At 48.4% G+C, this 123,721-nt stretch overlaps 72 non-coding genes across 72 annotated transcripts; all 72 read left to right on the plus strand.

Moving 5' to 3' along the window:
- The first annotated feature begins 7,612 nt into the window (after positions 1-7,612).
- Positions 7,613-7,803, plus strand: LOC142716220 (U2 spliceosomal RNA). The gene has a single exon (XR_012871478.1). It is a non-coding gene; the product is annotated as a U2 spliceosomal RNA (small nuclear RNA).
- Positions 7,804-9,086: 1,283 nt separating this feature from the next.
- Positions 9,087-9,277, plus strand: LOC142716221 (U2 spliceosomal RNA). The gene has a single exon (XR_012871479.1). It is a non-coding gene; the product is annotated as a U2 spliceosomal RNA (small nuclear RNA).
- A 1,284-nt stretch (positions 9,278-10,561) lies between these two features.
- Positions 10,562-10,752, plus strand: LOC142716222 (U2 spliceosomal RNA). The gene has a single exon (XR_012871480.1). It is a non-coding gene; the product is annotated as a U2 spliceosomal RNA (small nuclear RNA).
- A 1,276-nt stretch (positions 10,753-12,028) lies between these two features.
- Positions 12,029-12,219, plus strand: LOC142716224 (U2 spliceosomal RNA). Its single transcript, XR_012871481.1, has one exon. It is a non-coding gene; the product is annotated as a U2 spliceosomal RNA (small nuclear RNA).
- A 1,288-nt stretch (positions 12,220-13,507) lies between these two features.
- Positions 13,508-13,698, plus strand: LOC142716225 (U2 spliceosomal RNA). Its single transcript, XR_012871482.1, has one exon. It is a non-coding gene; the product is annotated as a U2 spliceosomal RNA (small nuclear RNA).
- A 1,280-nt stretch (positions 13,699-14,978) lies between these two features.
- LOC142716226 (U2 spliceosomal RNA) lies at positions 14,979-15,169 on the plus strand. The gene has a single exon (XR_012871483.1). It is a non-coding gene; the product is annotated as a U2 spliceosomal RNA (small nuclear RNA).
- A 1,264-nt stretch (positions 15,170-16,433) lies between these two features.
- Positions 16,434-16,624, plus strand: LOC142716227 (U2 spliceosomal RNA). Its single transcript, XR_012871484.1, has one exon. It is a non-coding gene; the product is annotated as a U2 spliceosomal RNA (small nuclear RNA).
- Positions 16,625-17,904: 1,280 nt separating this feature from the next.
- LOC142716229 (U2 spliceosomal RNA) lies at positions 17,905-18,095 on the plus strand. The gene has a single exon (XR_012871486.1). It is a non-coding gene; the product is annotated as a U2 spliceosomal RNA (small nuclear RNA).
- Positions 18,096-19,383: 1,288 nt separating this feature from the next.
- LOC142716230 (U2 spliceosomal RNA) lies at positions 19,384-19,574 on the plus strand. Its single transcript, XR_012871487.1, has one exon. It is a non-coding gene; the product is annotated as a U2 spliceosomal RNA (small nuclear RNA).
- Positions 19,575-20,855: 1,281 nt separating this feature from the next.
- On the plus strand, positions 20,856-21,046 carry LOC142716231 (U2 spliceosomal RNA). The gene has a single exon (XR_012871488.1). It is a non-coding gene; the product is annotated as a U2 spliceosomal RNA (small nuclear RNA).
- Positions 21,047-22,338: 1,292 nt separating this feature from the next.
- On the plus strand, positions 22,339-22,529 carry LOC142716232 (U2 spliceosomal RNA). Its single transcript, XR_012871489.1, has one exon. It is a non-coding gene; the product is annotated as a U2 spliceosomal RNA (small nuclear RNA).
- A 1,284-nt stretch (positions 22,530-23,813) lies between these two features.
- LOC142716233 (U2 spliceosomal RNA) lies at positions 23,814-24,004 on the plus strand. Its single transcript, XR_012871490.1, has one exon. It is a non-coding gene; the product is annotated as a U2 spliceosomal RNA (small nuclear RNA).
- A 1,284-nt stretch (positions 24,005-25,288) lies between these two features.
- On the plus strand, positions 25,289-25,479 carry LOC142716235 (U2 spliceosomal RNA). The gene has a single exon (XR_012871491.1). It is a non-coding gene; the product is annotated as a U2 spliceosomal RNA (small nuclear RNA).
- Positions 25,480-26,767: 1,288 nt separating this feature from the next.
- LOC142716236 (U2 spliceosomal RNA) lies at positions 26,768-26,958 on the plus strand. Its single transcript, XR_012871492.1, has one exon. It is a non-coding gene; the product is annotated as a U2 spliceosomal RNA (small nuclear RNA).
- Positions 26,959-28,238: 1,280 nt separating this feature from the next.
- Positions 28,239-28,429, plus strand: LOC142716237 (U2 spliceosomal RNA). The gene has a single exon (XR_012871493.1). It is a non-coding gene; the product is annotated as a U2 spliceosomal RNA (small nuclear RNA).
- Positions 28,430-29,737: 1,308 nt separating this feature from the next.
- LOC142716238 (U2 spliceosomal RNA) lies at positions 29,738-29,928 on the plus strand. Its single transcript, XR_012871494.1, has one exon. It is a non-coding gene; the product is annotated as a U2 spliceosomal RNA (small nuclear RNA).
- Positions 29,929-31,200: 1,272 nt separating this feature from the next.
- LOC142716300 (U2 spliceosomal RNA) lies at positions 31,201-31,391 on the plus strand. The gene has a single exon (XR_012871550.1). It is a non-coding gene; the product is annotated as a U2 spliceosomal RNA (small nuclear RNA).
- A 1,284-nt stretch (positions 31,392-32,675) lies between these two features.
- On the plus strand, positions 32,676-32,866 carry LOC142716239 (U2 spliceosomal RNA). Its single transcript, XR_012871495.1, has one exon. It is a non-coding gene; the product is annotated as a U2 spliceosomal RNA (small nuclear RNA).
- A 1,280-nt stretch (positions 32,867-34,146) lies between these two features.
- On the plus strand, positions 34,147-34,337 carry LOC142716241 (U2 spliceosomal RNA). The gene has a single exon (XR_012871497.1). It is a non-coding gene; the product is annotated as a U2 spliceosomal RNA (small nuclear RNA).
- A 1,284-nt stretch (positions 34,338-35,621) lies between these two features.
- LOC142716242 (U2 spliceosomal RNA) lies at positions 35,622-35,812 on the plus strand. The gene has a single exon (XR_012871498.1). It is a non-coding gene; the product is annotated as a U2 spliceosomal RNA (small nuclear RNA).
- Positions 35,813-37,108: 1,296 nt separating this feature from the next.
- On the plus strand, positions 37,109-37,299 carry LOC142716243 (U2 spliceosomal RNA). Its single transcript, XR_012871499.1, has one exon. It is a non-coding gene; the product is annotated as a U2 spliceosomal RNA (small nuclear RNA).
- A 1,292-nt stretch (positions 37,300-38,591) lies between these two features.
- LOC142716303 (U2 spliceosomal RNA) lies at positions 38,592-38,782 on the plus strand. Its single transcript, XR_012871552.1, has one exon. It is a non-coding gene; the product is annotated as a U2 spliceosomal RNA (small nuclear RNA).
- A 1,277-nt stretch (positions 38,783-40,059) lies between these two features.
- LOC142716316 (U2 spliceosomal RNA) lies at positions 40,060-40,250 on the plus strand. Its single transcript, XR_012871563.1, has one exon. It is a non-coding gene; the product is annotated as a U2 spliceosomal RNA (small nuclear RNA).
- A 1,288-nt stretch (positions 40,251-41,538) lies between these two features.
- LOC142716311 (U2 spliceosomal RNA) lies at positions 41,539-41,721 on the plus strand. The gene has a single exon (XR_012871560.1). It is a non-coding gene; the product is annotated as a U2 spliceosomal RNA (small nuclear RNA).
- Positions 41,722-43,013: 1,292 nt separating this feature from the next.
- LOC142716244 (U2 spliceosomal RNA) lies at positions 43,014-43,204 on the plus strand. The gene has a single exon (XR_012871500.1). It is a non-coding gene; the product is annotated as a U2 spliceosomal RNA (small nuclear RNA).
- A 1,276-nt stretch (positions 43,205-44,480) lies between these two features.
- LOC142716247 (U2 spliceosomal RNA) lies at positions 44,481-44,671 on the plus strand. The gene has a single exon (XR_012871501.1). It is a non-coding gene; the product is annotated as a U2 spliceosomal RNA (small nuclear RNA).
- Positions 44,672-45,963: 1,292 nt separating this feature from the next.
- LOC142716315 (U2 spliceosomal RNA) lies at positions 45,964-46,154 on the plus strand. The gene has a single exon (XR_012871562.1). It is a non-coding gene; the product is annotated as a U2 spliceosomal RNA (small nuclear RNA).
- An 8,127-nt stretch (positions 46,155-54,281) lies between these two features.
- LOC142716248 (U2 spliceosomal RNA) lies at positions 54,282-54,472 on the plus strand. The gene has a single exon (XR_012871502.1). It is a non-coding gene; the product is annotated as a U2 spliceosomal RNA (small nuclear RNA).
- A 1,272-nt stretch (positions 54,473-55,744) lies between these two features.
- On the plus strand, positions 55,745-55,935 carry LOC142716249 (U2 spliceosomal RNA). The gene has a single exon (XR_012871503.1). It is a non-coding gene; the product is annotated as a U2 spliceosomal RNA (small nuclear RNA).
- Positions 55,936-57,216: 1,281 nt separating this feature from the next.
- On the plus strand, positions 57,217-57,407 carry LOC142716197 (U2 spliceosomal RNA). Its single transcript, XR_012871457.1, has one exon. It is a non-coding gene; the product is annotated as a U2 spliceosomal RNA (small nuclear RNA).
- Positions 57,408-61,705: 4,298 nt separating this feature from the next.
- On the plus strand, positions 61,706-61,896 carry LOC142716250 (U2 spliceosomal RNA). Its single transcript, XR_012871504.1, has one exon. It is a non-coding gene; the product is annotated as a U2 spliceosomal RNA (small nuclear RNA).
- Positions 61,897-63,176: 1,280 nt separating this feature from the next.
- Positions 63,177-63,367, plus strand: LOC142716251 (U2 spliceosomal RNA). Its single transcript, XR_012871505.1, has one exon. It is a non-coding gene; the product is annotated as a U2 spliceosomal RNA (small nuclear RNA).
- Positions 63,368-64,655: 1,288 nt separating this feature from the next.
- Positions 64,656-64,846, plus strand: LOC142716252 (U2 spliceosomal RNA). The gene has a single exon (XR_012871506.1). It is a non-coding gene; the product is annotated as a U2 spliceosomal RNA (small nuclear RNA).
- A 1,272-nt stretch (positions 64,847-66,118) lies between these two features.
- Positions 66,119-66,309, plus strand: LOC142716254 (U2 spliceosomal RNA). The gene has a single exon (XR_012871508.1). It is a non-coding gene; the product is annotated as a U2 spliceosomal RNA (small nuclear RNA).
- Positions 66,310-67,585: 1,276 nt separating this feature from the next.
- Positions 67,586-67,776, plus strand: LOC142716255 (U2 spliceosomal RNA). The gene has a single exon (XR_012871509.1). It is a non-coding gene; the product is annotated as a U2 spliceosomal RNA (small nuclear RNA).
- Positions 67,777-69,052: 1,276 nt separating this feature from the next.
- Positions 69,053-69,243, plus strand: LOC142716256 (U2 spliceosomal RNA). The gene has a single exon (XR_012871510.1). It is a non-coding gene; the product is annotated as a U2 spliceosomal RNA (small nuclear RNA).
- A 1,280-nt stretch (positions 69,244-70,523) lies between these two features.
- Positions 70,524-70,714, plus strand: LOC142716258 (U2 spliceosomal RNA). Its single transcript, XR_012871511.1, has one exon. It is a non-coding gene; the product is annotated as a U2 spliceosomal RNA (small nuclear RNA).
- Positions 70,715-72,006: 1,292 nt separating this feature from the next.
- On the plus strand, positions 72,007-72,197 carry LOC142716259 (U2 spliceosomal RNA). Its single transcript, XR_012871512.1, has one exon. It is a non-coding gene; the product is annotated as a U2 spliceosomal RNA (small nuclear RNA).
- A 1,272-nt stretch (positions 72,198-73,469) lies between these two features.
- LOC142716260 (U2 spliceosomal RNA) lies at positions 73,470-73,660 on the plus strand. Its single transcript, XR_012871513.1, has one exon. It is a non-coding gene; the product is annotated as a U2 spliceosomal RNA (small nuclear RNA).
- Positions 73,661-74,948: 1,288 nt separating this feature from the next.
- On the plus strand, positions 74,949-75,139 carry LOC142716352 (U2 spliceosomal RNA). Its single transcript, XR_012871596.1, has one exon. It is a non-coding gene; the product is annotated as a U2 spliceosomal RNA (small nuclear RNA).
- A 1,301-nt stretch (positions 75,140-76,440) lies between these two features.
- On the plus strand, positions 76,441-76,631 carry LOC142716310 (U2 spliceosomal RNA). The gene has a single exon (XR_012871559.1). It is a non-coding gene; the product is annotated as a U2 spliceosomal RNA (small nuclear RNA).
- Positions 76,632-77,915: 1,284 nt separating this feature from the next.
- LOC142716261 (U2 spliceosomal RNA) lies at positions 77,916-78,106 on the plus strand. Its single transcript, XR_012871514.1, has one exon. It is a non-coding gene; the product is annotated as a U2 spliceosomal RNA (small nuclear RNA).
- A 1,284-nt stretch (positions 78,107-79,390) lies between these two features.
- Positions 79,391-79,581, plus strand: LOC142716262 (U2 spliceosomal RNA). Its single transcript, XR_012871515.1, has one exon. It is a non-coding gene; the product is annotated as a U2 spliceosomal RNA (small nuclear RNA).
- A 1,264-nt stretch (positions 79,582-80,845) lies between these two features.
- Positions 80,846-81,036, plus strand: LOC142716263 (U2 spliceosomal RNA). The gene has a single exon (XR_012871516.1). It is a non-coding gene; the product is annotated as a U2 spliceosomal RNA (small nuclear RNA).
- A 1,276-nt stretch (positions 81,037-82,312) lies between these two features.
- Positions 82,313-82,503, plus strand: LOC142716264 (U2 spliceosomal RNA). The gene has a single exon (XR_012871517.1). It is a non-coding gene; the product is annotated as a U2 spliceosomal RNA (small nuclear RNA).
- Positions 82,504-83,795: 1,292 nt separating this feature from the next.
- LOC142716266 (U2 spliceosomal RNA) lies at positions 83,796-83,986 on the plus strand. The gene has a single exon (XR_012871519.1). It is a non-coding gene; the product is annotated as a U2 spliceosomal RNA (small nuclear RNA).
- Positions 83,987-85,270: 1,284 nt separating this feature from the next.
- LOC142716267 (U2 spliceosomal RNA) lies at positions 85,271-85,461 on the plus strand. The gene has a single exon (XR_012871520.1). It is a non-coding gene; the product is annotated as a U2 spliceosomal RNA (small nuclear RNA).
- Positions 85,462-86,745: 1,284 nt separating this feature from the next.
- On the plus strand, positions 86,746-86,936 carry LOC142716269 (U2 spliceosomal RNA). The gene has a single exon (XR_012871521.1). It is a non-coding gene; the product is annotated as a U2 spliceosomal RNA (small nuclear RNA).
- Positions 86,937-88,220: 1,284 nt separating this feature from the next.
- Positions 88,221-88,411, plus strand: LOC142716270 (U2 spliceosomal RNA). The gene has a single exon (XR_012871522.1). It is a non-coding gene; the product is annotated as a U2 spliceosomal RNA (small nuclear RNA).
- Positions 88,412-89,707: 1,296 nt separating this feature from the next.
- On the plus strand, positions 89,708-89,898 carry LOC142716271 (U2 spliceosomal RNA). The gene has a single exon (XR_012871523.1). It is a non-coding gene; the product is annotated as a U2 spliceosomal RNA (small nuclear RNA).
- A 1,292-nt stretch (positions 89,899-91,190) lies between these two features.
- On the plus strand, positions 91,191-91,381 carry LOC142716272 (U2 spliceosomal RNA). Its single transcript, XR_012871524.1, has one exon. It is a non-coding gene; the product is annotated as a U2 spliceosomal RNA (small nuclear RNA).
- A 1,288-nt stretch (positions 91,382-92,669) lies between these two features.
- LOC142716273 (U2 spliceosomal RNA) lies at positions 92,670-92,860 on the plus strand. Its single transcript, XR_012871525.1, has one exon. It is a non-coding gene; the product is annotated as a U2 spliceosomal RNA (small nuclear RNA).
- Positions 92,861-94,152: 1,292 nt separating this feature from the next.
- On the plus strand, positions 94,153-94,343 carry LOC142716274 (U2 spliceosomal RNA). The gene has a single exon (XR_012871526.1). It is a non-coding gene; the product is annotated as a U2 spliceosomal RNA (small nuclear RNA).
- Positions 94,344-95,644: 1,301 nt separating this feature from the next.
- Positions 95,645-95,835, plus strand: LOC142716275 (U2 spliceosomal RNA). The gene has a single exon (XR_012871527.1). It is a non-coding gene; the product is annotated as a U2 spliceosomal RNA (small nuclear RNA).
- Positions 95,836-97,159: 1,324 nt separating this feature from the next.
- Positions 97,160-97,350, plus strand: LOC142716276 (U2 spliceosomal RNA). Its single transcript, XR_012871528.1, has one exon. It is a non-coding gene; the product is annotated as a U2 spliceosomal RNA (small nuclear RNA).
- Positions 97,351-98,631: 1,281 nt separating this feature from the next.
- Positions 98,632-98,822, plus strand: LOC142716278 (U2 spliceosomal RNA). Its single transcript, XR_012871530.1, has one exon. It is a non-coding gene; the product is annotated as a U2 spliceosomal RNA (small nuclear RNA).
- Positions 98,823-100,094: 1,272 nt separating this feature from the next.
- Positions 100,095-100,285, plus strand: LOC142716280 (U2 spliceosomal RNA). Its single transcript, XR_012871531.1, has one exon. It is a non-coding gene; the product is annotated as a U2 spliceosomal RNA (small nuclear RNA).
- A 1,276-nt stretch (positions 100,286-101,561) lies between these two features.
- On the plus strand, positions 101,562-101,752 carry LOC142716281 (U2 spliceosomal RNA). Its single transcript, XR_012871532.1, has one exon. It is a non-coding gene; the product is annotated as a U2 spliceosomal RNA (small nuclear RNA).
- Positions 101,753-103,047: 1,295 nt separating this feature from the next.
- Positions 103,048-103,238, plus strand: LOC142716282 (U2 spliceosomal RNA). Its single transcript, XR_012871533.1, has one exon. It is a non-coding gene; the product is annotated as a U2 spliceosomal RNA (small nuclear RNA).
- Positions 103,239-104,523: 1,285 nt separating this feature from the next.
- LOC142716283 (U2 spliceosomal RNA) lies at positions 104,524-104,714 on the plus strand. Its single transcript, XR_012871534.1, has one exon. It is a non-coding gene; the product is annotated as a U2 spliceosomal RNA (small nuclear RNA).
- Positions 104,715-106,014: 1,300 nt separating this feature from the next.
- On the plus strand, positions 106,015-106,205 carry LOC142716284 (U2 spliceosomal RNA). Its single transcript, XR_012871535.1, has one exon. It is a non-coding gene; the product is annotated as a U2 spliceosomal RNA (small nuclear RNA).
- Positions 106,206-107,497: 1,292 nt separating this feature from the next.
- On the plus strand, positions 107,498-107,688 carry LOC142716285 (U2 spliceosomal RNA). Its single transcript, XR_012871536.1, has one exon. It is a non-coding gene; the product is annotated as a U2 spliceosomal RNA (small nuclear RNA).
- A 1,265-nt stretch (positions 107,689-108,953) lies between these two features.
- On the plus strand, positions 108,954-109,144 carry LOC142716304 (U2 spliceosomal RNA). Its single transcript, XR_012871553.1, has one exon. It is a non-coding gene; the product is annotated as a U2 spliceosomal RNA (small nuclear RNA).
- Positions 109,145-110,428: 1,284 nt separating this feature from the next.
- LOC142716286 (U2 spliceosomal RNA) lies at positions 110,429-110,619 on the plus strand. Its single transcript, XR_012871537.1, has one exon. It is a non-coding gene; the product is annotated as a U2 spliceosomal RNA (small nuclear RNA).
- Positions 110,620-111,915: 1,296 nt separating this feature from the next.
- On the plus strand, positions 111,916-112,106 carry LOC142716287 (U2 spliceosomal RNA). The gene has a single exon (XR_012871538.1). It is a non-coding gene; the product is annotated as a U2 spliceosomal RNA (small nuclear RNA).
- Positions 112,107-113,402: 1,296 nt separating this feature from the next.
- On the plus strand, positions 113,403-113,593 carry LOC142716288 (U2 spliceosomal RNA). The gene has a single exon (XR_012871539.1). It is a non-coding gene; the product is annotated as a U2 spliceosomal RNA (small nuclear RNA).
- A 1,272-nt stretch (positions 113,594-114,865) lies between these two features.
- LOC142716291 (U2 spliceosomal RNA) lies at positions 114,866-115,056 on the plus strand. Its single transcript, XR_012871541.1, has one exon. It is a non-coding gene; the product is annotated as a U2 spliceosomal RNA (small nuclear RNA).
- A 1,300-nt stretch (positions 115,057-116,356) lies between these two features.
- On the plus strand, positions 116,357-116,547 carry LOC142716292 (U2 spliceosomal RNA). Its single transcript, XR_012871542.1, has one exon. It is a non-coding gene; the product is annotated as a U2 spliceosomal RNA (small nuclear RNA).
- Positions 116,548-117,859: 1,312 nt separating this feature from the next.
- LOC142716293 (U2 spliceosomal RNA) lies at positions 117,860-118,050 on the plus strand. The gene has a single exon (XR_012871543.1). It is a non-coding gene; the product is annotated as a U2 spliceosomal RNA (small nuclear RNA).
- Positions 118,051-119,346: 1,296 nt separating this feature from the next.
- Positions 119,347-119,537, plus strand: LOC142716294 (U2 spliceosomal RNA). The gene has a single exon (XR_012871544.1). It is a non-coding gene; the product is annotated as a U2 spliceosomal RNA (small nuclear RNA).
- A 1,284-nt stretch (positions 119,538-120,821) lies between these two features.
- LOC142716295 (U2 spliceosomal RNA) lies at positions 120,822-121,012 on the plus strand. The gene has a single exon (XR_012871545.1). It is a non-coding gene; the product is annotated as a U2 spliceosomal RNA (small nuclear RNA).
- Positions 121,013-122,304: 1,292 nt separating this feature from the next.
- Positions 122,305-122,495, plus strand: LOC142716296 (U2 spliceosomal RNA). Its single transcript, XR_012871546.1, has one exon. It is a non-coding gene; the product is annotated as a U2 spliceosomal RNA (small nuclear RNA).
- The last annotated feature ends 1,226 nt before the right edge of the window (positions 122,496-123,721 follow it).

Consider the following 123,721-nt stretch of genomic DNA (forward strand, 5'->3'; position numbering starts at 1 on the left):
CATTATTACACACTTTCATACATACATATTTATTTTTTACCATCCATTCACACCCTAGCACTACACTGACACTCATTTATCGCACACCTTTGAGCACTTAGTCCGCCACTCCCCTCAAGACTAGTGGGAGGGGCTATCACTACTTAATGCACACTCCTTCTGCAGCATTCTTTGACCCGTCTGCGTCCTGATGGGAACGGGTTTTCACCCACCCACCTACCTAGTGAGTATGGCCTTTTTTGTGGTTTTGATGATCTTTATGTCCCATTTTTTCTGTTTGTGTTTTTAAATTAGGAACGAAAAGTTCTGGTTAGGGACTCGCAAGGCACTGGGGACCCTTGACGTTGGGTTGCGAGCTTTGCGTATTTTGGCCAAAATAACAACTAATACCCCATGTTTCATGGATATTTCTTACTACGTATACTACACTTTTTTTCAGGACGCAGCCGGGTCTTATATGCTGGGAGGGCATGATGTGCTGGCGTTTGGTTTGGAATGCAGAGCAGCCCGCTTTAGCTAACACTAGCGGCGTTACAAATAGGCTGTTATTCGGCAAGATACGCCATGCCTGACGACCAGCACATTATCCCTCCACGTATTACACATAGTACTGACACCCCATGTACTATTCACAGCACTGACCCCTATTTATCACATTTATTTATTTATTTATTTATTTTTTTTTTTTTTTTTTTTTTTACATTATTACACACTTTCATACATACATATTTATTTTTTACCATCCATTCACACCCTAGCACTACACTGACACTCATTTATCGCACACCTTTGAGCACTTAGTCCGCCACTCCCCTCAAGACTAGTGGGAGGGGCTATCACTACTTAATGCACACTCCTTCTGCAGCATTCTTTGACCCGTCTGCGTCCTGATGGGAACGGGTTTTCACCCACCCACCTACCTAGTGAGTATGGCCTTTTTTGTGGTTTTGATGATCTTTATGTCCCATTTTTTCTGTTTGTGTTGTAAGGGACAGGCTCCCCTCCCCCGGCCCCCCTACGAGCATGGCTATGGCGGCGGGGGGGGGGAGTCGGCAACAACCGCTCCTGCGCTGGGCAGGCAGAGAGCGGTGGCAGGGGTGACGGCGATGCAGGCTGTGTCGACCCGTCCCTCTCGGCGGTCCCGACCTCCAGAGCGCCTTAGTCCGGAGGTAGTCCCGCGGACACGGCGTCGCAGAGGGAGCCCGATCCCGGACGCTGCAGGCCAGGCAGCTGGGAGGACCGCCCCTTCCCAGGCCCTGCGTCCTGGCAGGAATCCCAGGCCGCGACGGGGTCCGGCGGTAAGCAGGGAGTCGCAGGCCGGGCTCCCTGTCACCCCTCCCCCATCAGATGGAAGATGTCGAGAGCAAGGTACGGCCGCCCCGCATGGTGATGTTCCGGCCAGGGGGCAGGCTTCGTCAGGATCGTCTAGACGGACGACTAGATCTGCAGCGACGTCGAGGCAACAGGTCCGGTCGGAAGTCTGGGTCCCGGCGGTCGGGCGGCAGGTTGCCGGCCCATCGGTCAGCGCGTCCTCATCCCCTTTCCGAAGATGTCGTTGGGAGGGACAGTCGTCGGCGAGAGAAGAACTGGAGGAAGGTGAACTGGACGTCTATCGTCGAGGTCAGGATGGTCCGGCTGACGGGAACACAGCGCCTGTGCAGCCCGGTGAGTGTATAACTCCATTATTGTCTTATCCAGCGATTTTTATGTCGGGTGTCGGCGGGGGGGCTGCTAGCATAGCATCGGGGGCCGGTAGTGGCGCGGGCGGACGCGACGGAGCGGGTTTGGCAGATTTAGTGGGTTGCTTACGGGAGCTGGTGGGGCGCCTTGATAGGGCCGCGGCGCCGGTTGTAACGGAAGTGTCCCCTGCGGTAGTTTGGGAAGGCCCCAGGGACGTGGGATCGTTGCAGGCGCGTCCTGTGGTGGCGGTTAGAGAGGCGGTCGCGGTGTCGGTGCAGACTGAGGCACAGAAGGACGGCGATCGAGTGCGCATGGACGATCGTGCTCGGGGGGAGGTGTATGTTTGTTTTGAGGGTCCGTTGGGGGCGCATTTAAAGCAGGAGGTGCGTGATCGGATCTGGAAAGATGAATACGTTGAAATTTTTTCTCTCTTGCCGCTGGCTAAATTCAATTTGGATAAGAGCAAGCGGGATGAGAGTAAAAAGGACGAGGAGGAACGGCGGCGGTATAGGCTTATCCCGCAGACGTTCGTTAATTGGTCGCAGGCGTTCGCCATATTGGCTAGTGTGATAGGGGAAAAGGCGCCGGAAAATTGTTCGGCGTTATTTTGTTATTTTGATGCTATTGGGGAGGCTCATAGGGCGTATGGGGGTCAGGCGTGGCTGCGATATGATGAGCAATTCCGTCAGCGGAAGGCGGTTCGGCCGGCGATTCGGTGGGACCAGAAGGATATTGCTCTCTGGTTACGGGTTACGGCTCCGGTTAGGCAGCCCTTTCCCGGGAGCGGTGGCCAGGGAGGCCAGACTAGTCAGAGTGGACCAAGCGGCGGGGGAAAGGCGGGGTTTTGCTGGCAATTCAATGAAGGCCAGTGCAAGTTTGGGGCCACGTGCAAGTTCAAGCACGTGTGCTCCGAGTGTAATGGTGCATCACACGGGGCGGCAAAATGTCTGCGGAAAAAGAGGTCCGGGAACCAGCACGGGGCTGGTCAAGGGGGTGTCGCCGGTGAGGGTGGAAAGGATGGCCCCTTATCTAAATGAGTATCCGGATAGGGCGGCAGCTAAGTTGCTTTATGAAGGGTTTAGTGTTGGTTTTGTTATTCCTCCGCCTCCTTATGAGGTTCCGGTTACGCGGAGAAATTTAAAATCGGCTTACTTGCATGCGGAAGTCGTGTCGGAAAAGTTGTTAAAAGAAGTTTCGTTGGGGCGCATGTCGGGGCCATTTGTGGAGTCGCCGGTAAAAGATTTAGTTGTGTCCCCTTTGGGTATTGTCCCTAAACGCGAGCCCGGAAAGTTTCGTTTGATTCAACATTTATCGTATCCCAAAGGTTCGTCGGTAAATGACGGGATTGATCACGAGTTGTGTTCCGTAGTTTATACCTCATTCGATAAGGCGGTGGGGTTAGTGCGGGCTGCGGGTCCGGGGGCGCTGCTAGCAAAAACCGACATCGAGGCGGCGTTCAGGTTGTTGCCGGTCCACCCAGAAAGCCAACGGCTGTTGGGTTGTTTTTGGAATGGGGCCTTTTACGTGGATCGGTGCCTTCCGATGGGGTGTTCTCTTTCTTGTGCATACTTCGAGGCGTTTAGTAGCTTCGTGGAGTGGGTAACGAGGGGAGTATCCGGGGTCGATTCGTTGATCCATTACTTAGATGATTTTTGTGCGTTGGCCCCGGGGGTTCGCCGGTTTGCGGTAACTTGCTTCATGCCCTGCAGAAGGTGGCGAGGGATTTTGGGATCCCTTTGGCGCCGGAAAAAACGGAGGGCCCGGTAGCGACGATTTCTTTCTTGGGAATCGAAATTGACTCGGTGGCAATGGAGTGTCGGCTCCCGGCGGATAAGTTGGGTGCTTTGAGGCTGGAGGTGCGACGGGCTTGTAGAAGGAAGAAAATGTCGCTGAGGGAGCTTCAGTCGCTGCTGGGGAAGTTGAATTTCGCCTGCCGGATTATGCCGATGGGGAGGGTGTTTGGTAGAAGGTTGGCGGCGGCAACGGCGGGAGTGCGGGCGCCGCATCATTTTGTGAGGCTCAAGGAGGAGCACCGAGCTGATCTTCAGGTTTGGGATGACTTCTTGGGCCAGTACAATGGTCGCTCGCTATGGATGGCCCCAGCGCAGGATACGAGTGATCTGAATATTTTCACGGATGCGGCTGGGGCGGGTGGCTTTGGAGCTTACGGGGGGGGTCCGTGGTGCGCAGGTCAATGGCCGGCTAGCTGGGTGTCCAGTGGATTGACGCGGAATCTGGCCCTGCTCGAGCTGTTTCCCATCGTGGTGGCGGCTACCATTTGGGGGGACAGGCTCAGGGATAAGAAGGTCCGTTTTTACTGCGACAACATGGGGGTGGTGCTTGCCATTAATAACATCACGGCGTCCTCTCCTCCGGTAGTTCAATTGTTGCGACATTTAGTGTTGGTGTGTTTGTCGCTGAACGCGTGGGTGGTGGCGGTGCATGTCCCGGGTGTACGGAATTGTGTTGCTGATGCTCTTTCTCGCTCGCAGTGGGACCGGTTTCGGGAATTGGCCCCGGGAGCGGAACGTCTCGGTTTGGCGTGTCCGGATCATCTATGGGATCTGGTATCGGTCCCGTAGAGCAGCTGTTACAAAGGTCTTTGGCGCGCACGACGTGGAGGGCTTATGCTGCTTGTTGGAGGCAGTGGGAGGAGTGGGTAAGAGAGTTGGGTGATGTCAATACGGATAGAGACAGGTTGGTGGCACTTTTGTATTGGTTAGGGGATGCCTGGGAGGGGGGGTTTTCAGTAGCGAAGGTGAACCGGTTTATATCCGCGGTGGCGTTTGGGCTTAAGTTGCGGGGCTTGCGGGATGTATCGAAGGAATTTCTGGTATCGCAGGCTTTGAAGGGGTTGCGCAGAGGTAGGGTGGAGGCGGATAGTAGAAGGCCGGTGTCGTTTGCTTTGCTGGGCTTGTTGGGCGGTTCATTGGCATCGGTATGTCGTTCTTCAGATGAGATGGATTTGTTTCGGTTGGCTTTCTCGTTGGCGTTCTTCGGAGCATTTAGAGTAGGTGAGTTGGTGTCGCCAAGTACTAAACAGGCAGGGGGGCTGAGATCTGGGGAGGTGAGCCTTTTTGCAGATCGGTTGGAGGTATGGTTGCGTAGATCAAAAACTGACCAATTAGGGAAGGGAAAACTGATAGTTTTGTTCGCTCTCCCGGGGTCGGTCATGTGCCCAGTAGAGTGCATGCGGGGTTTTACAAAAAACAGGGGGTCTCCAGATTTGCCTTTGTTACGTCATGTGGACGGGTCGTTCTTGTCCAGGTTTCAGTTTGGAGCTGTTTTTAAAAAATGTTTGACGGCGGTTGGGGTTGCAGCAGGCTCATATTCATCTCATTCCTTCCGGATTGGCGCAGCAACGGAAGCAGGGCGCTGGGGGTTGGATGATGAGGGGGTGAGGCGTATTGGTCGTTGGGAGTCTAAAAGGTTTAAGTCTTATGTCCGCCCCCATATGTTGTAATTTTGTTGTTATGCTTGCAAATGTTATATGGTGGTGCCTAACTGTGTTTTCCGTTTCAGATTCGCCTCCTTGTCTGGTGTGGTTGATGGGTCATTCGTACGTGCACTGGGGGGCTTTGAGGGCGGACGTCCGCCCGGATGGTCGCCAGTTGCGCATTCCGCGACAGGATGCGGTTGTGCATTGGCTGGGGTTTAGAGGTATGTCGTGGAACAGGGTGTTGGCGGAATTCCAGACATATGTGCGGCTCGATAGGGTTCCGGAGGTTTTAGTGTTGCACGTGGGTGGGAATGACTTAGGAGTCCGCCCTTTTCGTGAGTTGGTGCGGGATATCAAACATGATTTGTTGTGTTTGTGGGTATCTTATCCCAAGTTGGTGGTAGTGTGGTCGGACATAGTCCCAAGGAAGCATTGGCGGTTAGCTAGATCGGTGGAGAGAGTCAATAAGGCTCGGATAAAAGTTAACCGGGCGGTGTCCCGTTTTGTGGCGAAGAACGGGGGCATTTGCGTGAGGCATAGGGATTTGGAGTCAGGATTGGGGAATTTCTGGAGGAGTGACGGGGTTCATCTGACCGAGGTTGGCATTGATATTTGGAGCTTGGCTATAGCAGAAGGCATAGAAAGGGCGGTGGTGGTGTGGAGGAACTCACAGGCTTAAGGTGGTCAAGGCCTGTTTCGCGGTGGCGGGGGGAGTCCTTGAGGCCAGTCAGTACAAAATGGTGGGGGGGTCGCATCGGGGGTATGCGTCCCCCAAAAAAGGTACATGGTTGAAGACTTCATCGGGTGTTATCCCTTTGAAGTGGTCTTCTGGTAGAAGGTATGTCACTTGAAGGCTTCATCGGGTGTTATCCCTTTGAAGTGGACTTCTAGTGGTCGGTATATCACTTGAGGGCTTCATCGGGTGTTATCCCCTTGAAGTGGACTTCTAGTGGTTGGAGCCATCTGCAGAGGTGAACGGTGCTTCCGAGCTGGTTTACGGCTGGAGGTAATTAGTGGTTTGCAGATGGCTAATTCGGTGTGTTCTTGAAAGGAACATCTGAAGGGGCTTCAAGGACTTCCTCTGCTCGGGTTAATGTTAACGTTTAATTGTTATTTATGATTCTGACCCATGTTGGGTCATGTGAATTATTAGGAGGAATTCTCTGGTGGATTCCTAACTAGTTATCCGAATGTTTCGGATTTAAATTGTTTTTATAAAACTGTGAAATTAATAAACGGCTGCTGTGGCCATTTCACATCCAACCTCGGTGTCATGTGTCGTTACTAAATGGGGATGGGGGATAGTATGGTTTAAGGTTAACACACGACTCTACCTAGGCAGGTCAAGAAGAGGCTGGACGCAGCTGCAGGCTTAAGGGAAGCCGACATGACCGTCCTGGTAGGGAAAGGGTTAATGTTACGAGGTCAGGGAAAGTTGAAGGAGCTGAAGGAGGGACGGGGAGGAGTTAAGGGGGGCGGGGGGGCCGTTACTGCGCTTCCCGCTGTTTCTCGGCATTGAGCCGGAAGCAGCGGGAGGAGTAACACACAGTAAGCAAAGCTCCCACCCTCCCACCCTTGTTTTGTTACTCCTTAGGTCTTATGTACGTCTGGCTATGAGCGTTGTGTTTTATTTTGTGTGCTTATTTAACATGTTTTTCTTTTTTCCGGAGTAGGTTCTGTTGTCATGGCAGCTGGCGGGGGGAGTCCTTGAGGCCAGTCAGTACAAAATGGTGGGGGGGTCGCATCGGGGGTATGCGTCCCCCAAAAAAGGTACATGGTTGAAGACTTCATCGGGTGTTATCCCTTTGAAGTGGTCTTCTGGTAGAAGGTATGTCACTTGAAGGCTTCATCGGGTGTTATCCCTTTGAAGTGGACTTCTAGTGGTCGGTATATCACTTGAGGGCTTCATCGGGTGTTATCCCCTTGAAGTGGACTTCTAGTGGTTGGAGCCATCTGCAGAGGTGAACGGTGCTTCCGAGCTGGTTTACGGCTGGAGGTAATTAGTGGTTTGCAGATGGCTAATTCGGTGTGTTCTTGAAAGGAACATCTGAAGGGGCTTCAAGGACTTCCTCTGCTCGGGTTAATGTTAACGTTTAATTGTTATTTATGATTCTGACCCATGTTGGGTCATGTGAATTATTAGGAGGAATTCTCTGGTGGATTCCTAACTAGTTATCCGAATGTTTCGGATTTAAATTGTTTTTATAAAACTGTGAAATTAATAAACGGCTGCTGTGGCCATTTCACATCCAACCTCGGTGTCATGTGTCGTTACTAAATGGGGATGGGGGATAGTATGGTTTAAGGTTAACACACGACTCTACCTAGGCAGGTCATGTCTGGCTTCCTCTCCGGCCTTTATTCACCTCCCGTGTAGCTGTGAGTGTGTGAGCCTGCAGGGCCCCATGGAATTGCCTAGAAGTAGGCTGAATCGCTGCAAGGGCTGAACAGCAGTATCGGGCAGGCTCGGGCAACGCGCGGCCCGTTCGGGTTATCGCTTCTCGGCCTTTTGGCTAAGATCAAGTGTAGTATCTGTTCTTATCAGTTTAATATCTGATACGTCCCCTATCTGGGGACCATATATTAAATGGATTTTTAGAACAGGGAGATGGAAATAGAGCTTGCTCTGTCCACTCCACGCATTGACCTGGTATTGCAGTATTTCCAGGACCGGTGCACCCTTTCCTTATGTGTTGACTAAAAGCAGATTCCAAAAGTGTTTTTTGTCTTTGCTATTGTTTCTGTCTTTCTGAAGGGATCTCCCCTTTTAATCCCATTATTTCAACACCTGTTGGACAATGCATGAGTGATAATGAGCTCATTGATTAAATGCAATTAATGAATAGATTGCCACCTCTGTTGTGTGTCGTCTGTGTTTCTGTGTTTCCGGCATTTCACATTGGAACACCTCATTCACCTTCCTTGTCTTCTCTCCGCCCTCCCTTTTAGGTAAGTTAAAGAGCTGCACCTGAGCCAGCCACTGATTGATTGATTGATTGATTGATTGATTGATTGATTGATTGATTGATGCAGCACAACAGTCAAATAGTGGAGTGGAGTAGGGGAACAGCAAACAGCCAATAAAGCAGCCCGCCCGCTCGCCTGCCCGCCACAATGGACCTACCTGTGTACACTAGATGGATGTGATGGAATGTACTGTCGTCCCTACATTTCAAGAAGAAGTAAGAATTGCAGTTGCAACAAAGCCTTGCTTGCCTACAAAGAGAGCAGCAATTTGGATTTGTTACTATGTTACCTAGAAGAATAACAAACTGTGCAAGGATGGAGGTTGTAGGAGCAAGGAGAAGTTGTCTGTAAAGTTGGTGGATGCCTATTTTCCATTTTGCAGTCCCTTGTCTCCCTCTTGTGGCCTCCTGGAGGCAACTAGCTGTGCAAAAAAAAGACAGCCTGGCGGCCGGCTGTTGCAGTGTTGCCCTCTCAGGCAACACTGAGTGACTGACTGAGCCTCACCGTCTTATATAAAGTTCAGACGGAACTTTGCACGTGTCATAGTGGAGCCCTCAGGATTCCAGAGCCAGCTTTCTGACATCATAATGGGGCCTCAGAGATAAAAGCCTGGGCCCAGGCAGTGTTGGTCAGTGCTGCTCAGCAGGCAGCACTGGACTGGACTGGATTACAGCTGATACAAGGTGTGAAGGAACAAGGGGTGGCTGTGGGCATGCACTTGCTGCCGCTGCCAGTGTTTATCTGCATGGCAGCAGGGCATTTGGGCGTTGCCAGGAAGGCGTTTTTATGTAGATTCCTCCTCTTTCAGCACTGCATTGTGGTGCAAGCAAAAGAAGCAAATCCTGTCTGGCTTCCTCTCCGGCCTTTATTCACCTCCCGTGTAGCTGTGAGTGTGTGAGCCTGCAGGGCCCCATGGAATTGCCTAGAAGTAGGCTGAATCGCTGCAAGGGCTGAACAGCAGTATCGGGCAGGCTCGGGCAACGCGCGGCCCGTTCGGGTTATCGCTTCTCGGCCTTTTGGCTAAGATCAAGTGTAGTATCTGTTCTTATCAGTTTAATATCTGATACGTCCCCTATCTGGGGACCATATATTAAATGGATTTTTAGAACAGGGAGATGGAAATAGAGCTTGCTCTGTCCACTCCACGCATTGACCTGGTATTGCAGTATTTCCAGGACCGGTGCACCCTTTCCTTATGTGTTGACTAAAAGCAGATTCCAAAAGTGTTTTTTGTCTTTGCTATTGTTTCTGTCTTTCTGAAGGGATCTCCCCTTTTAATCCCATTATTTCAACACCTGTTGGACAATGCATGAGTGATAATGAGCTCATTGATTAAATGCAATTAATGAATAGATTGCCACCTCTTGTTGTGTGTCGTCTGTGTTTCTGTGTTTCCGGCATTTCACATTGGAACACCTCATTCACCTTCCTTGTCTTCTCTCCGCCCTCCCTTTTAGGTAAGTTAAAGAGCTGCACCTGAGCCAGCCACTGATTGATTGATTGATTGATTGATTGATTGATTGATTGATTGATTGATGCAGCACAACAGTCAAATAGTGGAGTGGAGTAGGGGAACAGCAAACAGCCAATAAAGCAGCCCGCCCGCTCGCCTGCCCGCCACAATGGACCTACCTGTGTACACTAGATGGATGTGATGGAATGTACTGTCGTCCCTACATTTCAAGAAGAAGTAAGAATTGCAGTTGCAACAAAGCCTTGCTTGCCTACAAAGAGAGCAGCAATTTGGATTTGTTACTATGTTACCTAGAAGAATAACAAACTGTGCAAGGATGGAGGTTGTAGGAGCAAGGAGAAGTTGTCTGTAAAGTTGGTGGATGCCTATTTTCCATTTTGCAGTCCCTTGTCTCCCTCTTGTGGCCTCCTGGAGGCAACTAGCTGTGCAAAAAAAAGACAGCCTGGCGGCCGGCTGTTGCAGTGTTGCCCTCTCAGGCAACACTGAGTGACTGACTGAGCCTCACCTTCTTATATAAAGTTCAGACGGAACTTTGCACGTGTCATAGTGGAGCCCTCAGGATTCCAGAGCCAGCTTTCTGACATCATAATGGGGCCTCAGAGATAAAAGCCTGGGCCCAGGCAGTGTTGGTCAGTGCTGCTCAGCAGGCAGCACTGGACTGGACTGGATTACAGCTGATACAAGGTGTGAAGGAACAAGGGGTGGCTGTGGGCATGCACTTGCTGCCGCTGCCAGTGTTTATCTGCATGGCAGCAGGGCATTTGGGCGTTGCCAGGAAGGCGTTTTTATGTAGATTCCTCCTCTTTCAGCACTGCATTGTGGTGCAAGCAAAAGAAGCAAATCCTGTCTGGCTTCCTCTCCGGCCTTTATTCACCTCCCGTGTAGCTGTGAGTGTGTGAGCCTGCAGGGCCCCATGGAATTGCCTAGAAGTAGGCTGAATCGCTGCAAGGGCTGAACAGCAGTATCGGGCAGGCTCGGGCAACGCGCGGCCCGTTCGGGTTATCGCTTCTCGGCCTTTTGGCTAAGATCAAGTGTAGTATCTGTTCTTATCAGTTTAATATCTGATACGTCCCCTATCTGGGGACCATATATTAAATGGATTTTTAGAACAGGGAGATGGAAATAGAGCTTGCTCTGTCCACTCCACGCATTGACCTGGTATTGCAGTATTTCCAGGACCGGTGCACCCTTTCCTTATGTGTTGACTAAAAGCAGATTCCAAAAGTGTTTTTTGTCTTTGCTATTGTTTCTGTCTTTCTGAAGGGATCTCCCCTTTTAATCCCATTATTTCAACACCTGTTGGACAATGCATGAGTGATAATGAGCTCATTGATTAAATGCAATTAATGAATAGATTGCCACCTCTTGTTGTGTGTCGTCTGTGTTTCTGTGTTTCCGGCATTTCACATTGGAACACCTCATTCACCTTCCTTGTCTTCTCTCCGCCCTCCCTTTTAGGTAAGTTAAAGAGCTGCACCTGAGCCAGCCACTGATTGATTGATTGATTGATTGATTGATTGATTGATTGATGCAGCACAACAGTCAAATAGTGGAGTGGAGTAGGGGAACAGCAAACAGCCAATAAAGCAGCCCGCCCGCTCGCCTGCCCGCCACAATGGACCTACCTGTGTACACTAGATGGATGTGATGGAATGTACTGTCGTCCCTACATTTCAAGAAGAAGTAAGAATTGCAGTTGCAACAAAGCCTTGCTTGCCTACAAAGAGAGCAGCAATTTGGATTTGTTACTATGTTACCTAGAAGAATAACAAACTGTGCAAGGATGGAGGTTGTAGGAGCAAGGAGAAGTTGTCTGTAAAGTTGGTGGATGCCTATTTTCCATTTTGCAGTCCCTTGTCTCCCTCTTGTGGCCTCCTGGAGGCAACTAGCTGTGCAAAAAAAAGACAGCCTGGCGGCCGGCTGTTGCAGTGTTGCCCTCTCAGGCAACACTGAGTGACTGACTGAGCCTCACCGTCTTATATAAAGTTCAGACGGAACTTTGCACGTGTCATAGTGGAGCCCTCAGGATTCCAGAGCCAGCTTTCTGACATCATAATGGGGCCTCAGAGATAAAAGCCTGGGCCCAGGCAGTGTTGGTCAGTGCTGCTCAGCAGGCAGCACTGGACTGGACTGGATTACAGCTGATACAAGGTGTGAAGGAACAAGGGGTGGCTGTGGGCATGCACTTGCTGCCGCTGCCAGTGTTTATCTGCATGGCAGCAGGGCATTTGGGCGTTGCCAGGAAGGCGTTTTTATGTAGATTCCTCCTCTTTCAGCACTGCATTGTGGTGCAAGCAAAAGAAGCAAATCCTGTCTGGCTTCCTCTCCGGCCTTTATTCACCTCCCGTGTAGCTGTGAGTGTGTGAGCCTGCAGGGCCCCATGGAATTGCCTAGAAGTAGGCTGAATCGCTGCAAGGGCTGAACAGCAGTATCGGGCAGGCTCGGGCAACGCGCGGCCCGTTCGGGTTATCGCTTCTCGGCCTTTTGGCTAAGATCAAGTGTAGTATCTGTTCTTATCAGTTTAATATCTGATACGTCCCCTATCTGGGGACCATATATTAAATGGATTTTTAGAACAGGGAGATGGAAATAGAGCTTGCTCTGTCCACTCCACGCATTGACCTGGTATTGCAGTATTTCCAGGACCGGTGCACCCTTTCCTTATGTGTTGACTAAAAGCAGATTCCAAAAGTGTTTTTTGTCTTTGCTATTGTTTCTGTCTTTCTGAAGGGATCTCCCCTTTTAATCCCATTATTTCAACACCTGTTGGACAATGCATGAGTGATAATGAGCTCATTGATTAAATGCAATTAATGAATAGATTGCCACCTCTTGTTGTGTGTCGTCTGTGTTTCTGTGTTTCCGGCATTTCACATTGGAACAGCTCATTCACCTTCCTTGTCTTCTCTCCGCCCTCCCTTTTAGGTAAGTTAAAGAGCTGCACCTGAGCCAGCCACTGATTGATTGATTGATTGATTGATTGATTGATTGATTGATTGATTGATTGATGCAGCACAACAGTCAAATAGTGGAGTGGAGTAGGGGAACAGCAAACAGCCAATAAAGCAGCCCGCCCGCTCGCCTGCCCGCCACAATGGACCTACCTGTGTACACTAGATGGATGTGATGGAATGTACTATCGTCCCTACATTTCAAGAAGAAGTAAGAATTGCAGTTGCAACAAAGCCTTGCTTGCCTACAAAGAGAGCAGCAATTTGGATTTGTTACTATGTTACCTAGAAGAATAACAAACTGTGCAAGGATGGAGGTTGTAGGAGCAAGGAGAAGTTGTCTGTAAAGTTGGTGGATGCCTATTTTCCATTTTGCAGTCCCTTGTCTCCCTCTTGTGGCCTCCTGGAGGCAACTAGCTGTGCAAAAAAAAGACAGCCTGGCGGCCGGCTGTTGCAGTGTTGCCCTCTCAGGCAACACTGAGTGACTGACTGAGCCTCACCGTCTTATATAAAGTTCAGACGGAACTTTGCACGTGTCATAGTGGAGCCCTCAGGATTCCAGAGCCAGCTTTCTGACATCATAATGGGGCCTCAGAGATAAAAGCCTGGGCCCAGGCAGTGTTGGTCAGTGCTGCTCAGCAGGCAGCACTGGACTGGACTGGATTACAGCTGATACAAGGTGTGAAGGAACAAGGGGTGGCTGTGGGCATGCACTTGCTGCCGCTGCCAGTGTTTATCTGCATGGCAGCAGGGCATTTGGGCGTTGCCAGGAAGGCGTTTTTATGTAGATTCCTCCTCTTTCAGCACTGCATTGTGGTGCAAGCAAAAGAAGCAAATCCTGTCTGGCTTCCTCTCCGGCCTTTATTCACCTCCCGTGTAGCTGTGAGTGTGTGAGCCTGCAGGGCCCCATGGAATTGCCTAGAAGTAGGCTGAATCGCTGCAAGGGCTGAACAGCAGTATCGGGCAGGCTCGGGCAACGCGCGGCCCGTTCGGGTTATCGCTTCTCGGCCTTTTGGCTAAGATCAAGTGTAGTATCTGTTCTTATCAGTTTAATATCTGATACGTCCCCTATCTGGGGACCATATATTAAATGGATTTTTAGAACAGGGAGATGGAAATAGAGCTTGCTCTGTCCACTCCACGCATTGACCTGGTATTGCAGTATTTCCAGGACCGGTGCACCCTTTCCTTATGTGTTGACTAAAAGCAGATTCCAAAAGTGTTTTTTGTCTTTGCTATTGTTTCTGTCTTTCTGAAGGGATCTCCCCTTTTAATCCCATTATTTCAACACCTGTTGGACAATGCATGAGTGATAATGAGCTCATTGATTAAATGCAATTAATGAATAGATTGCCACCTCTTGTTGTGTGTCGTCTGTGTTTCTGTGTTTCCGGCATTTCACATTGGAACACCTCATTCACCTTCCTTGTCTTCTCTCCGCCCTCCCTTTTAGGTAAGTTAAAGAGCTGCACCTGAGCCAGCCACTGATTGATTGATTGATTGATTGATTGATTGATTGATTGATTGATGCAGCACAACAGTCAAATAGTGGAGTGGAGTAGGGGAACAGCAAACAGCCAATAAAGCAGCCCGCCCGCTCGCCTGCCCGCCAAAATGGACCTACCTGTGTACACTAGATGGATGTGATGGAATGTACTGTCGTCCCTACATTTCAAGAAGAAGTAAGAATTGCAGTTGCAACAAAGCCTTGCTTGCCTACAAAGAGAGCAGCAATTTGGATTTGTTACTATGTTACCTAGAAGAATAACAAACTGTGCAAGGATGGAGGTTGTAGGAGCAAGGAGAAGTTGTCTGTAAAGTTGGTGGATGCCTATTTTCCATTTTGCAGTCCCTTGTCTCCCTCTTGTGGCCTCCTGGAGGCAACTAGCTGTGCAAAAAAAAGACAGCCTGGCGGCCGGCTGTTGCAGTGTTGCCCTCTCAGGCAACACTGAGTGACTGACTGAGCCTCACCGTCTTATATAAAGTTCAGACGGAACTTTGCACGTGTCATAGTGGAGCCCTCAGGATTCCAGAGCCAGCTTTCTGACATCATAATGGGGCCTCAGAGATAAAAGCCTGGGCCCAGGCAGTGTTGGTCAGTGCTGCTCAGCAGGCAGCACTGGACTGGACTGGATTACAGCTGATACAAGGTGTGAAGGAACAAGGGGTGGCTGTGGGCATGCACTTGCTGCCGCTGCCAGTGTTTATCTGCATGGCAGCAGGGCATTTGGGCGTTGCCAGGAAGGCGTTTTTATGTAGATTCCTCCTCTTTCAGCACTGCATTGTGGTGCAAGCAAAAGAAGCAAATCCTGTCTGGCTTCCTCTCCGGCCTTTATTCACCTCCCGTGTAGCTGTGAGTGTGTGAGCCTGCAGGGCCCCATGGAATTGCCTAGAAGTAGGCTGAATCGCTGCAAGGGCTGAACAGCAGTATCGGGCAGGCTCGGGCAACGCGCGGCCCGTTCGGGTTATCGCTTCTCGGCCTTTTGGCTAAGATCAAGTGTAGTATCTGTTCTTATCAGTTTAATATCTGATACGTCCCCTATCTGGGGACCATATATTAAATGGATTTTTAGAACAGGGAGATGGAAATAGAGCTTGCTCTGTCCACTCCACGCATTGACCTGGTATTGCAGTATTTCCAGGACCGGTGCACCCTTTCCTTATGTGTTGACTAAAAGCAGATTCCAAAAGTGTTTTTTGTCTTTGCTATTGTTTCTGTCTTTCTGAAGGGATCTCCCCTTTTAATCCCATTATTTCAACACCTGTTGGACAATGCATGAGTGATAATGAGCTCATTGATTAAATGCAATTAATGAATAGATTGCCACCTCTTGTTGTGTGTCGTCTGTGTTTCTGTGTTTCCGGCATTTCACATTGGAACACCTCATTCACCTTCCTTGTCTTCTCTCCGCCCTCCCTTTTAGGTAAGTTAAAGAGCTGCACCTGAGCCAGCCACTGATTGATTGATTGATTGATTGATTGATGCAGCACAACAGTCAAATAGTGGAGTGGAGTAGGGGAACAGCAAACAGCCAATAAAGCAGCCCGCCCGCTCGCCTGCCCGCCACAATGGACCTACCTGTGTACACTAGATGGATGTGATGGAATGTACTGTCGTCCCTACATTTCAAGAAGAAGTAAGAATTGCAGTTGCAACAAAGCCTTGCTTGCCTACAAAGAGAGCAGCAATTTGGATTTGTTACTATGTTACCTAGAAGAATAACAAACTGTGCAAGGATGGAGGTTGTAGGAGCAAGGAGAAGTTGTCTGTAAAGTTGGTGGATGCCTATTTTCCATTTTGCAGTCCCTTGTCTCCCTCTTGTGGCCTCCTGGAGGCAACTAGCTGTGCAAAAAAAAGACAGCCTGGCGGCCGGCTGTTGCAGTGTTGCCCTCTCAGGCAACACTGAGTGACTGACTGAGCCTCACCGTCTTATATAAAGTTCAGACGGAACTTTGCACGTGTCATAGTGGAGCCCTCAGGATTCCAGAGCCAGCTTTCTGACATCATAATGGGGCCTCAGAGATAAAAGCCTGGGCCCAGGCAGTGTTGGTCAGTGCTGCTCAGCAGGCAGCACTGGACTGGACTGGATTACAGCTGATACAAGGTGTGAAGGAACAAGGGGTGGCTGTGGGCATGCACTTGCTGCCGCTGCCAGTGATTATCTGCATGGCAGCAGGGCATTTGGGCGTTGCCAGGAAGGCGTTTTTATGTAGATTCCTCCTCTTTCAGCACTGCATTGTGGTGCAAGCAAAAGAAGCAAATCCTGTCTGGCTTCCTCTCCGGCCTTTATTCACCTCCCGTGTAGCTGTGAGTGTGTGAGCCTGCAGGGCCCCATGGAATTGCCTAGAAGTAGGCTGAATCGCTGCAAGGGCTGAACAGCAGTATCGGGCAGGCTCGGGCAACGCGCGGCCCGTTCGGGTTATCGCTTCTCGGCCTTTTGGCTAAGATCAAGTGTAGTATCTGTTCTTATCAGTTTAATATCTGATACGTCCCCTATCTGGGGACCATATATTAAATGGATTTTTAGAACAGGGAGATGGAAATAGAGCTTGCTCTGTCCACTCCACGCATTGACCTGGTATTGCAGTATTTCCAGGACCGGTGCACCCTTTCCTTATGTGTTGACTAAAAGCAGATTCCAAAAGTGTTTTTTGTCTTTGCTATTGTTTCTGTCTTTCTGAAGGGATCTCCCCTTTTAATCCCATTATTTCAACACCTGTTGGACAATGCATGAGTGATAATGAGCTCATTGATTAAATGCAATTAATGAATAGATTGCCACCTCTTGTTGTGTGTCGTCTGTGTTTCTGTGTTTCCGGCATTTCACATTGGAACACCTCATTCACCTTCCTTGTCTTCTCTCCGCCCTCCCTTTTAGGTAAGTTAAAGAGCTGCACCTGAGCCAGCCACTGATTGATTGATTGATTGATTGATTGATTGATTGATTGATTGATGCAGCACAACAGTCAAATAGTGGAGTGGAGTAGGGGAACAGCAAACAGCCAATAAAGCAGCCCGCCCGCTCGCCTGCCCGCCACAATGGACCTACCTGTGTACACTAGATGGATGTGATGGAATGTACTGTCGTCCCTACATTTCAAGAAGAAGTAAGAATTGCAGTTGCAACAAAGCCTTGCTTGCCTACAAAGAGAGCAGCAATTTGGATTTGTTACTATGTTACCTAGAAGAATAACAAACTGTGCAAGGATGGAGGTTGTAGGAGCAAGGAGAAGTTGTCTGTAAAGTTGGTGGATGCCTATTTTCCATTTTGCAGTCCCTTGTCTCCCTCTTGTGGCCTCCTGGAGGCAACTAGCTGTGCAAAAAAAAGACAGCCTGGCGGCCGGCTGTTGCAGTGTTGCCCTCTCAGGCAACACTGAGTGACTGACTGAGCCTCACCGTCTTATATAAAGTTCAGACGGAACTTTGCACGTGTCATAGTGGAGCCCTCAGGATTCCAGAGCCAGCTTTCTGACATCATAATGGGGCCTCAGAGATAAAAGCCTGGGCCCAGGCAGTGTTGGTCAGTGCTGCTCAGCAGGCAGCACTGGACTGGACTGGATTACAGCTGATACAAGGTGTGAAGGAACAAGGGGTGGCTGTGGGCATGCACTTGCTGCCGCTGCCAGTGATTATCTGCATGGCAGCAGGGCATTTGGGCGTTGCCAGGAAGGCGTTTTTATGTAGATTCCTCCTCTTTCAGCACTGCATTGTGGTGCAAGCAAAAGAAGCAAATCCTGTCTGGCTTCCTCTCCGGCCTTTATTCACCTCCCGTGTAGCTGTGAGTGTGTGAGCCTGCAGGGCCCCATGGAATTGCCTAGAAGTAGGCTGAATCGCTGCAAGGGCTGAACAGCAGTATCGGGCAGGCTCGGGCAACGCGCGGCCCGTTCGGGTTATCGCTTCTCGGCCTTTTGGCTAAGATCAAGTGTAGTATCTGTTCTTATCAGTTTAATATCTGATACGTCCCCTATCTGGGGACCATATATTAAATGGATTTTTAGAACAGGGAGATGGAAATAGAGCTTGCTCTGTCCACTCCACGCATTGACCTGGTATTGCAGTATTTCCAGGACCGGTGCACCCTTTCCTTATGTGTTGACTAAAAGCAGATTCCAAAAGTGTTTTTTGTCTTTGCTATTGTTTCTGTCTTTCTGAAGGGATCTCCCCTTTTAATCCCATTATTTCAACACCTGTTGGACAATGCATGAGTGATAATGAGCTCATTGATTAAATGCAATTAATGAATAGATTGCCACCTCTTGTTGTGTGTCGTCTGTGTTTCTGTGTTTCCGGCATTTCACATTGGAACACCTCATTCACCTTCCTTGTCTTCTCTCCGCCCTCCCTTTTAGGTAAGTTAAAGAGCTGCACCTGAGCCAGCCACTGATTGATTGATTGATTGATTGATTGATTGATTGATTGATTGATTGATTGATGCAGCACAACAGTCAAATAGTGGAGTGGAGTAGGGGAACAGCAAACAGCCAATAAAGCAGCCCGCCCGCTCGCCTGCCCGCCACAATGGACCTACCTGTGTACACTAGATGGATGTGATGGAATGTACTGTCGTCCCTACATTTCAAGAAGAAGTAAGAATTGCAGTTGCAACAAAGCCTTGCTTGCCTACAAAGAGAGCAGCAATTTGGATTTGTTACTATGTTACCTAGAAGAATAACAAACTGTGCAAGGATGGAGGTTGTAGGAGCAAGGAGAAGTTGTCTGTAAAGTTGGTGGATGCCTATTTTCCATTTTGCAGTCCCTTGTCTCCCTCTTGTGGCCTCCTGGAGGCAACTAGCTGTGCAAAAAAAAGACAGCCTGGCGGCCGGCTGTTGCAGTGTTGCCCTCTCAGGCAACACTGAGTGACTGACTGAGCCTCACCGTCTTATATAAAGTTCAGACGGAACTTTGCACGTGTCATAGTGGAGCCCTCAGGATTCCAGAGCCAGCTTTCTGACATCATAATGGGGCCTCAGAGATAAAAGCCTGGGCCCAGGCAGTGTTGGTCAGTGCTGCTCAGCAGGCAGCACTGGACTGGACTGGATTACAGCTGATACAAGGTGTGAAGGAACAAGGGGTGGCTGTGGGCATGCACTTGCTGCCGCTGCCAGTGTTTATCTGCATGGCAGCAGGGCATTTGGGCGTTGCCAGGAAGGCGTTTTTATGTAGATTCCTCCTCTTTCAGCACTGCATTGTGGTGCAAGCAAAAGAAGCAAATCCTGTCTGGCTTCCTCTCCGGCCTTTATTCACCTCCCGTGTAGCTGTGAGTGTGTGAGCCTGCAGGGCCCCATGGAATTGCCTAGAAGTAGGCTGAATCGCTGCAAGGGCTGAACAGCAGTATCGGGCAGGCTCGGGCAACGCGCGGCCCGTTCGGGTTATCGCTTCTCGGCCTTTTGGCTAAGATCAAGTGTAGTATCTGTTCTTATCAGTTTAATATCTGATACGTCCCCTATCTGGGGACCATATATTAAATGGATTTTTAGAACAGGGAGATGGAAATAGAGCTTGCTCTGTCCACTCCACGCATTGACCTGGTATTGCAGTATTTCCAGGACCGGTGCACCCTTTCCTTATGTGTTGACTAAAAGCAGATTCCAAAAGTGTTTTTTGTCTTTGCTATTGTTTCTGTCTTTCTGAAGGGATCTCCCCTTTTAATCCCATTATTTCAACACCTGTTGGACAATGCATGAGTGATAATGAGCTCATTGATTAAATGCAATTAATGAATAGATTGCCACCTCTTGTTGTGTGTCGTCTGTGTTTCTGTGTTTCCGGCATTTCACATTGGAACACCTCATTCACCTTCCTTGTCTTCTCTCCGCCCTCCCTTTTAGGTAAGTTAAAGAGCTGCACCTGAGCCAGCCACTGATTGATTGATTGATTGATTGATTGATTGATTGATTGATTGATTGCAGCACAACAGTCAAATAGTGGAGTGGAGTAGGGGAACAGCAAACAGCCAATAAAGCAGCCCGCCCGCTCGCCTGCCCGCCACAATGGACCTACCTGTGTACACTAGATGGATGTGATGGAATGTACTGTCGTCCCTACATTTCAAGAAGAAGTAAGAATTGCAGTTGCAACAAAGCCTTGCTTGCCTACAAAGAGAGCAGCAATTTGGATTTGTTACTATGTTACCTAGAAGAATAACAAACTGTGCAAGGATGGAGGTTGTAGGAGCAAGGAGAAGTTGTCTGTAAAGTTGGTGGATGCCTATTTTCCATTTTGCAGTCCCTTGTCTCCCTCTTGTGGCCTCCTGGAGGCAACTAGCTGTGCAAAAAAAAGACAGCCTGGCGGCCGGCTGTTGCAGTGTTGCCCTCTCAGGCAACACTGAGTGACTGACTGAGCCTCACCGTCTTATATAAAGTTCAGACGGAACTTTGCACGTGTCATAGTGGAGCCCTCAGGATTCCAGAGCCAGCTTTCTGACATCATAATGGGGCCTCAGAGATAAAAGCCTGGGCCCAGGCAGTGTTGGTCAGTGCTGCTCAGCAGGCAGCACTGGACTGGACTGGATTACAGCTGATACAAGGTGTGAAGGAACAAGGGGTGGCTGTGGGCATGCACTTGCTGCCGCTGCCAGTGTTTATCTGCATGGCAGCAGGGCATTTGGGCGTTGCCAGGAAGGCGTTTTTATGTAGATTCCTCCTCTTTCAGCACTGCATTGTGGTGCAAGCAAAAGAAGCAAATCCTGTCTGGCTTCCTCTCCGGCCTTTATTCACCTCCCGTGTAGCTGTGAGTGTGTGAGCCTGCAGGGCCCCATGGAATTGCCTAGAAGTAGGCTGAATCGCTGCAAGGGCTGAACAGCAGTATCGGGCAGGCTCGGGCAACGCGCGGCCCGTTCGGGTTATCGCTTCTCGGCCTTTTGGCTAAGATCAAGTGTAGTATCTGTTCTTATCAGTTTAATATCTGATACGTCCCCTATCTGGGGACCATATATTAAATGGATTTTTAGAACAGGGAGATGGAAATAGAGCTTGCTCTGTCCACTCCACGCATTGACCTGGTATTGCAGTATTTCCAGGACCGGTGCACCCTTTCCTTATGTGTTGACTAAAAGCAGATTCCAAAAGTGTTTTTTGTCTTTGCTATTGTTTCTGTCTTTCTGAAGGGATCTCCCCTTTTAATCCCATTATTTCAACACCTGTTGGACAATGCATGAGTGATAATGAGCTCATTGATTAAATGCAATTAATGAATAGATTGCCACCTCTTGTTGTGTGTCGTCTGTGTTTCTGTGTTTCCGGCATTTCACATTGGAACACCTCATTCACCTTCCTTGTCTTCTCTCCGCCCTCCCTTTTAGGTAAGTTAAAGAGCTGCACCTGAGCCAGCCACTGATTGATTGATTGATTGATTGATTGATTGATTGATTGATTGATTGATTGATTGATGCAGCACAACAGTCAAATAGTGGAGTGGAGTAGGGGAACAGCAAACAGCCAATAAAGCAGCCCGCCCGCTCGCCTGCCCGCCACAATGGACCTACCTGTGTACACTAGATGGATGTGATGGAATGTACTGTCGTCCCTACATTTCAAGAAGAAGTAAGAATTGCAGTTGCAACAAAGCCTTGCTTGCCTACAAAGAGAGCAGCAATTTGGATTTGTTACTATGTTACCTAGAAGAATAACAAACTGTGCAAGGATGGAGGTTGTAGGAGCAAGGAGAAGTTGTCTGTAAAGTTGGTGGATGCCTATTTTCCATTTTGCAGTCCCTTGTCTCCCTCTTGTGGCCTCCTGGAGGCAACTAGCTGTGCAAAAAAAAGACAGCCTGGCGGCCGGCTGTTGCAGTGTTGCCCTCTCAGGCAACACTGAGTGACTGACTGAGCCTCACCGTCTTATATAAAGTTCAGACGGAACTTTGCACGTGTCATAGTGGAGCCCTCAGGATTCCAGAGCCAGCTTTCTGACATCATAATGGGGCCTCAGAGATAAAAGCCTGGGCCCAGGCAGTGTTGGTCAGTGCTGCTCAGCAGGCAGCACTGGACTGGACTGGATTACAGCTGATACAAGGTGTGAAGGAACAAGGGGTGGCTGTGGGCATGCACTTGCTGCCGCTGCCAGTGTTTATCTGCATGGCAGCAGGGCATTTGGGCGTTGCCAGGAAGGCGTTTTTATGTAGATTCCTCCTCTTTCAGCACTGCATTGTGGTGCAAGCAAAAGAAGCAAATCCTGTCTGGCTTCCTCTCCGGCCTTTATTCACCTCCCGTGTAGCTGTGAGTGTGTGAGCCTGCAGGGCCCCATGGAATTGCCTAGAAGTAGGCTGAATCGCTGCAAGGGCTGAACAGCAGTATCGGGCAGGCTCGGGCAACGCGCGGCCCGTTCGGGTTATCGCTTCTCGGCCTTTTGGCTAAGATCAAGTGTAGTATCTGTTCTTATCAGTTTAATATCTGATACGTCCCCTATCTGGGGACCATATATTAAATGGATTTTTAGAACAGGGAGATGGAAATAGAGCTTGCTCTGTCCACTCCACGCATTGACCTGGTATTGCAGTATTTCCAGGACCGGTGCACCCTTTCCTTATGTGTTGACTAAAAGCAGATTCCAAAAGTGTTTTTTGTCTTTGCTATTGTTTCTGTCTTTCTGAAGGGATCTCCCCTTTTAATCCCATTATTTCAACACCTGTTGGACAATGCATGAGTGATAATGAGCTCATTGATTAAATGCAATTAATGAATAGATTGCCACCTCTTGTTGTGTGTCGTCTGTGTTTCTGTGTTTCCGGCATTTCACATTGGAACACCTCATTCACCTTCCTTGTCTTCTCTCCGCCCTCCCTTTTAGGTAAGTTAAAGAGCTGCACCTGAGCCAGCCACTGATTGATTGATTGATTGATTGATTGATTGATTGATTGATTGATTGATGCAGCACAACAGTCAAATAGTGGAGTGGAGTAGGGGAACAGCAAACAGCCAATAAAGCAGCCCGCCCGCTCGCCTGCCCGCCACAATGGACCTACCTGTGTACACTAGATGGATGTGATGGAATGTACTGTCGTCCCTACATTTCAAGAAGAAGTAAGAATTGCAGTTGCAACAAAGCCTTGCTTGCCTACAAAGAGAGCAGCAATTTGGATTTGTTACTATGTTACCTAGAAGAATAACAAACTGTGCAAGGATGGAGGTTGTAGGAGCAAGGAGAAGTTGTCTGTAAAGTTGGTGGATGCCTATTTTCCATTTTGCAGTCCCTTGTCTCCCTCTTGTGGCCTCCTGGAGGCAACTAGCTGTGCAAAAAAAAGACAGCCTGGCGGCCGGCTGTTGCAGTGTTGCCCTCTCAGGCAACACTGAGTGACTGACTGAGCCTCACCGTCTTATATAAAGTTCAGACGGAACTTTGCACGTGTCATAGTGGAGCCCTCAGGATTCCAGAGCCAGCTTTCTGACATCATAATGGGGCCTCAGAGATAAAAGCCTGGGCCCAGGCAGTGTTGGTCAGTGCTGCTCAGCAGGCAGCACTGGACTGGACTGGATTACAGCTGATACAAGGTGTGAAGGAACAAGGGGTGGCTGTGGGCATGCACTTGCTGCCGCTGCCAGTGTTTATCTGCATGGCAGCAGGGCATTTGGGCGTTGCCAGGAAGGCGTTTTTATGTAGATTCCTCCTCTTTCAGCACTGCATTGTGGTGCAAGCAAAAGAAGCAAATCCTGTCTGGCTTCCTCTCCGGCCTTTATTCACCTCCCGTGTAGCTGTGAGTGTGTGAGCCTGCAGGGCCCCATGGAATTGCCTAGAAGTAGGCTGAATCGCTGCAAGGGCTGAACAGCAGTATCGGGCAGGCTCGGGCAACGCGCGGCCCGTTCGGGTTATCGCTTCTCGGCCTTTTGGCTAAGATCAAGTGTAGTATCTGTTCTTATCAGTTTAATATCTGATACGTCCCCTATCTGGGGACCATATATTAAATGGATTTTTAGAACAGGGAGATGGAAATAGAGCTTGCTCTGTCCACTCCACGCATTGACCTGGTATTGCAGTATTTCCAGGACCGGTGCACCCTTTCCTTATGTGTTGACTAAAAGCAGATTCCAAAAGTGTTTTTTGTCTTTGCTATTGTTTCTGTCTTTCTGAAGGGATCTCCCCTTTTAATCCCATTATTTCAACACCTGTTGGACAATGCATGAGTGATAATGAGCTCATTGATTAAATGCAATTAATGAATAGATTGCCACCTCTTGTTGTGTGTCGTCTGTGTTTCTGTGTTTCCGGCATTTCACATTGGAACACCTCATTCACCTTCCTTGTCTTCTCTCCGCCCTCCCTTTTAGGTAAGTTAAAGAGCTGCACCTGAGCCAGCCACTGATTGATTGATTGATTGATTGATTGATTGATTGATTGATTGATTGATGCAGCACAACAGTCAAATAGTGGAGTGGAGTAGGGGAACAGCAAACAGCCAATAAAGCAGCCCGCCCGCTCGCCTGCCCGCCACAATGGACCTACCTGTGTACACTAGATGGATGTGATGGAATGTACTGTCGTCCCTACATTTCAAGAAGAAGTAAGAATTGCAGTTGCAACAAAGCCTTGCTTGCCTACAAAGAGAGCAGCAATTTGGATTTGTTACTATGTTACCTAGAAGAATAACAAACTGTGCAAGGATGGAGGTTGTAGGAGCAAGGAGAAGTTGTCTGTAAAGTTGGTGGATGCCTATTTTCCATTTTGCAGTCCCTTGTCTCCCTCTTGTGGCCTCCTGGAGGCAACTAGCTGTGCAAAAAAAAGACAGCCTGGCGGCCGGCTGTTGCAGTGTTGCCCTCTCAGGCAACACTGAGTGACTGACTGAGCCTCACCGTCTTATATAAAGTTCAGACGGAACTTTGCACGTGTCATAGTGGAGCCCTCAGGATTCCAGAGCCAGCTTTCTGACATCATAATGGGGCCTCAGAGATAAAAGCCTGGGCCCAGGCAGTGTTGGTCAGTGCTGCTCAGCAGGCAGCACTGGACTGGACTGGATTACAGCTGATACAAGGTGTGAAGGAACAAGGGGTGGCTGTGGGCATGCACTTGCTGCCGCTGCCAGTGTTTATCTGCATGGCAGCAGGGCATTTGGGCGTTGCCAGGAAGGCGTTTTTATGTAGATTCCTCCTCTTTCAGCACTGCATTGTGGTGCAAGCAAAAGAAGCAAATCCTGTCTGGCTTCCTCTCCGGCCTTTATTCACCTCCCGTGTAGCTGTGAGTGTGTGAGCCTGCAGGGCCCCATGGAATTGCCTAGAAGTAGGCTGAATCGCTGCAAGGGCTGAACAGCAGTATCGGGCAGGCTCGGGCAACGCGCGGCCCGTTCGGGTTATCGCTTCTCGGCCTTTTGGCTAAGATCAAGTGTAGTATCTGTTCTTATCAGTTTAATATCTGATACGTCCCCTATCTGGGGACCATATATTAAATGGATTTTTAGAACAGGGAGATGGAAATAGAGCTTGCTCTGTCCACTCCACGCATTGACCTGGTATTGCAGTATTTCCAGGACCGGTGCACCCTTTCCTTATGTGTTGACTAAAAGCAGATTCCAAAAGTGTTTTTTGTCTTTGCTATTGTTTCTGTCTTTCTGAAGGGATCTCCCCTTTTAATCCCATTATTTCAACACCTGTTGGACAATGCATGAGTGATAATGAGCTCATTGATTAAATGCAATTAATGAATAGATTGCCACCTCTTGTTGTGTGTCGTCTGTGTTTCTGTGTTTCCGGCATTTCACATTGGAACACCTCATTCACCTTCCTTGTCTTCTCTCCGCCCTCCCTTTTAGGTAAGTTAAAGAGCTGCACCTGAGCCAGCCACTGATTGATTGATTGATTGATTGATTGATTGATTGATTGATTGATTGATTGATGCAGCACAACAGTCAAATAGTGGAGTGGAGTAGGGGAACAGCAAACAGCCAATAAAGCAGCCCGCCCGCTCGCCTGCCCGCCACAATGGACCTACCTGTGTACACTAGATGGATGTGATGGAATGTACTGTCGTCCCTACATTTCAAGAAGAAGTAAGAATTGCAGTTGCAACAAAGCCTTGCTTGCCTACAAAGAGAGCAGCAATTTGGATTTGTTACTATGTTACCTAGAAGAATAACAAACTGTGCAAGGATGGAGGTTGTAGGAGCAAGGAGAAGTTGTCTGTAAAGTTGGTGGATGCCTATTTTCCATTTTGCAGTCCCTTGTCTCCCTCTTGTGGCCTCCTGGAGGCAACTAGCTGTGCAAAAAAAAGACAGCCTGGCGGCCGGCTGTTGCAGTGTTGCCCTCTCAGGCAACACTGAGTGACTGACTGAGCCTCACCGTCTTATATAAAGTTCAGACGGAACTTTGCACGTGTCATAGTGGAGCCCTCAGGATTCCAGAGCCAGCTTTCTGACATCATAATGGGGCCTCAGAGATAAAAGCCTGGGCCCAGGCAGTGTTGGTCAGTGCTGCTCAGCAGGCAGCACTGGACTGGACTGGATTACAGCTGATACAAGGTGTGAAGGAACAAGGGGTGGCTGTGGGCATGCACTTGCTGCCGCTGCCAGTGTTTATCTGCATGGCAGCAGGGCATTTGGGCGTTGCCAGGAAGGCGTTTTTATGTAGATTCCTCCTCTTTCAGCACTGCATTGTGGTGCAAGCAAAAGAAGCAAATCCTGTCTGGCTTCCTCTCCGGCCTTTATTCACCTCCCGTGTAGCTGTGAGTGTGTGAGCCTGCAGGGCCCCATGGAATTGCCTAGAAGTAGGCTGAATCGCTGCAAGGGCTGAACAGCAGTATCGGGCAGGCTCGGGCAACGCGCGGCCCGTTCGGGTTATCGCTTCTCGGCCTTTTGGCTAAGATCAAGTGTAGTATCTGTTCTTATCAGTTTAATATCTGATACGTCCCCTATCTGGGGACCATATATTAAATGGATTTTTAGAACAGGGAGATGGAAATAGAGCTTGCTCTGTCCACTCCACGCATTGACCTGGTATTGCAGTATTTCCAGGACCGGTGCACCCTTTCCTTATGTGTTGACTAAAAGCAGATTCCAAAAGTGTTTTTTGTCTTTGCTATTGTTTCTGTCTTTCTGAAGGGATCTCCCCTTTTAATCCCATTATTTCAACACCTGTTGGACAATGCATGAGTGATAATGAGCTCATTGATTAAATGCAATTAATGAATAGATTGCCACCTCTTGTTGTGTGTCGTCTGTGTTTCTGTGTTTCCGGCATTTCACATTGGAACACCTCATTCACCTTCCTTGTCTTCTCTCCGCCCTCCCTTTTAGGTAAGTTAAAGAGCTGCACCTGAGCCAGCCACTGATTGATTGATTGATTGATTGATTGATTGATTGATTGATTGATGCAGCACAACAGTCAAATAGTGGAGTGGAGTAGGGGAACAGCAAACAGCCAATAAAGCAGCCCGCCCGCTCGCCTGCCCGCCACAATGGACCTACCTGTGTACACTAGATGGATGTGATGGAATGTACTGTCGTCCCTACATTTCAAGAAGAAGTAAGAATTGCAGTTGCAACAAAGCCTTGCTTGCCTACAAAGAGAGCAGCAATTTGGATTTGTTACTATGTTACCTAGAAGAATAACAAACTGTGCAAGGATGGAGGTTGTAGGAGCAAGGAGAAGTTGTCTGTAAAGTTGGTGGATGCCTATTTTCCATTTTGCAGTCCCTTGTCTCCCTCTTGTGGCCTCCTGGAGGCAACTAGCTGTGCAAAAAAAAGACAGCCTGGCGGCCGGCTGTTGCAGTGTTGCCCTCTCAGGCAACACTGAGTGACTGACTGAGCCTCACCGTCTTATATAAAGTTCAGACGGAACTTTGCACGTGTCATAGTGGAGCCCTCAGGATTCCAGAGCCAGCTTTCTGACATCATAATGGGGCCTCAGAGATAAAAGCCTGGGCCCAGGCAGTGTTGGTCAGTGCTGCTCAGCAGGCAGCACTGGACTGGACTGGATTACAGCTGATACAAGGTGTGAAGGAACAAGGGGTGGCTGTGGGCATGCACTTGCTGCCGCTGCCAGTGTTTATCTGCATGGCAGCAGGGCATTTGGGCGTTGCCAGGAAGGCGTTTTTATGTAGATTCCTCCTCTTTCAGCACTGCATTGTGGTGCAAGCAAAAGAAGCAAATCCTGTCTGGCTTCCTCTCCGGCCTTTATTCACCTCCCGTGTAGCTGTGAGTGTGTGAGCCTGCAGGGCCCCATGGAATTGCCTAGAAGTAGGCTGAATCGCTGCAAGGGCTGAACAGCAGTATCGGGCAGGCTCGGGCAACGCGCGGCCCGTTCGGGTTATCGCTTCTCGGCCTTTTGGCTAAGATCAAGTGTAGTATCTGTTCTTATCAGTTTAATATCTGATACGTCCCCTATCTGGGGACCATATATTAAATGGATTTTTAGAACAGGGAGATGGAAATAGAGCTTGCTCTGTCCACTCCACGCATTGACCTGGTATTGCAGTATTTCCAGGACCGGTGCACCCTTTCCTTATGTGTTGACTAAAAGCAGATTCCAAAAGTGTTTTTTGTCTTTGCTATTGTTTCTGTCTTTCTGAAGGGATCTCCCCTTTTAATCCCATTATTTCAACACCTGTTGGACAATGCATGAGTGATAATGAGCTCATTGATTAAATGCAATTAATGAATAGATTGCCACCTCTTGTTGTGTGTCGTCTGTGTTTCTGTGTTTCCGGCATTTCACATTGGAACACCTCATTCACCTTCCTTGTCTTCTCTCTGCCCTCCCTTTTAGGTAAGTTAAAGAGCTGCACCTGAGCCAGCCACTGATTGATTGATTGATTGATTGATTGATTGATTGATTGATTGATTGATTGATTGATTGATTGATTGATTGATGCAGCACAACAGTCAAATAGTGGAGTGGAGTAGGGGAACAGCAAACAGCCAATAAAGCAGCCCGCCCGCTCGCCTGCCCGCCACAATGGACCTACCTGTGTACACTAGATGGATGTGATGGAATGTACTGTCGTCCCTACATTTCAAGAAGAAGTAAGAATTGCAGTTGCAACAAAGCCTTGCTTGCCTACAAAGAGAGCAGCAATTTGGATTTGTTACTATGTTACCTAGAAGAATAACAAACTGTGCAAGGATGGAGGTTGTAGGAGCAAGGAGAAGTTGTCTGTAAAGTTGGTGGATGCCTATTTTCCATTTTGCAGTCCCTTGTCTCCCTCTTGTGGCCTCCTGGAGGCAACTAGCTGTGCAAAAAAAAGACAGCCTGGCGGCCGGCTGTTGCAGTGTTGCCCTCTCAGGCAACACTGAGTGACTGACTGAGCCTCACCGTCTTATATAAAGTTCAGACGGAACTTTGCACGTGTCATAGTGGAGCCCTCAGGATTCCAGAGCCAGCTTTCTGACATCATAATGGGGCCTCAGAGATAAAAGCCTGGGCCCAGGCAGTGTTGGTCAGTGCTGCTCAGCAGGCAGCACTGGACTGGACTGGATTACAGCTGATACAAGGTGTGAAGGAACAAGGGGTGGCTGTGGGCATGCACTTGCTGCCGCTGCCAGTGTTTATCTGCATGGCAGCAGGGCATTTGGGCGTTGCCAGGAAGGCGTTTTTATGTAGATTCCTCCTCTTTCAGCACTGCATTGTGGTGCAAGCAAAAGAAGCAAATCCTGTCTGGCTTCCTCTCCGGCCTTTATTCACCTCCCGTGTAGCTGTGAGTGTGTGAGCCTGCAGGGCCCCATGGAATTGCCTAGAAGTAGGCTGAATCGCTGCAAGGGCTGAACAGCAGTATCGGGCAGGCTCGGGCAACGCGCGGCCCGTTCGGGTTATCGCTTCTCGGCCTTTTGGCTAAGATCAAGTGTAGTATCTGTTCTTATCAGTTTAATATCTGATACGTCCCCTATCTGGGGACCATATATTAAATGGATTTTTAGAACAGGGAGATGGAAATAGAGCTTGCTCTGTCCACTCCACGCATTGACCTGGTATTGCAGTATTTCCAGGACCGGTGCACCCTTTCCTTATGTGTTGACTAAAAGCAGATTCCAAAAGTGTTTTTTGTCTTTGCTATTGTTTCTGTCTTTCTGAAGGGATCTCCCCTTTTAATCCCATTATTTCAACACCTGTTGGACAATGCATGAGTGATAATGAGCTCATTGATTAAATGCAATTAATGAATAGATTGCCACCTCTTGTTGTGTGTCGTCTGTGTTTCTGTGTTTCCGGCATTTCACATTGGAACACCTCATTCACCTTCCTTGTCTTCTCTCCGCCCTCCCTTTTAGGTAAGTTAAAGAGCTGCACCTGAGCCAGCCACTGATTGATTGATTGATTGATTGATTGATTGATTGATGCAGCACAACAGTCAAATAGTGGAGTGGAGTAGGGGAACAGCAAACAGCCAATAAAGCAGCCCGCCCGCTCGCCTGCCCGCCACAATGGACCTACCTGTGTACACTAGATGGATGTGATGGAATGTACTGTCGTCCCTACATTTCAAGAAGAAGTAAGAATTGCAGTTGCAACAAAGCCTTGCTTGCCTACAAAGAGAGCAGCAATTTGGATTTGTTACTATGTTACCTAGAAGAATAACAAACTGTGCAAGGATGGAGGTTGTAGGAGCAAGGAGAAGTTGTCTGTAAAGTTGGTGGATGCCTATTTTCCATTTTGCAGTCCCTTGTCTCCCTCTTGTGGCCTCCTGGAGGCAACTAGCTGTGCAAAAAAAAGACAGCCTGGCGGCCGGCTGTTGCAGTGTTGCCCTCTCAGGCAACACTGAGTGACTGACTGAGCCTCACCGTCTTATATAAAGTTCAGACGGAACTTTGCACGTGTCATAGTGGAGCCCTCAGGATTCCAGAGCCAGCTTTCTGACATCATAATGGGGCCTCAGAGATAAAAGCCTGGGCCCAGGCAGTGTTGGTCAGTGCTGCTCAGCAGGCAGCACTGGACTGGACTGGATTACAGCTGATACAAGGTGTGAAGGAACAAGGGGTGGCTGTGGGCATGCACTTGCTGCCGCTGCCAGTGTTTATCTGCATGGCAGCAGGGCATTTGGGCGTTGCCAGGAAGGCGTTTTTATGTAGATTCCTCCTCTTTCAGCACTGCATTGTGGTGCAAGCAAAAGAAGCAAATCCTGTCTGGCTTCCTCTCCGGCCTTTATTCACCTCCCGTGTAGCTGTGAGTGTGTGAGCCTGCAGGGCCCCATGGAATTGCCTAGAAGTAGGCTGAATCGCTGCAAGGGCTGAACAGCAGTATCGGGCAGGCTCGGGCAACGCGCGGCCCGTTCGGGTTATCGCTTCTCGGCCTTTTGGCTAAGATCAAGTGTAGTATCTGTTCTTATCAGTTTAATATCTGATACGTCCCCTATCTGGGGACCATATATCAAATGGATTTTTAGAACAGGGAGATGGAAATAGAGCTTGCTCTGTCCACTCCACGCATTGACCTGGTATTGCAGTATTTCCAGGACCGGTGCACCCTTTCCTTATGTGTTGACTAAAAGCAGATTCCAAAAGTGTTTTTTGTCTTTGCTATTGTTTCTGTCTTTCTGAAGGGATCTCCCCTTTTAATCCCATTATTTCAACACCTGTTGGACAATGCATGAGTGATAATGAGCTCATTGATTAAATGCAATTAATGAATAGATTGCCACCTCTTGTTGTGTGTCGTCTGTGTTTCTGTGTTTCCGGCATTTCACATTGGAACACCTCATTCACCTTCCTTGTCTTCTCTCCGCCCTCCCTTTTAGGTAAGTTAAAGAGCTGCACCTGAGCCAGCCACTGATTGATTGATTGATTGATTGATTGATTGATTGATTGATTGATTGATGCAGCACAACAGTCAAATAGTGGAGTGGAGTAGGGGAACAGCAAACAGCCAATAAAGCAGCCCGCCCGCTCGCCTGCCCGCCACAATGGACCTACCTGTGTACACTAGATGGATGTGATGGAATGTACTATCGTCCCTACATTTCAAGAAGAAGTAAGAATTGCAGTTGCAACAAAGCCTTGCTTGCCTACAAAGAGAGCAGCAATTTGGATTTGTTACTATGTTACCTAGAAGAATAACAAACTGTGCAAGGATGGAGGTTGTAGGAGCAAGGAGAAGTTGTCTGTAAAGTTGGTGGATGCCTATTTTCCATTTTGCAGTCCCTTGTCTCCCTCTTGTGGCCTCCTGGAGGCAACTAGCTGTGCAAAAAAAAGACAGCCTGGCGGCCGGCTGTTGCAGTGTTGCCCTCTCAGGCAACACTGAGTGACTGACTGAGCCTCACCGTCTTATATAAAGTTCAGACGGAACTTTGCACGTGTCATAGTGGAGCCCTCAGGATTCCAGAGCCAGCTTTCTGACATCATAATGGGGCCTCAGAGATAAAAGCCTGGGCCCAGGCAGTGTTGGTCAGTGCTGCTCAGCAGGCAGCACTGGACTGGACTGGATTACAGCTGATACAAGGTGTGAAGGAACAAGGGGTGGCTGTGGGCATGCACTTGCTGCCGCTGCCAGTGTTTATCTGCATGGCAGCAGGGCATTTGGGCGTTGCCAGGAAGGCGTTTTTATGTAGATTCCTCCTCTTTCAGCACTGCATTGTGGTGCAAGCAAAAGAAGCAAATCCTGTCTGGCTTCCTCTCCGGCCTTTATTCACCTCCCGTGTAGCTGTGAGTGTGTGAGCCTGCAGGGCCCCATGGAATTGCCTAGAAGTAGGCTGAATCGCTGCAAGGGCTGAACAGCAGTATCGGGCAGGCTCGGGCAACGCGCGGCCCGTTCGGGTTATCGCTTCTCGGCCTTTTGGCTAAGATCAAGTGTAGTATCTGTTCTTATCAGTTTAATATCTGATACGTCCCCTATCTGGGGACCATATATTAAATGGATTTTTAGAACAGGGAGATGGAAATAGAGCTTGCTCTGTCCACTCCACGCATTGACCTGGTATTGCAGTATTTCCAGGACCGGTGCACCCTTTCCTTATGTGTTGACTAAAAGCAGATTCCAAAAGTGTTTTTTGTCTTTGCTATTGTTTCTGTCTTTCTGAAGGGATCTCCCCTTTTAATCCCATTATTTCAACACCTGTTGGACAATGCATGAGTGATAATGAGCTCATTGATTAAATGCAATTAATGAATAGATTGCCACCTCTTGTTGTGTGTCGTCTGTGTTTCTGTGTTTCCGGCATTTCACATTGGAACACCTCATTCACCTTCCTTGTCTTCTCTCCGCCCTCCCTTTTAGGTAAGTTAAAGAGCTGCACCTGAGCCAGCCACTGATTGATTGATTGATTGATTGATTGATTGATTGATTGATTGATGCAGCACAACAGTCAAATAGTGGAGTGGAGTAGGGGAACAGCAAACAGCCAATAAAGCAGCCCGCCCGCTCGCCTGCCCGCCACAATGGACCTACCTGTGTACACTAGATGGATGTGATGGAATGTACTATCGTCCCTACATTTCAAGAAGAAGTAAGAATTGCAGTTGCAACAAGGCCTTGCTTGCCTACAAAGAGAGCAGCAATTTGGATTTGTTACTATGTTACCTAGAAGAATAACAAACTGTGCAAGGATGGAGGTTGTAGGAGCAAGGAGAAGTTGTCTGTAAAGTTGGTGGATGCCTATTTTCCATTTTGCAGTCCCTTGTCTCCCTCTTGTGGCCTCCTGGAGGCAACTAGCTGTGCAAAAAAAAGACAGCCTGGCGGCCGGCTGTTGCAGTGTTGCCCTCTCAGGCAACACTGAGTGACTGACTGAGCCTCACCGTCTTATATAAAGTTCAGACGGAACTTTGCACGTGTCATAGTGGAGCCCTCAGGATTCCAGAGCCAGCTTTCTGACATCATAATGGGGCCTCAGAGATAAAAGCCTGGGCCCAGGCAGTGTTGGTCAGTGCTGCTCAGCAGGCAGCACTGGACTGGACTGGATTACAGCTGATACAAGGTGTGAAGGAACAAGGGGTGGCTGTGGGCATGCACTTGCTGCCGCTGCCAGTGTTTATCTGCATGGCAGCAGGGCATTTGGGCGTTGCCAGGAAGGCGTTTTTATGTAGATTCCTCCTCTTTCAGCACTGCATTGTGGTGCAAGCAAAAGAAGCAAATCCTGTCTGGCTTCCTCTCCGGCCTTTATTCACCTCCCGTGTAGCTGTGAGTGTGTGAGCCTGCAGGGCCCCATGGAATTGCCTAGAAGTAGGCTGAATCGCTGCAAGGGCTGAACAGCAGTATCGGGCAGGCTCGGGCAACGCGCGGCCCGTTCGGGTTATCGCTTCTCGGCCTTTTGGCTAAGATCAAGTGTAGTATCTGTTCTTATCAGTTTAATATCTGATACGTCCCCTATCTGGGGACCATATATTAAATGGATTTTTAGAACAGGGAGATGGAAATAGAGCTTGCTCTGTCCACTCCACGCATTGACCTGGTATTGCAGTATTTCCAGGACCGGTGCACCCTTTCCTTATGTGTTGACTAAAAGCAGATTCCAAAAGTGTTTTTTGTCTTTGCTATTGTTTCTGTCTTTCTGAAGGGATCTCCCCTTTTAATCCCATTATTTCAACACCTGTTGGACAATGCATGAGTGATAATGAGCTCATTGATTAAATGCAATTAATGAATAGATTGCCACCTCTTGTTGTGTGTCGTCTGTGTTTCTGTGTTTCCGGCATTTCACATTGGAACACCTCATTCACCTTCCTTGTCTTCTCTCCGCCCTCCCTTTTAGGTAAGTTAAAGAGCTGCACCTGAGCCAGCCACTGATTGATTGATTGATTGATTGATTGATTGATTGATTGATTGATTGATGCAGCACAACAGTCAAATAGTGGAGTGGAGTAGGGGAACAGCAAACAGCCAATAAAGCAGCCCGCCCGCTCGCCTGCCCGCCACAATGGACCTACCTGTGTACACTAGATGGATGTGATGGAATGTACTGTCGTCCCTACATTTCAAGAAGAAGTAAGAATTGCAGTTGCAACAAAGCCTTGCTTGCCTACAAAGAGAGCAGCAATTTGGATTTGTTACTATGTTACCTAGAAGAATAACAAACTGTGCAAGGATGGAGGTTGTAGGAGCAAGGAGAAGTTGTCTGTAAAGTTGGTGGATGCCTATTTTCCATTTTGCAGTCCCTTGTCTCCCTCTTGTGGCCTCCTGGAGGCAACTAGCTGTGCAAAAAAAAGACAGCCTGGCGGCCGGCTGTTGCAGTGTTGCCCTCTCAGGCAACACTGAGTGACTGACTGAGCCTCACCGTCTTATATAAAGTTCAGACGGAACTTTGCACGTGTCATAGTGGAGCCCTCAGGATTCCAGAGCCAGCTTTCTGACATCATAATGGGGCCTCAGAGATAAAAGCCTGGGCCCAGGCAGTGTTGGTCAGTGCTGCTCAGCAGGCAGCACTGGACTGGACTGGATTACAGCTGATACAAGGTGTGAAGGAACAAGGGGTGGCTGTGGGCATGCACTTGCTGCCGCTGCCAGTGTTTATCTGCATGGCAGCAGGGCATTTGGGCGTTGCCAGGAAGGCGTTTTTATGTAGATTCCTCCTCTTTCAGCACTGCATTGTGGTGCAAGCAAAAGAAGCAAATCCTGTCTGGCTTCCTCTCCGGCCTTTATTCACCTCCCGTGTAGCTGTGAGTGTGTGAGCCTGCAGGGCCCCATGGAATTGCCTAGAAGTAGGCTGAATCGCTGCAAGGGCTGAACAGCAGTATCGGGCAGGCTCGGGCAACGCGCGGCCCGTTCGGGTTATCGCTTCTCGGCCTTTTGGCTAAGATCAAGTGTAGTATCTGTTCTTATCAGTTTAATATCTGATACGTCCCCTATCTGGGGACCATATATTAAATGGATTTTTAGAACAGGGAGATGGAAATAGAGCTTGCTCTGTCCACTCCACGCATTGACCTGGTATTGCAGTATTTCCAGGACCGGTGCACCCTTTCCTTATGTGTTGACTAAAAGCAGATTCCAAAAGTGTTTTTTGTCTTTGCTATTGTTTCTGTCTTTCTGAAGGGATCTCCCCTTTTAATCCCATTATTTCAACACCTGTTGGACAATGCATGAGTGATAATGAGCTCATTGATTAAATGCAATTAATGAATAGATTGCCACCTCTTGTTGTGTGTCATCTGTGTTTCTGTGTTTCCGGCATTTCACATTGGAACACCTCATTCACCTTCCTTGTCTTCTCTCTGCCCTCCCTTTTAGGTAAGTTAAAGAGCTGCACCTGAGCCAGCCACTGATTGATTGATTGATTGATTGATTGATTGATTGATTGATTGATTGATTGATTGATTGATGCAGCACAACAGTCAAATAGTGGAGTGGAGTAGGGGAACAGCAAACAGCCAATAAAGCAGGCCGCCCGCTCGCCTGCCCGCCACAATGGACCTACCTGTGTACACTAGATGGATGTGATGGAATGTACTGTCGTCCCTACATTTCAAGAAAAAGGAAGAATTGCAGTTGCAACAAAGCCTTGCTTGCCTGCAAAGAGAGCAGCAATTTGGATTTGTTACTATGTTACCTAGAAGAATAACAAACTGTGCAAGGATGGAGGTTGTAGGAGCAAGGAGAAGTTGTCTGTAAAGTTGGTGGATGCCTATTTTCCATTTTGCAGTCCCTTGTCTCCCTCTTGTGGCCTCCTGGAGGCAACTAGCTGTGCAAAAAAAAGACAGCCTGGCGGCCGGCTGTTGCAGTGTTGCCCTCTCAGGCAACACTGAGTGACTGACTGAGCCTCACCGTCTTATATAAAGTTCAGACGGAACTTTGCACGTGTCATAGTGGAGCCCTCAGGATTCCAGAGCCAGCTTTCTGACATCATAATGGGGCCTCAGAGATAAAAGCCTGGGCCCAGGCAGTGTTGGTCAGTGCTGCTCAGCAGGCAGCACTGGACTGGACTGGATTACAGCTGATACAAGGTGTGAAGGAACAAGGGGTGGCTGTGGGCATGCACTTGCTGCCGCTGCCAGTGTTTATCTGCATGGCAGCAGGGCATTTGGGCGTTGCCAGGAAGGCGTTTTTATGTAGATTCCTCCTCTTTCAGCACTGCATTGTGGTGCAAGCAAAAGAAGCAAATCCTGTCTGGCTTCCTCTCCGGCCTTTATTCACCTCCCGTGTAGCTGTGAGTGTGTGAGCCTGCAGGGCCCCATGGAATTGCCTAGAAGTAGGCTGAATCGCTGCAAGGGCTGAACAGCAGTATCGGGCAGGCTCGGGCAACGCGCGGCCCGTTCGGGTTATCGCTTCTCGGCCTTTTGGCTAAGATCAAGTGTAGTATCTGTTCTTATCAGTTTAATATCTGATACGTCCCCTATCTGGGGACCATATATTAAATGGATTTTTAGAACAGGGAGATGGAAATAGAGCTTGCTCTGTCCACTCCACGCATTGACCTGGTATTGCAGTATTTCCAGGACCGGTGCACCCTTTCCTTATGTGTTGACTAAAAGCAGATTCCAAAAGTGTTTTTTGTCTTTGCTATTGTTTCTGTCTTTCTGAAGGGATCTCCCCTTTTAATCCCATTATTTCAACACCTGTTGGACAATGCATGAGTGATAATGAGCTCATTGATTAAATGCAATTAATGAATAGATTGCCACCTCTTGTTGTGTGTCGTCTGTGTTTCTGTGTTTCCGGCATTTCACATTGGAACACCTCATTCACCTTCCTTGTCTTCTCTCCGCCCTCCCTTTTAGGTAAGTTAAAGAGCTGCACCTGAGCCAGCCACTGATTGATTGATTGATTGATTGATTGATTGATTGATTGATTGATTGATGCAGCACAACAGTCAAATAGTGGAGTGGAGTAGGGGAACAGCAAACAGCCAATAAAGCAGCCCGCCCGCTCGCCTGCCCGCCACAATGGACCTACCTGTGTACACTAGATGGATGTGATGGAATGTACTGTCGTCCCTACATTTCAAGAAGAAGTAAGAATTGCAGTTGCAACAAAGCCTTGCTTGCCTACAAAGAGAGCAGCAATTTGGATTTGTTACTATGTTACCTAGAAGAATAACAAACTGTGCAAGGATGGAGGTTGTAGGAGCAAGGAGAAGTTGTCTGTAAAGTTGGTGGATGCCTATTTTCCATTTTGCAGTCCCTTGTCTCCCTCTTGTGGCCTCCTGGAGGCAACTAGCTGTGCAAAAAAAAGACAGCCTGGCGGCCGGCTGTTGCAGTGTTGCCCTCTCAGGCAACACTGAGTGACTGACTGAGCCTCACCGTCTTATATAAAGTTCAGAAGTTCAGACGGAACTTTGCACGTGTCATAGTGGAGCCCTCAGGATTCCAGAGCCAGCTTTCTGACATCATAATGGGGCCTCAGAGATAAAAGCCTGGGCCCAGGCAGTGTTGGTCAGTGCTGCTCAGCAGGCAGCACTGGACTGGACTGGATTACAGCTGATACAAGGTGTGAAGGAACAAGGGGTGGCTGTGGGCATGCACTTGCTGCCGCTGCCAGTGTTTATCTGCATGGCAGCAGGGCATTTGGGCGTTGCCAGGAAGGCGTTTTTATGTAGATTCCTCCTCTTTCAGCACTGCATTGTGGTGCAAGCAAAAGAAGCAAATCCTGTCTGGCTTCCTCTCCGGCCTTTATTCACCTCCCGTGTAGCTGTGAGTGTGTGAGCCTGCAGGGCCCCATGGAATTGCCTAGAAGTAGGCTGAATCGCTGCAAGGGCTGAACAGCAGTATCGGGCAGGCTCGGGCAACGCGCGGCCCGTTCGGGTTATCGCTTCTCGGCCTTTTGGCTAAGATCAAGTGTAGTATCTGTTCTTATCAGTTTAATATCTGATACGTCCCCTATCTGGGGACCATATATCAAATGGATTTTTAGAACAGGGAGATGGAAATAGAGCTTGCTCTGTCCACTCCACGCATTGACCTGGTATTGCAGTATTTCCAGGACCGGTGCACCCTTTCCTTATGTGTTGACTAAAAGCAGATTCCAAAAGTGTTTTTTGTCTTTGCTATTGTTTCTGTCTTTCTGAAGGGATCTCCCCTTTTAATCCCATTATTTCAACACCTGTTGGACAATGCATGAGTGATAATGAGCTCATTGATTAAATGCAATTAATGAATAGATTGCCACCTCTTGTTGTGTGTCGTCTGTGTTTCTGTGTTTCCGGCATTTCACATTGGAACACCTCATTCACCTTCCTTGTCTTCTCTCCGCCCTCCCTTTTAGGTAAGTTAAAGAGCTGCACCTGAGCCAGCCACTTGATTGATTGATTGATTGATTGATTGATTGATTGATTGATGCAGCACAACAGTCAAATAGTGGAGTGGAGTAGGGGAACAGCAAACAGCCAATAAAGCAGCCCGCCCGCTCGCCTGCCCGCCACAATGGACCTACCTGTGTACACTAGATGGATGTGATGGAATGTACTATCGTCCCTATATTTCAAGAAGAAGTAAGAATTGCAGTTGCAACAAAGCCTTGCTTGCCTACAAAGAGAGCAGCAATTTGGATTTGTTACTATGTTACCTAGAAGAATAACAAACTGTGCAAGGATGGAGGTTGTAGGAGCAAGGAGAAGTTGTCTGTAAAGTTGGTGGATGCCTATTTTCCATTTTGCAGTCCCTTGTCTCCCTCTTGTGGCCTCCTGGAGGCAACTAGCTGTGCAAAAAAAAGACAGCCTGGCGGCCGGCTGTTGCAGTGTTGCCCTCTCAGGCAACACTGAGTGACTGACTGAGCCTCACCGTCTTATATAAAGTTCAGACGGAACTTTGCACGTGTCATAGTGGAGCCCTCAGGATTCCAGAGCCAGCTTTCTGACATCATAATGGGGCCTCAGAGATAAAAGCCTGGGCCCAGGCAGTGTTGGTCAGTGCTGCTCAGCAGGCAGCACTGGACTGGACTGGATTACAGCTGATACAAGGTGTGAAGGAACAAGGGGTGGCTGTGGGCATGCACTTGCTGCCGCTGCCAGTGTTTATCTGCATGGCAGCAGGGCATTTGGGCGTTGCCAGGAAGGCGTTTTTATGTAGATTCCTCCTCTTTCAGCACTGCATTGTGGTGCAAGCAAAAGAAGCAAATCCTGTCTGGCTTCCTCTCCGGCCTTTATTCACCTCCCGTGTAGCTGTGAGTGTGTGAGCCTGCAGGGCCCCATGGAATTGCCTAGAAGTAGGCTGAATCGCTGCAAGGGCTGAACAGCAGTATCGGGCAGGCTCGGGCAACGCGCGGCCCGTTCGGGTTATCGCTTCTCGGCCTTTTGGCTAAGATCAAGTGTAGTATCTGTTCTTATCAGTTTAATATCTGATATGTCCCCTATCTGGGGACCATATATTAAATGGATTTTTAGAACAGGGAGATGGAAATAGAGCTTGCTCTGTCCACTCCACGCATTGACCTGGTATTGCAGTATTTCCAGGACCGGTGCACCCTTTCCTTATGTGTTGACTAAAAGCAGATTCCAAAAGTGTTTTTTGTCTTTGCTATTGTTTCTGTCTTTCTGAAGGGATCTCCCCTTTTAATCCCATTATTTCAACACCTGTTGGACAATGCATGAGTGATAATGAGCTCATTGATTAAATGCAATTAATGAATAGATTGCCACCTCTTGTTGTGTGTCGTCTGTGTTTCTGTGTTTCCGGCATTTCACATTGGAACACCTCATTCACCTTCCTTGTCTTCTCTCCGCCCTCCCTTTTAGGTAAGTTAAAGAGCTGCACCTGAGCCAGCCACTGATTGATTGATTGATTGATTGATTGATTGATTGATTGATTGATTGATTGATGCAGCACAACAGTCAAATAGTGGAGTGGAGTAGGGGAACAGCAAACAGCCAATAAAGCAGCCCGCCCGCTCGCCTGCCCGCCACAATGGACCTACCTGTGTACACTAGATGGATGTGATGGAATGTACTGTCGTCCCTACATTTCAAGAAGAAGTAAGAATTGCAGTTGCAACAAAGCCTTGCTTGCCTACAAAGAGAGCAGCAATTTGGATTTGTTACTATGTTACCTAGAAGAATAACAAACTGTGCAAGGATGGAGGTTGTAGGAGCAAGGAGAAGTTGTCTGTAAAGTTGGTGGATGCCTATTTTCCATTTTGCAGTCCCTTGTCTCCCTCTTGTGGCCTCCTGGAGGCAACTAGCTGTGCAAAAAAAAGACAGCCTGGCGGCCGGCTGTTGCAGTGTTGCCCTCTCAGGCAACACTGAGTGACTGACTGAGCCTCACCGTCTTATATAAAGTTCAGACGGAACTTTGCACGTGTCATAGTGGAGCCCTCAGGATTCCAGAGCCAGCTTTCTGACATCATAATGGGGCCTCAGAGATAAAAGCCTGGGCCCAGGCAGTGTTGGTCAGTGCTGCTCAGCAGGCAGCACTGGACTGGACTGGATTACAGCTGATACAAGGTGTGAAGGAACAAGGGGTGGCTGTGGGCATGCACTTGCTGCCGCTGCCAGTGTTTATCTGCATGGCAGCAGGGCATTTGGGCGTTGCCAGGAAGGCGTTTTTATGTAGATTCCTCCTCTTTCAGCACTGCATTGTGGTGCAAGCAAAAGAAGCAAATCCTGTCTGGCTTCCTCTCCGGCCTTTATTCACCTCCCGTGTAGCTGTGAGTGTGTGAGCCTGCAGGGCCCCATGGAATTGCCTAGAAGTAGGCTGAATCGCTGCAAGGGCTGAACAGCAGTATCGGGCAGGCTCGGGCAACGCGCGGCCCGTTCGGGTTATCGCTTCTCGGCCTTTTGGCTAAGATCAAGTGTAGTATCTGTTCTTATCAGTTTAATATCTGATACGTCCCCTATCTGGGATTAAATGGATTTTTAGAACAGGGAGATGGAAATAGAGCTTGCTCTGTCCACTCCACGCATTGACCTGGTATTGCAGTATTTCCAGGACCGGTGCACCCTTTCCTTATGTGTTGACTAAAAGCAGATTCCAAAAGTGTTTTTTGTCTTTGCTATTGTTTCTGTCTTTCTGAAGGGATCTCCCCTTTTAATCCCATTATTTCAACACCTGTTGGACAATGCATGAGTGATAATGAGCTCATTGATTAAATGCAATTAATGAATAGATTGCCACCTCTTGTTGTGTGTCATCTGTGTTTCTGTGTTTCCGGCATTTCACATTGGAACACCTCATTCACCTTCCTTGTCTTCTCTCTGCCCTCCCTTTTAGGTAAGTTAAAGAGCTGCACCTGAGCCAGCCACTGATTGATTGATTGATTGATTGATTGATTGATTGATTGATTGATTGATTGATTGATGCAGCACAACAGTCAAATAGTGGAGTGGAGTAGGGGAACAGCAAACAGCCAATAAAGCAGGCCGCCCGCTCGCCTGCCCGCCACAATGGACCTACCTGTGTACACTAGATGGATGTGATGGAATGTACTGTCGTCCCTACATTTCAAGAAGAAGTAAGAATTGCAGTTGCAACAAAGCCTTGCTTGCCTGCAAAGAGAGCAGCAATTTGGATTTGTTACTATGTTACCTAGAAGAATAACAAACTGTGCAAGGATGGAGGTTGTAGGAGCAAGGAGAAGTTGTCTGTAAAGTTGGTGGATGCCTATTTTCCATTTTGCAGTCCCTTGTCTCCCTCTTGTGGCCTCCTGGAGGCAACTAGCTGTGCAAAAAAAAGACAGCCTGGCGGCCGGCTGTTGCAGTGTTGCCCTCTCAGGCAACACTGAGTGACTGACTGAGCCTCACCGTCTTATATAAAGTTCAGACGGAACTTTGCACGTGTCATAGTGGAGCCCTCAGGATTCCAGAGCCAGCTTTCTGACATCATAATGGGGCCTCAGAGATAAAAGCCTGGGCCCAGGCAGTGTTGGTCAGTGCTGCTCAGCAGGCAGCACTGGACTGGACTGGATTACAGCTGATACAAGGTGTGAAGGAACAAGGGGTGGCTGTGGGCATGCACTTGCTGCCGCTGCCAGTGTTTATCTGCATGGCAGCAGGGCATTTGGGCGTTGCCAGGAAGGCGTTTTTATGTAGATTCCTCCTCTTTCAGCACTGCATTGTGGTGCAAGCAAAAGAAGCAAATCCTGTCTGGCTTCCTCTCCGGCCTTTATTCACCTCCCGTGTAGCTGTGAGTGTGTGAGCCTGCAGGGCCCCATGGAATTGCCTAGAAGTAGGCTGAATCGCTGCAAGGGCTGAACAGCAGTATCGGGCAGGCTCGGGCAACGCGCGGCCCGTTCGGGTTATCGCTTCTCGGCCTTTTGGCTAAGATCAAGTGTAGTATCTGTTCTTATCAGTTTAATATCTGATACGTCCCCTATCTGGGGACCATATATTAAATGGATTTTTAGAACAGGGAGATGGAAATAGAGCTTGCTCTGTCCACTCCACGCATTGACCTGGTATTGCAGTATTTCCAGGACCGGTGCACCCTTTCCTTATGTGTTGACTAAAAGCAGATTCCAAAAGTGTTTTTTGTCTTTGCTATTGTTTCTGTCTTTCTGAAGGGATCTCCCCTTTTAATCCCATTATTTCAACACCTGTTGGACAATGCATGAGTGATAATGAGCTCATTGATTAAATGCAATTAATGAATAGATTGCCACCTCTTGTTGTGTGTCGTCTGTGTTTCTGTGTTTCCGGCATTTCACATTGGAACACCTCATTCACCTTCCTTGTCTTCTCTCCGCCCTCCCTTTTAGGTAAGTTAAAGAGCTGCACCTGAGCCAGCCACTGATTGATTGATTGATTGATTGATTGATTGATTGATTGATGCAGCACAACAGTCAAATAGTGGAGTGGAGTAGGGGAACAGCAAACAGCCAATAAAGCAGCCCGCCCGCTCGCCTGCCCGCCACAATGGACCTACCTGTGTACACTAGATGGATGTGATGGAATGTACTGTCGTCCCTACATTTCAAGAAGAAGTAAGAATTGCAGTTGCAACAAAGCCTTGCTTGCCTACAAAGAGAGCAGCAATTTGGATTTGTTACTATGTTACCTAGAAGAATAACAAACTGTGCAAGGATGGAGGTTGTAGGAGCAAGGAGAAGTTGTCTGTAAAGTTGGTGGATGCCTATTTTCCATTTTGCAGTCCCTTGTCTCCCTCTTGTGGCCTCCTGGAGGCAACTAGCTGTGCAAAAAAAAGACAGCCTGGCGGCCGGCTGTTGCAGTGTTGCCCTCTCAGGCAACACTGAGTGACTGACTGAGCCTCACCGTCTTATATAAAGTTCAGACGGAACTTTGCACGTGTCATAGTGGAGCCCTCAGGATTCCAGAGCCAGCTTTCTGACATCATAATGGGGCCTCAGAGATAAAAGCCTGGGCCCAGGCAGTGTTGGTCAGTGCTGCTCAGCAGGCAGCACTGGACTGGACTGGATTACAGCTGATACAAGGTGTGAAGGAACAAGGGGTGGCTGTGGGCATGCACTTGCTGCCGCTGCCAGTGTTTATCTGCATGGCAGCAGGGCATTTGGGCGTTGCCAGGAAGGCGTTTTTATGTAGATTCCTCCTCTTTCAGCACTGCATTGTGGTGCAAGCAAAAGAAGCAAATCCTGTCTGGCTTCCTCTCCGGCCTTTATTCACCTCCCGTGTAGCTGTGAGTGTGTGAGCCTGCAGGGCCCCATGGAATTGCCTAGAAGTAGGCTGAATCGCTGCAAGGGCTGAACAGCAGTATCGGGCAGGCTCGGGCAACGCGCGGCCCGTTCGGGTTATCGCTTCTCGGCCTTTTGGCTAAGATCAAGTGTAGTATCTGTTCTTATCAGTTTAATATCTGATACGTCCCCTATCTGGGGACCATATATTAAATGGATTTTTAGAACAGGGAGATGGAAATAGAGCTTGCTCTGTCCACTCCACGCATTGACCTGGTATTGCAGTATTTCCAGGACCGGTGCACCCTTTCCTTATGTGTTGACTAAAAGCAGATTCCAAAAGTGTTTTTTGTCTTTGCTATTGTTTCTGTCTTTCTGAAGGGATCTCCCCTTTTAATCCCATTATTTCAACACCTGTTGGACAATGCATGAGTGATAATGAGCTCATTGATTAAATGCAATTAATGAATAGATTGCCACCTCTTGTTGTGTGTCGTCTGTGTTTCTGTGTTTCCGGCATTTCACATTGGAACACCTCATTCACCTTCCTTGTCTTCTCTCCGCCCTCCCTTTTAGGTAAGTTAAAGAGCTGCACCTGAGCCAGCCACTGATTGATTGATTGATTGATTGATTGATTGATTGATTGATTGATTGATTGATTGATGCAGCACAACAGTCAAATAGTGGAGTGGAGTAGGGGAACAGCAAACAGCCAATAAAGCAGCCCGCCCGCTCGCCTGCCCGCCACAATGGACCTACCTGTGTACACTAGATGGATGTGATGGAATGTACTGTCGTCCCTACATTTCAAGAAGAAGTAAGAATTGCAGTTGCAACAAAGCCTTGCTTGCCTACAAAGAGAGCAGCAATTTGGATTTGTTACTATGTTACCTAGAAGAATAACAAACTGTGCAAGGATGGAGGTTGTAGGAGCAAGGAGAAGTTGTCTGTAAAGTTGGTGGATGCCTATTTTCCATTTTGCAGTCCCTTGTCTCCCTCTTGTGGCCTCCTGGAGGCAACTAGCTGTGCAAAAAAAAGACAGCCTGGCGGCCGGCTGTTGCAGTGTTGCCCTCTCAGGCAACACTGAGTGACTGACTGAGCCTCACCGTCTTATATAAAGTTCAGACGGAACTTTGCACGTGTCATAGTGGAGCCCTCAGGATTCCAGAGCCAGCTTTCTGACATCATAATGGGGCCTCAGAGATAAAAGCCTGGGCCCAGGCAGTGTTGGTCAGTGCTGCTCAGCAGGCAGCACTGGACTGGACTGGATTACAGCTGATACAAGGTGTGAAGGAACAAGGGGTGGCTGTGGGCATGCACTTGCTGCCGCTGCCAGTGTTTATCTGCATGGCAGCAGGGCATTTGGGCGTTGCCAGGAAGGCGTTTTTACGTAGATTCCTCCTCTTTCAGCACTGCATTGTGGTGCAAGCAAAAGAAGCAAATCCTGTCTGGCTTCCTCTCCGGCCTTTATTCACCTCCCGTGTAGCTGTGAGTGTGTGAGCCTGCAGGGCCCCATGGAATTGCCTAGAAGTAGGCTGAATCGCTGCAAGGGCTGAACAGCAGTATCGGGCAGGCTCGGGCAACGCGCGGCCCGTTCGGGTTATCGCTTCTCGGCCTTTTGGCTAAGATCAAGTGTAGTATCTGTTCTTATCAGTTTAATATCTGATACGTCCCCTATCTGGGGACCATATATTAAATGGATTTTTAGAACAGGGAGATGGAAATAGAGCTTGCTCTGTCCACTCCACGCATTGACCTGGTATTGCAGTATTTCCATGACCTGCCTAGGTAGAGTCGTGTGTTAACCTTAAACCATACTATCCCCCACCCCCATTTAGTAACGACACATGACACCGAGGTTGGATGTGAAATGGCCACAGCAGCCGTTTATTAATTTCACAGTTTTATAAAAACAATTTAAATCCGAAACATTCGGATAACTAGTTAGGAATCCACCGGAGAATTCCTCCTAATAATTCACATGACCCAACATGGGTCAGAATCATAAATAACCATTAAACGTTAACATTAACCCGAGCAGAGGAAGTCCTTGAAGCCCCTTCAGATGTTCCTTTCAAGAACACACCGAATTAGCCATCTGCAAACCACTAATTACCTCCAGCCGTAAACCAGCTCGGAAGCACCGTTCACCTCTGCAGATGGCTCCACCCACTAGAAGTCCACTTCAAGGGGATAACACCCGTTGAAGCCCTCAAGTGATATACCGCCCACTAGAAGTCCACTTCAAAGGGATAACACCCGATGAAGCCTTCAAGTGACATACCTTCTACCAGAAGACCACTTCAAAGGGATAACACCCGATGAAGTCTTCAACCATGTACCTTTTTTGGGGGACGCATACCCCCGATGCGACCCCCCCACCATTTTGTACTGACTGGCCTCAAGGACTCCCCCCGCCAGCTGCCATGACAACAGAACCTACTCCGGAAAAAAGAAAAACATGTTAAATAAACACACAAAATAAAACACAACGCTCATATACGGACGTACAGAAGACCTAAGGAGTAACAAAACAAGGGTGGGAGGGTGGGAGCTTTGCTTCTTGTGTACTACTCCTCCCGCTGCTTCCGGCTCAATGCCGAGAAACAGCGGGAAGCGCAGTAACGGCCCCCCCGTCCCCCCTAGCTCCTCCCCGTCCCTCCTTCAGCTTCTTCACCTTTCCCTCACCTCTTAACATTAACCCTTTCCCTACCAGGACGGTCATGTCGGCTTCCCTCAAGCCTGCAGCTGCGTCCAGCCTCTTCTTGACCTGCCTAGGTAGAGTCGTGTGTTAACCTTAAACCATACTATCCCCCACCCCCATTTAGTAACGACACATGACACCGAGGTTGGATGTGAAATGGCCACAGCAGCCGTTTATTAATTTCACAGTTTTATAAAAACAATTTAAATCCGAAACATTCGGATAACTAGTTAGGAATCCACCGGAGAATTCCTCCTAATAATTCACATGACCCAACATGGGTCAGAATCATAAATAACCATTAAACGTTAACATTAACCCGAGCAGAGGAAGTCCTTGAAGCCCCTTCAGATGTTCCTTTCAAGAACACACCGAATTAGCCATCTGCAAACCACTAATTACCTCCAGCCGTAAACCAGCTCGGAAGCACCGTTCACCTCTGCAGATGGCTCCACCCACTAGAAGTCCACTTCAAGGGGATAACACCCGTTGAAGCCCTCAAGTGATATACCGCCCACTAGAAGTCCACTTCAAAGGGATAACACCCGATGAAGCCTTCAAGTGACATACCTTCTACCAGAAGACCACTTCAAAGGGATAACACCCGATGAAGTCTTCAACCATGTACCTTTTTTGGGGGACGCATACCCCCGATGCGACCCCCCCACCATTTTGTACTGACTGGCCTCAAGGACTCCCCCCGCCACCGCGAAACAGGCCTTGACCACCTTAAGCCTGTGAGTTCCTCCACACCACCACCGCCCTTTCTATGCCTTCTGCTATAGCCAAGCTCCAAATATCAATGCCAACCTCGGTCAGATGAACCCCGTCACTCCTCCAGAAATTCCCCAATCCTGACTCCAAATCCCTATGCCTCACGCAAATGCCCCCGTTCTTTGCCACAAAACGGGACACCGCCCGGTTAACTTTTATCCGAGCCTTATTGACTCTCTCCACCGATCTAGCTAACCGCCAATGCTTCCTTGGGACTATGTCCGACCACACTACCACCAACTTGGGATAAGATACCCACAAACACAACAAATCATGTTTGATATCCCGCACCAACTCACGAAAAGGGCGGACTCCTAAGTCATTCCCACCCACGTGCAACACTAAAACCTCCGGAACCCTATCAAGCCGCACATATGTCTGGAATTCCGCCAACACCCTGTTCCACGACATACCTCTAAACCCCAGCCAATGCACAACCGCATCCTGTCGCGGAATGCGCAACTGGCGACCATCCGGGCGGACGTCCGCCCTCAAAGCCCCCCAGTGCACGTACGAATGACCCATCAACCACACCAGACAAGGAGGCGAATCTGAAACGGAAAACACAGTTAGGCACCACCATATACATTTGCACGCATAAACAACAAAATTACAACATATGGGGGCGGACATAGGACTTAAACCTTTTAGACTCCCAACGACCAATACGCCTCACCCCCTCATCATCCAACCCCCAGCGCCCTGCTTCCGTTGCTGCGCCAATCCGGAAGGAATGAGATGAATATGAGCCTGCCGCAACCCCAACCGCCGTCAAACATTTTTTAAAAACAGCTCCAAACTGAAACCTGGACAAGAACGACCCGTCCACATGACATAACAAAGGCAAATCTGGAGACCCCCTGTTTTTTGTAAAACCACGCATGCACTCTACTGGGCACATGACCGACCCCGGGAGAGCGAACAAAACTATCAGTTTTCCCTTCCCTAATTGGTCAGTTTTTGATCTACGCAACCATACCTCCAACCGATCTGCAAAAAGGCTCACCTCCCCAGATCTCAGCCCCCCTGCCTGTTTAGTACTTGGCGACACCAATTCACCTATTCTAAATGCTCCGAAGAACGCCAACGAGAAAGCCAACCGAAACAAATCCATTTCATCTGAAGAACGACATACCGATGCCAATGAACCACCCAACAAGCCCAGCAAAGCAAACGACACCGGCCTTCTACTATCCGCCTCCACCCTACCTCTGCGCAACCCCTTCAAAGCCTGCGATACCAGAAATTCCTTCGATACATCCCGCAAGCCCCGCAACTTAAGCCCAAACGCCACCGCGGATATAAACCGGTTCACCTTCGCTACTGAAAACCCCGCCTCCCAGGCATCCCCTAACCAATACAAAAGTGCCACCAACCTGTCTCTATCCGTATTGACATCACCCAACTCTCTTACCCACTCCTCCCACTGCCTCCAACAAGCAGCATAAGCCCTCCACGTCGTGCCCGCCAAAGACCTTTGTAACAGCTGCTCTACGGGACCGATACCAGATCCCATAGATGATCCGGACACGCCAAACCAATACGTTCCGCTCCCGGAGCCAATTGCCGAAACCGGTCCCACTGCGAGCGAGAAAGAGCATCAGCAACACAATTCCGTACACCCGGGACATGCACCGCCACCACCCACGCGTTCAGCGACAAACACACCAACACTAAATGTCGCAACAATTGAACTACCGGAGGAGAGGACGCCGTGATGTTATTAATGGCAAGCACCACACCCATGTTGTCGCAGTAAAAACGGACCTTCTTATCCCTGAGCCTGTCCCCCCAAATGGTAGCCGCCACCACGATGGGAAACAGCTCGAGCAGGGCCAGATTCCGCGTCAATCCACTGGACACCCAGCTAGCCGGCCATTGACCTGCGCACCACGGACCTCCCCCGTAAGCTCCAAAGCCACCCGCCCCAGCCGCATCCGTGAAAATATTCAGATCACTCGTATCCTGCGCTGGGGCCATCCATAGCGAGCGACCATTGTACTGGCCCAAGAAGTCATCCCAAACCTGAAGATCAGCTCGGTGCTCCTCCTTGAGCCTCACAAAATGATGCGGCGCCCGCACTCCCGCCGTTGCCGCCGCCAACCTTCTACCAAACACCCTCCCCATCGGCATAATCCGGCAGGCGAAATTCAACTTCCCCAGCAGCGACTGAAGCTCCCTCAACGACATTTTCTTCCTTCTACAAGCCCGTCGCACCTCCAGCCTCAAAGCACCCAGCTTATCCGCCGGGAGCCGACACTCCATTGCCACCGAGTCAATTTCGATTCCCAAGAAACAAATCGTCGCTACCGGGCCCTCCGTTTTTTCCGGCGCCAAAGGGATCCCAAAATCCCTCGCCACCTTCTGCAGGGCATGAAGCAAGTTACCGCAAACCGGCGAACCCCCCGGGCCAACGCACAAAAAATCATCTAAGTAATGGATCAACGAATCGACCCCGGATACTCCCCTCGTTACCCACTCCACGAAGCTACTAAACGCCTCGAAGTATGCACAAGAAAGAGAACACCCCATCGGAAGGCACCGATCCACGTAAAAGGCCCCATTCCAAAAACAGCCCAACAGCCGTTGGCTTTCTGGATGCACCGGCAACAACCTGAACGCCGCCTCGATGTCGGTTTTTGCTAGCAGCGCCCCCGGACCCGCAGCCCGCACTAACCCCACCGCCTTATCGAATGAGGTATAAACTACGGAACACAACTCGTGATCAATCCCGTCGTTTACCGACGAACCTTTGGGATACGATAAATGTTGAATCAAACGAAACTTTCCGGGCTCGCGTTTAGGGACAATACCCAAAGGGGACACAACTAAATCTTTCACCGGCGACTCCACAAATGGCCCCGACATGCGCCCCAACGAAACTTCTTTTAACAACTTTTCCGACACGACTTCCGCATGCACGTAAGCCGATTTTAAATTTCTCCGCGTAACCGGAACCTCATAAGGAGGCGGAGGAATAACAAAACCAACACTAAACCCTTCATAAAGCAACTTAGCCGCCGCCCTATCCGGATACTCATTTAGATAAGGGGCCATCCTTTCCACCCTCACCGGCGACACCCCCTTGACCAGCCCCGTGCTGGTTCCCGGACCTCTTTTTACGCAGACATTTTGCCGCCCCGTGTGATGCACCATTACACTCGGAGCACACGTGCTTGAACTTGCACGTGGCCCCGAACTTACACTGGCCTTCATTGAATTGCCAGCAAAACCCCGCCTTTCCCCCTCCGCTTGGTCCACTCTGACTAGTCTGGCCTCCCTGGCCACCGCTCCCGGGAAAGGGCTGCCTAACCGGAACCGTAACCCGTAACCAGAGAGCAATATCCTTCTGGTCCCACCGAATCGCCGGCCGAACCGCCTTCCGCTGACGGAATTGCTCATCATATCGCAGCCACGCCTGACCCCCATACGCCCTATGAGCCTCCCCAATAGCATCAAAATAACAAAATAACGCCGAACAATTTTCCGGCGCCTTTTCCCCTATCACACTAGCCAATATGGCGAACGCCTGCGACCAATTAACGAACGTCTGCGGGATAAGCCTATACCGCCGCCGTTCCTCCTCGTCCTTTTTACTCTCATCCCGCTTGCTCTTATCCAAATTGAATTTAGCCAGCGGCAAGAGAGAAAAAATTTCAACATATTCATCTTTCCAGATCCGATCACGCACCTCCTGCTTTAAATGCGCCCCCAACGGACCCTCAAAACAAACATACACCTCCCCCCGAGCACGATCGTCCATGCGCACTCGATCGCCGTCCTTCTGTGCCTCAGTCTGCACCGACACCGCGACCGCCTCTCTAACCGCCACCACAGGACGCGCCTGCAACGATCCCACTTCCCTGGAGCCTTCCCAAACTACCGCAGGGGACACTTCCGTTACTACCGGCGCCGCGGCCCTATCCAGGCGCCCCACCAGCTCCCGTAAGCAACCCACTAAATCTGCCAAACCCGCTCCGTCGCGTCCGCCCGCGCCACTACCGGCCCCCGATGCTATGCTAGCAGCCCCCCCGCCGACACCCGACATAAAAATCGCTGGATAAGACAATAAAGGAGTTATACACTCACCGGGCTGCACAGGCGCTGTGTTCCCGTCAGCCGGACCATCCTGACCTCGACGATAGACGTCCAGTTCACCTTCCTCCAGTTCTTCTCTCGCCGACGACTGTCCCTCCCAACGACCTCTTCGGAAAGGGGATGAGGACGCGCTGACCGATGGGCCGGCAACCTGCCGCCCGACCGCCGGGACCCAGACTTCCGACCGGACCTGTTGCCTCGACGTCGCTGCAGATCTAGTCGTCCGTCTAGACGATCCTGACGAAGCCTGCCCCCTGGCCGGAACATCACCATGCGGGGCGGCCGTACCTTGCTCTTGACATCTTCCATCTGATGGGGGAGGGGTGACAGGGAGCCCGGCCTGCGACTCCCTGCTTACCGCCGGACCCCGTCGCGGCCTGGGATTCCTGCCAGGACGCAGGGCCTGGGAAGGGGCGGTCCTCCCAGCTGCCTGGCCTGCAGCGTCCGGGATCGGGCTCCCTCTGCGACGCCGTGTCCGCGGGACTACCTCCGGACTCAGGCGCTCTGGAGGTCGGGACCGCCGAGAGGGACGGGTCGACACAGCCTGCATCGCCGTCACCCCTGCTACCGCTCTCTGCCTGCCCAGCGCAGGAGCGGTTGTTGCCGACTCCCCCCCCGCCGCCATAGCCATGCTCGTAGGGGGGCCGGGGGAGGGGAGCCTGTCCCTTACAACAGACCCCGAACGCCGTGCCCGACGTGGCGAAACGGCGTCCGGGATCCGCGTTAATGCAGCCACGGTCTCCTCCAGCCATCCGGGACCGTGGTGCACAGCAGCGGCACGCAGCCGCTCTAAAATCAGGGCCTCTGCCATACTAAAAAGCCGGGCAACGGGGAGCTTTGCTTCTTGTGTACTACTCCTCCCGCTGCTTCCGGCTCAATGCCGAGAAACAGCGGGAAGCGCAGTAACGGCCCCCCCGTCCCCCCTAGCTCCTCCCCGTCCCTCCTTCAGCTTCTTCACCTTTCCCTCACCTCTTAACATTAACCCTTTCCCTACCAGGACGGTCATGTCGGCTTCCCTCAAGCCTGCAGCTGCGTCCAGCCTCTTCTGGACCGGTGCACCCTTTCCTTATGTGTTGACTAAAAGCAGATTCCAAAAGTGTTTTTTGTCTTTGCTATTGTTTCTGTCTTTCTGAAGGGATCTCCCCTTTTAATCCCATTATTTCAACACCTGTTGGACAATGCATGAGTGATAATGAGCTCATTGATTAAATGCAATTAATGAATAGATTGCCACCTCTTGTTGTGTGTCGTCTGTGTTTCTGTGTTTCCGGCATTTCACATTGGAACACCTCATTCACCTTCCTTGTCTTCTCTCCGCCCTCCCTTTTAGGTAAGTTAAAGAGCTGCACCTGAGCCAGCCACTGATTGATTGATTGATTGATTGATTGATTGATTGATTGATTGATGCAGCACAACAGTCAAATAGTGGAGTGGAGTAGGGGAACAGCAAACAGCCAATAAAGCAGCCCGCCCGCTCGCCTGCCCGCCACAATGGACCTACCTGTGTACACTAGATGGATGTGATGGAATGTACTGTCGTCCCTACATTTCAAGAAGAAGTAAGAATTGCAGTTGCAACAAAGCCTTGCTTGCCTACAAAGAGAGCAGCAATTTGGATTTGTTACTATGTTACCTAGAAGAATAACAAACTGTGCAAGGATGGAGGTTGTAGGAGCAAGGAGAAGTTGTCTGTAAAGTTGGTGGATGCCTATTTTCCATTTTGCAGTCCCTTGTCTCCCTCTTGTGGCCTCCTGGAGGCAACTAGCTGTGCAAAAAAAAGACAGCCTGGCGGCCGGCTGTTGCAGTGTTGCCCTCTCAGGCAACACTGAGTGACTGACTGAGCCTCACCGTCTTATATAAAGTTCAGACGGAACTTTGCACGTGTCATAGTGGAGCCCTCAGGATTCCAGAGCCAGCTTTCTGACATCATAATGGGGCCTCAGAGATAAAAGCCTGGGCCCAGGCAGTGTTGGTCAGTGCTGCTCAGCAGGCAGCACTGGACTGGACTGGATTACAGCTGATACAAGGTGTGAAGGAACAAGGGGTGGCTGTGGGCATGCACTTGCTGCCGCTGCCAGTGTTTATCTGCATGGCAGCAGGGCATTTGGGCGTTGCCAGGAAGGCGTTTTTATGTAGATTCCTCCTCTTTCAGCACTGCATTGTGGTGCAAGCAAAAGAAGCAAATCCTGTCTGGCTTCCTCTCCGGCCTTTATTCACCTCCCGTGTAGCTGTGAGTGTGTGAGCCTGCAGGGCCCCATGGAATTGCCTAGAAGTAGGCTGAATCGCTGCAAGGGCTGAACAGCAGTATCGGGCAGGCTCGGGCAACGCGCGGCCCGTTCGGGTTATCGCTTCTCGGCCTTTTGGCTAAGATCAAGTGTAGTATCTGTTCTTATCAGTTTAATATCTGATACGTCCCCTATCTGGGGACCATATATTAAATGGATTTTTAGAACAGGGAGATGGAAATAGAGCTTGCTCTGTCCACTCCACGCATTGACCTGGTATTGCAGTATTTCCAGGACCGGTGCACCCTTTCCTTATGTGTTGACTAAAAGCAGATTCCAAAAGTGTTTTTTGTCTTTGCTATTGTTTCTGTCTTTCTGAAGGGATCTCCCCTTTTAATCCCATTATTTCAACACCTGTTGGACAATGCATGAGTGATAATGAGCTCATTGATTAAATGCAATTAATGAATAGATTGCCACCTCTTGTTGTGTGTCGTCTGTGTTTCTGTGTTTCCGGCATTTCACATTGGAACACCTCATTCACCTTCCTTGTCTTCTCTCCGCCCTCCCTTTTAGGTAAGTTAAAGAGCTGCACCTGAGCCAGCCACTGATTGATTGATTGATTGATTGATTGATTGATTGATGCAGCACAACAGTCAAATAGTGGAGTGGAGTAGGGGAACAGCAAACAGCCAATAAAGCAGCCCGCCCGCTCGCCTGCCCGCCACAATGGACCTACCTGTGTACACTAGATGGATGTGATGGAATGTACTGTCGTCCCTACATTTCAAGAAGAAGTAAGAATTGCAGTTGCAACAAAGCCTTGCTTGCCTACAAAGAGAGCAGCAATTTGGATTTGTTACTATGTTACCTAGAAGAATAACAAACTGTGCAAGGATGGAGGTTGTAGGAGCAAGGAGAAGTTGTCTGTAAAGTTGGTGGATGCCTATTTTCCATTTTGCAGTCCCTTGTCTCCCTCTTGTGGCCTCCTGGAGGCAACTAGCTGTGCAAAAAAAAGACAGCCTGGCGGCCGGCTGTTGCAGTGTTGCCCTCTCAGGCAACACTGAGTGACTGACTGAGCCTCACCGTCTTATATAAAGTTCAGACGGAACTTTGCACGTGTCATAGTGGAGCCCTCAGGATTCCAGAGCCAGCTTTCTGACATCATAATGGGGCCTCAGAGATAAAAGCCTGGGCCCAGGCAGTGTTGGTCAGTGCTGCTCAGCAGGCAGCACTGGACTGGACTGGATTACAGCTGATACAAGGTGTGAAGGAACAAGGGGTGGCTGTGGGCATGCACTTGCTGCCGCTGCCAGTGTTTATCTGCATGGCAGCAGGGCATTTGGGCGTTGCCAGGAAGGCGTTTTTATGTAGATTCCTCCTCTTTCAGCACTGCATTGTGGTGCAAGCAAAAGAAGCAAATCCTGTCTGGCTTCCTCTCCGGCCTTTATTCACCTCCCGTGTAGCTGTGAGTGTGTGAGCCTGCAGGGCCCCATGGAATTGCCTAGAAGTAGGCTGAATCGCTGCAAGGGCTGAACAGCAGTATCGGGCAGGCTCGGGCAACGCGCGGCCCGTTCGGGTTATCGCTTCTCGGCCTTTTGGCTAAGATCAAGTGTAGTATCTGTTCTTATCAGTTTAATATCTGATACGTCCCCTATCTGGGGACCATATATTAAATGGATTTTTAGAACAGGGAGATGGAAATAGAGCTTGCTCTGTCCACTCCACGCATTGACCTGGTATTGCAGTATTTCCAGGACCGGTGCACCCTTTCCTTATGTGTTGACTAAAAGCAGATTCCAAAAGTGTTTTTTGTCTTTGCTATTGTTTCTGTCTTTCTGAAGGGATCTCCCCTTTTTAATCCCATTATTTCAACACCTGTTGGACAATGCATGAGTGATAATGAGCTCATTGATTAAATGCAATTAATGAATAGATTGCCACCTCTTGTTGTGTGTCGTCTGTGTTTCTGTGTTTCCGGCATTTCACATTGGAACACCTCATTCACCTTCCTTGTCTTCTCTCCGCCCTCCCTTTTAGGTAAGTTAAAGAGCTGCACCTGAGCCAGCCACTGATTGATTGATTGATTGATTGATTGATTGATTGATTGATTGATGCAGCACAACAGTCAAATAGTGGAGTGGAGTAGGGGAACAGCAAACAGCCAATAAAGCAGCCCGCCCGCTCGCCTGCCCGCCACAATGGACCTACCTGTGTACACTAGATGGATGTGATGGAATGTACTGTCGTCCCTACATTTCAAGAAGAAGTAAGAATTGCAGTTGCAACAAAGCCTTGCTTGCCTACAAAGAGAGCAGCAATTTGGATTTGTTACTATGTTACCTAGAAGAATAACAAACTGTGCAAGGATGGAGGTTGTAGGAGCAAGGAGAAGTTGTCTGTAAAGTTGGTGGATGCCTATTTTCCATTTTGCAGTCGCTTGTCTCCCTCTTGTGGCCTCCTGGAGGCAACTAGCTGTGCAAAAAAAAGACAGCCTGGCGGCCGGCTGTTGCAGTGTTGCCCTCTCAGGCAACACTGAGTGACTGACTGAGCCTCACCGTCTTATATAAAGTTCAGACGGAACTTTGCACGTGTCATAGTGGAGCCCTCAGGATTCCAGAGCCAGCTTTCTGACATCATAATGGGGCCTCAGAGATAAAAGCCTGGGCCCAGGCAGTGTTGGTCAGTGCTGCTCAGCAGGCAGCACTGGACTGGACTGGATTACAGCTGATACAAGGTGTGAAGGAACAAGGGGTGGCTGTGGGCATGCACTTGCTGCCGCTGCCAGTGTTTATCTGCATGGCAGCAGGGCATTTGGGCGTTGCCAGGAAGGCGTTTTTATGTAGATTCCTCCTCTTTCAGCACTGCATTGTGGTGCAAGCAAAAGAAGCAAATCCTGTCTGGCTTCCTCTCCGGCCTTTATTCACCTCCCGTGTAGCTGTGAGTGTGTGAGCCTGCAGGGCCCCATGGAATTGCCTAGAAGTAGGCTGAATCGCTGCAAGGGCTGAACAGCAGTATCGGGCAGGCTCGGGCAACGCGCGGCCCGTTCGGGTTATCGCTTCTCGGCCTTTTGGCTAAGATCAAGTGTAGTATCTGTTCTTATCAGTTTAATATCTGATACGTCCCCTATCTGGGGACCATATATTAAATGGATTTTTAGAACAGGGAGATGAAAATAGAGCTTGCTCTGTCCACTCCACGCATTGACCTGGTATTGCAGTATTTCCAGGACCGGTGCACCCTTTCCTTATGTGTTGACTAAAAGCAGATTCCAAAAGTGTTTTTTGTCTTTGCTATTGTTTCTGTCTTTCTGAAGGGATCTCCCCTTTTAATCCCATTATTTCAACACCTGTTGGACAATGCATGAGTGATAATGAGCTCATTGATTAAATGCAATTAATGAATAGATTGCCACCTCTTGTTGTGTGTCGTCTGTGTTTCTGTGTTTCCGGCATTTCACATTGGAACACCTCATTCACCTTCCTTGTCTTCTCTCCGCCCTCCCTTTTAGGTAAGTTAAAGAGCTGCACCTGAGCCAGCCACTGATTGATTGATTGATTGATTGATTGATTGATTGATTGATTGATTGATTGATGCAGCACAACAGTCAAATAGTGGAGTGGAGTAGGGGAACAGCAAACAGCCAATAAAGCAGCCCGCCCGCTCGCCTGCCCGCCACAATGGACCTACCTGTGTACACTAGATGGATGTGATGGAATGTACTGTCGTCCCTACATTTCAAGAAGAAGTAAGAATTGCAGTTGCAACAAAGCCTTGCTTGCCTACAAAGAGAGCAGCAATTTGGATTTGTTACTATGTTACCTAGAAGAATAACAAACTGTGCAAGGATGGAGGTTGTAGGAGCAAGGAGAAGTTGTCTGTAAAGTTGGTGGATGCCTATTTTCCATTTTGCAGTCCCTTGTCTCCCTCTTGTGGCCTCCTGGAGGCAACTAGCTGTGCAAAAAAAAGACAGCCTGGCGGCCGGCTGTTGCAGTGTTGCCCTCTCAGGCAACACTGAGTGACTGACTGAGCCTCACCGTCTTATATAAAGTTCAGACGGAACTTTGCACGTGTCATAGTGGAGCCCTCAGGATTCCAGAGCCAGCTTTCTGACATCATAATGGGGCCTCAGAGATAAAAGCCTGGGCCCAGGCAGTGTTGGTCAGTGCTGCTCAGCAGGCAGCACTGGACTGGACTGGATTACAGCTGATACAAGGTGTGAAGGAACAAGGGGTGGCTGTGGGCATCAGTGGCGGATTATCATATGGGCGATTCGGGCGGCCGCCCGGGGCCCGAGGCTCCCAGGGGGCCCATGGCAGCCCGAACCGCACATCATCTTGTAAAGGTACCTATTCAGCGCGCTAGCGCTGCTAACTAACGAAGATGAGGAGGGGAGGAGCAGGGAATTGGCCGGGAAAGGGGTAGGACACGCCTCCCTGACAAGGGCGGGCCGCCGCCATTGAGTAACAGAACAGCGACGGACGGCTGTTCTGTTACTCCGAATCCGCAAGACAAGAGCCGGGCGGTCGGTCACCGGCGCTGAGGTCAGTACAGCAGGCTTATCCTCCTGCCCAACTGGTTCCCGACCGCTGGCTGTATTTTTACGGCCAGCGGTCAGGGACGGGTCCTTAAAACCCGAGCCATAGACTTTCTACGGCTCGGGTTTTAACTTGCTGCCCGCGCGATCGGGCAGCTGAATGTCGGGTCTCCGGCTGTCAGTGACTGCCGGGGACCCTGAGGAGAAGACAGAAGCAGCTTTCGCTGCTTCTGTCTTCTCCGATGTCTTCTTACACAGCGTTCAATGAACGCTGTGTACAGGAATAGAGACAGCAGCAGCGGCGCTGTCTCTATTCCTCCCGGTGATCATGTGACTGGTCACATGATCGCCGGGTGCCGTTAGTGGCAGGCTGCTGCTGGGTCTAACTAGACCCAGCACAGCCCTATTAGTGACAATCGTCACTATGAGAGGGCTGATTTCCCCTGTAACTGGGGCTGCTGTGCAGCCCCAGTTACAGTGGAAAAACATGGTGTAAAAGAAAGAAAAAATATATAAAGTTCACCAAAGGTCTTTTTTGACCTTTGAGGAACAGACAACAGTAATAAAAAAATAGTAAAGTAAAGTGCAAAAAAAAATGAAATAATAAATACACATAAAATGCCCACCCCAATAAAAACCGTCGCCCCCCCCCCCAATCATTGTTGTAACGCTAGCGCTGACCCAATTACCCTAATATAGACATGTAATATATTACAATTTACGGTAGACAATGACGATCACAAATAAAAGGTCTATTTTAGGGTAAAACTATGTTATTACCAAAAAAAAATAGCTGAAACGTAAAAAAGCTTATTTTTTTACTATTATTTTCAAACTTTATGAATAAAAATTCTAAAATAGCAAAAAAGGTGTGTATAAAAACGATAAAAAAAAGAAACCTGCATTGTCTACGGAAAAAACATCGCAAAAATCACATCGTTTTTATTTATTTTTTATAAAAATGTGTGTTTGGTGCAACTTTGTAATTACGTTTTATTAAAAAATATTTTCACTTTTTGAGATACAGCTGCTTTGTATCCTGTATCCGTCAGGTCAGCAGGACTGACGGGATCAGTGAAACGGGCCCTGCGCTAAATTATAATCTTAGATGTGATAGATTTGAGGTGGATCCTGCGTGTCACTGATCCCGTCAGTCTTGCTGACCTGACGGATACAGGATACAAAGCAGCTGTATCTTAAAAAGTGAAAATATTTTTTAATAAAACGTAATTACAAAGTTGCACCAAACACACATTTTTATAAAAAATAAATAAAAACGACGTGATTTTTGCGACGTTTTTTCCGTAGACAATGCAGGTTTCGTTTTTTATCGTTTTTATACACACCTTTTTTTGCTATTTTACAATTTTTATTCATAAAGTTTGAAAATAATAGTAAACAAATAAGCTTTTTTACGTTTCAGCTATTTTTTTTGGTAATAACATAGTTTTACCCTAAAATAGACCTTTTATTTGTAATAGTCATTGTTTACCGTAAATTGTAATATATTACATGTCTATATTAGGGTAATTGGGTAATATATATATATATATATATAAAATTATGATATAAAGTTTTTAAATGTGTACATAACCTTGTGGCACTATATACAAGGGGGAGTTCTGTGTGGCACTATATACAAGGGGGAGCGCTGTGTGCCACTATATACAAGGGGGAGCGCTGTGTGCCACTATATACAAGGGGGAGCGCTGTGTGGCACTATATACAAGGGGGAGCGCTGTGTGCCACTATATACAAGTGGGAGCGCTGTGTGGCACTATATACAAGGGGAGCGCTGTGTGGCACTATATACAAGGGGAGCGCTGTGTGGCACTATATACAAGGGGGAGCGCTGTGTGGCATTATATACAAGGGGGGGCTGTGTAGTGCTATCCACAGTGGTATGTGTGTGGCGCTCTTTATAGGGGGGGCTTTTTGGTGCTATTTACAAGAGGGGGAGGGCTGTGTGGCGCTCTCTACAGGGCGCTGTATGGCACTATCTATATGGGGCTGTGTGTAACGCTCTCTACGAGGAGGATGTGTGATATATAGAGGGGGCTGTGTATGGCGATATCTATGGGGGTGTGTAATATCTACAGGGGCTGTGTGTGGCACTATGTACAGGGGGCTGTGTGTATGTGGTGTTTTACAGTGTGTGGTATTATTATATTCAGGCGCGCAGTGTTTGGTGCTATTATATTTAGGGGCACAGTATGTGGCACCATGATAACTTTATTTTCGTTTATAGGTGTGGAAATGTTGGAAAAGTGAGGAGACATCTGAGTGGCAAATTCTGCAGAAATGAGTCATGGCCGGGAGAAGTCGTCATGAGCGCTGGACCGGATGGAGAAGAAAAGAGGAAAAAAACTACTAGAATCTGAGACGTCGTCACCTGTGAGTCACTAGATTTATAGAGAATCTGTCACCTCTCCTGACATGTTTATTATAGGAATCCTTGTATTTCACAAAAAGTCTTTCTGCAGTCCAGGACTGATAGACAATTCCTCTTGTCAGGAGGTTGTGTCCCTGCACAGTGTGATACTCTCAGTATGTAGGGACACAGCCCTGTGACAAGGGAAATCGTAACACTGTTAATGCTTGCCCAAAAAAGTAGTGTCAAAAATAGTTACGGCGCGGCAGGGCGGCGGTGAGGAAGGGGGGCCCAAGTTTGGGTAACAGCCCAGGGCCCATGGTCTACTTAATCCGCCACTGGTGGGCATGCACTTGCTGCCGCTGCCAGTGTTTATCTGCATGGCAGCAGGGCATTTGGGCGTTGCCAGGAAGGCGTTTTTATGTAGATTCCTCCTCTTTCAGCACTGCATTGTGGTGCAAGCAAAAGAAGCAAATCCTGTCTGGCTTCCTCTCCGGCCTTTATTCACCTCCCGTGTAGCTGTGAGTGTGTGAGCCTGCAGGGCCCCATGGAATTGCCTAGAAGTAGGCTGAATCGCTGCAAGGGCTGAACAGCAGTATCGGGCAGGCTCGGGCAACGCGCGGCCCGTTCGGGTTATCGCTTCTCGGCCTTTTGGCTAAGATCAAGTGTAGTATCTGTTCTTATCAGTTTAATATCTGATACGTCCCCTATCTGGGGACCATATATTAAATGGATTTTTAGAACAGGGAGATGGAAATAGAGCTTGCTCTGTCCACTCCACGCATTGACCTGGTATTGCAGTATTTCCAGGACCGGTGCACCCTTTCCTTATGTGTTGACTAAAAGCAGATTCCAAAAGTGTTTTTTGTCTTTGCTATTGTTTCTGTCTTTCTGAAGGGATCTCCCCTTTTAATCCCATTATTTCAACACCTGTTGGACAATGCATGAGTGATAATGAGCTCATTGATTAAATGCAATTAATGAATAGATTGCCACCTCTTGTTGTGTGTCGTCTGTGTTTCTGTGTTTCCGGCATTTCACATTGGAACACCTCATTCACCTTCCTTGTCTTCTCTCCGCCCTCCCTTTTAGGTAAGTTAAAGAGCTGCACCTGAGCCAGCCACTGATTGATTGATTGATTGATTGATTGATTGATTGATTGATTGATGCAGCACAACAGTCAAATAGTGGAGTGGAGTAGGGGAACAGCAAACAGCCAATAAAGCAGCCCGCCCGCTCGCCTGCCCGCCACAATGGACCTACCTGTGTACACTAGATGGATGTGATGGAATGTACTGTCGTCCCTACATTTCAAGAAGAAGTAAGAATTGCAGTTGCAACAAAGCCTTGCTTGCCTACAAAGAGAGCAGCAATTTGGATTTGTTACTATGTTACCTAGAAGAATAACAAACTGTGCAAGGATGGAGGTTGTAGGAGCAAGGAGAAGTTGTCTGTAAAGTTGGTGGATGCCTATTTTCCATTTTGCAGTCCCTTGTCTCCCTCTTGTGGCCTCCTGGAGGCAACTAGCTGTGCAAAAAAAAGACAGCCTGGCGGCCGGCTGTTGCAGTGTTGCCCTCTCAGGCAACACTGAGTGACTGACTGAGCCTCACCGTCTTATATAAAGTTCAGACGGAACTTTGCACGTGTCATAGTGGAGCCCTCAGGATTCCAGAGCCAGCTTTCTGACATCATAATGGGGCCTCAGAGATAAAAGCCTGGGCCCAGGCAGTGTTGGTCAGTGCTGCTCAGCAGGCAGCACTGGACTGGACTGGATTACAGCTGATACAAGGTGTGAAGGAACAAGGGGTGGCTGTGGGCATGCACTTGCTGCCGCTGCCAGTGTTTATCTGCATGGCAGCAGGGCATTTGGGCGTTGCCAGGAAGGCGTTTTTATGTAGATTCCTCCTCTTTCAGCACTGCATTGTGGTGCAAGCAAAAGAAGCAAATCCTGTCTGGCTTCCTCTCCGGCCTTTATTCACCTCCCGTGTAGCTGTGAGTGTGTGAGCCTGCAGGGCCCCATGGAATTGCCTAGAAGTAGGCTGAATCGCTGCAAGGGCTGAACAGCAGTATCGGGCAGGCTCGGGCAACGCGCGGCCCGTTCGGGTTATCGCTTCTCGGCCTTTTGGCTAAGATCAAGTGTAGTATCTGTTCTTATCAGTTTAATATCTGATACGTCCCCTATCTGGGGACCATATATTAAATGGATTTTTAGAACAGGGAGATGGAAATAGAGCTTGCTCTGTCCACTCCACGCATTGACCTGGTATTGCAGTATTTCCAGGACCGGTGCACCCTTTCCTTATGTGTTGACTAAAAGCAGATTCCAAAAGTGTTTTTTGTCTTTGCTATTGTTTCTGTCTTTCTGAAGGGATCTCCCCTTTTAATCCCATTATTTCAACACCTGTTGGACAATGCATGAGTGATAATGAGCTCATTGATTAAATGCAATTAATGAATAGATTGCCACCTCTTGTTGTGTGTCGTCTGTGTTTCTGTGTTTCCGGCATTTCACATTGGAACACCTCATTCACCTTCCTTGTCTTCTCTCCGCCCTCCCTTTTAGGTAAGTTAAAGAGCTGCACCTGAGCCAGCCACTGATTGATTGATTGATTGATTGATTGATTGATTGATTGATTGATTGATTGATGCAGCACAACAGTCAAATAGTGGAGTGGAGTAGGGGAACAGCAAACAGCCAATAAAGCAGCCCGCCCGCTCGCCTGCCCGCCACAATGGACCTACCTGTGTACACTAGATGGATGTGATGGAATGTACTGTCGTCCCTACATTTCAAGAAGAAGTAAGAATTGCAGTTGCAACAAAGCCTTGCTTGCCTACAAAGAGAGCAGCAATTTGGATTTGTTACTATGTTAACTAGAAGAATAACAAACTGTGCAAGGATGGAGGTTGTAGGAGCAAGGAGAAGTTGTCTGTAAAGTTGGTGGATGCCTATTTTCCATTTTGCAGTCCCTTGTCTCCCTCTTGTGGCCTCCTGGAGGCAACTAGCTGTGCAAAAAAAAGACAGCCTGGCGGCCGGCTGTTGCAGTGTTGCCCTCTCAGGCAACACTGAGTGACTGACTGAGCCTCACCGTCTTATATAAAGTTCAGACGGAACTTTGCACGTGTCATAGTGGAGCCCTCAGGATTCCAGAGCCAGCTTTCTGACATCATAATGGGGCCTCAGAGATAAAAGCCTGGGCCCAGGCAGTGTTGGTCAGTGCTGCTCAGCAGGCAGCACTGGACTGGACTGGATTACAGCTGATACAAGGTGTGAAGGAACAAGGGGTGGCTGTGGGCATGCACTTGCTGCCGCTGCCAGTGTTTATCTGCATGGCAGCAGGGCATTTGGGCGTTGCCAGGAAGGCGTTTTTATGTAGATTCCTCCTCTTTCAGCACTGCATTGTGGTGCAAGCAAAAGAAGCAAATCCTGTCTGGCTTCCTCTCCGGCCTTTATTCACCTCCCGTGTAGCTGTGAGTGTGTGAGCCTGCAGGGCCCCATGGAATTGCCTAGAAGTAGGCTGAATCGCTGCAAGGGCTGAACAGCAGTATCGGGCAGGCTCGGGCAACGCGCGGCCCGTTCGGGTTATCGCTTCTCGGCCTTTTGGCTAAGATCAAGTGTAGTATCTGTTCTTATCAGTTTAATATCTGATACGTCCCCTATCTGGGGACCATATATTAAATGGATTTTTAGAACAGGGAGATGGAAATAGAGCTTGCTCTGTCCACTCCACGCATTGACCTGGTATTGCAGTATTTCCAGGACCGGTGCACCCTTTCCTTATGTGTTGACTAAAAGCAGATTCCAAAAGTGTTTTTTGTCTTTGCTATTGTTTCTGTCTTTCTGAAGGGATCTCCCCTTTTAATCCCATTATTTCAACACCTGTTGGACAATGCATGAGTGATAATGAGCTCATTGATTAAATGCAATTAATGAATAGATTGCCACCTCTTGTTGTGTGTCGTCTGTGTTTCTGTGTTTCCGGCATTTCACATTGGAACACCTCATTCACCTTCCTTGTCTTCTCTCCGCCCTCCCTTTTAGGTAAGTTAAAGAGCTGCACCTGAGCCAGCCACTGATTGATTGATTGATTGATTGATTGATTGATTGATGCAGCACAACAGTCAAATAGTGGAGTGGAGTAGGGGAACAGCAAACAGCCAATAAAGCAGCCCGCCCGCTCGCCTGCCCGCCACAATGGACCTACCTGTGTACACTAGATGGATGTGATGGAATGTACTGTCGTCCCTACATTTCAAGAAGAAGTAAGAATTGCAGTTGCAACAAAGCCTTGCTTGCCTACAAAGAGAGCAGCAATTTGGATTTGTTACTATGTTACCTAGAAGAATAACAAACTGTGCAAGGATGGAGGTTGTAGGAGCAAGGAGAAGTTGTCTGTAAAGTTGGTGGATGCCTATTTTCCATTTTGCAGTCCCTTGTCTCCCTCTTGTGGCCTCCTGGAGGCAACTAGCTGTGCAAAAAAAAGACAGCCTGGCGGCCGGCTGTTGCAGTGTTGCCCTCTCAGGCAACACTGAGTGACTGACTGAGCCTCACCGTCTTATATAAAGTTCAGACGGAACTTTGCACGTGTCATAGTGGAGCCCTCAGGATTCCAGAGCCAGCTTTCTGACATCATAATGGGGCCTCAGAGATAAAAGCCTGGGCCCAGGCAGTGTTGGTCAGTGCTGCTCAGCAGGCAGCACTGGACTGGACTGGATTACAGCTGATACAAGGTGTGAAGGAACAAGGGGTGGCTGTGGGCATGCACTTGCTGCCGCTGCCAGTGTTTATCTGCATGGCAGCAGGGCATTTGGGCGTTGCCAGGAAGGCGTTTTTATGTAGATTCCTCCTCTTTCAGCACTGCATTGTGGTGCAAGCAAAAGAAGCAAATCCTGTCTGGCTTCCTCTCCGGCCTTTATTCACCTCCCGTGTAGCTGTGAGTGTGTGAGCCTGCAGGGCCCCATGGAATTGCCTAGAAGTAGGCTGAATCGCTGCAAGGGCTGAACAGCAGTATCGGGCAGGCTCGGGCAACGCGCGGCCCGTTCGGGTTATCGCTTCTCGGCCTTTTGGCTAAGATCAAGTGTAGTATCTGTTCTTATCAGTTTAATATCTGATACGTCCCCTATCTGGGGACCATATATTAAATGGATTTTTAGAACAGGGAGATGGAAATAGAGCTTGCTCTGTCCACTCCACGCATTGACCTGGTATTGCAGTATTTCCAGGACCGGTGCACCCTTTCCTTATGTGTTGACTAAAAGCAGATTCCAAAAGTGTTTTTTGTCTTTGCTATTGTTTCTGTCTTTCTGAAGGGATCTCCCCTTTTAATCCCATTATTTCAACACCTGTTGGACAATGCATGAGTGATAATGAGCTCATTGATTAAATGCAATTAATGAATAGATTGCCACCTCTTGTTGTGTGTCGTCTGTGTTTCTGTGTTTCCGGCATTTCACATTGGAACACCTCATTCACCTTCCTTGTCTTCTCTCCGCCCTCCCTTTTAGGTAAGTTAAAGAGCTGCACCTGAGCCAGCCACTGATTGATTGATTGATTGATTGATTGATTGATTGATTGATGCAGCACAACAGTCAAATAGTGGAGTGGAGTAGGGGAACAGCAAACAGCCAATAAAGCAGCCCGCCCGCTCGCCTGCCCGCCACAATGGACCTACCTGTGTACACTAGATGGATGTGATGGAATGTACTGTCGTCCCTACATTTCAAGAAGAAGTAAGAATTGCAGTTGCAACAAAGCCTTGCTTGCCTACAAAGAGAGCAGCAATTTGGATTTGTTACTATGTTACCTAGAAGAATAACAAACTGTGCAAGGATGGAGGTTGTAGGAGCAAGGAGAAGTTGTCTGTAAAGTTGGTGGATGCCTATTTTCCATTTTGCAGTCCCTTGTCTCCCTCTTGTGGCCTCCTGGAGGCAACTAGCTGTGCAAAAAAAAGACAGCCTGGCGGCCGGCTGTTGCAGTGTTGCCCTCTCAGGCAACACTGAGTGACTGACTGAGCCTCACCGTCTTATATAAAGTTCAGACGGAACTTTGCACGTGTCATAGTGGAGCCCTCAGGATTCCAGAGCCAGCTTTCTGACATCATAATGGGGCCTCAGAGATAAAAGCCTGGGCCCAGGCAGTGTTGGTCAGTGCTGCTCAGCAGGCAGCACTGGACTGGACTGGATTACAGCTGATACAAGGTGTGAAGGAACAAGGGGTGGCTGTGGGCATGCACTTGCTGCCGCTGCCAGTGTTTATCTGCATGGCAGCAGGGCATTTGGGCGTTGCCAGGAAGGCGTTTTTATGTAGATTCCTCCTCTTTCAGCACTGCATTGTGGTGCAAGCAAAAGAAGCAAATCCTGTCTGGCTTCCTCTCCGGCCTTTATTCACCTCCCGTGTAGCTGTGAGTGTGTGAGCCTGCAGGGCCCCATGGAATTGCCTAGAAGTAGGCTGAATCGCTGCAAGGGCTGAACAGCAGTATCGGGCAGGCTCGGGCAACGCGCGGCCCGTTCAGGTTATCGCTTCTCGGCCTTTTGGCTAAGATCAAGTGTAGTATCTGTTCTTATCAGTTTAATATCTGATACGTCCCCTATCTGGGGACCATATATTAAATGGATTTTTAGAACAGGGAGATGGAAATAGAGCTTGCTCTGTCCACTCCACGCATTGACCTGGTATTGCAGTATTTCCAGGACCGGTGCACCCTTTCCTTATGTGTTGACTAAAAGCAGATTCCAAAAGTGTTTTTTGTCTTTGCTATTGTTTCTGTCTTTCTGAAGGGATCTCCCCTTTTAATCCCATTATTTCAACACCTGTTGGACAATGCATGAGTGATAATGAGCTCATTGATTAAATGCAATTAATGAATAGATTGCCACCTCTTGTTGTGTGTCGTCTGTGTTTCTGTGTTTCCGGCATTTCACATTGGAACACCTCATTCACCTTCCTTGTCTTCTCTCCGCCCTCCCTTTTAGGTAAGTTAAAGAGCTGCACCTGAGCCAGCCACAGATTGATTGATTGATTGATTGATTGATTGATTGATTGATGCAGCACAACAGTCAAATAGTGGAGTGGAGTAGGGGAACAGCAAACAGCCAATAAAGCAGCCCGCCCGCTCGCCTGCCCGCCACAATGGACCTACCTGTGTACACTAGATGGATGTGATGGAATGTACTGTCGTCCCTACATTTCAAGAAGAAGTAAGAATTGCAGTTGCAACAAAGCCTTGCTTGCCTACAAAGAGAGCAGCAATTTGGATTTGTTACTATGTTACCTAGAAGAATAACAAACTGTGCAAGGATGGAGGTTGTAGGAGCAAGGAGAAGTTGTCTGTAAAGTTGGTGGATGCCTATTTTCCATTTTGCAGTCCCTTGTCTCCCTCTTGTGGCCTCCTGGAGGCAACTAGCTGTGCAAAAAAAAGACAGCCTGGCGGCCGGCTGTTGCAGTGTTGCCCTCTCAGGCAACACTGAGTGACTGACTGAGCCTCACCGTCTTATATAAAGTTCAGACGGAACTTTGCACGTGTCATAGTGGAGCCCTCAGGATTCCAGAGCCAGCTTTCTGACATCATAATGGGGCCTCAGAGATAAAAGCCTGGGCCCAGGCAGTGTTGGTCAGTGCTGCTCAGCAGGCAGCACTGGACTGGACTGGATTACAGCTGATACAAGGTGTGAAGGAACAAGGGGTGGCTGTGGGCATGCACTTGCTGCCGCTGCCAGTGTTTATCTGCATGGCAGCAGGGCATTTGGGCGTTGCCAGGAAGGCGTTTTTATGTAGATTCCTCCTCTTTCAGCACTGCATTGTGGTGCAAGCAAAAGAAGCAAATCCTGTCTGGCTTCCTCTCCGGCCTTTATTCACCTCCCGTGTAGCTGTGAGTGTGTGAGCCTGCAGGGCCCCATGGAATTGCCTAGAAGTAGGCTGAATCGCTGCAAGGGCTGAACAGCAGTATCGGGCAGGCTCGGGCAACGCGCGGCCCGTTCGGGTTATCGCTTCTCGGCCTTTTGGCTAAGATCAAGTGTAGTATCTGTTCTTATCAGTTTAATATCTGATACGTCCCCTATCTGGGGACCATATATTAAATGGATTTTTAGAACAGGGAGATGGAAATAGAGCTTGCTCTGTCCACTCCACGCATTGACCTGGTATTGCAGTATTTCCAGGACCGGTGCACCCTTTCCTTATGTGTTGACTAAAAGCAGATTCCAAAAGTGTTTTTTGTCTTTGCTATTGTTTCTGTCTTTCTGAAGGGATCTCCCCTTTTAATCCCATTATTTCAACACCTGTTGGACAATGCATGAGTGATAATGAGCTCATTGATTAAATGCAATTAATGAATAGATTGCCACCTCTTGTTGTGTGTCGTCTGTGTTTCTGTGTTTCCGGCATTTCACATTGGAACACCTCATTCACCTTCCTTGTCTTCTCTCCGCCCTCCCTTTTAGGTAAGTTAAAGAGCTGCACCTGAGCCAGCCACTGATTGATTGATTGATTGATTGATTGATTGATTGATTGATGCAGCACAACAGTCAAATAGTGGAGTGGAGTAGGGGAACAGCAAACAGCCAATAAAGCAGCCCGCCCGCTCGCCTGCCCGCCACAATGGACCTACCTGTGTACACTAGATGGATGTGATGGAATGTACTGTCGTCCCTACATTTCAAGAAGAAGTAAGAATTGCAGTTGCAACAAAGCCTTGCTTGCCTACAAAGAGAGCAGCAATTTGGATTTGTTACTATGTTACCTAGAAGAATAACAAACTGTGCAAGGATGGAGGTTGTAGGAGCAAGGAGAAGTTGTCTGTAAAGTTGGTGGATGCCTATTTTCCATTTTGCAGTCCCTTGTCTCCCTCTTGTGGCCTCCTGGAGGCAACTAGCTGTGCAAAAAAAAGACAGCCTGGCGGCCGGCTGTTGCAGTGTTGCCCTCTCAGGCAACACTGAGTGACTGACTGAGCCTCACCGTCTTATATAAAGTTCAGACGGAACTTTGCACGTGTCATAGTGGAGCCCTCAGGATTCCAGAGCCAGCTTTCTGACATCATAATGGGGCCTCAGAGATAAAAGCCTGGGCCCAGGCAGTGTTGGTCAGTGCTGCTCAGCAGGCAGCACTGGACTGGACTGGATTACAGCTGATACAAGGTGTGAAGGAACAAGGGGTGGCTGTGGGCATGCACTTGCTGCCGCTGCCAGTGTTTATCTGCATGGCAGCAGGGCATTTGGGCGTTGCCAGGAAGGCGTTTTTATGTAGATTCCTCCTCTTTCAGCAAGCACTGCATTGTGGTGCAAGCAAAAGAAGCAAATCCTGTCTGGCTTCCTCTCCGGCCTTTATTCACCTCCCGTGTAGCTGTGAGTGTGTGAGCCTGCAGGGCCCCATGGAATTGCCTAGAAGTAGGCTGAATCGCTGCAAGGGCTGAACAGCAGTATCGGGCAGGCTCGGGCAACGCGCGGCCCGTTCGGGTTATCGCTTCTCGGCCTTTTGGCTAAGATCAAGTGTAGTATCTGTTCTTATCAGTTTAATATCTGATACGTCCCCTATCTGGGGACCATATATTAAATGGATTTTTAGAACAGGGAGATGGAAATAGAGCTTGCTCTGTCCACTCCACGCATTGACCTGGTATTGCAGTATTTCCAGGACCGGTGCACCCTTTCCTTATGTGTTGACTAAAAGCAGATTCCAAAAGTGTTTTTTGTCTTTGCTATTGTTTCTGTCTTTCTGAAGGGATCTCCCCTTTTAATCCCATTATTTCAACACCTGTTGGACAATGCATGAGTGATAATGAGCTCATTGATTAAATGCAATTAATGAATAGATTGCCACCTCTTGTTGTGTGTCGTCTGTGTTTCTGTGTTTCCGGCATTTCACATTGGAACACCTCATTCACCTTCCTTGTCTTCTCTCCGCCCTCCCTTTTAGGTAAGTTAAAGAGCTGCACCTGAGCCAGCCACTGATTGATTGATTGATTGATTGATTGATTGATTGATTGATTGATTGATTGATTGATGCAGCACAACAGTCAAATAGTGGAGTGGAGTAGGGGAACAGCAAACAGCCAATAAAGCAGCCCGCCCGCTCGCCTGCCCGCCACAATGGACCTACCTGTGTACACTAGATGGATGTGATGGAATGTACTGTCGTCCCTACATTTCAAGAAGAAGTAAGAATTGCAGTTGCAACAAAGCCTTGCTTGCCTACAAAGAGAGCAGCAATTTGGATTTGTTACTATGTTACCTAGAAGAATAACAAACTGTGCAAGGATGGAGGTTGTAGGAGCAAGGAGAAGTTGTCTGTAAAGTTGGTGGATGCCTATTTTCCATTTTGCAGTCCCTTGTCTCCCTCTTGTGGCCTCCTGGAGGCAACTAGCTGTGCAAAAAAAAGACAGCCTGGCGGCCGGCTGTTGCAGTGTTGCCCTCTCAGGCAACACTGAGTGACTGACTGAGCCTCACCGTCTTATATAAAGTTCAGACGGAACTTTGCACGTGTCATAGTGGAGCCCTCAGGATTCCAGAGCCAGCTTTCTGACATCATAATGGGGCCTCAGAGATAAAAGCCTGGGCCCAGGCAGTGTTGGTCAGTGCTGCTCAGCAGGCAGCACTGGACTGGACTGGATTACAGCTGATACAAGGTGTGAAGGAACAAGGGGTGGCTGTGGGCATGCACTTGCTGCCGCTGCCAGTGTTTATCTGCATGGCAGCAGGGCATTTGGGCGTTGCCAGGAAGGCGTTTTTATGTAGATTCCTCCTCTTTCAGCACTGCATTGTGGTGCAAGCAAAAGAAGCAAATCCTGTCTGGCTTCCTCTCCGGCCTTTATTCACCTCCCGTGTAGCTGTGAGTGTGTGAGCCTGCAGGGCCCCATGGAATTGCCTAGAAGTAGGCTGAATCGCTGCAAGGGCTGAACAGCAGTATCGGGCAGGCTCGGGCAACGCGCGGCCCGTTCGGGTTATCGCTTCTCGGCCTTTTGGCTAAGATCAAGTGTAGTATCTGTTCTTATCAGTTTAATATCTGATACGTCCCCTATCTGGGGACCATATATTAAATGGATTTTTAGAACAGGGAGATGGAAATAGAGCTTGCTCTGTCCACTCCACGCATTGACCTGGTATTGCAGTATTTCCAGGACCGGTGCACCCTTTCCTTATGTGTTGACTAAAAGCAGATTCCAAAAGTGTTTTTTGTCTTTGCTATTGTTTCTGTCTTTCTGAAGGGATCTCCCCTTTTAATCCCATTATTTCAACACCTGTTGGACAATGCATGAGTGATAATGAGCTCATTGATTAAATGCAATTAATGAATAGATTGCCACCTCTTGTTGTGTGTCGTCTGTGTTTCTGTGTTTCCGGCATTTCACATTGGAACACCTCATTCACCTTCCTTGTCTTCTCTCCGCCCTCCCTTTTAGGTAAGTTAAAGAGCTGCACCTGAGCCAGCCACTGATTGATTGATTGATTGATTGATTGATTGATTGATGCAGCACAACAGTCAAATAGTGGAGTGGAGTAGGGGAACAGCAAACAGCCAATAAAGCAGCCCGCCCGCTCGCCTGCCCGCCACAATGGACCTACCTGTGTACACTAGATGGATGTGATGGAATGTACTGTCGTCCCTACATTTCAAGAAGAAGTAAGAATTGCAGTTGCAACAAAGCCTTGCTTGCCTACAAAGAGAGCAGCAATTTGGATTTGTTACTATGTTACCTAGAAGAATAACAAACTGTGCAAGGATGGAGGTTGTAGGAGCAAGGAGAAGTTGTCTGTAAAGTTGGTGGATGCCTATTTTCCATTTTGCAGTCCCTTGTCTCCCTCTTGTGGCCTCCTGGAGGCAACTAGCTGTGCAAAAAAAAGACAGCCTGGCGGCCGGCTGTTGCAGTGTTGCCCTCTCAGGCAACACTGAGTGACTGACTGAGCCTCACCGTCTTATATAAAGTTCAGACGGAACTTTGCACGTGTCATAGTGGAGCCCTCAGGATTCCAGAGCCAGCTTTCTGACATCATAATGGGGCCTCAAAGATAAAAGCCTGGGCCCAGGCAGTGTTGGTCAGTGCTGCTCAGCAGGCAGCACTGGACTGGACTGGATTACAGCTGATACAAGGTGTGAAGGAACAAGGGGTGGCTGTGGGCATGCACTTGCTGCCGCTGCCAGTGTTTATCTGCATGGCAGCAGGGCATTTGGGCGTTGCCAGGAAGGCGTTTTTATGTAGATTCCTCCTCTTTCAGCACTGCATTGTGGTGCAAGCAAAAGAAGCAAATCCTGTCTGGCTTCCTCTCCGGCCTTTATTCACCTCCCGTGTAGCTGTGAGTGTGTGAGCCTGCAGGGCCCCATGGAATTGCCTAGAAGTAGGCTGAATCGCTGCAAGGGCTGAACAGCAGTATCGGGCAGGCTCGGGCAACGCGCGGCCCGTTCGGGTTATCGCTTCTCGGCCTTTTGGCTAAGATCAAGTGTAGTATCTGTTCTTATCAGTTTAATATCTGATACGTCCCCTATCTGGGGACCATATATTAAATGGATTTTTAGAACAGGGAGATGGAAATAGAGCTTGCTCTGTCCACTCCACGCATTGACCTGGTATTGCAGTATTTCCAGGACCGGTGCACCCTTTCCTTATGTGTTGACTAAAAGCAGATTCCAAAAGTGTTTTTTGTCTTTGCTATTGTTTCTGTCTTTCTGAAGGGATCTCCCCTTTTAATCCCATTATTTCAACACCTGTTGGACAATGCATGAGTGATAATGAGCTCATTGATTAAATGCAATTAATGAATAGATTGCCACCTCTTGTTGTGTGTCGTCTGTGTTTCTGTGTTTCCGGCATTTCACATTGGAACACCTCATTCACCTTCCTTGTCTTCTCTCCGCCCTCCCTTTTAGGTAAGTTAAAGAGCTGCACCTGAGCCAGCCACTGATTGATTGATTGATTGATTGATTGATTGATTGATTGATTGATTGATTGATGCAGCACAACAGTCAAATAGTGGAGTGGAGTAGGGGAACAGCAAACAGCCAATAAAGCAGCCCGCCCGCTCGCCTGCCCGCCACAATGGACCTACCTGTGTACACTAGATGGATGTGATGGAATGTACTGTCGTCCCTACATTTCAAGAAGAAGTAAGAATTGCAGTTGCAACAAAGCCTTGCTTGCCTACAAAGAGAGCAGCAATTTGGATTTGTTACTATGTTACCTAGAAGAATAACAAACTGTGCAAGGATGGAGGTTGTAGGAGCAAGGAGAAGTTGTCTGTAAAGTTGGTGGATGCCTATTTTCCATTTTGCAGTCCCTTGTCTCCCTCTTGTGGCCTCCTGGAGGCAACTAGCTGTGCAAAAAAAAGACAGCCTGGCGGCCGGCTGTTGCAGTGTTGCCCTCTCAGGCAACACTGAGTGACTGACTGAGCCTCACCGTCTTATATAAAGTTCAGACGGAACTTTGCACGTGTCATAGTGGAGCCCTCAGGATTCCAGAGCCAGCTTTCTGACATCATAATGGGGCCTCAGAGATAAAAGCCTGGGCCCAGGCAGTGTTGGTCAGTGCTGCTCAGCAGGCAGCACTGGACTGGACTGGATTACAGCTGATACAAGGTGTGAAGGAACAAGGGGTGGCTGTGGGCATGCACTTGCTGCCGCTGCCAGTGTTTATCTGCATGGCAGCAGGGCATTTGGGCGTTGCCAGGAAGGCGTTTTTATGTAGATTCCTCCTCTTTCAGCACTGCATTGTGGTGCAAGCAAAAGAAGCAAATCCTGTCTGGCTTCCTCTCCGGCCTTTATTCACCTCCCGTGTAGCTGTGAGTGTGTGAGCCTGCAGGGCCCCATGGAATTGCCTAGAAGTAGGCTGAATCGCTGCAAGGGCTGAACAGCAGTATCGGGCAGGCTCGGGCAACGCGCGGCCCGTTCGGGTTATCGCTTCTCGGCCTTTTGGCTAAGATCAAGTGTAGTATCTGTTCTTATCAGTTTAATATCTGATACGTCCCCTATCTGGGGACCATATATTAAATGGATTTTTAGAACAGGGAGATGGAAATAGAGCTTGCTCTGTCCACTCCACGCATTGACCTGGTATTGCAGTATTTCCAGGAGCGGTGCACCCTTTCCTTATGTGTTGACTAAAAGCAGATTCCAAAAGTGTTTTTTTGTCTTTGCTATTGTTTCTGTCTTTCTGAAGGGATCTCCCCTTTTAATCCCATTATTTCAACACCTGTTGGACAATGCATGAGTGATAATGAGCTCATTGATTAAATGCAATTAATGAATAGATTGCCACCTCTTGTTGTGTGTCGTCTGTGTTTCTGTGTTTCCGGCATTTCACATTGGAACACCTCATTCACCTTCCTTGTCTTCTCTCCGCCCTCCCTTTTAGGTAAGTTAAAGAGCTGCACCTGAGCCAGCCACTGATTGATTGATTGATTGATTGATTGATTGATTGATTGATTGATTGATTGATTGATTGATTGATGCAGCACAACAGTCAAATAGTGGAGTGGAGTAGGGGAACAGCAAACAGCCAATAAAGCAGCCCGCCCGCTCGCCTGCCCGCCACAATGGACCTACCTGTGTACACTAGATGGATGTGATGGAATGTACTGTCGTCCCTACATTTCAAGAAGAAGTAAGAATTGCAGTTGCAACAAAGCCTTGCTTGCCTACAAAGAGAGCAGCAATTTGGATTTGTTACTATGTTACCTAGAAGAATAACAAACTGTGCAAGGATGGAGGTTGTAGGAGCAAGGAGAAGTTGTCTGTAAAGTTGGTGGATGCCTATTTTCCATTTTGCAGTCCCTTGTCTCCCTCTTGTGGCCTCCTGGAGGCAACTAGCTGTGCAAAAAAAAGACAGCCTGGCGGCCGGCTGTTGCAGTGTTGCCCTCTCAGGCAACACTGAGTGACTGACTGAGCCTCACCGTCTTATATAAAGTTCAGACGGAACTTTGCACGTGTCATAGTGGAGCCCTCAGGATTCCAGAGCCAGCTTTCTGACATCATAATGGGGCCTCAGAGATAAAAGCCTGGGCCCAGGCAGTGTTGGTCAGTGCTGCTCAGCAGGCAGCACTGGACTGGACTGGATTACAGCTGATACAAGGTGTGAAGGAACAAGGGGTGGCTGTGGGCATGCACTTGCTGCCGCTGCCAGTGTTTATCTGCATGGCAGCAGGGCATTTGGGCGTTGCCAGGAAGGCGTTTTTATGTAGATTCCTCCTCTTTCAGCACTGCATTGTGGTGCAAGCAAAAGAAGCAAATCCTGTCTGGCTTCCTCTCCGGCCTTTATTCACCTCCCGTGTAGCTGTGAGTGTGTGAGCCTGCAGGGCCCCATGGAATTGCCTAGAAGTAGGCTGAATCGCTGCAAGGGCTGAACAGCAGTATCGGGCAGGCTCGGGCAACGCGCGGCCCGTTCGGGTTATCGCTTCTCGGCCTTTTGGCTAAGATCAAGTGTAGTATCTGTTCTTATCAGTTTATTATCTGATACGTCCCCTGTCTGGGGACCATATATTAAATGGATTTTTAGAACAGGGAGATGGAAATAGAGCTTGCTCTGTCCACTCCACGCATTGACCTGGTATTGCAGTATTTCCAGGACCGGTGCACCCTTTCCTTATGTGTTGACTAAAAGCAGATTCCAAAAGTGTTTTTTGTCTTTGCTATTGTTTCTGTCTTTCTGAAGGGATCTCCCCTTTTAATCCCATTATTTCAACACCTGTTGGACAATGCATGAGTGATAATGAGCTCATTGATTAAATGCAATTAATGAATAGATTGCCACCTCTTGTTGTGTGTCGTCTGTGTTTCTGTGTTTCCGGCATTTCACATTGGAACACCTCATTCACCTTCCTTGTCTTCTCTCCGCCCTCCCTTTTAGGTAAGTTAAAGAGCTGCACCTGAGCCAGCCACTGATTGATTGATTGATTGATTGATTGATTGATTGATTGATTGATTGATGCAGCACAACAGTCAAATAGTGGAGTGGAGTAGGGGAACAGCAAACAGCCAATAAAGCAGCCCGCCCGCTCGCCTGCCCGCCACAATGGACCTACCTGTGTACACTAGATGGATGTGATGGAATGTACTGTCGTCCCTACATTTCAAGAAGAAGTAAGAATTGCAGTTGCAACAAAGCCTTGCTTGCCTACAAAGAGAGCAGCAATTTGGATTTGTTACTATGTAACCTAGAAGAATAACAAACTGTGCAAGGATGGAGGTTGTAGGAGCAAGGAGAAGTTGTCTGTAAAGTTGGTGGATGCCTATTTTCCATTTTGCAGTCCCTTGTCTCCCTCTTGTGGCCTCCTGGAGGCAACTAGCTGTGCAAAAAAAAGACAGCCTGGCGGCCGGCTGTTGCAGTGTTGCCCTCTCAGGCAACACTGAGTGACTGACTGAGCCTCACCGTCTTATATAAAGTTCAGACGGAACTTTGCACGTGTCATAGTGGAGCCCTCAGGATTCCAGAGCCAGCTTTCTGACATCATAATGGGGCCTCAGAGATAAAAGCCTGGGCCCAGGCAGTGTTGGTCAGTGCTGCTCAGCAGGCAGCACTGGACTGGACTGGATTACAGCTGATACAAGGTGTGAAGGAACAAGGGGTGGCTGTGGGCATGCACTTGCTGCCGCTGCCAGTGTTTATCTGCATGGCAGCAGGGCATTTGGGCGTTGCCAGGAAGGCGTTTTTATGTAGATTCCTCCTCTTTCAGCACTGCATTGTGGTGCAAGCAAAAGAAGCAAATCCTGTCTGGCTTCCTCTCCGGCCTTTATTCACCTCCCGTGTAGCTGTGAGTGTGTGAGCCTGCAGGGCCCCATGGAATTGCCTAGAAGTAGGCTGAATCGCTGCAAGGGCTGAACAGCAGTATCGGGCAGGCTCGGGCAACGCGCGGCCCGTTCGGGTTATCGCTTCTCGGCCTTTTGGCTAAGATCAAGTGTAGTATCTGTTCTTATCAGTTTAATATCTGATACGTCCCCTATCTGGGGACCATATATTAAATGGATTTTTAGAACAGGGAGATGGAAATAGAGCTTGCTCTGTCCACTCCACGCATTGACCTGGTATTGCAGTATTTCCAGGACCGGTGCACCCTTTCCTTATGTGTTGACTAAAAGCAGATTCCAAAAGTGTTTTTTGTCTTTGCTATTGTTTCTGTCTTTCTGAAGGGATCTCCCCTTTTAATCCCATTATTTCAACACCTGTTGGACAATGCATGAGTGATAATGAGCTCATTGATTAAATGCAATTAATGAATAGATTGCCACCTCTTGTTGTGTGTCGTCTGTGTTTCTGTGTTTCCGGCATTTCACATTGGAACACCTCATTCACCTTCCTTGTCTTCTCTCCGCCCTCCCTTTTAGGTAAGTTAAAGAGCTGCACCTGAGCCAGCCACTGATTGATTGATTGATTGATTGATTGATTGATTGATTGATTGATTGATGCAGCACAACAGTCAAATAGTGGAGTGGAGTAGGGGAACAGCAAACAGCCAATAAAGCAGCCCGCCCGCTCGCCTGCCCGCCACAATGGACCTACCTGTGTACACTAGATGGATGTGATGGAATGTACTGTCGTCCCTACATTTCAAGAAGAAGTAAGAATTGCAGTTGCAACAAAGCCTTGCTTGCCTACAAAGAGAGCAGCAATTTGGATTTGTTACTATGTTACCTAGAAGAATAACAAACTGTGCAAGGATGGAGGTTGTAGGAGCAAGGAGAAGTTGTCTGTAAAGTTGGTGGATGCCTATTTTCCATTTTGCAGTCCCTTGTCTCCCTCTTGTGGCCTCCTGGAGGCAACTAGCTGTGCAAAAAAAAGACAGCCTGGCGGCCGGCTGTTGCAGTGTTGCCCTCTCAGGCAACACTGAGTGACTGACTGAGCCTCACCGTCTTATATAAAGTTCAGACGGAACTTTGCACGTGTCATAGTGGAGCCCTCAGGATTCCAGAGCCAGCTTTCTGACATCATAATGGGGCCTCAGAGATAAAAGCCTGGGCCCAGGCAGTGTTGGTCAGTGCTGCTCAGCAGGCAGCACTGGACTGGACTGGATTACAGCTGATACAAGGTGTGAAGGAACAAGGGGTGGCTGTGGGCATGCACTTGCTGCCGCTGCCAGTGTTTATCTGCATGGCAGCAGGGCATTTGGGCGTTGCCAGGAAGGCGTTTTTATGTAGATTCCTCCTCTTTCAGCACTGCATTGTGGTGCAAGCAAAAGAAGCAAATCCTGTCTGGCTTCCTCTCCGGCCTTTATTCACCTCCCGTGTAGCTGTGAGTGTGTGAGCCTGCAGGGCCCCATGGAATTGCCTAGAAGTAGGCTGAATCGCTGCAAGGGCTGAACAGCAGTATCGGGCAGGCTCGGGCAACGCGCGGCCCGTTCGGGTTATCGCTTCTCGGCCTTTTGGCTAAGATCAAGTGTAGTATCTGTTCTTATCAGTTTAATATCTGATACGTCCCCTATCTGGGGACCATATATTAAATGGATTTTTAGAACAGGGAGATGGAAATAGAGCTTGCTCTGTCCACTCCACGCATTGACCTGGTATTGCAGTATTTCCAGGACCGGTGCACCCTTTCCTTATGTGTTGACTAAAAGCAGATTCCAAAAGTGTTTTTTGTCTTTGCTATTGTTTCTGTCTTTCTGAAGGGATCTCCCCTTTTAATCCCATTATTTCAACACCTGTTGGACAATGCATGAGTGATAATGAGCTCATTGATTAAATGCAATTAATGAATAGATTGCCACCTCTTGTTGTGTGTCGTCTGTGTTTCTGTGTTTCCGGCATTTCACATTGGAACACCTCATTCACCTTCCTTGTCTTCTCTCCGCCCTCCCTTTTAGGTAAGTTAAAGAGCTGCACCTGAGCCAGCCACTGATTGATTGATTGATTGATTGATTGATGCAGCACAACAGTCAAATAGTGGAGTGGAGTAGGGGAACAGCAAACAGCCAATAAAGCAGCCCGCCCGCTCGCCTGCCCGCCACAATGGACCTACCTGTGTACACTAGATGGATGTGATGGAATGTACTGTCGTCCCTACATTTCAAGAAGAAGTAAGAATTGCAGTTGCAACAAAGCCTTGCTTGCCTACAAAGAGAGCAGCAATTTGGATTTGTTACTATGTTACCTAGAAGAATAACAAACTGTGCAAGGATGGAGGTTGTAGGAGCAAGGAGAAGTTGTCTGTAAAGTTGGTGGATGCCTATTTTCCATTTTGCAGTCCCTTGTCTCCCTCTTGTGGCCTCCTGGAGGCAACTAGCTGTGCAAAAAAAAGACAGCCTGGCGGCCGGCTGTTGCAGTGTTGCCCTCTCAGGCAACACTGAGTGACTGACTGAGCCTCACCTTCTTATATAAAGTTCAGACGGAACTTTGCACGTGTCATAGTGGAGCCCTCAGGATTCCAGAGCCAGCTTTCTGACATCATAATGGGGCCTCAGAGATAAAAGCCTGGGCCCAGGCAGTGTTGGTCAGTGCTGCTCAGCAGGCAGCACTGGACTGGACTGGATTACAGCTGATACAAGGTGTGAAGGAACAAGGGGTGGCTGTGGGCATGCACTTGCTGCCGCTGCCAGTGTTTATCTGCATGGCAGCAGGGCATTTGGGCGTTGCCAGGAAGGCGTTTTTATGTAGATTCCTCCTCTTTCAGCACTGCATTGTGGTGCAAGCAAAAGAAGCAAATCCTGTCTGGCTTCCTCTCCGGCCTTTATTCACCTCCCGTGTAGCTGTGAGTGTGTGAGCCTGCAGGGCCCCATGGAATTGCCTAGAAGTAGGCTGAATCGCTGCAAGGGCTGAACAGCAGTATCGGGCAGGCTCGGGCAACGCGCGGCCCGTTCGGGTTATCGCTTCTCGGCCTTTTGGCTAAGATCAAGTGTAGTATCTGTTCTTATCAGTTTAATATCTGATACGTCCCCTATCTGGGGACCATATATTAAATGGATTTTTAGAACAGGGAGATGGAAATAGAGCTTGCTCTGTCCACTCCACGCATTGACCTGGTATTGCAGTATTTCCAGGACCGGTGCACCCTTTCCTTATGTGTTGACTAAAAGCAGATTCCAAAAGTGTTTTTTGTCTTTGCTATTGTTTCTGTCTTTCTGAAGGGATCTCCCCTTTTAATCCCATTATTTCAACACCTGTTGGACAATGCATGAGTGATAATGAGCTCATTGATTAAATGCAATTAATGAATAGATTGCCACCTCTTGTTGTGTGTCGTCTGTGTTTCTGTGTTTCCGGCATTTCACATTGGAACACCTCATTCACCTTCCTTGTCTTCTCTCCGCCCTCCCTTTTAGGTAAGTTAAAGAGCTGCACCTGAGCCAGCCACTGATTGATTGATTGATTGATTGATTGATTGATTGATTGATGCAGCACAACAGTCAAATAGTGGAGTGGAGTAGGGGAACAGCAAACAGCCAATAAAGCAGCCCGCCCGCTCGCCTGCCCGCCACAATGGACCTACCTGTGTACACTAGATGGATGTGATGGAATGTACTGTCGTCCCTACATTTCAAGAAGAAGTAAGAATTGCAGTTGCAACAAAGCCTTGCTTGCCTACAAAGAGAGCAGCAATTTGGATTTGTTACTATGTTACCTAGAAGAATAACAAACTGTGCAAGGATGGAGGTTGTAGGAGCAAGGAGAAGTTGTCTGTAAAGTTGGTGGATGCCTATTTTCCATTTTGCAGTCCCTTGTCTCCCTCTTGTGGCCTCCTGGAGGCAACTAGCTGTGCAAAAAAAAGACAGCCTGGCGGCCGGCTGTTGCAGTGTTGCCCTCTCAGGCAACACTGAGTGACTGACTGAGCCTCACCGTCTTATATAAAGTTCAGACGGAACTTTGCACGTGTCATAGTGGAGCCCTCAGGATTCCAGAGCCAGCTTTCTGACATCATAATGGGGCCTCAGAGATAAAAGCCTGGGCCCAGGCAGTGTTGGTCAGTGCTGCTCAGCAGGCAGCACTGGACTGGACTGGATTACAGCTGATACAAGGTGTGAAGGAACAAGGGGTGGCTGTGGGCATGCACTTGCTGCCGCTGCCAGTGTTTATCTGCATGGCAGCAGGGCATTTGGGCGTTGCCAGGAAGGCGTTTTTATGTAGATTCCTCCTCTTTCAGCACTGCATTGTGGTGCAAGCAAAAGAAGCAAATCCTGTCTGGCTTCCTCTCCGGCCTTTATTCACCTCCCGTGTAGCTGTGAGTGTGTGAGCCTGCAGGGCCCCATGGAATTGCCTAGAAGTAGGCTGAATCGCTGCAAGGGCTGAACAGCAGTATCGGGCAGGCTCGGGCAACGCGCGGCCCGTTCGGGTTATCGCTTCTCGGCCTTTTGGCTAAGATCAAGTGTAGTATCTGTTCTTATCAGTTTAATATCTGATACGTCCCCTATCTGGGGACCATATATTAAATGGATTTTTAGAACAGGGAGATGGAAATAGAGCTTGCTCTGTCCACTCCACGCATTGACCTGGTATTGCAGTATTTCCAGGACCGGTGCACCCTTTCCTTATGTGTTGACTAAAAGCAGATTCCAAAAGTGTTTTTTGTCTTTGCTATTGTTTCTGTCTTTCTGAAGGGATCTCCCCTTTTAATCCCATTATTTCAACACCTGTTGGACAATGCATGAGTGATAATGAGCTCATTGATTAAATGCAATTAATGAATAGATTGCCACCTCTTGTTGTGTGTCGTCTGTGTTTCTGTGTTTCCGGCATTTCACATTGGAACAGCTCATTCACCTTCCTTGTCTTCTCTCCGCCCTCCCTTTTAGGTAAGTTAAAGAGCTGCACCTGAGCCAGCCACTGATTGATTGATTGATTGATTGATTGATTGATTGATTGATTGATTGATTGATTGATGCAGCACAACAGTCAAATAGTGGAGTGGAGTAGGGGAACAGCAAACAGCCAATAAAGCAGCCCGCCCGCTCGCCTGCCCGCCACAATGGACCTACCTGTGTACACTAGATGGATGTGATGGAATGTACTATCGTCCCTACATTTCAAGAAGAAGTAAGAATTGCAGTTGCAACAAAGCCTTGCTTGCCTACAAAGAGAGCAGCAATTTGGATTTGTTACTATGTTACCTAGAAGAATAACAAACTGTGCAAGGATGGAGGTTGTAGGAGCAAGGAGAAGTTGTCTGTAAAGTTGGTGGATGCCTATTTTCCATTTTGCAGTCCCTTGTCTCCCTCTTGTGGCCTCCTGGAGGCAACTAGCTGTGCAAAAAAAAGACAGCCTGGCGGCCGGCTGTTGCAGTGTTGCCCTCTCAGGCAACACTGAGTGACTGACTGAGCCTCACCGTCTTATATAAAGTTCAGACGGAACTTTGCACGTGTCATAGTGGAGCCCTCAGGATTCCAGAGCCAGCTTTCTGACATCATAATGGGGCCTCAGAGATAAAAGCCTGGGCCCAGGCAGTGTTGGTCAGTGCTGCTCAGCAGGCAGCACTGGACTGGACTGGATTACAGCTGATACAAGGTGTGAAGGAACAAGGGGTGGCTGTGGGCATGCACTTGCTGCCGCTGCCAGTGTTTATCTGCATGGCAGCAGGGCATTTGGGCGTTGCCAGGAAGGCGTTTTTATGTAGATTCCTCCTCTTTCAGCACTGCATTGTGGTGCAAGCAAAAGAAGCAAATCCTGTCTGGCTTCCTCTCCGGCCTTTATTCACCTCCCGTGTAGCTGTGAGTGTGTGAGCCTGCAGGGCCCCATGGAATTGCCTAGAAGTAGGCTGAATCGCTGCAAGGGCTGAACAGCAGTATCGGGCAGGCTCGGGCAACGCGCGGGCCGTTCGGGTTATCGCTTCTCGGCCTTTTGGCTAAGATCAAGTGTAGTATCTGTTCTTATCAGTTTAATATCTGATACGTCCCCTATCTGGGGACCATATATTAAATGGATTTTTAGAACAGGGAGATGGAAATAGAGCTTGCTCTGTCCACTCCACGCATTGACCTGGTATTGCAGTATTTCCAGGACCGGTGCACCCTTTCCTTATGTGTTGACTAAAAGCAGATTCCAAAAGTGTTTTTTGTCTTTGCTATTGTTTCTGTCTTTCTGAAGGGATCTCCCCTTTTAATCCCATTATTTCAACACCTGTTGGACAATGCATGAGTGATAATGAGCTCATTGATTAAATGCAATTAATGAATAGATTGCCACCTCTTGTTGTGTGTCGTCTGTGTTTCTGTGTTTCCGGCATTTCACATTGGAACACCTCATTCACCTTCCTTGTCTTCTCTCCGCCCTCCCTTTTAGGTAAGTTAAAGAGCTGCACCTGAGCCAGCCACTGATTGATTGATTGATTGATTGATTGATTGATTGATTGATTGATTGATGCAGCACAACAGTCAAATAGTGGAGTGGAGTAGGGGAACAGCAAACAGCCAATAAAGCAGCCCGCCCGCTCGCCTGCCCGCCAAAATGGACCTACCTGTGTACACTAGATGGATGTGATGGAATGTACTGTCGTCCCTACATTTCAAGAAGAAGTAAGAATTGCAGTTGCAACAAAGCCTTGCTTGCCTACAAAGAGAGCAGCAATTTGGATTTGTTACTATGTTACCTAGAAGAATAACAAACTGTGCAAGGATGGAGGTTGTAGGAGCAAGGAGAAGTTGTCTGTAAAGTTGGTGGATGCCTATTTTCCATTTTGCAGTCCCTTGTCTCCCTCTTGTGGCCTCCTGGAGGCAACTAGCTGTGCAAAAAAAAGACAGCCTGGCGGCCGGCTGTTGCAGTGTTGCCCTCTCAGGCAACACTGAGTGACTGACTGAGCCTCACCGTCTTATATAAAGTTCAGACGGAACTTTGCACGTGTCATAGTGGAGCCCTCAGGATTCCAGAGCCAGCTTTCTGACATCATAATGGGGCCTCAGAGATAAAAGCCTGGGCCCAGGCAGTGTTGGTCAGTGCTGCTCAGCAGGCAGCACTGGACTGGACTGGATTACAGCTGATACAAGGTGTGAAGGAACAAGGGGTGGCTGTGGGCATGCACTTGCTGCCGCTGCCAGTGTTTATCTGCATGGCAGCAGGGCATTTGGGCGTTGCCAGGAAGGCGTTTTTATGTAGATTCCTCCTCTTTCAGCACTGCATTGTGGTGCAAGCAAAAGAAGCAAATCCTGTCTGGCTTCCTCTCCGGCCTTTATTCACCTCCCGTGTAGCTGTGAGTGTGTGAGCCTGCAGGGCCCCATGGAATTGCCTAGAAGTAGGCTGAATCGCTGCAAGGGCTGAACAGCAGTATCGGGCAGGCTCGGGCAACGCGCGGCCCGTTCGGGTTATCGCTTCTCGGCCTTTTGGCTAAGATCAAGTGTAGTATCTGTTCTTATCAGTTTAATATCTGATACGTCCCCTATCTGGGGACCATATATTAAATGGATTTTTAGAACAGGGAGATGGAAATAGAGCTTGCTCTGTCCACTCCACGCATTGACCTGGTATTGCAGTATTTCCAGGACCGGTGCACCCTTTCCTTATGTGTTGACTAAAAGCAGATTCCAAAAGTGTTTTTTGTCTTTGCTATTGTTTCTGTCTTTCTGAAGGGATCTCCCCTTTTAATCCCATTATTTCAACACCTGTTGGACAATGCATGAGTGATAATGAGCTCATTGATTAAATGCAATTAATGAATAGATTGCCACCTCTTGTTGTGTGTCGTCTGTGTTTCTGTGTTTCCGGCATTTCACATTGGAACACCTCATTCACCTTCCTTGTCTTCTCTCCGCCCTCCCTTTTAGGTAAGTTAAAGAGCTGCACCTGAGCCAGCCACTGATTGATTGATTGATTGATTGATTGATTGATTGATTGATTGATTGATGCAGCACAACAGTCAAATAGTGGAGTGGAGTAGGGGAACAGCAAACAGCCAATAAAGCAGCCCGCCCGCTCGCCTGCCCGCCACAATGGACCTACCTGTGTACACTAGATGGATGTGATGGAATGTACTGTCGTCCCTACATTTCAAGAAGAAGTAAGAATTGCAGTTGCAACAAAGCCTTGCTTGCCTACAAAGAGAGCAGCAATTTGGATTTGTTACTATGTTACCTAGAAGAATAACAAACTGTGCAAGGATGGAGGTTGTAGGAGCAAGGAGAAGTTGTCTGTAAAGTTGGTGGATGCCTATTTTCCATTTTGCAGTCCCTTGTCTCCCTCTTGTGGCCTCCTGGAGGCAACTAGCTGTGCAAAAAAAAGACAGCCTGGCGGCCGGCTGTTGCAGTGTTGCCCTCTCAGGCAACACTGAGTGACTGACTGAGCCTCACCGTCTTATATAAAGTTCAGACGGAACTTTGCACGTGTCATAGTGGAGCCCTCAGGATTCCAGAGCCAGCTTTCTGACATCATAATGGGGCCTCAGAGATAAAAGCCTGGGCCCAGGCAGTGTTGGTCAGTGCTGCTCAGCAGGCAGCACTGGACTGGACTGGATTACAGCTGATACAAGGTGTGAAGGAACAAGGGGTGGCTGTGGGCATGCACTTGCTGCCGCTGCCAGTGATTATCTGCATGGCAGCAGGGCATTTGGGCGTTGCCAGGAAGGCGTTTTTATGTAGATTCCTCCTCTTTCAGCACTGCATTGTGGTGCAAGCAAAAGAAGCAAATCCTGTCTGGCTTCCTCTCCGGCCTTTATTCACCTCCCGTGTAGCTGTGAGTGTGTGAGCCTGCAGGGCCCCATGGAATTGCCTAGAAGTAGGCTGAATCGCTGCAAGGGCTGAACAGCAGTATCGGGCAGGCTCGGGCAACGCGCGGCCCGTTCGGGTTATCGCTTCTCGGCCTTTTGGCTAAGATCAAGTGTAGTATCTGTTCTTATCAGTTTAATATCTGATACGTCCCCTATCTGGGGACCATATATTAAATGGATTTTTAGAACAGGGAGATGGAAATAGAGCTTGCTCTGTCCACTCCACGCATTGACCTGGTATTGCAGTATTTCCAGGACCGGTGCACCCTTTCCTTATGTGTTGACTAAAAGCAGATTCCAAAAGTGTTTTTTGTCTTTGCTATTGTTTCTGTCTTTCTGAAGGGATCTCCCCTTTTAATCCCATTATTTCAACACCTGTTGGACAATGCATGAGTGATAATGAGCTCATTGATTAAATGCAATTAATGAATAGATTGCCACCTCTTGTTGTGTGTCGTCTGTGTTTCTGTGTTTCCGGCATTTCACATTGGAACACCTCATTCACCTTCCTTGTCTTCTCTCCGCCCTCCCTTTTAGGTAAGTTAAAGAGCTGCACCTGAGCCAGCCACTGATTGATTGATTGATTGATTGATTGATTGATTGATTGATTGATTGATGCAGCACAACAGTCAAATAGTGGAGTGGAGTAGGGGAACAGCAAACAGCCAATAAAGCAGCCCGCCCGCTCGCCTGCCCGCCACAATGGACCTACCTGTGTACACTAGATGGATGTGATGGAATGTACTGTCGTCCCTACATTTCAAGAAGAAGTAAGAATTGCAGTTGCAACAAAGCCTTGCTTGCCTACAAAGAGAGCAGCAATTTGGATTTGTTACTATGTTACCTAGAAGAATAACAAACTGTGCAAGGATGGAGGTTGTAGGAGCAAGGAGAAGTTGTCTGTAAAGTTGGTGGATGCCTATTTTCCATTTTGCAGTCCCTTGTCTCCCTCTTGTGGCCTCCTGGAGGCAACTAGCTGTGCAAAAAAAAGACAGCCTGGCGGCCGGCTGTTGCAGTGTTGCCCTCTCAGGCAACACTGAGTGACTGACTGAGCCTCACCGTCTTATATAAAGTTCAGACGGAACTTTGCACGTGTCATAGTGGAGCCCTCAGGATTCCAGAGCCAGCTTTCTGACATCATAATGGGGCCTCAGAGATAAAAGCCTGGGCCCAGGCAGTGTTGGTCAGTGCTGCTCAGCAGGCAGCACTGGACTGGACTGGATTACAGCTGATACAAGGTGTGAAGGAACAAGGGGTGGCTGTGGGCATGCACTTGCTGCCGCTGCCAGTGTTTATCTGCATGGCAGCAGGGCATTTGGGCGTTGCCAGGAAGGCGTTTTTATGTAGATTCCTCCTCTTTCAGCACTGCATTGTGGTGCAAGCAAAAGAAGCAAATCCTGTCTGGCTTCCTCTCCGGCCTTTATTCACCTCCCGTGTAGCTGTGAGTGTGTGAGCCTGCAGGGCCCCATGGAATTGCCTAGAAGTAGGCTGAATCGCTGCAAGGGCTGAACAGCAGTATCGGGCAGGCTCGGGCAACGCGCGGCCCGTTCGGGTTATCGCTTCTCGGCCTTTTGGCTAAGATCAAGTGTAGTATCTGTTCTTATCAGTTTAATATCTGATACGTCCCCTATCTGGGGACCATATATTAAATGGATTTTTAGAACAGGGAGATGGAAATAGAGCTTGCTCTGTCCACTCCACGCATTGACCTGGTATTGCAGTATTTCCAGGACCGGTGCACCCTTTCCTTATGTGTTGACTAAAAGCAGATTCCAAAAGTGTTTTTTGTCTTTGCTATTGTTTCTGTCTTTCTGAAGGGATCTCCCCTTTTAATCCCATTATTTCAACACCTGTTGGACAATGCATGAGTGATAATGAGCTCATTGATTAAATGCAATTAATGAATAGATTGCCACCTCTTGTTGTGTGTCGTCTGTGTTTCTGTGTTTCCGGCATTTCACATTGGAACACCTCATTCACCTTCCTTGTCTTCTCTCCGCCCTCCCTTTTAGGTAAGTTAAAGAGCTGCACCTGAGCCAGCCACTGATTGATTGATTGATTGATTGATTGATTGATTGATTGATTGATTGATTGATTGATTGATGCAGCACAACAGTCAAATAGTGGAGTGGAGTAGGGGAACAGCAAACAGCCAATAAAGCAGCCCGCCCGCTCGCCTGCCCGCCACAATGGACCTACCTGTGTACACTAGATGGATGTGATGGAATGTACTGTCGTCCCTACATTTCAAGAAGAAGTAAGAATTGCAGTTGCAACAAAGCCTTGCTTGCCTACAAAGAGAGCAGCAATTTGGATTTGTTACTATGTTACCTAGAAGAATAACAAACTGTGCAAGGATGGAGGTTGTAGGAGCAAGGAGAAGTTGTCTGTAAAGTTGGTGGATGCCTATTTTCCATTTTGCAGTCCCTTGTCTCCCTCTTGTGGCCTCCTGGAGGCAACTAGCTGTGCAAAAAAAAGACAGCCTGGCGGCCGGCTGTTGCAGTGTTGCCCTCTCAGGCAACACTGAGTGACTGACTGAGCCTCACCGTCTTATATAAAGTTCAGACGGAACTTTGCACGTGTCATAGTGGAGCCCTCAGGATTCCAGAGCCAGCTTTCTGACATCATAATGGGGCCTCAGAGATAAAAGCCTGGGCCCAGGCAGTGTTGGTCAGTGCTGCTCAGCAGGCAGCACTGGACTGGACTGGATTACAGCTGATACAAGGTGTGAAGGAACAAGGGGTGGCTGTGGGCATGCACTTGCTGCCACTGCCAGTGTTTATCTGCATGGCAGCAGGGCATTTGGGCGTTGCCAGGAAGGCGTTTTTATGTAGATTCCTCCTCTTTCAGCACTGCATTGTGGTGCAAGCAAAAGAAGCAAATCCTGTCTGGCTTCCTCTCCGGCCTTTATTCACCTCCCGTGTAGCTGTGAGTGTGTGAGCCTGCAGGGCCCCATGGAATTGCCTAGAAGTAGGCTGAATCGCTGCAAGGGCTGAACAGCAGTATCGGGCAGGCTCGGGCAACGCGCGGCCCGTTCGGGTTATCGCTTCTCGGCCTTTTGGCTAAGATCAAGTGTAGTATCTGTTCTTATCAGTTTAATATCTGATACGTCCCCTATCTGGGGACCATATATTAAATGGATTTTTAGAACAGGGAGATGGAAATAGAGCTTGCTCTGTCCACTCCACGCATTGACCTGGTATTGCAGTATTTCCAGGACCGGTGCACCCTTTCCTTATGTGTTGACTAAAAGCAGATTCCAAAAGTGTTTTTTGTCTTTGCTATTGTTTCTGTCTTTCTGAAGGGATCTCCCCTTTTAATCCCATTATTTCAACACCTGTTGGACAATGCATGAGTGATAATGAGCTCATTGATTAAATGCAATTAATGAATAGATTGCCACCTCTTGTTGTGTGTCGTCTGTGTTTCTGTGTTTCCGGCATTTCACATTGGAACACCTCATTCACCTTCCTTGTCTTCTCTCCGCCCTCCCTTTTAGGTAAGTTAAAGAGCTGCACCTGAGCCAGCCACTGATTGATTGATTGATTGATTGATTGATTGATTGATTGATTGATTGATTGATTGATGCAGCACAACAGTCAAATAGTGGAGTGGAGTAGGGGAACAGCAAACAGCCAATAAAGCAGCCCGCCCGCTCGCCTGCCCGCCACAATGGACCTACCTGTGTACACTAGATGGATGTGATGGAATGTACTGTCGTCCCTACATTTCAAGAAGAAGTAAGAATTGCAGTTGCAACAAAGCCTTGCTTGCCTACAAAGAGAGCAGCAATTTGGATTTGTTACTATGTTACCTAGAAGAATAACAAACTGTGCAAGGATGGAGGTTGTAGGAGCAAGGAGAAGTTGTCTGTAAAGTTGGTGGATGCCTATTTTCCATTTTGCAGTCCCTTGTCTCCCTCTTGTGGCCTCCTGGAGGCAACTAGCTGTGCAAAAAAAAGACAGCCTGGCGGCCGGCTGTTGCAGTGTTGCCCTCTCAGGCAACACTGAGTGACTGACTGAGCCTCACCGTCTTATATAAAGTTCAGACGGAACTTTGCACGTGTCATAGTGGAGCCCTCAGGATTCCAGAGCCAGCTTTCTGACATCATAATGGGGCCTCAGAGATAAAAGCCTGGGCCCAGGCAGTGTTGGTCAGTGCTGCTCAGCAGGCAGCACTGGACTGGACTGGATTACAGCTGATACAAGGTGTGAAGGAACAAGGGGTGGCTGTGGGCATGCACTTGCTGCCGCTGCCAGTGTTTATCTGCATGGCAGCAGGGCATTTGGGCGTTGCCAGGAAGGCGTTTTTATGTAGATTCCTCCTCTTTCAGCACTGCATTGTGGTGCAAGCAAAAGAAGCAAATCCTGTCTGGCTTCCTCTCCGGCCTTTATTCACCTCCCGTGTAGCTGTGAGTGTGTGAGCCTGCAGGGCCCCATGGAATTGCCTAGAAGTAGGCTGAATCGCTGCAAGGGCTGAACAGCAGTATCGGGCAGGCTCGGGCAACGCGCGGCCCGTTCGGGTTATCGCTTCTCGGCCTTTTGGCTAAGATCAAGTGTAGTATCTGTTCTTATCAGTTTAATATCTGATACGTCCCCTATCTGGGGACCATATATTAAATGGATTTTTAGAACAGGGAGATGGAAATAGAGCTTGCTCTGTCCACTCCACGCATTGACCTGGTATTGCAGTATTTCCAGGACCGGTGCACCCTTTCCTTATGTGTTGACTAAAAGCAGATTCCAAAAGTGTTTTTTGTCTTTGCTATTGTTTCTGTCTTTCTGAAGGGATCTCCCCTTTTAATCCCATTATTTCAACACCTGTTGGACAATGCATGAGTGATAATGAGCTCATTGATTAAATGCAATTAATGAATAGATTGCCACCTCTTGTTGTGTGTCGTCTGTGTTTCTGTGTTTCCGGCATTTCACATTGGAACACCTCATTCACCTTCCTTGTCTTCTCTCCGCCCTCCCTTTTAGGTAAGTTAAAGAGCTGCACCTGAGCCAGCCACTGATTGATTGATTGATTGATTGATTGATTGATTGATTGATTGATTGATTGATTGATGCAGCACAACAGTCAAATAGTGGAGTGGAGTAGGGGAACAGCAAACAAAGCAGCCCGCCCGCTCGCCTGCCCGCCACAATGGACCTACCTGTGTACACTAGATGGATGTGATGGAATGTACTGTCGTCCCTACATTTCAAGAAGAAGTAAGAATTGCAGTTGCAACAAAGCCTTGCTTGCCTACAAAGAGAGCAGCAATTTGGATTTGTTACTATGTTACCACCTAGAAGAATAACAAACTGTGCAAGGATGGAGGTTGTAGGAGCAAGGAGAAGTTGTCTGTAAAGTTGGTGGATGCCTATTTTCCATTTTGCAGTCCCTTGTCTCCCTCTTGTGGCCTCCTGGAGGCAACTAGCTGTGCAAAAAAAAGACAGCCTGGCGGCCGGCTGTTGCAGTGTTGCCCTCTCAGGCAACACTGAGTGACTGACTGAGCCTCACCGTCTTATATAAAGTTCAGACGGAACTTTGCACGTGTCATAGTGGAGCCCTCAGGATTCCAGAGCCAGCTTTCTGACATCATAATGGGGCCTCAGAGATAAAAGCCTGGGCCCAGGCAGTGTTGGTCAGTGCTGCTCAGCAGGCAGCACTGGACTGGACTGGATTACAGCTGATACAAGGTGTGAAGGAACAAGGGGTGGCTGTGGGCATGCACTTGCTGCCGCTGCCAGTGTTTATCTGCATGGCAGCAGGGCATTTGGGCGTTGCCAGGAAGGCGTTTTTATGTAGATTCCTCCTCTTTCAGCACTGCATTGTGGTGCAAGCAAAAGAAGCAAATCCTGTCTGGCTTCCTCTCCGGCCTTTATTCACCTCCCGTGTAGCTGTGAGTGTGTGAGCCTGCAGGGCCCCATGGAATTGCCTAGAAGTAGGCTGAATCGCTGCAAGGGCTGAACAGCAGTATCGGGCAGGCTCGGGCAACGCGCGGCCCGTTCGGGTTATCGCTTCTCGGCCTTTTGGCTAAGATCAAGTGTAGTATCTGTTCTTATCAGTTTAATATCTGATACGTCCCCTATCTGGGGACCATATATTAAATGGATTTTTAGAACAGGGAGATGGAAATAGAGCTTGCTCTGTCCACTCCACGCATTGACCTGGTATTGCAGTATTTCCAGGACCGGTGCACCCTTTCCTTATGTGTTGACTAAAAGCAGATTCCAAAAGTGTTTTTTGTCTTTGCTATTGTTTCTGTCTTTCTGAAGGGATCTCCCCTTTTAATCCCATTATTTCAACACCTGTTGGACAATGCATGAGTGATAATGAGCTCATTGATTAAATGCAATTAATGAATAGATTGCCACCTCTTGTTGTGTGTCGTCTGTGTTTCTGTGTTTCCGGCATTTCACATTGGAACACCTCATTCACCTTCCTTGTCTTCTCTCCGCCCTCCCTTTTAGGTAAGTTAAAGAGCTGCACCTGAGCCAGCCACTGATTGATTGATTGATTGATTGATTGATTGATTGATTGATTGATTGATTGATTGATGCAGCACAACAGTCAAATAGTGGAGTGGAGTAGGGGAACAGCAAACAGCCAATAAAGCAGCCCGCCCGCTCGCCTGCCCGCCACAATGGACCTACCTGTGTACACTAGATGGATGTGATGGAATGTACTGTCGTCCCTACATTTCAAGAAGAAGTAAGAATTGCAGTTGCAACAAAGCCTTGCTTGCCTACAAAGAGAGCAGCAATTTGGATTTGTTACTATGTTACCTAGAAGAATAACAAACTGTGCAAGGATGGAGGTTGTAGGAGCAAGGAGAAGTTGTCTGTAAAGTTGGTGGATGCCTATTTTCCATTTTGCAGTCCCTTGTCTCCCTCTTGTGGCCTCCTGGAGGCAACTAGCTGTGCAAAAAAAAGACAGCCTGGCGGCCGGCTGTTGCAGTGTTGCCCTCTCAGGCAACACTGAGTGACTGACTGAGCCTCACCGTCTTATATAAAGTTCAGACGGAACTTTGCACGTGTCATAGTGGAGCCCTCAGGATTCCAGAGCCAGCTTTCTGACATCATAATGGGGCCTCAGAGATAAAAGCCTGGGCCCAGGCAGTGTTGGTCAGTGCTGCTCAGCAGGCAGCACTGGACTGGACTGGATTACAGCTGATACAAGGTGTGAAGGAACAAGGGGTGGCTGTGGGCATGCACTTGCTGCCGCTGCCAGTGTTTATCTGCATGGCAGCAGGGCATTTGGGCGTTGCCAGGAAGGCGTTTTTATGTAGATTCCTCCTCTTTCAGCACTGCATTGTGGTGCAAGCAAAAGAAGCAAATCCTGTCTGGCTTCCTCTCCGGCCTTTATTCACCTCCCGTGTAGCTGTGAGTGTGTGAGCCTGCAGGGCCCCATGGAATTGCCTAGAAGTAGGCTGAATCGCTGCAAGGGCTGAACAGCAGTATCGGGCAGGCTCGGGCAACGCGCGGCCCGTTCGGGTTATCGCTTCTCGGCCTTTTGGCTAAGATCAAGTGTAGTATCTGTTCTTATCAGTTTAATATCTGATACGTCCCCTATCTGGGGACCATATATTAAATGGATTTTTAGAACAGGGAGATGGAAATAGAGCTTGCTCTGTCCACTCCACGCATTGACCTGGTATTGCAGTATTTCCAGGACCGGTGCACCCTTTCCTTATGTGTTGACTAAAAGCAGATTCCAAAAGTGTTTTTTGTCTTTGCTATTGTTTCTGTCTTTCTGAAGGGATCTCCCCTTTTAATCCCATTATTTCAACACCTGTTGGACAATGCATGAGTGATAATGAGCTCATTGATTAAATGCAATTAATGAATAGATTGCCACCTCTTGTTGTGTGTCGTCTGTGTTTCTGTGTTTCCGGCATTTCACATTGGAACACCTCATTCACCTTCCTTGTCTTCTCTCCGCCCTCCCTTTTAGGTAAGTTAAAGAGCTGCACCTGAGCCAGCCACTGATTGATTGATTGATTGATTGATTGATTGATTGATTGATTGATTGATTGATTGATGCAGCACAACAGTCAAATAGTGGAGTGGAGTAGGGGAACAGCAAACAGCCAATAAAGCAGCCCGCCCGCTCGCCTGCCCGCCACAATGGACCTACCTGTGTACACTAGATGGATGTGATGGAATGTACTGTCGTCCCTACATTTCAAGAAGAAGTAAGAATTGCAGTTGCAACAAAGCCTTGCTTGCCTACAAAGAGAGCAGCAATTTGGATTTGTTACTATGTTACCTAGAAGAATAACAAACTGTGCAAGGATGGAGGTTGTAGGAGCAAGGAGAAGTTGTCTGTAAAGTTGGTGGATGCCTATTTTCCATTTTGCAGTCCCTTGTCTCCCTCTTGTGGCCTCCTGGAGGCAACTAGCTGTGCAAAAAAAAGACAGCCTGGCGGCCGGCTGTTGCAGTGTTGCCCTCTCAGGCAACACTGAGTGACTGACTGAGCCTCACCGTCTTATATAAAGTTCAGACGGAACTTTGCACGTGTCATAGTGGAGCCCTCAGGATTCCAGAGCCAGCTTTCTGACATCATAATGGGGCCTCAGAGATAAAAGCCTGGGCCCAGGCAGTGTTGGTCAGTGCTGCTCAGCAGGCAGCACTGGACTGGACTGGATTACAGCTGATACAAGGTGTGAAGGAACAAGGGGTGGCTGTGGGCATGCACTTGCTGCCGCTGCCAGTGTTTATCTGCATGGCAGCAGGGCATTTGGGCGTTGCCAGGAAGGCGTTTTTATGTAGATTCCTCCTCTTTCAGCACTGCATTGTGGTGCAAGCAAAAGAAGCAAATCCTGTCTGGCTTCCTCTCCGGCCTTTATTCACCTCCCGTGTAGCTGTGAGTGTGTGAGCCTGCAGGGCCCCATGGAATTGCCTAGAAGTAGGCTGAATCGCTGCAAGGGCTGAACAGCAGTATCGGGCAGGCTCGGGCAACGCGCGGCCCGTTCGGGTTATCCGGGTTATCGCTTCTCGGCCTTTTGGCTAAGATCAAGTGTAGTATCTGTTCTTATCAGTTTAATATCTGATACGTCCCCTATCTGGGGACCATATATTAAATGGATTTTTAGAACAGGGAGATGGAAATAGAGCTTGCTCTGTCCACTCCACGCATTGACCTGGTATTGCAGTATTTCCAGGACCGGTGCACCCTTTCCTTATGTGTTGACTAAAAGCAGATTCCAAAAGTGTTTTTTGTCTTTGCTATTGTTTCTGTCTTTCTGAAGGGATCTCCCCTTTTAATCCCATTATTTCAACACCTGTTGGACAATGCATGAGTGATAATGAGCTCATTGATTAAATGCAATTAATGAATAGATTGCCACCTCTTGTTGTGTGTCGTCTGTGTTTCTGTGTTTCCGGCATTTCACATTGGAACACCTCATTCACCTTCCTTGTCTTCTCTCCGCCCTCCCTTTTAGGTAAGTTAAAGAGCTGCACCTGAGCCAGCCACTGATTGATTGATTGATTGATTGATTGATTGATTGATTGATTGATTGATTGATTGATTGATTGATTGATTGATTGATTGATTGATTGATGCAGCACAACAGTCAAATAGTGGAGTGGAGTAGGGGAACAGCAAACAGCCAATAAAGCAGCCCGCCCGCTCGCCTGCCCGCCACAATGGACCTACCTGTGTACACTAGATGGATGTGATGGAATGTACTGTCGTCCCTACATTTCAAGAAGAAGTAAGAATTGCAGTTGCAACAAAGCCTTGCTTGCCTACAAAGAGAGCAGCAATTTGGATTTGTTACTATGTTACCTAGAAGAATAACAAACTGTGCAAGGATGGAGGTTGTAGGAGCAAGGAGAAGTTGTCTGTAAAGTTGGTGGATGCCTATTTTCCATTTTGCAGTCCCTTGTCTCCCTCTTGTGGCCTCCTGGAGGCAACTAGCTGTGCAAAAAAAAGACAGCCTGGCGGCCGGCTGTTGCAGTGTTGCCCTCTCAGGCAACACTGAGTGACTGACTGAGCCTCACCGTCTTATATAAAGTTCAGACGGAACTTTGCACGTGTCATAGTGGAGCCCTCAGGATTCCAGAGCCAGCTTTCTGACATCATAATGGGGCCTCAGAGATAAAAGCCTGGGCCCAGGCAGTGTTGGTCAGTGCTGCTCAGCAGGCAGCACTGGACTGGACTGGATTACAGCTGATACAAGGTGTGAAGGAACAAGGGGTGGCTGTGGGCATGCACTTGCTGCCGCTGCCAGTGTTTATCTGCATGGCAGCAGGGCATTTGGGCGTTGCCAGGAAGGCGTTTTTATGTAGATTCCTCCTCTTTCAGCACTGCATTGTGGTGCAAGCAAAAGAAGCAAATCCTGTCTGGCTTCCTCTCCGGCCTTTATTCACCTCCCGTGTAGCTGTGAGTGTGTGAGCCTGCAGGGCCCCATGGAATTGCCTAGAAGTAGGCTGAATCGCTGCAAGGGCTGAACAGCAGTATCGGGCAGGCTCGGGCAACGCGCGGCCCGTTCGGGTTATCGCTTCTCGGCCTTTTGGCTAAGATCAAGTGTAGTATCTGTTCTTATCAGTTTAATATCTGATACGTCCCCTATCTGGGGACCATATATTAAATGGATTTTTAGAACAGGGAGATGGAAATAGAGCTTGCTCTGTCCACTCCACGCATTGACCTGGTATTGCAGTATTTCCAGGACCGGTGCACCCTTTCCTTATGTGTTGACTAAAAGCAGATTCCAAAAGTGTTTTTTGTCTTTGCTATTGTTTCTGTCTTTCTGAAGGGATCTCCCCTTTTAATCCCATTATTTCAACACCTGTTGGACAATGCATGAGTGATAATGAGCTCATTGATTAAATGCAATTAATGAATAGATTGCCACCTCTTGTTGTGTGTCGTCTGTGTTTCTGTGTTTCCGGCATTTCACATTGGAACACCTCATTCACCTTCCTTGTCTTCTCTCCGCCCTCCCTTTTAGGTAAGTTAAAGAGCTGCACCTGAGCCAGCCACTGATTGATTGATTGATTGATTGATTGATTGATTGATTGATTGATTGCAGCACAACAGTCAAATAGTGGAGTGGAGTAGGGGAACAGCAAACAGCCAATAAAGCAGCCCGCCCGCTCGCCTGCCCGCCACAATGGACCTACCTGTGTACACTAGATGGATGTGATGGAATGTACTGTCGTCCCTACATTTCAAGAAGAAGTAAGAATTGCAGTTGCAACAAAGCCTTGCTTGCCTACAAAGAGAGCAGCAATTTGGATTTGTTACTATGTTACCTAGAAGAATAACAAACTGTGCAAGGATGGAGGTTGTAGGAGCAAGGAGAAGTTGTCTGTAAAGTTGGTGGATGCCTATTTTCCATTTTGCAGTCCCTTGTCTCCCTCTTGTGGCCTCCTGGAGGCAACTAGCTGTGCAAAAAAAAGACAGCCTGGCGGCCGGCTGTTGCAGTGTTGCCCTCTCAGGCAACACTGAGTGACTGACTGAGCCTCACCGTCTTATATAAAGTTCAGACGGAACTTTGCACGTGTCATAGTGGAGCCCTCAGGATTCCAGAGCCAGCTTTCTGACATCATAATGGGGCCTCAGAGATAAAAGCCTGGGCCCAGGCAGTGTTGGTCAGTGCTGCTCAGCAGGCAGCACTGGACTGGACTGGATTACAGCTGATACAAGGTGTGAAGGAACAAGGGGTGGCTGTGGGCATGCACTTGCTGCCGCTGCCAGTGTTTATCTGCATGGCAGCAGGGCATTTGGGCGTTGCCAGGAAGGCGTTTTTATGTAGATTCCTCCTCTTTCAGCACTGCATTGTGGTGCAAGCAAAAGAAGCAAATCCTGTCTGGCTTCCTCTCCGGCCTTTATTCACCTCCCGTGTAGCTGTGAGTGTGTGAGCCTGCAGGGCCCCATGGAATTGCCTAGAAGTAGGCTGAATCGCTGCAAGGGCTGAACAGCAGTATCGGGCAGGCTCGGGCAACGCGCGGCCCGTTCGGGTTATCGCTTCTCGGCCTTTTGGCTAAGATCAAGTGTAGTATCTGTTCTTATCAGTTTAATATCTGATACGTCCCCTATCTGGGGACCATATATTAAATGGATTTTTAGAACAGGGAGATGGAAATAGAGCTTGCTCTGTCCACTCCACGCATTGACCTGGTATTGCAGTATTTCCAGGACCGGTGCACCCTTTCCTTATGTGTTGACTAAAAGCAGATTCCAAAAGTGTTTTTTGTCTTTGCTATTGTTTCTGTCTTTCTGAAGGGATCTCCCCTTTTAATCCCATTATTTCAACACCTGTTGGACAATGCATGAGTGATAATGAGCTCATTGATTAAATGCAATTAATGAATAGATTGCCACCTCTTGTTGTGTGTCGTCTGTGTTTCTGTGTTTCCGGCATTTCACATTGGAACACCTCATTCACCTTCCTTGTCTTCTCTCCGCCCTCCCTTTTAGGTAAGTTAAAGAGCTGCACCTGAGCCAGCCACTGATTGATTGATTGATTGATTGATTGATTGATTGATGCAGCACAACAGTCAAATAGTGGAGTGGAGTAGGGGAACAGCAAACAGCCAATAAAGCAGCCCGCCCGCTCGCCTGCCCGCCACAATGGACCTACCTGTGTACACTAGATGGATGTGATGGAATGTACTGTCGTCCCTACATTTCAAGAAGAAGTAAGAATTGCAGTTGCAACAAAGCCTTGCTTGCCTACAAAGAGAGCAGCAATTTGGATTTGTTACTATGTTACCTAGAAGAATAACAAACTGTGCAAGGATGGAGGTTGTAGGAGCAAGGAGAAGTTGTCTGTAAAGTTGGTGGATGCCTATTTTCCATTTTGCAGTCCCTTGTCTCCCTCTTGTGGCCTCCTGGAGGCAACTAGCTGTGCAAAAAAAAGACAGCCTGGCGGCCGGCTGTTGCAGTGTTGCCCTCTCAGGCAACACTGAGTGACTGACTGAGCCTCACCGTCTTATATAAAGTTCAGACGGAACTTTGCACGTGTCATAGTGGAGCCCTCAGGATTCCAGAGCCAGCTTTCTGACATCATAATGGGGCCTCAGAGATAAAAGCCTGGGCCCAGGCAGTGTTGGTCAGTGCTGCTCAGCAGGCAGCACTGGACTGGACTGGATTACAGCTGATACAAGGTGTGAAGGAACAAGGGGTGGCTGTGGGCATGCACTTGCTGCCGCTGCCAGTGTTTATCTGCATGGCAGCAGGGCATTTGGGCGTTGCCAGGAAGGCGTTTTTATGTAGATTCCTCCTCTTTCAGCACTGCATTGTGGTGCAAGCAAAAGAAGCAAATCCTGTCTGGCTTCCTCTCCGGCCTTTATTCACCTCCCGTGTAGCTGTGAGTGTGTGAGCCTGCAGGGCCCCATGGAATTGCCTAGAAGTAGGCTGAATCGCTGCAAGGGCTGAACAGCAGTATCGGGCAGGCTCGGGCAACGCGCGGCCCGTTCGGGTTATCGCTTCTCGGCCTTTTGGCTAAGATCAAGTGTAGTATCTGTTCTTATCAGTTTAATATCTGATACGTCCCCTATCTGGGGACCATATATTAAATGGATTTTTAGAACAGGGAGATGGAAATAGAGCTTGCTCTGTCCACTCCACGCATTGACCTGGTATTGCAGTATTTCCAGGACCGGTGCACCCTTTCCTTATGTGTTGACTAAAAGCAGATTCCAAAAGTGTTTTTTGTCTTTGCTATTGTTTCTGTCTTTCTGAAGGGATCTCCCCTTTTAATCCCATTATTTCAACACCTGTTGGACAATGCATGAGTGATAATGAGCTCATTGATTAAATGCAATTAATGAATAGATTGCCACCTCTTGTTGTGTGTCGTCTGTGTTTCTGTGTTTCCGGCATTTCACATTGGAACACCTCATTCACCTTCCTTGTCTTCTCTCCGCCCTCCCTTTTAGGTAAGTTAAAGAGCTGCACCTGAGCCAGCCACTGATTGATTGATTGATTGATTGATTGATTGATTGATTGATGCAGCACAACAGTCAAATAGTGGAGTGGAGTAGGGGAACAGCAAACAGCCAATAAAGCAGCCCGCCCGCTCGCCTGCCCGCCACAATGGACCTACCTGTGTACACTAGATGGATGTGATGGAATGTACTGTCGTCCCTACATTTCAAGAAGAAGTAAGAATTGCAGTTGCAACAAAGCCTTGCTTGCCTACAAAGAGAGCAGCAATTTGGATTTGTTACTATGTTACCTAGAAGAATAACAAACTGTGCAAGGATGGAGGTTGTAGGAGCAAGGAGAAGTTGTCTGTAAAGTTGGTGGATGCCTATTTTCCATTTTGCAGTCCCTTGTCTCCCTCTTGTGGCCTCCTGGAGGCAACTAGCTGTGCAAAAAAAAGACAGCCTGGCGGCCGGCTGTTGCAGTGTTGCCCTCTCAGGCAACACTGAGTGACTGACTGAGCCTCACCGTCTTATATAAAGTTCAGACGGAACTTTGCACGTGTCATAGTGGAGCCCTCAGGATTCCAGAGCCAGCTTTCTGACATCATAATGGGGCCTCAGAGATAAAAGCCTGGGCCCAGGCAGTGTTGGTCAGTGCTGCTCAGCAGGCAGCACTGGACTGGACTGGATTACAGCTGATACAAGGTGTGAAGGAACAAGGGGTGGCTGTGGGCATGCACTTGCTGCCGCTGCCAGTGTTTATCTGCATGGCAGCAGGGCATTTGGGCGTTGCCAGGAAGGCGTTTTTATGTAGATTCCTCCTCTTTCAGCACTGCATTGTGGTGCAAGCAAAAGAAGCAAATCCTGTCTGGCTTCCTCTCCGGCCTTTATTCACCTCCCGTGTAGCTGTGAGTGTGTGAGCCTGCAGGGCCCCATGGAATTGCCTAGAAGTAGGCTGAATCGCTGCAAGGGCTGAACAGCAGTATCGGGCAGGCTCGGGCAACGCGCGGCCCGTTCGGGTTATCGCTTCTCGGCCTTTTGGCTAAGATCAAGTGTAGTATCTGTTCTTATCAGTTTAATATCTGATACGTCCCCTATCTGGGGACCATATATTAAATGGATTTTTAGAACAGGGAGATGGAAATAGAGCTTGCTCTGTCCACTCCACGCATTGACCTGGTATTGCAGTATTTCCAGGACCGGTGCACCCTTTCCTTATGTGTTGACTAAAAGCAGATTCCAAAAGTGTTTTTTGTCTTTGCTATTGTTTCTGTCTTTCTGAAGGGATCTCCCCTTTTAATCCCATTATTTCAACACCTGTTGGACAATGCATGAGTGATAATGAGCTCATTGATTAAATGCAATTAATGAATAGATTGCCACCTCTTGTTGTGTGTCGTCTGTGTTTCTGTGTTTCCGGCATTTCACATTGGAACACCTCATTCACCTTCCTTGTCTTCTCTCCGCCCTCCCTTTTAGGTAAGTTAAAGAGCTGCACCTGAGCCAGCCACTGATTGATGATTGATTGATTGATTGATTGATTGATTGATTGATTGATTGATTGATTGATGCAGCACAACAGTCAAATAGTGGAGTGGAGTAGGGGAACAGCAAACAGCCAATAAAGCAGCCCGCCCGCTCGCCTGCCCGCCACAATGGACCTACCTGTGTACACTAGATGGATGTGATGGAATGTACTGTCGTCCCTACATTTCAAGAAGAAGTAAGAATTGCAGTTGCAACAAAGCCTTGCTTGCCTACAAAGAGAGCAGCAATTTGGATTTGTTACTATGTTACCTAGAAGAATAACAAACTGTGCAAGGATGGAGGTTGTAGGAGCAAGGAGAAGTTGTCTGTAAAGTTGGTGGATGCCTATTTTCCATTTTGCAGTCCCTTGTCTCCCTCTTGTGGCCTCCTGGAGGCAACTAGCTGTGCAAAAAAAAGACAGCCTGGCGGCCGGCTGTTGCAGTGTTGCCCTCTCAGGCAACACTGAGTGACTGACTGAGCCTCACCGTCTTATATAAAGTTCAGACGGAACTTTGCACGTGTCATAGTGGAGCCCTCAGGATTCCAGAGCCAGCTTTCTGACATCATAATGGGGCCTCAGAGATAAAAGCCTGGGCCCAGGCAGTGTTGGTCAGTGCTGCTCAGCAGGCAGCACTGGACTGGACTGGATTACAGCTGATACAAGGTGTGAAGGAACAAGGGGTGGCTGTGGGCATGCACTTGCTGCCGCTGCCAGTGTTTATCTGCATGGCAGCAGGGCATTTGGGCGTTGCCAGGAAGGCGTTTTTATGTAGATTCCTCCTCTTTCAGCACTGCATTGTGGTGCAAGCAAAAGAAGCAAATCCTGTCTGGCTTCCTCTCCGGCCTTTATTCACCTCCCGTGTAGCTGTGAGTGTGTGAGCCTGCAGGGCCCCATGGAATTGCCTAGAAGTAGGCTGAATCGCTGCAAGGGCTGAACAGCAGTATCGGGCAGGCTCGGGCAACGCGCGGCCCGTTCGGGTTATCGCTTCTCGGCCTTTTGGCTAAGATCAAGTGTAGTATCTGTTCTTATCAGTTTAATATCTGATACGTCCCCTATCTGGGGACCATATATTAAATGGATTTTTAGAACAGGGAGATGGAAATAGAGCTTGCTCTGTCCACTCCACGCATTGACCTGGTATTGCAGTATTTCCAGGACCGGTGCACCCTTTCCTTATGTGTTGACTAAAAGCAGATTCCAAAAGTGTTTTTTGTCTTTGCTATTGTTTCTGTCTTTCTGAAGGGATCTCCCCTTTTAATCCCATTATTTCAACACCTGTTGGACAATGCATGAGTGATAATGAGCTCATTGATTAAATGCAATTAATGAATAGATTGCCTCCTCTTGTTGTGTGTCGTCTGTGTTTCTGTGTTTCCGGCATTTCACATTGGAACACCTCATTCACCTTCCTTGTCTTCTCTCCGCCCTCCCTTTTAGGTAAGTTAAAGAGCTGCACCTGAGCCAGCCACTGATTGATTGATTGATTGATTGATTGATTGATTGATTGATTGATTGATGCAGCACAACAGTCAAATAGTGGAGTGGAGTAGGGGAACAGCAAACAGCCAATAAAGCAGCCCGCCCGCTCGCCTGCCCGCCACAATGGACCTACCTGTGTACACTAGATGGATGTGATGGAATGTACTGTCGTCCCTACATTTCAAGAAGAAGTAAGAATTGCAGTTGCAACAAAGCCTTGCTTGCCTACAAAGAGAGCAGCAATTTGGATTTGTTACTATGTTACCTAGAAGAATAACAAACTGTGCAAGGATGGAGGTTGTAGGAGCAAGGAGAAGTTGTCTGTAAAGTTGGTGGATGCCTATTTTCCATTTTGCAGTCCCTTGTCTCCCTCTTGTGGCCTCCTGGAGGCAACTAGCTGTGCAAAAAAAAAGACAGCCTGGCGGCCGGCTGTTGCAGTGTTGCCCTCTCAGGCAACACTGAGTGACTGACTGAGCCTCACCGTCTTATATAAAGTTCAGACGGAACTTTGCACGTGTCATAGTGGAGCCCTCAGGATTCCAGAGCCAGCTTTCTGACATCATAATGGGGCCTCAGAGATAAAAGCCTGGGCCCAGGCAGTGTTGGTCAGTGCTGCTCAGCAGGCAGCACTGGACTGGACTGGATTACAGCTGATACAAGGTGTGAAGGAACAAGGGGTGGCTGTGGGCATGCACTTGCTGCCGCTGCCAGTGTTTATCTGCATGGCAGCAGGGCATTTGGGCGTTGCCAGGAAGGCGTTTTTATGTAGATTCCTCCTCTTTCAGCACTGCATTGTGGTGCAAGCAAAAGAAGCAAATCCTGTCTGGCTTCCTCTCCGGCCTTTATTCACCTCCCGTGTAGCTGTGAGTGTGTGAGCCTGCAGGGCCCCATGGAATTGCCTAGAAGTAGGCTGAATCGCTGCAAGGGCTGAACAGCAGTATCGGGCAGGCTCGGGCAACGCGCGGCCCGTTCGGGTTATCGCTTCTCGGCCTTTTGGCTAAGATCAAGTGTAGTATCTGTTCTTATCAGTTTAATATCTGATACGTCCCCTATCTGGGGACCATATATTAAATGGATTTTTAGAACAGGGAGATGGAAATAGAGCTTGCTCTGTCCACTCCACGCATTGACCTGGTATTGCAGTATTTCCAGGACCGGTGCACCCTTTCCTTATGTGTTGACTAAAAGCAGATTCCAAAAGTGTTTTTTGTCTTTGCTATTGTTTCTGTCTTTCTGAAGGGATCTCCCCTTTTAATCCCATTATTTCAACACCTGTTGGACAATGCATGAGTGATAATGAGCTCATTGATTAAATGCAATTAATGAATAGATTGCCACCTCTTGTTGTGTGTCGTCTGTGTTTCTGTGTTTCCGGCATTTCACATTGGAACACCTCATTCACCTTCCTTGTCTTCTCTCCGCCCTCCCTTTTAGGTAAGTTAAAGAGCTGCACCTGAGCCAGCCACTGATTGATTGATTGATTGATTGATTGATTGATTGATTGATTGATTGATTGATTGATTGATGCAGCACAACAGTCAAATAGTGGAGTGGAGTAGGGGAACAGCAAACAGCCAATAAAGCAGCCCGCCCGCTCGCCTGCCCGCCACAATGGACCTACCTGTGTACACTAGATGGATGTGATGGAATGTACTGTCGTCCCTACATTTCAAGAAGAAGTAAGAATTGCAGTTGCAACAAAGCCTTGCTTGCCTACAAAGAGAGCAGCAATTTGGATTTGTTACTATGTTACCTAGAAGAATAACAAACTGTGCAAGGATGGAGGTTGTAGGAGCAAGGAGAAGTTGTCTGTAAAGTTGGTGGATGCCTATTTTCCATTTTGCAGTCCCTTGTCTCCCTCTTGTGGCCTCCTGGAGGCAACTAGCTGTGCAAAAAAAAGACAGCCTGGCGGCCGGCTGTTGCAGTGTTGCCCTCTCAGGCAACACTGAGTGACTGACTGAGCCTCACCGTCTTATATAAAGTTCAGACAGAACTTTGCACGTGTCATAGTGGAGCCCTCAGGATTCCAGAGCCAGCTTTCTGACATCATAATGGGGCCTCAGAGATAAAAGCCTGGGCCCAGGCAGTGTTGGTCAGTGCTGCTCAGCAGGCAGCACTGGACTGGACTGGATTACAGCTGATACAAGGTGTGAAGGAACAAGGGGTGGCTGTGGGCATGCATGCACTTGCTGCCGCTGCCAGTGTTTATCTGCATGGCAGCAGGGCATTTGGGCGTTGCCAGGAAGGCGTTTTTATGTAGATTCCTCCTCTTTCAGCACTGCATTGTGGTGCAAGCAAAAGAAGCAAATCCTGTCTGGCTTCCTCTCCGGCCTTTATTCACCTCCCGTGTAGCTGTGAGTGTGTGAGCCTGCAGGGCCCCATGGAATTGCCTAGAAGTAGGCTGAATCGCTGCAAGGGCTGAACAGCAGTATCGGGCAGGCTCGGGCAACGCGCGGCCCGTTCGGGTTATCGCTTCTCGGCCTTTTGGCTAAGATCAAGTGTAGTATCTGTTCTTATCAGTTTAATATCTGATACGTCCCCTATCTGGGGACCATATATTAAATGGATTTTTAGAACAGGGAGATGGAAATAGAGCTTGCTCTGTCCACTCCACGCATTGACCTGGTATTGCAGTATTTCCAGGACCGGTGCACCCTTTCCTTATGTGTTGACTAAAAGCAGATTCCAAAAGTGTTTTTTGTCTTTGCTATTGTTTCTGTCTTTCTGAAGGGATCTCCCCTTTTAATCCCATTATTTCAACACCTGTTGGACAATGCATGAGTGATAATGAGCTCATTGATTAAATGCAATTAATGAATAGATTGCCACCTCTTGTTGTGTGTCGTCTGTGTTTCTGTGTTTCCGGCATTTCACATTGGAACACCTCATTCACCTTCCTTGTCTTCTCTCCGCCCTCCCTTTTAGGTAAGTTAAAGAGCTGCACCTGAGCCAGCCACTGATTGATTGATTGATTGATTGATTGATTGATTGATTGATTGATTGATTGATTGATGCAGCACAACAGTCAAATAGTGGAGTGGAGTAGGGGAACAGCAAACAGCCAATAAAGCAGCCCGCCCGCTCGCCTGCCCGCCACAATGGACCTACCTGTGTACACTAGATGGATGTGATGGAATGTACTGTCGTCCCTACATTTCAAGAAGAAGTAAGAATTGCAGTTGCAACAAAGCCTTGCTTGCCTACAAAGAGAGCAGCAATTTGGATTTGTTACTATGTTACCTAGAAGAATAACAAACTGTGCAAGGATGGAGGTTGTAGGAGCAAGGAGAAGTTGTCTGTAAAGTTGGTGGATGCCTATTTTCCATTTTGCAGTCCCTTGTCTCCCTCTTGTGGCCTCCTGGAGGCAACTAGCTGTGCAAAAAAAAGACAGCCTGGCGGCCGGCTGTTGCAGTGTTGCCCTCTCAGGCAACACTGAGTGACTGACTGAGCCTCACCGTCTTATATAAAGTTCAGACGGAACTTTGCACGTGTCATAGTGGAGCCCTCAGGATTCCAGAGCCAGCTTTCTGACATCATAATGGGGCCTCAGAGATAAAAGCCTGGGCCCAGGCAGTGTTGGTCAGTGCTGCTCAGCAGGCAGCACTGGACTGGACTGGATTACAGCTGATACAAGGTGTGAAGGAACAAGGGGTGGCTGTGGGCATGCACTTGCTGCCGCTGCCAGTGTTTATCTGCATGGCAGCAGGGCATTTGGGCGTTGCCAGGAAGGCGTTTTTATGTAGATTCCTCCTCTTTCAGCACTGCATTGTGGTGCAAGCAAAAGAAGCAAATCCTGTCTGGCTTCCTCTCCGGCCTTTATTCACCTCCCGTGTAGCTGTGAGTGTGTGAGCCTGCAGGGCCCCATGGAATTGCCTAGAAGTAGGCTGAATCGCTGCAAGGGCTGAACAGCAGTATCGGGCAGGCTCGGGCAACGCGCGGCCCGTTCGGGTTATCGCTTCTCGGCCTTTTGGCTAAGATCAAGTGTAGTATCTGTTCTTATCAGTTTAATATCTGATACGTCCCCTATCTGGGGACCATATATTAAATGGATTTTTAGAACAGGGAGATGGAAATAGAGCTTGCTCTGTCCACTCCACGCATTGACCTGGTATTGCAGTATTTCCAGGACCGGTGCACCCTTTCCTTATGTGTTGACTAAAAGCAGATTCCAAAAGTGTTTTTTGTCTTTGCTATTGTTTCTGTCTTTCTGAAGGGATCTCCCCTTTTAATCCCATTATTTCAACACCTGTTGGACAATGCATGAGTGATAATGAGCTCATTGATTAAATGCAATTAATGAATAGATTGCCACCTCTTGTTGTGTGTCGTCTGTGTTTCTGTGTTTCCGGCATTTCACATTGGAACACCTCATTCACCTTCCTTGTCTTCTCTCCGCCCTCCCTTTTAGGTAAGTTAAAGAGCTGCACCTGAGCCAGCCACTGATTGATTGATTGATTGATTGATTGATGCAGCACAACAGTCAAATAGTGGAGTGGAGTAGGGGAACAGCAAACAGCCAATAAAGCAGCCCGCCCGCTCGCCTGCCCGCCACAATGGACCTACCTGTGTACACTAGATGGATGTGATGGAATGTACTGTCGTCCCTACATTTCAAGAAGAAGTAAGAATTGCAGTTGCAACAAAGCCTTGCTTGCCTACAAAGAGAGCAGCAATTTGGATTTGTTACTATGTTACCTAGAAGAATAACAAACTGTGCAAGGATGGAGGTTGTAGGAGCAAGGAGAAGTTGTCTGTAAAGTTGGTGGATGCCTATTTTCCATTTTGCAGTCCCTTGTCTCCCTCTTGTGGCCTCCTGGAGGCAACTAGCTGTGCAAAAAAAAAGACAGCCTGGCGGCCGGCTGTTGCAGTGTTGCCCTCTCAGGCAACACTGAGTGACTGACTGAGCCTCACCGTCTTATATAAAGTTCAGACGGAACTTTGCACGTGTCATAGTGGAGCCCTCAGGATTCCAGAGCCAGCTTTCTGACATCATAATGGGGCCTCAGAGATAAAAGCCTGGGCCCAGGCAGTGTTGGTCAGTGCTGCTCAGCAGGCAGCACTGGACTGGACTGGATTACAGCTGATACAAGGTGTGAAGGAACAAGGGGTGGCTGTGGGCATGCACTTGCTGCCGCTGCCAGTGTTTATCTGCATGGCAGCAGGGCATTTGGGCGTTGCCAGGAAGGCGTTTTTATGTAGATTCCTCCTCTTCCAGCACTGCATTGTGGTGCAAGCAAAAGAAGCAAATCCTGTCTGGCTTCCTCTCCGGCCTTTATTCACCTCCCGTGTAGCTGTGAGTGTGTGAGCCTGCAGGGCCCCATGGAATTGCCTAGAAGTAGGCTGAATCGCTGCAAGGGCTGAACAGCAGTATCGGGCAGGCTCGGGCAACGCGCGGCCCGTTCGGGTTATCGCTTCTCGGCCTTTTGGCTAAGATCAAGTGTAGTATCTGTTCTTATCAGTTTAATATCTGATACGTCCCCTATCTGGGGACCATATATTAAATGGATTTTTAGAACAGGGAGATGGAAATAGAGCTTGCTCTGTACACTCCACGCATTGACCTGGTATTGCAGTATTTCCAGGACCGGTGCACCCTTTCCTTATGTGTTGACTAAAAGCAGATTCCAAAAGTGTTTTTTGTTTTTGCTATTGTTTCTGTCTTTCTGAAGGGATCTCCCCTTTTAATCCCATTATTTCAACACCTGTTGGACAATGCATGAGTGATAATGAGCTCATTGATTAAATGCAATTAATGAATAGATTGCCACCTCTTGTTGTGTGTCGTCTGTGTTTCTGTGTTTCCGGCATTTCACATTGGAACACCTCATTCACCTTCCTTGTCTTCTCTCCGCCCTCCCTTTTAGGTAAGTTAAAGAGCTGCACCTGAGCCAGCCACTGATTGATTGATTGATTGATTGATTGATTGATTGATTGATTGATTGATGCAGCACAACAGTCAAATAGTGGAGTGGAGTAGGGGAACAGCAAACAGCCAATAAAGCAGCCCGCCCGCTCGCCTGCCCGCCACAATGGACCTACCTGTGTACACTAGATGGATGTGATGGAATGTACTGTCGTCCCTACATTTCAAGAAGAAGTAAGAATTGCAGTTGCAACAAAGCCTTGCTTGCCTACAAAGAGAGCAGCAATTTGGATTTGTTACTATGTTACCTAGAAGAATAACAAACTGTGCAAGGATGGAGGTTGTAGGAGCAAGGAGAAGTTGTCTGTAAAGTTGGTGGATGCCTATTTTCCATTTTGCAGTCCCTTGTCTCCCTCTTGTGGCCTCCTGGAGGCAACTAGCTGTGCAAAAAAAAGACAGCCTGGCGGCCGGCTGTTGCAGTGTTGCCCTCTCAGGCAACACTGAGTGACTGACTGAGCCTCACCGTCTTATATAAAGTTCAGACGGAACTTTGCACGTGTCATAGTGGAGCCCTCAGGATTCCAGAGCCAGCTTTCTGACATCATAATGGGGCCTCAGAGATAAAAGCCTGGGCCCAGGCAGTGTTGGTCAGTGCTGCTCAGCAGGCAGCACTGGACTGGACTGGATTACAGCTGATACAAGGTGTGAAGGAACAAGGGGTGGCTGTGGGCATGCACTTGCTGCCGCTGCCAGTGTTTATCTGCATGGCAGCAGGGCATTTGGGCGTTGCCAGGAAGGCGTTTTTATGTAGATTCCTCCTCTTTCAGCACTGCATTGTGGTGCAAGCAAAAGAAGCAAATCCTGTCTGGCTTCCTCTCCGGCCTTTATTCACCTCCCGTGTAGCTGTGAGTGTGTGAGCCTGCAGGGCCCCATGGAATTGCCTAGAAGTAGGCTGAATCGCTGCAAGGGCTGAACAGCAGTATCGGGCAGGCTCGGGCAACGCGCGGCCCGTTCGGGTTATCGCTTCTCGGCCTTTTGGCTAAGATCAAGTGTAGTATCTGTTCTTATCAGTTTAATATCTGATACGTCCCCTATCTGGGGACCATATATTAAATGGATTTTTAGAACAGGGAGATGGAAATAGAGCTTGCTCTGTCCACTCCACGCATTGACCTGGTATTGCAGTATTTCCAGGACCGGTGCACCCTTTCCTTATGTGTTGACTAAAAGCAGATTCCAAAAGTGTTTTTTGTCTTTGCTATTGTTTCTGTCTTTCTGAAGGGATCTCCCCTTTTAATCCCATTATTTCAACACCTGTTGGACAATGCATGAGTGATAATGAGCTCATTGATTAAATGCAATTAATGAATAGATTGCCACCTCTTGTTGTGTGTCGTCTGTGTTTCTGTGTTTCCGGCATTTCACATTGGAACACCTCATTCACCTTCCTTGTCTTCTCTCCGCCCTCCCTTTTAGGTAAGTTAAAGAGCTGCACCTGAGCCAGCCACTGATTGATTGATTGATTGATTGATTGATTGATTGATTGATTGATTGATTGATTGATTGATGCAGCACAACAGTCAAATAGTGGAGTGGAGTAGGGGAACAGCAAACAGCCAATAAAGCAGCCCGCCCGCTCGCCTGCCCGCCACAATGGACCTACCTGTGTACACTAGATGGATGTGATGGAATGTACTGTCGTCTCTACATTTCAAGAAGAAGTAAGAATTGCAGTTGCAACAAAGCCTTGCTTGCCTACAAAGAGAGCAGCAATTTGGATTTGTTACTATGTTACCTAGAAGAATAACAAACTGTGCAAGGATGGAGGTTGTAGGAGCAAGGAGAAGTTGTCTGTAAAGTTGGTGGATGCCTATTTTCCATTTTGCAGTCCCTTGTCTCCCTCTTGTGGCCTCCTGGAGGCAACTAGCTGTGCAAAAAAAAGACAGCCTGGCGGCCGGCTGTTGCAGTGTTGCCCTCTCAGGCAACACTGAGTGACTGACTGAGCCTCACCGTCTTATATAAAGTTCAGACGGAACTTTGCACGTGTCATAGTGGAGCCCTCAGGATTCCAGAGCCAGCTTTCTGACATCATAATGGGGCCTCAGAGATAAAAGCCTGGGCCCAGGCAGTGTTGGTCAGTGCTGCTCAGCAGGCAGCACTGGACTGGACTGGATTACAGCTGATACAAGGTGTGAAGGAACAAGGGGTGGCTGTGGGCATGCACTTGCTGCCGCTGCCAGTGTTTATCTGCATGGCAGCAGGGCATTTGGGCGTTGCCAGGAAGGCGTTTTTATGTAGATTCCTCCTCTTTCAGCACTGCATTGTGGTGCAAGCAAAAGAAGCAAATCCTGTCTGGCTTCCTCTCCGGCCTTTATTCACCTCCCGTGTAGCTGTGAGTGTGTGAGCCTGCAGGGCCCCATGGAATTGCCTAGAAGTAGGCTGAATCGCTGCAAGGGCTGAACAGCAGTATCGGGCAGGCTCGGGCAACGCGCGGCCCATTCGGGTTATCGCTTCTCGGCCTTTTGGCTAAGATCAAGTGTAGTATCTGTTCTTATCAGTTTAATATCTGATACGTCCCCTATCTGGGGACCATATATTAAATGGATTTTTAGAACAGGGAGATGGAAATAGAGCTTGCTCTGTCCACTCCACGCATTGACCTGGTATTGCAGTATTTCCAGGACCGGTGCACCCTTTCCTTATGTGTTGACTAAAAGCAGATTCCAAAAGTGTTTTTTGTCTTTGCTATTGTTTCTGTCTTTCTGAAGGGATCTCCCCTTTTAATCCCATTATTTCAACACCTGTTGGACAATGCATGAGTGATAATGAGCTCATTGATTAAATGCAATTAATGAATAGATTGCCACCTCTTGTTGTGTGTCGTCTGTGTTTCTGTGTTTCCGGCATTTCACATTGGAACACCTCATTCACCTTCCTTGTCTTCTCTCCGCCCTCCCTTTTAGGTAAGTTAAAGAGCTGCACCTGAGCCAGCCACTGATTGATTGATTGATTGATTGATTGATTGATTGATTGATTGATTGATTGATTGATTGATGCAGCACAACAGTCAAATAGTGGAGTGGAGTAGGGGAACAGCAAACAGCCAATAAAGCAGCCCGCCCGCTCGCCTGCCCGCCACAATGGACCTACCTGTGTACACTAGATGGATGTGATGGAATGTACTGTCGTCCCTACATTTCAAGAAGAAGTAAGAATTGCAGTTGCAACAAAGCCTTGCTTGCCTACAAAGAGAGCAGCAATTTGGATTTGTTACTATGTTACCTAGAAGAATAACAAACTGTGCAAGGATGGAGGTTGTAGGAGCAAGGAGAAGTTGTCTGTAAAGTTGGTGGATGCCTATTTTCCATTTTGCAGTCCCTTGTCTCCCTCTTGTGGCCTCCTGGAGGCAACTAGCTGTGCAAAAAAAAGACAGCCTGGCGGCCGGCTGTTGCAGTGTTGCCCTCTCAGGCAACACTGAGTGACTGACTGAGCCTCACCGTCTTATATAAAGTTCAGACGGAACTTTGCACGTGTCATAGTGGAGCCCTCAGGATTCCAGAGCCAGCTTTCTGACATCATAATGGGGCCTCAGAGATAAAAGCCTGGGCCCAGGCAGTGTTGGTCAGTGCTGCTCAGCAGGCAGCACTGGACTGGACTGGATTACAGCTGATACAAGGTGTGAAGGAACAAGGGGTGGCTGTGGGCATGCACTTGCTGCCGCTGCCAGTGTTTATCTGCATGGCAGCAGGGCATTTGGGCGTTGCCAGGAAGGCGTTTTTATGTAGATTCCTCCTCTTTCAGCACTGCATTGTGGTGCAAGCAAAAGAAGCAAATCCTGTCTGGCTTCCTCTCCGGCCTTTATTCACCTCCCGTGTAGCTGTGAGTGTGTGAGCCTGCAGGGCCCCATGGAATTGCCTAGAAGTAGGCTGAATCGCTGCAAGGGCTGAACAGCAGTATCGGGCAGGCTCGGGCAACGCGCGGCCCGTTCGGGTTATCGCTTCTCGGCCTTTTGGCTAAGATCAAGTGTAGTATCTGTTCTTATCAGTTTAATATCTGATACGTCCCCTATCTGGGGACCATATATTAAATGGATTTTTAGAACAGGGAGATGGAAATAGAGCTTGCTCTGTCCACTCCACGCATTGACCTGGTATTGCAGTATTTCCAGGACCGGTGCACCCTTTCCTTATGTGTTGACTAAAAGCAGATTCCAAAAGTGTTTTTTGTCTTTGCTATTGTTTCTGTCTTTCTGAAGGGATCTCCCCTTTTAATCCCATTATTTCAACACCTGTTGGACAATGCATGAGTGATAATGAGCTCATTGATTAAATGCAATTAATGAATAGATTGCCACCTCTTGTTGTGTGTCGTCTGTGTTTCTGTGTTTCCGGCATTTCACATTGGAACACCTCATTCACCTTCCTTGTCTTCTCTCCGCCCTCCCTTTTAGGTAAGTTAAAGAGCTGCACCTGAGCCAGCCACTGATTGATTGATTGATTGATTGATTGATTGATTGATTCAGCACAACAGTCAAATAGTGGAGTGGAGTAGGGGAACAGCAAACAGCCAATAAAGCAGCCCGCCCGCTCGCCTGCCCGCCACAATGGACCTACCTGTGTACACTAGATGGATGTGATGGAATGTACTGTCGTCCCTACATTTCAAGAAGAAGTAAGAATTGCAGTTGCAACAAAGCCTTGCTTGCCTACAAAGAGAGCAGCAATTTGGATTTGTTACTATGTTACCTAGAAGAATAACAAACTGTGCAAGGATGGAGGTTGTAGGAGCAAGGAGAAGTTGTCTGTAAAGTTGGTGGATGCCTATTTTCCATTTTGCAGTCCCTTGTCTCCCTCTTGTGGCCTCCTGGAGGCAACTAGCTGTGCAAAAAAAAGACAGCCTGGCGGCCGGCTGTTGCAGTGTTGCCCTCTCAGGCAACACTGAGTGACTGACTGAGCCTCACCGTCTTATATAAAGTTCAGACGGAACTTTGCACGTGTCATAGTGGAGCCCTCAGGATTCCAGAGCCAGCTTTCTGACATCATAATGGGGCCTCAGAGATAAAAGCCTGGGCCCAGGCAGTGTTGGTCAGTGCTGCTCAGCAGGCAGCACTGGACTGGACTGGATTACAGCTGATACAAGGTGTGAAGGAACAAGGGGTGGCTGTGGGCATGCACTTGCTGCCGCTGCCAGTGTTTATCTGCATGGCAGCAGGGCATTTGGGCGTTGCCAGGAAGGCGTTTTTATGTAGATTCCTCCTCTTTCAGCACTGCATTGTGGTGCAAGCAAAAGAAGCAAATCCTGTCTGGCTTCCTCTCCGGCCTTTATTCACCTCCCGTGTAGCTGTGAGTGTGTGAGCCTGCAGGGCCCCATGGAATTGCCTAGAAGTAGGCTGAATCGCTGCAAGGGCTGAACAGCAGTATCGGGCAGGCTCGGGCAACGCGCGGCCCGTTCGGGTTATCGCTTCTCGGCCTTTTGGCTAAGATCAAGTGTAGTATCTGTTCTTATCAGTTTAATATCTGATACGTCCCCTATCTGGGGACCATATATTAAATGGATTTTTAGAACAGGGAGATGGAAATAGAGCTTGCTCTGTCCACTCCACGCATTGACCTGGTATTGCAGTATTTCCAGGACCGGTGCACCCTTTCCTTATGTGTTGACTAAAAGCAGATTCCAAAAGTGTTTTTTGTCTTTGCTATTGTTTCTGTCTTTCTGAAGGGATCTCCCCTTTTAATCCCATTATTTCAACACCTGTTGGACAATGCATGAGTGATAATGAGCTCATTGATTAAATGCAATTAATGAATAGATTGCCACCTCTTGTTGTGTGTCGTCTGTGTTTCTGTGTTTCCGGCATTTCACATTGGAACACCTCATTCACCTTCCTTGTCTTCTCTCCGCCCTCCCTTTTAGGTAAGTTAAAGAGCTGCACCTGAGCCAGCCACTGATTGATTGATTGATTGATTGATTGATTGATTGATTGATTGATTGATTGATTGATTGATTGATGCAGCACAACAGTCAAATAGTGGAGTGGAGTAGGGGAACAGCAAACAGCCAATAAAGCAGCCCGCCCGCTCGCCTGCCCGCCACAATGGACCTACCTGTGTACACTAGATGGATGTGATGGAATGTACTGTCGTCCCTACATTTCAAGAAGAAGTAAGAATTGCAGTTGCAACAAAGCCTTGCTTGCCTACAAAGAGAGCAGCAATTTGGATTTGTTACTATGTTACCTAGAAGAATAGCAAACTGTGCAAGGATGGAGGTTGTAGGAGCAAGGAGAAGTTGTCTGTAAAGTTGGTGGATGCCTATTTTCCATTTTGCAGTCCCTTGTCTCCCTCTTGTGGCCTCCTGGAGGCAACTAGCTGTGCAAAAAAAAGACAGCCTGGCGGCCGGCTGTTGCAGTGTTGCCCTCTCAGGCAACACTGAGTGACTGACTGAGCCTCACCGTCTTATATAAAGTTCAGACGGAACTTTGCACGTGTCATAGTGGAGCCCTCAGGATTCCAGAGCCAGCTTTCTGACATCATAATGGGGCCTCAGAGATAAAAGCCTGGGCCCAGGCAGTGTTGGTCAGTGCTGCTCAGCAGGCAGCACTGGACTGGACTGGATTACAGCTGATACAAGGTGTGAAGGAACAAGGGGTGGCTGTGGGCATGCACTTGCTGCCGCTGCCAGTGTTTATCTGCATGGCAGCAGGGCATTTGGGCGTTGCCAGGAAGGCGTTTTTATGTAGATTCCTCCTCTTTCAGCACTGCATTGTGGTGCAAGCAAAAGAAGCAAATCCTGTCTGGCTTCCTCTCCGGCCTTTATTCACCTCCCGTGTAGCTGTGAGTGTGTGAGCCTGCAGGGCCCCATGGAATTGCCTAGAAGTAGGCTGAATCGCTGCAAGGGCTGAACAGCAGTATCGGGCAGGCTCGGGCAACGCGCGGCCCGTTCGGGTTATCGCTTCTCGGCCTTTTGGCTAAGATCAAGTGTAGTATCTGTTCTTATCAGTTTAATATCTGATACGTCCCCTATCTGGGGACCATATATTAAATGGATTTTTAGAACAGGGAGATGGAAATAGAGCTTGCTCTGTCCACTCCACGCATTGACCTGGTATTGCAGTATTTCCAGGACCGGTGCACCCTTTCCTTATGTGTTGACTAAAAGCAGATTCCAAAAGTGTTTTTTGTCTTTGCTATTGTTTCTGTCTTTCTGAAGGGATCTCCCCTTTTAATCCCATTATTTCAACACCTGTTGGACAATGCATGAGTGATAATGAGCTCATTGATTAAATGCAATTAATTAATAGATTGCCACCTCTTGTTGTGTGTCGTCTGTGTTTCTGTGTTTCCGGCATTTCACATTGGAACACCTCATTCACCTTCCTTGTCTTCTCTCCGCCCTCCCTTTTAGGTAAGTTAAAGAGCTGCACCTGAGCCAGCCACTGATTGATTGATTGATTGATTGATTGATTGATTGATTGATTGATTGATTGATTGATTGATTGATTGATTGATTGATGCAGCACAACAGTCAAATAGTGGAGTGGAGTAGGGGAACAGCAAACAGCCAATAAAGCAGCCCGCCCGCTCGCCTGCCCGCCACAATGGACCTACCTGTGTACACTAGATGGATGTGATGGAATGTACTGTCGTCCCTACATTTCAAGAAGAAGTAAGAATTGCAGTTGCAACAAAGCCTTGCTTGCCTACAAAGAGAGCAGCAATTTGGATTTGTTACTATGTTACCTAGAAGAATAACAAACTGTGCAAGGATGGAGGTTGTAGGAGCAAGGAGAAGTTGTCTGTAAAGTTGGTGGATGCCTATTTTCCATTTTGCAGTCCCTTGTCTCCCTCTTGTGGCCTCCTGGAGGCAACTAGCTGTGCAAAAAAAAGACAGCCTGGCGGCCGGCTGTTGCAGTGTTGCCCTCTCAGGCAACACTGAGTGACTGACTGAGCCTCACCGTCTTATATAAAGTTCAGACGGAACTTTGCACGTGTCATAGTGGAGCCCTCAGGATTCCAGAGCCAGCTTTCTGACATCATAATGGGGCCTCAGAGATAAAAGCCTGGGCCCAGGCAGTGTTGGTCAGTGCTGCTCAGCAGGCAGCACTGGACTGGACTGGATTACAGCTGATACAAGGTGTGAAGGAACAAGGGGTGGCTGTGGGCATGCACTTGCTGCCGCTGCCAGTGTTTATCTGCATGGCAGCAGGGCATTTGGGCGTTGCCAGGAAGGCGTTTTTATGTAGATTCCTCCTCTTTCAGCACTGCATTGTGGTGCAAGCAAAAGAAGCAAATCCTGTCTGGCTTCCTCTCCGGCCTTTATTCACCTCCCGTGTAGCTGTGAGTGTGTGAGCCTGCAGGGCCCCATGGAATTGCCTAGAAGTAGGCTGAATCGCTGCAAGGGCTGAACAGCAGTATCGGGCAGGCTCGGGCAACGCGCGGCCCGTTCGGGTTATCGCTTCTCGGCCTTTTGGCTAAGATCAAGTGTAGTATCTGTTCTTATCAGTTTAATATCTGATACGTCCCCTATCTGGGGACCATATATTAAATGGATTTTTAGAACAGGGAGATGGAAATAGAGCTTGCTCTGTCCACTCCACGCATTGACCTGGTATTGCAGTATTTCCAGGACCGGTGCACCCTTTCCTTATGTGTTGACTAAAAGCAGATTCCAAAAGTGTTTTTTGTCTTTGCTATTGTTTCTGTCTTTCTGAAGGGATCTCCCCTTTTAATCCCATTATTTCAACACCTGTTGGACAATGCATGAGTGATAATGAGCTCATTGATTAAATGCAATTAATGAATAGATTGCCACCTCTTGTTGTGTGTCGTCTGTGTTTCTGTGTTTCCGGCATTTCACATTGGAACACCTCATTCACCTTCCTTGTCTTCTCTCCGCCCTCCCTTTTAGGTAAGTTAAAGAGCTGCACCTGAGCCAGCCACTGATTGATTGATTGATTGATTGATTGATTGATTGATTGATTGATTGATTGATTGATTGATGCAGCACAACAGTCAAATAGTGGAGTGGAGTAGGGGAACAGCAAACAGCCAATAAAGCAGCCCGCCCGCTCGCCTGCCCGCCACAATGGACCTACCTGTGTACACTAGATGGATGTGATGGAATGTACTGTCGTCCCTACATTTCAAGAAGAAGTAAGAATTGCAGTTGCAACAAAGCCTTGCTTGCCTACAAAGAGAGCAGCAATTTGGATTTGTTACTATGTTACCTAGAAGAATAACAAACTGTGCAAGGATGGAGGTTGTAGGAGCAAGGAGAAGTTGTCTGTAAAGTTGGTGGATGCCTATTTTCCATTTTGCAGTCCCTTGTCTCCCTCTTGTGGCCTCCTGGAGGCAACTAGCTGTGCAAAAAAAAGACAGCCTGGCGGCCGGCTGTTGCAGTGTTGCCCTCTCAGGCAACACTGAGTGACTGACTGAGCCTCACCGTCTTATATAAAGTTCAGACGGAACTTTGCACGTGTCATAGTGGAGCCCTCAGGATTCCAGAGCCAGCTTTCTGACATCATAATGGGGCCTCAGAGATAAAAGCCTGGGCCCAGGCAGTGTTGGTCAGTGCTGCTCAGCAGGCAGCACTGGACTGGACTGGATTACAGCTGATACAAGGTGTGAAGGAACAAGGGGTGGCTGTGGGCATGCACTTGCTGCCGCTGCCAGTGTTTATCTGCATGGCAGCAGGGCATTTGGGCGTTGCCAGGAAGGCGTTTTTATGTAGATTCCTCCTCTTTCAGCACTGCATTGTGGTGCAAGCAAAAGAAGCAAATCCTGTCTGGCTTCCTCTCCGGCCTTTATTCACCTCCCGTGTAGCTGTGAGTGTGTGAGCCTGCAGGGCCCCATGGAATTGCCTAGAAGTAGGCTGAATCGCTGCAAGGGCTGAACAGCAGTATCGGGCAGGCTCGGGCAACGCGCGGCCCGTTCGGGTTATCGCTTCTCGGCCTTTTGGCTAAGATCAAGTGTAGTATCTGTTCTTATCAGTTTAATATCTGATACGTCCCCTATCTGGGGACCATATATTAAATGGATTTTTAGAACAGGGAGATGGAAATAGAGCTTGCTCTGTCCACTCCACGCATTGACCTGGTATTGCAGTATTTCCAGGACCGGTGCACCCTTTCCTTATGTGTTGACTAAAAGCAGATTCCAAAAGTGTTTTTTGTCTTTGCTATTGTTTCTGTCTTTCTGAAGGGATCTCCCCTTTTAATCCCATTATTTCAACACCTGTTGGACAATGCATGAGTGATAATGAGCTCATTGATTAAATGCAATTAATGAATAGATTGCCACCTCTTGTTGTGTGTCGTCTGTGTTTCTGTGTTTCCGGCATTTCACATTGGAACACCTCATTCACCTTCCTTGTCTTCTCTCCGCCCTCCCTTTTAGGTAAGTTAAAGAGCTGCACCTGAGCCAGCCACTGATTGATTGATTGATTGATTGATTGATTGATTGATTGATTGATTGATGCAGCACAACAGTCAAATAGTGGAGTGGAGTAGGGGAACAGCAAACAGCCAATAAAGCAGCCCGCCCGCTCGCCTGCCCGCCACAATGGACATACCTGTGTACACTAGATGGATGTGATGGAATGTACTGTCGTCCCTACATTTCAAGAAGAAGTAAGAATTGCAGTTGCAACAAAGCCTTGCTTGCCTACAAAGAGAGCAGCAATTTGGATTTGTTACTATGTTACCTAGAAGAATAACAAACTGTGCAAGGATGGAGGTTGTAGGAGCAAGGAGAAGTTGTCTGTAAAGTTGGTGGATGCCTATTTTCCATTTTGCAGTCCCTTGTCTCCCTCTTGTGGCCTCCTGGAGGCAACTAGCTGTGCAAAAAAAAGACAGCCTGGCGGCCGGCTGTTGCAGTGTTGCCCTCTCAGGCAACACTGAGTGACTGACTGAGCCTCACCGTCTTATATAAAGTTCAGACGGAACTTTGCACGTGTCATAGTGGAGCCCTCAGGATTCCAGAGCCAGCTTTCTGACATCATAATGGGGCCTCAGAGATAAAAGCCTGGGCCCAGGCAGTGTTGGTCAGTGCTGCTCAGCAGGCAGCACTGGACTGGACTGGATTACAGCTGATACAAGGTGTGAAGGAACAAGGGGTGGCTGTGGGCATGCACTTGCTGCCGCTGCCAGTGTTTATCTGCATGGCAGCAGGGCATTTGGGCGTTGCCAGGAAGGCGTTTTTATGTAGATTCCTCCTCTTTCAGCACTGCATTGTGGTGCAAGCAAAAGAAGCAAATCCTGTCTGGCTTCCTCTCCGGCCTTTATTCACCTCCCGTGTAGCTGTGAGTGTGTGAGCCTGCAGGGCCCCATGGAATTGCCTAGAAGTAGGCTGAATCGCTGCAAGGGCTGAACAGCAGTATCGGGCAGGCTCGGGCAACGCGCGGCCCGTTCGGGTTATCGCTTCTCGGCCTTTTGGCTAAGATCAAGTGTAGTATCTGTTCTTATCAGTTTAATATCTGATACGTCCCCTATCTGGGGACCATATATTAAATGGATTTTTAGAACAGGGAGATGGAAATAGAGCTTGCTCTGTCCACTCCACGCATTGACCTGGTATTGCAGTATTTCCAGGACCGGTGCACCCTTTCCTTATGTGTTGACTAAAAGCAGATTCCAAAAGTGTTTTTTGTCTTTGCTATTGTTTCTGTCTTTCTGAAGGGATCTCCCCTTTTAATCCCATTATTTCAACACCTGTTGGACAATGCATGAGTGATAATGAGCTCATTGATTAAATGCAATTAATGAATAGATTGCCACCTCTTGTTGTGTGTCGTCTGTGTTTCTGTGTTTCCGGCATTTCACATTGGAACACCTCATTCACCTTCCTTGTCTTCTCTCCGCCCTCCCTTTTAGGTAAGTTAAAGAGCTGCACCTGAGCCAGCCACTGATTGATTGATTGATTGATTGATTGATTGATTGATTGATTGATTGATTGATTGATGCAGCACAACAGTCAAATAGTGGAGTGGAGTAGGGGAACAGCAAACAGCCAATAAAGCAGCCCGCCCGCTCGCCTGCCCGCCACAATGGACCTACCTGTGTACACTAGATGGATGTGATGGAATGTACTGTCGTCCCTACATTTCAAGAAGAAGTAAGAATTGCAGTTGCAACAAAGCCTTGCTTGCCTACAAAGAGAGCAGCAATTTGGATTTGTTACTATGTTACCTAGAAGAATAACAAACTGTGCAAGGATGGAGGTTGTAGGAGCAAGGAGAAGTTGTCTGTAAAGTTGGTGGATGCCTATTTTCCATTTTGCAGTCCCTTGTCTCCCTCTTGTGGCCTCCTGGAGGCAACTAGCTGTGCAAAAAAAAGACAGCCTGGCGGCCGGCTGTTGCAGTGTTGCCCTCTCAGGCAACACTGAGTGACTGACTGAGCCTCACCGTCTTATATAAAGTTCAGACGGAACTTTGCACGTGTCATAGTGGAGCCCTCAGGATTCCAGAGCCAGCTTTCTGACATCATAATGGGGCCTCAGAGATAAAAGCCTGGGCCCAGGCAGTGTTGGTCAGTGCTGCTCAGCAGGCAGCACTGGACTGGACTGGATTACAGCTGATACAAGGTGTGAAGGAACAAGGGGTGGCTGTGGGCATGCACTTGCTGCCGCTGCCAGTGTTTATCTGCATGGCAGCAGGGCATTTGGGCGTTGCCAGGAAGGCGTTTTTATGTAGATTCCTCCTCTTTCAGCACTGCATTGTGGTGCAAGCAAAAGAAGCAAATCCTGTCTGGCTTCCTCTCCGGCCTTTATTCACCTCCCGTGTAGCTGTGAGTGTGTGAGCCTGCAGGGCCCCATGGAATTGCCTAGAAGTAGGCTGAATCGCTGCAAGGGCTGAACAGCAGTATCGGGCAGGCTCGGGCAACGCGCGGCCCGTTCGGGTTATCGCTTCTCGGCCTTTTGGCTAAGATCAAGTGTAGTATCTGTTCTTATCAGTTTAATATCTGATACGTCCCCTATCTGGGGACCATATATTAAATGGATTTTTAGAACAGGGAGATGGAAATAGAGCTTGCTCTGTCCACTCCACGCATTGACCTGGTATTGCAGTATTTCCAGGACCGGTGCACCCTTTCCTTATGTGTTGACTAAAAGCAGATTCCAAAAGTGTTTTTTGTCTTTGCTATTGTTTCTGTCTTTCTGAAGGGATCTCCCCTTTTAATCCCATTATTTCAACACCTGTTGGACAATGCATGAGTGATAATGAGCTCATTGATTAAATGCAATTAATGAATAGATTGCCACCTCTTGTTGTGTGTCGTCTGTGTTTCTGTGTTTCCGGCATTTCACATTGGAACACCTCATTCACCTTCCTTGTCTTCTCTCCGCCCTCCCTTTTAGGTAAGTTAAAGAGCTGCACCTGAGCCAGCCACTGATTGATTGATTGATTGATTGATTGATTGATTGATTGATTGATGCAGCACAACAGTCAAATAGTGGAGTGGAGTAGGGGAACAGCAAACAGCCAATAAAGCAGCCCGCCCGCTCGCCTGCCCGCCACAATGGACCTACCTGTGTACACTAGATGGATGTGATGGAATGTACTGTCGTCCCTACATTTCAAGAAGAAGTAAGAATTGCAGTTGCAACAAAGCCTTGCTTGCCTACAAAGAGAGCAGCAATTTGGATTTGTTACTATGTTACCTAGAAGAATAACAAACTGTGCAAGGATGGAGGTTGTAGGAGCAAGGAGAAGTTGTCTGTAAAGTTGGTGGATGCCTATTTTCCATTTTGCAGTCCCTTGTCTCCCTCTTGTGGCCTCCTGGAGGCAACTAGCTGTGCAAAAAAAAGACAGCCTGGCGGCCGGCTGTTGCAGTGTTGCCCTCTCAGGCAACACTGAGTGACTGACTGAGCCTCACCGTCTTATATAAAGTTCAGACGGAACTTTGCACGTGTCATAGTGGAGCCCTCAGGATTCCAGAGCCAGCTTTCTGACATCATAATGGGGCCTCAGAGATAAAAGCCTGGGCCCAGGCAGTGTTGGTCAGTGCTGCTCAGCAGGCAGCACTGGACTGGACTGGATTACAGCTGATACAAGGTGTGAAGGAACAAGGGGTGGCTGTGGGCATGCACTTGCTGCCGCTGCCAGTGTTTATCTGCATGGCAGCAGGGCATTTGGGCGTTGCCAGGAAGGCGTTTTTATGTAGATTCCTCCTTTTTCAGCACTGCATTGTGGTGCAAGCAAAAGAAGCAAATCCTGTCTGGCTTCCTCTCCGGCCTTTATTCACCTCCCGTGTAGCTGTGAGTGTGTGAGCCTGCAGGGCCCCATGGAATTGCCTAGAAGTAGGCTGAATCGCTGCA

This window comes from Rhinoderma darwinii, unplaced genomic scaffold (genome assembly GCF_050947455.1).
Source record: "Rhinoderma darwinii isolate aRhiDar2 unplaced genomic scaffold, aRhiDar2.hap1 Scaffold_448, whole genome shotgun sequence".
Lineage (NCBI taxonomy): Eukaryota > Metazoa > Chordata > Amphibia > Anura > Rhinodermatidae > Rhinoderma > Rhinoderma darwinii.